General features: G+C 51.5%; 7 protein-coding genes across 21 annotated transcripts; 2 read left to right on the top strand and 5 right to left on the bottom strand.

The window, feature by feature from the left end:
• Window positions 1-3,885: 3,885 nt before the first annotated feature.
• Window positions 3,886-26,894, bottom strand: TGFB1 (transforming growth factor beta 1). 2 transcript variants are annotated; one of them, XM_010331054.3, is made up of 7 exons: window positions 25,650-26,894; window positions 20,801-20,961; window positions 19,164-19,281; window positions 16,606-16,683; window positions 16,322-16,472; window positions 5,346-5,499; window positions 3,886-4,187 (listed from the first exon to the last, which is right to left on the bottom strand). In XM_010331054.3, exons 1-7 carry the CDS (start codon window positions 26,005-26,007, stop codon window positions 4,029-4,031), a joined length of 1,179 nt encoding a protein of 392 aa, XP_010329356.1. In that variant the 5' UTR covers window positions 26,008-26,894; the 3' UTR covers window positions 3,886-4,028. The 2 variants fall into 2 exon arrangements, with proteins under 2 accessions (XP_010329356.1, XP_003943233.1); XM_003943184.4 differs by having other exon boundaries at window positions 16,322-16,469; window positions 25,650-26,893.
• Window positions 26,895-27,145: 251 nt separating this feature from the next.
• On the bottom strand, window positions 27,146-36,521 carry B9D2 (B9 domain containing 2). 3 transcript variants are annotated; one of them, XM_039465651.2, is made up of 5 exons: window positions 36,280-36,521; window positions 35,983-36,044; window positions 35,765-35,856; window positions 31,963-32,088; window positions 27,146-27,955 (listed from the first exon to the last, which is right to left on the bottom strand). In XM_039465651.2, the coding sequence occupies exons 3-5, from the start codon at window positions 35,850-35,852 to the stop codon at window positions 27,642-27,644; spliced, it is 528 nt and encodes a 175-aa protein (XP_039321585.2). In that variant the 5' UTR covers window positions 35,853-35,856; window positions 35,983-36,044; window positions 36,280-36,521; the 3' UTR covers window positions 27,146-27,641. The 3 variants fall into 3 exon arrangements, with proteins under 3 accessions (XP_039321585.2, XP_010329355.3, XP_003943234.3); XM_010331053.3 differs by having other exon boundaries at window positions 35,950-36,044; window positions 36,280-36,520; XM_003943185.4 differs by lacking the exon at window positions 35,983-36,044 and having other exon boundaries at window positions 36,280-36,520.
• Window positions 36,220-55,679, top strand: TMEM91 (transmembrane protein 91). Of its 8 annotated transcripts, none has more exons than XM_010331052.3 (4): window positions 36,220-36,322; window positions 51,617-51,861; window positions 54,395-54,544; window positions 55,471-55,679. In XM_010331052.3, exons 2-4 carry the CDS (start codon window positions 51,652-51,654, stop codon window positions 55,492-55,494), a joined length of 384 nt encoding a protein of 127 aa, XP_010329354.1. In that variant the 5' UTR covers window positions 36,220-36,322; window positions 51,617-51,651; the 3' UTR covers window positions 55,495-55,679. The 8 variants fall into 8 exon arrangements, with proteins under 8 accessions (XP_010329354.1, XP_003943236.1, XP_010329352.1 ...); XM_003943187.4 differs by having other exon boundaries at window positions 55,460-55,679; XM_010331050.3 differs by having other exon boundaries at window positions 55,312-55,679.
• A 563-nt stretch (window positions 55,680-56,242) lies between these two features.
• On the bottom strand, window positions 56,243-66,888 carry EXOSC5 (exosome component 5). Of its 2 annotated transcripts, XM_039465649.2 has the most exons (6): window positions 66,678-66,888; window positions 64,485-64,598; window positions 62,585-62,706; window positions 60,297-60,437; window positions 58,011-58,100; window positions 56,243-56,572 (listed from the first exon to the last, which is right to left on the bottom strand). In XM_039465649.2, the coding sequence occupies exons 1-6, from the start codon at window positions 66,826-66,828 to the stop codon at window positions 56,480-56,482; spliced, it is 711 nt and encodes a 236-aa protein (XP_039321583.2). In that variant the 5' UTR covers window positions 66,829-66,888; the 3' UTR covers window positions 56,243-56,479. The 2 variants fall into 2 exon arrangements, with proteins under 2 accessions (XP_039321583.2, XP_039321584.2); XM_039465650.2 differs by lacking the exon at window positions 64,485-64,598.
• A 20-nt stretch (window positions 66,889-66,908) lies between these two features.
• On the top strand, window positions 66,909-100,593 carry BCKDHA (branched chain keto acid dehydrogenase E1 subunit alpha). Its single transcript, XM_003943191.4, has 9 exons — window positions 66,909-67,429; window positions 81,242-81,424; window positions 81,531-81,617; window positions 87,131-87,239; window positions 94,610-94,771; window positions 97,949-98,155; window positions 98,416-98,557; window positions 98,772-98,943; window positions 100,041-100,593. Exons 1-9 carry the CDS (start codon window positions 67,322-67,324, stop codon window positions 100,209-100,211), a joined length of 1,341 nt encoding a protein of 446 aa, XP_003943240.1. The 5' UTR covers window positions 66,909-67,321; the 3' UTR covers window positions 100,212-100,593.
• A 330-nt stretch (window positions 100,594-100,923) lies between these two features.
• Window positions 100,924-106,720, bottom strand: B3GNT8 (UDP-GlcNAc:betaGal beta-1,3-N-acetylglucosaminyltransferase 8). 2 transcript variants are annotated; one of them, XM_010331060.3, is made up of 2 exons: window positions 106,631-106,720; window positions 100,924-102,357 (listed from the first exon to the last, which is right to left on the bottom strand). In XM_010331060.3, exon 2 carries the CDS (start codon window positions 102,323-102,325, stop codon window positions 101,132-101,134), a length of 1,194 nt encoding a protein of 397 aa, XP_010329362.1. In that variant the 5' UTR covers window positions 102,326-102,357; window positions 106,631-106,720; the 3' UTR covers window positions 100,924-101,131. The 2 variants fall into 2 exon arrangements, with proteins under 2 accessions (XP_010329362.1, XP_010329361.1); XM_010331059.3 differs by lacking the exon at window positions 106,631-106,720 and adding an exon at window positions 102,792-105,518.
• An 11-nt stretch (window positions 106,721-106,731) lies between these two features.
• On the bottom strand, window positions 106,732-121,850 carry DMAC2 (distal membrane arm assembly component 2). 3 transcript variants are annotated; one of them, XR_012513828.1, is made up of 7 exons: window positions 121,748-121,850; window positions 119,707-119,900; window positions 117,603-117,683; window positions 115,588-115,724; window positions 115,323-115,485; window positions 114,398-114,630; window positions 106,732-112,709 (listed from the first exon to the last, which is right to left on the bottom strand). XR_012513828.1 is itself a non-coding variant. In XM_003943193.4 (6 exons), the coding sequence occupies exons 1-6, from the start codon at window positions 121,763-121,765 to the stop codon at window positions 114,453-114,455; spliced, it is 771 nt and encodes a 256-aa protein (XP_003943242.1). In that variant the 5' UTR covers window positions 121,766-121,850; the 3' UTR covers window positions 114,352-114,452. The 3 variants fall into 3 exon arrangements, 2 of the variants coding, with proteins under 2 accessions (XP_074242400.1, XP_003943242.1); XM_003943193.4 differs by lacking the exon at window positions 106,732-112,709 and having other exon boundaries at window positions 114,352-114,630; XM_074386299.1 differs by lacking the exons at window positions 106,732-112,709; window positions 115,323-115,485 and having other exon boundaries at window positions 113,487-114,630.
• Window positions 121,851-125,061: the final 3,211 nt, after the last annotated feature.

Here is a 125,061-nt window from a genome sequence, read left to right as displayed (position 1 = left end):
TGCTCACAGCACCCACAGGCTGGGAACACCAGTCCCTGAGATGGACACACACAACCCGGAAGTACAGCCCTCCCTCACACACACATACACCAAGAACCACAGCAAGCATGCTGGACACACACCACGTAGACACACAAACATGCTCAGAATACCAGTGACACTGATCACAATGCAAGCCAGAAAACAACTCACAACTCACCAGCCTCATGTAAGAACACACACAGCTGGGTGTGGTAGCTCATGTCTGTAGCCCCAGTACTTTGGAAGGCTGAGGTGGGTAGCTCACAAGGTCAGGAGTTCGAGACAGGCTGGCCAACATGGTGAAACCCCATCTCTACTAAAAATACAAAAATTAGCCGGCCATGATGGGGGGTGTCTGTAATCCCAGCTGCTCAGGAAGCTGAGGCAGGAGAATCGTTTGAGCCCAGGAGGCGAAGGTTGCAGTGAGCCGAGATTGTGCCATTGCACTCCAGCCTGTGCAACAGAGCAAGACTCCATCACACACACACACCCCTGGAAAAAACATTCTCACAGATCGATTAACATGCAGAAAACACCCACATTTCAAGTCAAACTTACACTAAAAAATGTACAAATTTATACCCAGAATAAGTGTGAAGATGTTCAGAAAAGTATCAGACACACGATATGCCCCAGATACATGGCGAACTGGCAGAATCAAACACTGCCAGGGCACAAAACCCACAGAAAATACAACAGCTTGCCCAGCAGAAATACAAAACGCAAACGCACACCCCAGAAATGCAGCACAGCCACAAACACACAGAGCTAACACGTGCTGGAGACACACACACAAACGAGGCAGTCCGTACCACAGCATGCAGGCCCCAGAACACCCCATTTGAGACACAACTCAAACCACAAAGCTCGCAATCACACAGACACAATAAGGTCCTAACACAAATCCACACTGGAACCTCAAACACTCTGCATGTCCAGAGAAGGAGGGGGAAGGGGCTTTCTCTCGCCGACCTCCTCCCCACACCTCCCCGCTCCCCTTCGCTGACCCGGGTCCCAGACCTGTTGTGGGAGGGGGCAGGAAGGCCTGAGCTGGCCTCCCCCAGCGGCTTCCTGCCCCACGGGGGCCGGACAGGAAGCTGGGGCTCCAGCCGGAACCCAGGCTCCCCCCACGACTTCCCTCTGTGGCCCCCGCTGCCTGCAGAGGCGGGGGTGGGGCAGGAACAGGGCGCGGGGCATCCCGAACCCCCTGCCCTGCCCCTGTGGTTGGCCACAGGCGGAGGGCAGACTTGTTCCGACGGGGGCCGAGCCACCCAGCGGGCTTGGGTGCCAGGGTGGCAGGGCAGGGGCAGCCCGCACGCGGCCGGGGAAGGTGCTGAGCCCACACTTTCCCCTCCCCGCCCTGCGGGGCTGTGCCAGCTCAGCCGGCAGCCCCGGGCAGGTGGGCGGGGTGTGTCACGAGGGCGGGGCAGACAGGCCGACCACACCGCGAGTGCGCAGCCAGCACTTGTCCTCAGACTGAAGCACGAGCTGGGGCTGGGCGTGTGAGGGCTGAGTCTGCCACCCTGGGGGTGTGTCTGCTCCGTCTGGGACCCTGGGTGTGACAGTGTATCTGGGCGTGACGGGGTCGCCTGCAGTCTGTGGGGCCCTGTGGGACTCCCCGGGCTGGAGCTGTGCGTGTGTGGAGGAGGGTGTGGGATGTCAGACTAAGTGGGTAAGACCAACCTGCTGTCTGTGCGGTTGTGATGTGTCAAACCTCCGTGTGGGCTGTGTCTGGTGGGATTGTGACGGGTCCGACCGTGGACAGGCACCCTGGGGCTGTTTGTGACTGTGACCCCGTGGGAGAGGAGGCAGCTGCTGGGGGATCCATTTCCTGTTGGGGCTGTGATGCTGCGATGTGTGTGCGCGCGCATGACACTGTTTGAATCAGTGTCTGGTGTACGGTGGTTGTGACCATGACCCTATGGAATATATTTGTATTACTGTGTTGCGCCAGGTCCCCGTTGAAGTCTCCGCTCGTGTTGTGTCCCATTGAGGCTCCCAGGCTGGGCAGTGTTTATGCGATGGGCTGGCACTCTCTCTATTTGTATCTGTGTGTATGTGGGCTGCAGCTGCCGCCCAAATGACACAGCCCACGTGTTCTGGGCCCTGCAGGAGTCTCTGTGTTCACAGCGGCTGTGAGAGGTGAATGTTTGTGGGCACCATCCGCGTTTCCCCCCGTGTGAGTGTGTCTGTATGTGTACATGGGCCGCATCCTCCCAGGGCTGCATCGATGACAGCCGTGTGACTATGTCCTACGCTTGTGACTGCCTCTTGGGGCCAGGCCTCGGCATCTCTATACCTGTACACTTGTTGGCACGTCCTTGCATAGTGAACTCCTCCTGTTTCCCACTCCTCCCTCTGCCTCACCCCTCTGTGCTTCTGGACCTGGGGCTGGAGGAGTCACCACATTTCTACCCCTAGGCTGAGCTGGGAGGGCTCCAGGACCCTGGCATCGAGACCCAGTGCTGCCAACAGCTCTCATGCCCACAGGCAAAGGAATCACAGCAGTCACACTGTCCTCCCTCCCAGTAAGAGAATCACTGGGCTTGGGGAAGTGAAACCTGGGAGAAAGAGTGGAAACCCAGAGGCAGGAGAAAGAGGAAGCAGGAGAGAATTCAGGAGTGGGACCATAGCAGATGGGAAGAGATGGAGACAGCAGAGGGAGACCCACTGATGGCCACTGACCCTTGACCTCCCAGGATCAAGTGATCCTTGCACCTTAGCCTCCAGAGTAGCTGGGACCACAAGTGTACATTTAAAAAGGAAATGTTTTGTGGCCAGGCACGGTGGCTCACACCTGTAATCCCAGTACTTTGGGAGGCCGAGGAGGGCGGATCATCTGAGGTCAGGAGTTCAAGGCCAGCCTGACCAACATGGTGAAACCCTGTCTCTACTAAAAATACAAAAATTAGCTGGGCTTGGTGGCACACGCCTGTAATCCCAGTTACTCAGGAGGCTGAAGCAGAAGAATTGGTTGAACCCGGGAGGCGGAGGTTGCAGTGAGCCAAGATCATGACATTGCACTCCAGCCTGGGCAACAAGAACAAAACTTGATCTCAAAAAAAAAATTTAAAAAAAAAATGTTTTGTAGAGATAGAGTCTCACTTTGTTACCCAGGCTGGTCTCAAATCCCTGGATTCAAGTAATCGTCCCATTTCAGCTTCCCAAAGTGCTAGGGATTACAGCCTTGAGCCACCCCGCCTGGCCTGAACTACGTTTATTGTCTTCCTCAGCATCCCCCATTAAAGCAGGTTCCTGGTAGGCAGGAACTCCTCCCTTAACCTCTCTGGGCTTCAGTTTCCTCACCTTTTTTTGTTTCTGAGACAGGAGCGCAGTGTGGAGAGCTCAGCTCACTGCAACCTCCACCTCCCAGGTTCAAGCGATTCTCCTGCCTCAGCCTCCCGAGTAGCTGGGATTACAGGCATGCAGCACCACACATGGTTAATTTTTGTATTTTTAGTAGAGACAGGATTTCACCATGTTGGCCAGGCTGGTCTCGAACTCCTGACCTGATGATCTACCTACCTTAACCTCCCAAAGTGCTGGGTTTACAGGCGTGAGCCACCTGTGCCTGACCTCCTCACCTTTAAAATGGGTGTTATCAGAGTCCCTGCATCTCAGTGTTGCTATGGTGGTTGAATGAGTTCACTAATATAAAGCACTTAAAACAGTGCCCAAGGTGCTCAATAAATAGATCTAACTACCAGCAGGGATCAGTAGTGTTCCCCACTGGTCCCCTGTGCCTTGATGCCAGGCAGAATGGTGCAGACAGGCAGGAGGAGGTAGACAGGGAGGGAGATGGGGTGGAAGTAGGGAGACGTCAGGGAGGGAGACCCCAGTCAGGCGCCCAGTGACACAGAGATCTGAAGTCCTCTCTCCACCTTTAATGGAGCCCCAGGTGGGCTTGGGGCACGGGTGTCCTTAAATACAGCCCCCATAGGCAAGGCAGTGGGGGCGGGGTAGGGCGGGGCCGGGCCTGCCGGGGCGGGGCGGGGAGGGGCGGAGCCTCAGCTGCACTTGCAGGAGCGCACGATCATGTTGGACAGCTGCTCCACCTTGGGCTTGCGGCCCACGTAGTACACGATGGGCAGCGGCTCCAGCGCCTGCGGCACACAGCACGGCGCCGCCGAGGCGCCCGGGTTATGCTGGTTGTACAGGGCCAGGACCTGCGGGCGGTGGACGGGTCAGGGTCAGGGCTCAGGGCTAGCGGAGGAAGACGACCCTCCACTCCCCCCCCGTCCCCCTCCCCCAACTGCGCCAGCCTCTTCCGCTGTCTCTCCCCGCATGCCTGTCCGCATCTTCCCATCTCCAATTCGGTCTCTCTTATCTTCCTCCATCCTATCTTATTCTGTCTCTCCCACCTGTCTGATTTTCTTTTTTCTTTTTCTTTTTTTTTTTTGAGACGGAGTTTCTCACTGTTACCCGGGCTGGAGGGCAGTGGCGCGATGTCCGCCTCAGACTCCCGAGTAGCTGGGATTACAGGCATGCACCACCACGTCCAGCTAACTTTTTGTATTTTTAGTACAGACGAGGTTTCACTGTGTTGGCCATGATGGTCTCAGACTCCTGACCTTGTGATCCACCCGCCTCGGCCTCCCAAAGTGTTGGGATTACAGGCGTGAGCCACCGCGCCCGGCCCTCATTTTCTTTTTCGACAGGGTCTCTCTCTGCCACCCAGGCTGGGGTGCAGTGACGTGATCATAGCTCACTGCAGTCTTAACCTCCTGGGCTCAAGCCTTCCTCCCGCCCCAGCCTCTGGAGTAGCTTGGACCACATGCAAGCGCCATCACTCCTGGCTATTTTTTTGGGGTTGGGGGGGCGGGTAGAGATGGGCTCTCACTCTGTTGCCCAGGCCGGTCTCGAACTCCTGGGCTCAAGCGATCCTCCTGCTTCAACATCCCAAAGTGCTGGTATTACTGGCGTGAGCCATGGCACCCGCCCTGATTTTCTTTCTGTCTGTCCCTCCTCATGTTCGCCTCTTGCCTTGTTTTGTACCTGTCTTTCTCTCTCCTTGCCCTAACTCTGTGTCTGTGTCTGCCAGTGTCCGTCTGCCTCTCATTCTGTCTCTCCATTTCTCTCTGCGTTTTTCCTTCCATCTCCCTGTGTTCTCCACTTCACCCCCATCCCTCTGTTACTTCAGCTCTGTGAGTCTTCGTATCTCATGCCTCTCTCCCCATCTCTTTATGAATTCCCTCCCACCCCATCCCTCTCTCTTTCTCCCCATCCTGCCAACTCATCTCTCTGACTTGACTTCTCTTTCTCTCTCCTCTTCCTCCATCCTGGCTCCCCCCAGCGCATCTCCTACCCCCGTGGGCCAGACGTACCTTGCTGTACTGTGTGTCCAGGCTCCAAATGTAGGGGCAGGGCCCCAGGCAGAAGTTGGCATGGTAGCCCTTGGGCTCATGGATCCACTTCCAGCCGAGGTCCTTGCGGAAGTCAATGTACAGCTGCCGCACGCAGCAGTTCTTCTCCGTGGAGCTGCAGGCAGGAGAGACAGTTGTCAGGGGCATGGAAGGGCTGCCACCACAGAAGCTTCGTGCCCCTTGTCCCCAGGTGTGTGTGTCACCCTAGGTTGCCCCCCCTCAGTCCTGTCTCCATCTGGGTCTCCCTTGCACCCCCTGTGATAATAACAGTAATAGTCATGATAATCACTAACAGATGAGGCACCTCCTCCAGTCGAGTACTGTGCTAAGAGCATTGTAATAATTATCTCCTGCGGCAGGCGCAGTGGGTCACGCCTATAATCTCAGCACTTTGGGAGGCTTTCTCTGGGCACTTTCTTTCTCTGGGCCGAGCCGAGGGTGAGCTAGGGGCGAAGAGCAACCGTCCCGAACTCCTGGTTCAATCCTGTTGAGGCTGTGGCCTTGCTTAGACCCCTCAAGAGACAGCCACCTATGGGAGCACAGCCCAGCCTTTCAGACCCCAACCTCCTTGCAGGTGGATTGCCTGAGGTCAGGAGTCCGAGACCAGTCTGGCCAGCATGGTGAAACCCCATCTCTACTAAAAATACAAAAAAAATTTAGCCCGGTGTGGTGGCATGTGCCCGTAATCCCAGCTACTCGGGAGGCTGAGGCAGGGGAATTGCTTGAACCCGGGAGGTGGAGGTTGCAGTGACTCAAGATTGCGCCACCACACTCCAGCCTGAGAGCAAGACTCTGTCTCAAAATGCGTAAATAAATTAAATTTAAAAAATAAATAATAAATAAATAAATAAAACAATTATCTCATGCAATGCTTAAGACAAGCCTGTAAGAAGCCAGACAACCATCCACCGGGAACTAAATAAATGATGGTATGCCCACACCCTGGAACATAAAAAATAACACAGCTCTATGTATACTGATCTGCTCTATTTGTGCAACAAATGTTTATTGAATTACTACTGTATGCCAGGCTGGGATCTACTGGGGACTGGGGGCAAATGAAACAGATAGAAATAGGCTAGGCGTGGTAGCTTCTGCCTTCAATCCTAGTACTTTGGAAGGATGACGTGGGAGGATCGCTGGACCCAGGAGTTCGAGGTTGCAGTGAGCTATATGGTCACAGCACTGCATACCAGCCTGGACAACAAAGCAGATCCTGTCTCTAAAAGAATTTTTAAAAATTTTTAGATTTAGGCCGGGCGCGGTGGCTCAAGCCTGTAATCCCAGCACTTTGGGAGGCCGAGGCGGGTGGATCACGAGGTCAAGAGATCGAGACCGTCCTGGTCAGCATGGTGAAACCCCGTCTCTACTAAAAATACAAAAAATCAGCTGGGCGTGGTGGCGTGTGCCTGTAATCCCAGCTACTCAGGAGGCTGAGGCGGGAGAATTGCCTGAACCCAGGAGGCGAAGGTTGCGGTGAGCCGAGATCATGCCATTGGGTAACAAGAGCGAAACTCCGTCTCAAAAAAAAAAAAAAAAAAAAAAAAAAAAAAAAAATTTAGATTTAAAGAGACATTTGGGAGGAGTACCCAGAAAAAATAAAATAGACAGAAATCTCTGCCCTCCAGGTTCATGCTATAAATTGTTGTGTCACTCCTCTGCTCTGAACCTGGCTCCATCTCATGGCAAATGCCCAGCTCCTCACCATGTGCCACAAGGTGTTACCGAATCTGGCTGATCTCCACTCCCTCTCTCTCATGCCTACTCCACTGCAGTCACACAGATGTCTTGTCTGTTCCTCAGACAGTCTTACCTCAGGGCCCTGCATCTGCTGTTCCCTCTGCCTGGCTTGCTAGTCCCACAGATAACCACTCCAGCTTATTCCTTCACTTCACTTATTCTTTCTTTTCCTAATTTTTTTTTTTTTTTTTTTTTTTTTGGAGACGGAGTCTTGTTCTGTCACCTAGGCTGGAGTGCAGTGGCGCGATCTTGGCTCACTGCAACCTCTGCTTCCCGGATTCAAGCAACGCTCCTGCCTCAGCCTCCCGAGTAGCTGGGATTACAGGTGAGTGCCACCACACCTGGCTATTTTTTTTGTATTTTTAGTAGAGACGGGGTTTCACCATGTTGACCAGGTTGGTCTTGAACTCCTGACCTTGTGATCCACCCAACTCAGCCTCCCAAAGTACTGGGATTACAGACAAAAGCCACCATGCCTGGACAGGGGCACACTATGTTGCCCAGGCTGGTGTTGAACTCGGGCTCCAGGGATCCGCGCCTTAGCGCGGTGAGATTACTGGTGTGAGCCACCTTGCCTGGCCCCTTCGATTCATTTAAACCAGGCGTCCCCAAACTACGGCCCCCGCGGGCCGCATGCTGCCCCCTGAGGCCATTTATCCAGCCCCCCGCTGCCCTTCAGGAAGGGGCACCTCATTCATTGGTGGTCAGTGAGAGGAGCACAGTATGTGGCGGCCCTCCAACGGTCTGAGGGACAGTGAACTGGCCCCCTGTGTAAAAAGTTTGGGGACGCCTGATTTAAACCTTAGCTCAAATGTCCTTCACTCAGGGAGCCTTATCTCCTAAAGCAGTGCCTGGAATGCAGTAGGTACTCAGTAAATATCAGTTACACGACTGACGATCACCTCCTCAGAGATACCTTTCTGAGCCATTCTTTCCAAAATATCCAAGTGACTGTTAGTTCAATTCAGTGCAATACGGTATTGCAGTTATGCAAGAAAATATATAAATGTCAGCATTTGAAATGGGGCAAAATCATCAGTGAAGCTGAATGAGAGTTTACAGACGTTCATTATCTTATCTTCATTTCTTTTGTATACATTTGAAATTTTCCATAATAAAGCAATTTAAATCAGAATAGGAAAAAATAAAAAGTTGAGGGTGACTTTTTTTCTTTTTTTTGAGACAGAGCCTCACTCTGTCACCCAGGCTGGAGTGCAGTGGTGCCATCTCGACTCACTGCAGCCCCCGCTCATATAGATTGGTGGGGCCAGCGGGGCTCGGGGTTCACGCCTGTCATCCCAACACTTTGGGAGGCTGAGGCAAGCAAACTTGAGGACCCTGTCTATACTAAAAATTCAAAAATTAGCTGGGCGTGGTGGCACGTGCCTGTAGTCCCAGCTACTCGGGAGGATGAGGCAAGAGAATCCCTTGAACCCAGCCTCAAGTGGCACCGGATACCCTGGAAGCAAGACAAAGCCTTTCCAAGAGCCACAGAAACCTGAGAAGGGAGTCAGGAAATGGATCCCTGTGAGCTCAGCCTGGTCCCACCCAATTTGGTTGGACCTCAGTTTCCTCATCTGTTCAGAGGTAGGAGCTACCAGATCAAATAAGGCGTTAACCTGAGGGCCAAGGGAGCATCATGGACAGGCTTGGGGAGGGCTGCAAACACCTGAGATGATATGCACATGTGTGTATGTGCATATATTTCTGGGGAAAAGGTTTCTGGCTTTCACTTTATCACAGGAAGTCCTAAACACACAAAAGGGGAAGAACTAGTGTCCAGAATCATATCATCTTTTTGTTTTGTTTTTTTGAGATGGAGTTTCACTCTTGTTGCCCAGGCTGGAGTGTAATGGCATGATCTCAGCTCACCGCAACCTCCACCCTCCCGAGTTCAAGCAATTCTCCTGCCTCAGCCTCCCAAGTAGCTGGAATTACAGGCATGCGCCACCATACCTGGCTAATTTTGTATTTTTTTTAGTAGAGACGAGGTTTCTCCATGTTGGTCAGGGTGGTCTTGAACTCCCAACCTCAGGTGATCTGTCTGCCTTGACCTCCCAAAGTGCTGGGGTTACAGGCATAAGCCACCGTGCCCGGCCCAGAATCATCTTTAATTTCCAGTTCAATCCTAGCTGGGACTCTGAGGTCCTCGGATTTGAACATCTGTGATACTTTTTTTTTTTTTTTTTTTTTTTTTGAGACGGAGTTTCGCTCTCCTTACCCAGGCTGGAGTGCAACGGTGCGATCTCGGCTCACCGCAACCTCCGCCTCCTGGGTTCAGGCAATTCTCCTGCCTCAGCCTCCTGAGTAGCTGGGACTACAGGCATGTGCCACCATGCCCAGCTAATTTTTTGTATTTTTAGTAGAGACGGGGTTTCACCATGTTGACCAGGATGGTTTCGATCTCTCGACCTTGTGATCCACCCGCCTCGGCCTCCCAAAGTGCTGGGATTACAGGCTTGAGCCACCGCGCCCGGCCTGGTCTCCATCTCTTGACATCATGATCCATCCGCCTCGACCTCCCAGAATGCTGGGATTACAGGCGTGAGCCACCGTGCCTGGCCCCACTTTTTTTTTTTTTTTTTTTTTTTTGAGATGGTGTTTCACTCTTGTTGCCCAGGCTGAAGTACAATGGCACGATCTTGGCTCACCACAACCTCCTTCTCCTGGGTTCAAGTGATTCTCCTGCTTCAGCCTCTCGAGTAGCTGGGACTACAGGCGTGGACCACCATGCCTGGCTAACTTTTTGTATTTTTAGTAGAAATGTGGTTTCACCATGTTAGCCTGAATGGTCTAGATCTCCTGACATCGTGATCTGCCCACCTCAGCCTCCCAAAGTGCTGGGATTACAGGCCACCTGGCCCAGCTGTATACTGTTATCCAAGTCAGCAGCTCTCCATGTGAGCTCACAGGACCAGTGGCAGCATCACCTGGGGACTGTGGGAAATGCAGAGTCTCAGGCAGCACCCCAGGCCACTGAAAGCAGAAACTGTCTGCAGGGCTGGGAACAACCGTCCATGCTGAACAAGCCCTCTGGGTGATCCTCTTACTCATTTTTTCAGGATACATTCAGGGCCTACCACGCACTGGGCCCTGGGATACCCATGGCCCTTGCCTTTGCAAAGCCTTTTCCCTCCAGTCTCTCAAGACCTCGGCCGGGTGCAGTGGCTCACTCTTGTAATCACAGAACTTTGGGAGGCAAGACGGGGAAATAGCTTGAGCCCAAGAAGTTTGAGACCAACCTGGGGAGCATAAGACGACCCTGCCTCTACAAAAAATTGCCGGGCGTGGTGGCTCATGCCTGTAATTCCAGCACTTTGGGAGGCCAAGGCGGGTGGATAACGAGGTCAGGAGATCAAGACCATCCTGGCCAAAATGGTGAAACCCTGTCTCTACTAAAAATATAAAAACTACCTGGGCGTGGTGGTGCACGCCTGTAATCCCAGCTACTTGGGAGGCTGAGGCAGGAGACTCACTTGAGCCCTGGAGACGGAGGTTGCAGTGAGCGAAGATCTCACCATTGCACTCACTCCAGCCTGGGCAACAGAGCCAGACTCCATCTCAAAAAAAAAAAAAAAAAAAAAGAGCCAACAGAGACTGTTTGTGGAATCAAAGATCTACTTGGGCCCCAGGGAAGCCCGAGAGGCCTCATATCCACCTTGGATATTGGAGAAAGGGGTTAGGGAGGAGGTTGTGTGCAAGCTGCTTTAAGAACACATTTTCCTATGAAAGTTTTTGTTTTTTTTTTTTCCCAGTCTTTTTAAGGTTCGATCAGGTATATATATGTACTTTTTTTTTTTTTTTTTTTTTTGAGACGGAGTTTCGTTCTCGTTACCCAGGCTGGAGTGCAATGGCGCGATCTCGGCTCACCGCAACCTCCGCCTCCTGGGTTCAGGCAATTCTCCTGCCTCAGCCTCCTGAGTAGCTGGGATTACAGGCACACGCCACCATGCCCAGCTAATTTTTTGTATTTTTAGTAGAGACGGGGTTTCACCATGTTGACCGGGATGGTCTCGATCTCTCGACCTCGTGATCCACCCGCCTCGGCCTCCCAAAGTGCTGGGATTACAGGCTTGAGCCACCGCGCCCGGCCATATATGTACTTTTTTTTGAGACAGGGTCTTGCTCTGTCACCCAGGTGGAGTGCAGTGGTGCAACCTTGGCTCACAGCAACTACTACCTCCCAAGTTCAAGCAATTCTCCTGGCTCAGCATCCAGAATAACTAGGATTACAGGTGCGCACCACCACACCCACTAAATTTTTTTTTTTTTGAGACGGAGTTTCGCTCTTGTTACCCAGGCTGGAGTGCAATGGCGCGATCTCGGCTCACCGCAACCTCTGCCTCCTGGGCTCAGGCAATTCTCCTGTCTTGGCCTCCTGAGTAGCTGGGATTACAGGCACGCGCCACCATGCCCAGCTAATTTTTTGTATTTTTTTTTTTTTTGAGACGGAGTTTCGCTCTTGTTACCCAGGCTGGAGTGCAATGGCGCGATCTCGGCTCACCGCAACCTCCGCCTCCTGGGTTCAGGCAATTCTCCTGCCTCAGCCTCCGGAGTAGCTGGGATTACAGGCACGCGCCACCATGCTCAGCTAATTTTTTGCACCATTAGTAGAGACGGGGTTTCACCATGTTGACCAGGATGGTCTCGATCTCTCGACCTTGTGATCCACCCGCCTCGGCCTCCCAAAGTGCTGGGATTACAGGCTTGAGCCACCGCGCCCGGCCGATTTTTTGTATTTTTAGTAGAGACGGGGTTTCACTATGTTGACCAGGATGGTCTCGATCTCTTGACCTCGTGATCCACCCGCCTCGGCCTCCCAAAGTGCTGGGATTACAGGCTTGAGCCACCGCGCCCGGCCAATTTTTTTGTATTTTTAGTGGAGATGGGGTTTCACCATGTTGGCCAGGCTGGTCTCAAACTCCTGGACCTTAAGTGATCCACCCATCTCGGCCTTCCAAAGCGCTGGAATTACAGGCGTGAGCCACTCCACCCAGCTGGAAAGTTTCAAACATACACAGTAGCTACTTCAGCAATGATCAACTCACGGCCAATTTCCATTGCATCTCTACCCCATCCACTAACACTGTATTATCTCTCTTTTTTTTTTTTTTTGAGACAGGGTCTCATGCTATCATCCAGGCTGGAGTGCAGTGGTGCAGTCTTGGCTTACTCCTCACTGCAACCTCCCTGGTTCAAGCGATTCTCCTGCCTTAGCCTCCCAAACAGTGGGGACTACAGGCACGCACCACCATGCCCAGGTAGTTTTTGTATTTTTAGTAGAGGCAGGGTTTCACCGTGTTGTCCAGGCTCGTCCCAAACTCCTGACCTCAGGTGATCCACATACCTCAGCCTGCCAAAGTCCTGAATTACAGGCATGAGCCACTGTGCCCAGCCGCATTTTTGTATTTTTAGTACAGAGACGGTTTCACCATGTTGGCCAGCCTGGTCTCGAACTCCTGACCTCAAGTGATCCACCCTCCTCAGACTCCTAAAGTGCTGGGATTGTGGGTGTGGGCTACCATGCCTGGCCTCTCTTAGGAGTTTTTCAAAATCCACAGAATCACCCCTCTCTCTTTGTATATATATTCAGGGTTAACTATATGTAGACTAACCCTTGAACAATATGGGCATGAACTACGTGGTCCACTTACAAAATGTACCACTTCCAGGCGAGTTTTTCTTCTGCCTCTGCCACCCCTGAGACAGCAAGACCAACCCTTCCTTCTCCTCCTCCCCCTCCTCCTCAGCCTACTCAATGTGAAGACCTTTGTGATAGCCACTTCTGCTCAATGGGTGGAAAATATATTTCCTCTTCCTTATGATTAAGTACGTTTTCTTTTCTCTATCTTATTTTTTAAATACAGGATATAGGCCAGGAGTGGTGGCTCACGCCTGTAATTCCAGCACTTTGCGAGGCCGAGGCAATCAGATCACCTGATGTCAGGAGTTCAGGATCAGCCTGGCCAACATGGTGAAACCCCATCTCTACTAAAAATACAAAAATTAGCCAGGTGTGGTGGTGTATGCCTGTAATCCCAGCTACTTAGGAGGCTAAGGCAGAAGAATTGCTTGAACACGGGAGGCAGAGGCTGCAGTGAGCCGAGATTTTGCCATTGCACTCCAGGCTGGGTGACAAGAGTGAAACTCCTTCTCAAAAAAAAAAAAAAAAAAAAACCCCGCCGGGCGCGGTGGCTCAAGCCTGTAATCCCAGCACTTTGGGAGGCCGAGGCGGGCGGATCATGAGGTCAAGAGATCGAGACCATCCTGGTCAACATGGTGAAACCCCGTCTCTACTAAAAATACAAAAGTTAGCTGGGCATGGTGGCGCGTGCCTGTAATCCCAGCTACTCAGGAGGCTGAGGCAGGAGAATTGCCTGAACCCAGGGGGCGGAGGTTGCGGTGAGCCGAGATCGCGCCATTGCACTCCAGCCTGGGTAACGAGCGAAACTCCGTCTCAGAAAAAAAAAAAAAAAAAAAACCCACCAAAAATACAGACATAGGCCAGGAGCAGTGGCTCATGCCTGTAATCCTAGCATTTTGGGAGGCTGAGGCTGGTGAAACCCTGTTGCTTAACATTTTCTCTGTTCCTGTCTGTAGAAAACTGTTGGGATCTGCAGTTCTGATGGGGTTTGATTTTTTTTTTTTTTTTCATAGACAGGGTCTCACTCTGTCCTGAAGTGCAATGGCATGATCCCAGCTCACTGCAGCCACAACCTCCTTGGCCTCCCAAAGTGCTGGTATTACAGGTATGAGCCACCGCACGTGGCCTTCAGGTTTGATATTTTGGCAAGACTTCCTAGGTAACATTGGGTCCATCCCTACAGAGGCTCACATGACTGGCTGTCTCCTTTGTAATGTCAGCTGCTGTTGGCACTCAAGACCTCAGTTTGTTCCTTCACAGGGTTGCTGGGCTGATGGCACTAAAATCTGATGGTGAAGGAGTCTGGGAGCAGGGCTGATTTTCCGGCAGAGGAAAAGCAGGTGACAAAGCCCAAGACACCACCAAAGTCTTTTAAGCAGGAATGAGGTCAGATGATCACTTTAATTTTACAACATTCTAACTCTCCGTTTCAGCTTTCTAGGAATCCAACATTTCGGCTTTCTTAGATTGCAGGATTAGTATTCTAGCATCTTAGGATTCTAACATGCTGACAGCATTTTCAACTTTCCAGGATTCCTACTTTCTGACCTTCAAGAATCTTGGCATTCCTGAATTCCAGTATGCCAGTACTGTATCCCGACACTCCACAGTTCCAAGCCCATCTAGAGGTTCAAGCTAACATTTTTCTTTCTTTTTTTTTTTCTTTTTTTTTTTCTTTTTTTGAGACGGAGTTTCGCTCTTGTTACCCAGGCTGGAGTGCAATGGCGCGATCTCGGCTCACCGCAACCTCCGCCTCCTGGGTTCAGGCAATTCTCCTGCCTCAGCCTCCTGAGTAGCTGGGATTACAGGCACGCACCACCATGCCCAGCTAATGTTTTGTATTTTTAGTAGAGACGGGGTTTCACCATATTGACCAGGATGGTCTCGATCTCTCGACCTCGTGATCCACCCGCCTCGGCCTCCCAAAGTTCTGGGATTATAGGCTTGAGCCACCGCGCCCGGCCCTTCTTTCTTTTTTTGAGATGGTGCAATCTCAGCTCACTGTAACCTCTGCCTCCCAGGTTCAAGCGATTCTCCTACCTTAGTCTGAGTGCCTAGGTAGCTGTAATTCTAGCTGAGTAGCTAAGATTACAAGTGCCCATCACCATGCCCAGCTAATTTCTGTATTTTTCTTTTCTTTTCTTTTTTTTTTTTTTTTGAGACGGAGTTTTGCTCTTGTTACCAGGCTGGGGTGCAATGGCGCGATCTCAGCTCACCGCAACCTCCGCCTCCTGGGTTCAGGCAATTCTCCTGCCTCAGCCTCCCGAGTAGCTGGGATTACAGGCACGCGCCACCATGCCCAGCTAATTTTTTTGTATTTTTAGTAGAGACGGGGTTTCACCATGTTGACCAGGATGGTCTCGATCTCTTGACCTCGTGATCCACCCGCCTCAGCCTCCCAAAGTGCTGGGATTACAGGCTTGAGCCACCGCGCCCAGCCTAATTTCTGTATTTTTAATAGAGATGGGATTTCACCATGTTGGCCAGGCTGGTCTTGAACTCCTGACCTCAGGTGATCTGCCCACCTTGGCCTCCCAAAGTGCTGGGATTACAGGCATGAGCCACCACGCCTGGCCTGCTGCCACCTTCTATTGATAAATTCCCAGCATTCTAAGATTCTAACATTCCAGCACTGAGTCACAGCATGCTGGAATACCAATATTCCGGCTTTCTTCAGCTCCTACATTTGTGGGTGTGAATATTTCAAAACAGAATTCTACCATTGTGAGCCCAGGATTCGAATATTCCAGTCTGCCAACACTGGTATCCACATTAGGCCAATGGTGTAGGAATTCCACGTGGGCCATCTTCTCATTCTGCATTCCCAAATTCTAGGATCCCAGTGTTTCATCTTTCCTTCAGTCCACCCTTCTCCATTTCAGTAATTAACACCAAATTCTAGCATTCTAGACCCTCAACCTGCTAACAAGTTAGGGTTCCAAGATGGTGACCTTCCAACTGTATTCCAACCTTCTCAGGGTTCAGCTTCCTAACATTCTGTGATTCCAAGACTCCAGCAAGACAGCAACCTGATCCCAACATTACAAGACTCCCACTTACTTGTTTGTTTGTTTTTTTGTTTTTTGAGACAGTTGCACTCTGCCGCACAGGCTGGAGTTTGGTGGTGCAATCTTGGCTCACTGCAACCTCTGCCTCCCAGATTCAAGTGATTCTCCTGCCTCAGCCTCCCAAGTAACTGGGATTACAAGCACCCACCACCATGCCCGGCTAATTTCTGTATTTTTAGTAGAGACGGGGTTTCACCATGTTGTCCAAGCTGGTCTCAAACTCCCCACCTCAGGTGATCCACCTGTCTCGGCCTCCCAAAGTGCTGGGATTACAGCCTCCCAAAGCCCAGCACAAGACTCCCAGTTCTTACACCCTAGACCCCATCCCCTAAGCCCTTCAAGCTTCAGCTTCAGCCCTCCCTTTAGGAGACAGACGCTCAGCCCAAGCACAGCATCAGCCAGGTGTCCAACCTGGAGCACCTGGTCAGCAGATGGCAGTCATGCCCCCAGCCTAGAAGGCCTCTATCCAAGGCTGCAAGGTTTACCTGAAGCAGTAGTTGGTGTCCAGGGCTCTGCGGTGCCGGGAGCTTTGCAGATGCTGGGCTCTCTCCAGCGGGGTGGCCATGAGAAGCAGGAAAGGCCGGTTCATGCCATGAATGGTGGCCAGATCACCTCGGCGGCCAGTAGAGAACCCTACTTTGGTGTGGGAGTCAGAGGATAGGGGACATATACAGACACTCTCAGAGGGACAGACAAGTGGGGCACGGGGCCGATGAGGACACAGGCGCACACAAATCACAGCTGGGCATGACAGGGAAGCGGGTCTTACCGTTGATGTCCACTTGCAGTGTGTTATCTTGGCTGTCACAGGAGCAGTGGGCGCTAAGACGAAAGCCTTCCATTTCCCCTGTAGCAGTGGGGAGAGGGAAGCAAGTCTGTGGGTGTAGCTCACCCAGGCCATGAAGGAAGAGGAAGGAAGGAGCAAACCCCAGGGGGTTCCTTCCTGCCTCCCCTGCCCACCCCGCTCTGCCTTCTCTGCAGCTCTCTTGCTTCATTTATTTATTTATTTATTTATTTATTTATTTATTTAGAGACAAGGTCTCGCAGCCTCAACCTCCCAGGCCCAAGCAGTCCTCCCACCTCAGCCTCCCAAGTAGCCAGGCATGTGCCACCATGCAAGACTAATTTTTTTTTTTTTTTTGAGACAGAGTCTGGCTCTGTTGCCCAGGCTGGAGTGCAGTGGCACGATCTTGGCTGACTACGACCTCTGCCTCCCAGGTTCAAGCGATTCTCCTGTCTCAGTCTCCCAAGTAACTGGAATTACAGGCACGCGACACCATGCCTAGTTACTTTTTTGTATTTTTAGTAGAGATGACGTTTCACCATGTTAGCCAGACTAGTCTGCAACTCCTGACCTCAGGTGATCTGCTAGCCTCAGCCTCCCAAAGTGCTGGGATTACAGGCATTAGCCACTGCACCCAAACTACACGGCTAATTTTTCAATTTTCTGTAGAGACAGGGATCTCACAATGTTGCTCAGGCTGGGCTCAAACAATCCTTCCACCGTGGCCTCCCCAAGTGCCAGGATTACAGGTGTTAAGCCAGCACCCCTGGCCAGCATCATTCTCCTGAATGAATGAGTGGATGATGCTGTCTAAGCTCCTACGATGTGCCAGAGCCTATGCTGTGTGCTTGGGACTCAGCATGGACCAAGACAGATGAGCTCCTTCTAGGCCTCTGTGGAACAGCCCAGAACACTCCTCCTGGTGCCCTCCTACTCCCTAATCCCTATTTTTTATTTTATTTTTTTTCAGGCGGAGTTTCGCCCTTGTTGCCCAGGCTGGAGTGCAATGTTGCGATCTTAGCTCACTGCAACCTCTGGCTCCCAGGTTCGAGCAATTCTGCCTCGGCCTCCCAAGTAGCTGGGATTACAGGCATGTGCCACCACGCTGGCTATGTTTGTATGTTTAGTGGAGATGGGGTTTCACCATGTTGGTCAGGCTGGTCTCGAACTCCTGACTTCAGGTGATCGCCTGCCTCGGCCCCCGCAAAGTGCGGGGATTACGGGCATGACCCACTGAGCCCAGCCATCCCTACTTTTTCATGTGGCCAGGCTACTACTTATTGCCCTCACCCAGTAAGCCCTCCTAGACTCCCCAGGTGGGTCCAGGTGCCTTTTCTGGGCTCCCAACTTTTCTGGACACTTAGGGTGTCCCCTTCCTGGACGCCTCCCTGTCCCAGCCTTGGCCTCTCTACCCATGCCTCCCTGTCCCATCTTTGATCATTCTAGGTCATTACTGCCTGGTGGGGCCTTGACAAGATCTCTTAGATGTCCAGAAGTGACTATGGACCCCATGAGGGCAGAACTGAGGGCTGTCTTGGTTGCCACTTTGTTCCCCATGCCACCCAGCACAGGGCCAGGCACACTGCAGGAATCTGTAGGTAAGTATTGAATAAAAGCATGAATGAGAGGGAGGTGAGGGAGAGAGATACGGGCATCGTGGACCGTGCGAGGAACAGGACAGAGACAGTCATTTCCTGGACAGGTCACATGAGTTAGGCTCTCCCTGGCCTCCGGGCCTTTGCACTGGCTGTTCCCTTTGCCTGGAATTTTTTTTTTTTTTTTTTTTTTTTTTTTTTTTTTTTTTTTTTTTTGAGATGGGATCTCACTCTGCTATGTATGCTGGATTGCAGTAGTGTGATTACGGCTCACTGCAGCCTCGACCTCCCAGGCTGGAGTGATTCTCTACCTCAGTCTCCCAAGCAGCCGGGACTATAGGTGCGCACCAGCAGGCATGGCTAATTTTTGTATTTTTGTAGAGACCAGGTTTTGCTGCATTGCCCAGGCTGCTCTCAAACTTCTGATCTCCAGCGATCCATCCTCCTTGGCCTTCCAAAGTGCTGGGATTACAGGTGTGAACCACCATGCTCAGCCCCAGAATACTCTCACAACCCTCCTTTTCCTGACCGTTCTACTCATCCCTCCAACAGCAGCTCAGGAGCCCCTCCTCCAGGAAGTCCTCCCTGATTGCAGGCTGGGTCAGGCACCTCCTTTGGGCTCTCCATCCCAGCCCCACCCACTCTGGGTCATCACCGCCTTACAAGTATATTCCCCACCTACCCACCGAATGGACCATGAGCTCTGTGAGGGCAACGATGGGGCTGTTTTAGTCATTGCTGTGTCCTTGGCATCGCCCATCACAGGGCAGGGCAGAGAGATGCTCAGGAAATGGATTAGCCAGTCACTCAGGTTTCCATGCCACAGAGGGAACCAGGTCTCAACCCCTTCACACCAGTACTGACAGGCATCCTAGGCAAAGTGACCCCAGGACAAACAATGGCGTGGACCCCATTGAGGAACAGGTGGGACACATGAGCGAGCCTCACCTCCATGGGTCAGCCACTGTCGCACAACTCCAGTGACATCAAAAGACAACCACTCCGTCGAGTCGCTGGGAGCCAGTAGCCGGTTGCTGAGGTATCGCCAGGAATTGTTGCTGTATTTCTAGAGGATGATGAAGGTGGGAGAGAGACAGTGGTAGATGCTGCCACGCCTCCACATATACTAACTGAACCCTTCATCCCATCTGCTCCCCCAAACGGGCTCGCAGACAGTTCCCAGGCACCACCTGCCCTCTCAGACATCCACACTGTGCGACCCTGCAGCACCCATCCTCCCCCACAGCACCCGTGAGAGTTGAGATGGAGGGCCAGGCGCAGTGGCTCACACCTGTAATCCCAGCATTTTGGGAGGTCGAGGCGAGCTGATTACGAGGTCAGGAGTTCGAGACCAGCCTGGCCAACATGGTGAAAACCCGTCTCTACTAAAAATACAAAAATTAGTTGAGTATGGTGTAGTCCTCACTATTTGGGAAGCTGAGGCAGGAGAATTGCTTGAGCCTGGAAGACAGAGGTTGCAGTGAGCCAAGATCATACCACTGCATTTCAGCATGGGTAACAGAGTGAGAGACTTCCTCTCAAGATAATAATAATAAATAAAATAAAATTCTGCTGCTAACGTTCTGGGGTTTGCTGAGCATACAGCTCTACAGATTTGACACCCTGAATTCTTTTTTTTTTTTTTTTTTTTTTAAAGATGGGGTTTCACCATGATGGCCAGGCTGGTCTTAAACTCCTGACCTCAGGTGATCCACCCACCTCAGCCTCCCAAAGTGCTAGGATTACAGGCGTGAGCCACCACGCCCGGCGACACCCTGAATTCTAAGTCAGTAACTTAGAAGTCATTTTGTAATTCAAATGTTTGGTAATATCTCAAGATTTCCACATTGAATGAGCCTGAGAAGCTTTAGAAGACTAATATTCTATAAACCCAAGAGTCGGCCACGCATGATGGCTCATGCCTGTAATCCCAGCACTTGGGGAGGCCGAGACAGGTGGATCATGAGGTCAGGAGATTGAGACCAGCCTGGCCAACATGGTGAAACCCCATCTCTACTAAAATACAAAAAATTTAGCTGGGCGTGGTGCGCACGCCTCTAGTCCCAGCTGCTCGGGAAGCCGAGGCAGGGGGATCGCTTGAACACAGGAGGCAGAGGTTGCAGTGAGCCAAGATGGTGCCACTGCGCTCCAGTCTGTTGACAGAGCAAGACTTTATCACACACACACACACACACACACACACACACACACTCTCTCTCTCTCTCTCTCTCTCTCTCTCTCTGTCGCTACTAAAACTACAAAAATTAGCCCAGCGTGGTGGTATATTCCTGTAATCCCAGCTACTCAGGTGGCTGAGACAGGAGAATCACTTGAACCTGGGAGGCGGAGGTTGCAGTGAGCCAAGATCGTGTCACTGCACTCCAACTGGGGCAACAGACCAAGGCTCCGTCTCGAAAAAAGAGAAATGAAGAAATAAAAAGAGTCCTAGGATTGCACGGTTTGCATTTCCTCTATCCTTCAGGGACCAATTAGGCAGATCTCATAGCCAGCAGCCCCACAGCTGCCCTGCTGGTCACAACTCACGCTCTCCAGCAGGAGACCTTCCCTCGGGCTCACGTCCTCACCTGGTACAGCTCCACGTGCTGCTCCGCTTTTAACTTGAGCCTCAGCAGACGCAGCTCTGCCCGGGAGAGCAACACGGGTTCAGGTACTGCTTCTCGGAGCTCTGATGTGTTGAAGAACATATATATGCTGTGTGTGCTGTGCTTGAACTTGTCATAGATTTCTAGCAGGGAGAAATGCAGAGAGGCGATCAGGGGTTTGGCAGAGGTAAGGGGAGCTGGTGGTCCCAAGTCTAGGAGTTTTGGAACTGACAGCTCTGGGGTGGAGTTGGTCTCGGTCTTGTAGGGTTTGTCTCCTTTGAGAATCTAATGCCACCGCGGATCTAACCGGAGATGGAGCTCAGGCGGTCATGCTCACTTGCCCACTGCCCACCTCTTGCTGTGTGGCTCAGTTCCTAACAGGCCACAGGCTGGCACTGGTCCTCAGCCTGGGGATTGGGGACTGTCGTCTTAGAGGGCAAGGGCGGATACAGGGGACCAGTACAAGAGGCTACTGTAATGGTCTAGGCAAGAGATGAAGGGGGATGGGCAGAGGAAATGGTGAGAAGTGCTCAAATTCTGGATCTGTATACTTTGTCTTAAAAAAACTGAGCTTTTGTTGCTCAGGCTGGAGTGCAATGGCACGATCTTGGCTCACTGCAACCTCTGCCTCCCAGGTTCAAGAGATTCTCCTGCCTCAGCCTCCTAAGTAGCGGAAATTACAGGCACCTGCCACCATGCCCAGCTAATTTTCGTATTTGTAGTAGAGACGGGGCTTCACCATGTTGGCCAGGCTGGTCTTGAACTCCTGATCTCAAGTGATCTGCCTGCCTCAGTCTCCCAAAGTGCTGGGATTACAGGGGTGAGCCACGACGCCCAAATGACTCTGAAATTTTTTAGCTGTGTGACCTTGGGGGAAGCGATTTCTCCGCCAGGTTTGTTTCCTCCTCTGTAAAATGGGTCCTAACCACACTCCTCTCTCAAGTAGCATCATCTATCTTGACTAAGGCTGGTACCAAGGTGAACCACTCTGTCTGCTCAGGCCTTCCTGGGACTGAGAGCCCCAAATTGCAAGCACCCCTAAAATGCAGAGTAAGGATCAAGGGCACTGGCTTGGAGTCAGATAGCACCTCGGCTGCCTCTCAGCTGTGTGACCTTGGGCAGTTGACACCCTCTTTCTGAATGTCAGTTTCCTGTTATTCTTTGAAAAACAGCAATAACATTAAGCTCCCTGCATTCCCACCCAGACTCTCCTAATTGAAGCTCTGTGTAACATTGGGCAAGTGAATTAGTCTCTCTGAACCAGGTGCTCATCTATAAGACAGGAGAGAGTGACTTAGAACCCATTCCTGGATTATAGGGGGAAATGAGATGACCCAGGTGAAGCCATGTGGCACCAAGTCTGCATCCACTCAATCACTGGTCACTCAATGACGTGTTTGTTTAAGAGCACTGGCCAGGTGCAGGGGCTCGCGCCTGTAATCCCAGCACTTGGGGAGGCTGAGGCAGGTGGATTAGTTGAGGCTGGCCAAGCCGAGTTCGAGACCAGCCTGGCCAACATGGTGAAACCCTGTTGCTACTAAAAATACAAAAATTGGCCAGGCACGGTGTTGGTTGGGTGCCTGTAATCCCAGCTACTCGGGAGGCTGAGGCACGAGAATCACTTGAACCTGGGAGTCGGAGGTTACAGTGACCCGAGATTGTGCCACTGCATTCCAACCTCAGGGACAGAGTGAGACTCCATTTCAAACAATTTTAAAAAAAGAAAAATTAGTGAGGCGTGGTGCTGGGTACCTGTAATCCCAGCTACTCAGGAGGCTGAGGCAGGAGAATCGCTTGAACCCGAGAGGCAGAGGTTATAGTATGGCCAAGAGTAAGACTGTGTCTCAAAAAAAAAAAAAATTAGCTGGGGGGTGGTGGCTCATGCCTGTAATCCCAGCAGTTTGGGAGGCTGAAGCGGGTAGATTACCTGAGGTCAGGAGTTTGAGACCAGCCTGACCAACATGGAGAAACCTCGTCTTTAAAAAATACATAAATAAATAAAACAAAAAGCACTATTTGCCAGATACTATTTAAAGCACTTTACAAAGATGAAGACATTTAAACCTTACAATCTTATACTATTATTATACCCATTTGATAGATGGAGAAACTGAGGCACAGAGATTAAGTAATTTGCCCCAAGACCACATAGCTAGGAAGCTGCAGACTAGGATTCCAACTCAAGCTGTCTGGTTCCAGAGACTGTGCCTTTTTTCCCCCCCGCCCAGAGACAGGGTCTCAGTCTATCCCCCAGGCTGAAGTACAGTAGCACAACCATGGCTCACTGCAGGCTGGAATTCCTCCCGCCTCAGCCTCCCAATATGTTGAGAGGCTAGAGATTGGGCTCTTAACCCCTATGTGATTCTTCTACTTTTTATTATTAGTTTTCTACCCTTAACTCCCTTCCCCAGCTGGTTAGGGAAAGTGAAGTTCATTCTGGGTAGAAATGGCTGCAGTGGGGAGAAAAGGAATGTGGGTGTTTTCTTCTTCTTCTGACAGGGAGTCTCACTCTGTGGCCCAGGCTGGAGTGCAGTGGCGTGATCTCGGCTCACCGCAACCTCCACCTCCCGATTCAAGCTATTCTCCTGCCTCAGTCTCCCGAGTAGCTGGGATTACAGGCGCCTGCCACTCTGCCCAGCTCATTTTTGTAATTTTAGTAGAGATGGGTTTCGCCAAGTTGGCCAGGCTGGTCTCAAACTCCTGACCTCAGGTGATCCACTGGCCTTGGCCTCCCAAAGTGCTGGGATTACAGGCGTGAGCCGCTGCACCCAGCCAAGGTGTTTTCTAGTTTAGGAAAAGGTTGGGGTTGGGATTGAGGGAACAAGCCACGAACCCCTGGATCAACCGGGGCAACTGCTGCCAGCCTCCTCTAGTGGGGCGGTGAAAATAGTGAGAAAAGAGCCTGGTGAGAAAGGCAGAGGAAACCCCTTCCTAGGGCCCCCTTCCCTCTTCCTCCTCCTCCCCAGTCTCCCTCCCCACCGAGCCCCAATAAGCCCTATTCTTGGCCCAGAGGTTACTCAGCAAACCCTAAAGGAAAGGCAGAACCTTGGCTGGGGAAGACAGATAGGGAAGGAGAGAGAGAGGAGGGAGAGCAAGGGCTGGGGGGTGCTGCAGAGAGGGAGAGGTGGGGAGATGGCAGCGACAGAGGAGAGGGGAGGTCCGAGAAGAAAAACAGGGAGAGAAAAGTCAGAGGGACAAAACCAGGAGCCCCAGGTGTGGACAGAGAGACTAACGGAGACGAAATGGGGAGACACGTGGGGAGAAGAGACACAGAGGCATTTGTGGGGAGAACAGGATTGGAGGGGTCAGTGTTAAAGGAACCTCTACAACGAAGATGAAGCGAAGAGAAGGCGAGACTAAGACCTGGGTGCGGAGTGGGCGTCACTGGGCTGGAGCAGTAAATTGGCCGGGGACCCGCAAGCCCCCACTGCGCAAGAGTCAGTGAAACCTGAGGGACCTTCCCCCAGGCTCTGAACCACGCGGGACGCCCAGGTCCTCGCGTGGGTGCCGACCGGGCCGTCCCAGCGGGAGCCCCGCCCATAGCTGGGGTGAGGAGGGCAGGAGGCGCCACAGCCAGGAGGGCGGGGACCAGACCTGCCCCGTCTCGCCCCGGGCTCCGCGCGCGATCCCCGCCCCCACCGGGGGCATGGGAAGGAAAGGGAAGGGAGGAGGGTGAGGCGGCCGGACGCTGGGGTTTCCCCAGCCACCCGGAGAGGAACTGACTCTGGGCTCCAGACTGCCAGCGTTTAGCACAGTGGGGTCCTCTTGCCGTTTGGTGGAAGAGCAGGCTCCTCCCCCCGCGCGTGGCACCCACGTGGGGCTTTCTCACCCCTCCCAGCTTGATTTTCTCACCGTGGTCTTGTAGACTCACCCCCAACCCAGCACTTCCCCAGCGGCTGGGTTCTACTCAGCCCATTCCCCTCCATCCTGCGGCGAGGTGGGGACTCGCAGTGTAGATGGCGCTGGGTATTCTCTCCTCTGCCCCGCTCACACCACCTTTCCCACGCTTGTCTCCCCTCTCGGTAAAGCCCTTCCCCAGACCCAGAATTCTAGGTCTCCTGAGAGCTCGATTCCTCCGCTGGGCTCCCCGCTCTTCCCTCAAGTCCCAGCGGGAAACACCGAGGACACCTCCGCATCCTGGGCGCCCTCGCGGGTCTCCGCTCCTCTCCTGCTAGCCTCCTCCTTCCGATAACCTCGTCTTCCTTTCTCCCCACATTTATCACACCAACCGCTGTTTCTTTTTCCACGACTCTCCCCCAGCCTCGCACCCTGCGTGTTCTTCGCAGCCTCTGGAAGGGGGTCCGCTGTCCCTTTCCTGGCACCCCCTGGGGTGGCCTTCATCTAGTTTTTCTGTCTTTCTTGAAACTTTCCACCTCAGGACCCCCGCGCTCCGGGTCGACTTTCCCCCGTGCCTCTCTTTTCCTAAATCCTGGCGTTTTCGCTTCACCCACACCAGGCTCCCCCATCTCTGCAGCTCCCACCCCACGGACCCCCTCATCCAACACGTCCTGAAGAGGGAACCTTCTTCTACCCTCTCCCTATTACTTCTCTCCCTCTAGGGGACTGCCCCCGCGACCCCGCATGTTCCTGTCGCCCTGCAGAAGTGGTCCACTTGGCTATTTCCTCCTCTCCAAGACCAGGCACCTGGTGGGTAGAGGGCTCAGTGCCATCCTCTTTCGACACCCCCTCCGGCCATCCCCTGTTCCCTGAGCCCCGGGGGTCCTGTTCCTCCGGCCAGTTTTCCTCTGCCAGTCACTTCCTCCCCGTGGCCCCGGCACTCCGGCGCCCCCTGGGGGTCCCCCTCCAGACTCCCCTGCCCCTCCGAACTTACCGTGGTGGGTTTCCACCATGAGCACGCGGGTGACCTCCTTGGCGTAGTAGTCGGCCTCCGGCTCGGGCTCCGGCTCGGCGCTCTCCCCGGCCACCCGGTCGCGGGTGCTGTTGTACAGGGCGAGCACGGCCTCGGGCAGCGGGCCCGGCGGCACCTCCGCCTGGTTCGGGGGGCTGGCGAGCCGCAGCTTGGACAGGATCTGGCCACGGATGGCCTCGATGCGCTTCCGCTTCACCAGCTCCATGTCGATGGTCTTGCAGGTGGATAGTCCCGCGGCCGGCCGGCCGAGCGTCAGCACCAGTAGCCACAGAATCGGCGGCAGCAGCAGCGGCAGCAGCCGCAGCCCGGAGGGCGGCATGGGGGAGGCGGCGCCCCCCGGCACTGTCGAGAGCACGAACAGGGCTGGTGCGGCGGGGCCCCCGCAGGGGCTGGGGGTCTCCGGGGAAAAGGCAGGAGGGCCTCAAGGGAAAGTTGAGGTCCTCAGGGCGCAGTGGTGGAGGGGAGGCTCTGACCGGGGTGTCTCAGTATCCTACGGAAATAATCTAGATGGGCGAGATCTGGTACAGAAGGTGGGTGGTCTTGAATAGGGGACCTGTGGCAGGTCGGAGAGAGATCCGTCTCCTGGGGGAGAAAGGAGAGTCTAGGATGCGCGGGGACTCGGGAGACAGGCCGGAGATGAACGCTGCGTGCAGGGGGGTGCGCCCGAGGTCTGGGGAAAAGTATTTGCGGGAGGTCGGGTCGGCGACTCCCGAGGGCTGGTCCAGAATAGGGGCGCCTGCAGGACGCTGTGTAGGGGGCAGGGAGGAAGCAAGCGTCCCGACGGTGAGGGGAGGCGGTCTGGGGTCCCCAAGTCCTGCCTCCTCGCGGGGTAGCGTTGCGCCAAGAGGTCCCCGCGCCTCCGGCTCCCAGCGGCAACGGAAAAGTCTCAAAAGTTTTTTCCTCTTCTCCCGACCAGCTCGTCCCTCCTCCCGCTCCTCCTCCCCCTCCTCCCCGCAGTGGCGGGGGCGGCTGCGGCGGCTGCTGGTCTCAGACTCTGGGGCCTCGGGCTGCTCCTCGGCGACTCCTTCCTCCGCTCCGGGCCGAGGCCGGCCACACGGGTGGCTCAGAGCCGGGGGGTGCCCCGGACGGGGCGTCCCCCCTGCCCCCGGCCGGGGCCCTCGCTGTCTGGCTGATCCGCGGAGGGAGGTGGGAGGGAGATGGCCCAGGGCGCGAAGGGCGGCGGTGGCGGCGGCGGGGACCCACTAGGTCGGCGGGGGGGTTTTGAAGCCGCCCCGGCCCCACCCAGGAAGCTCACGGGGCGGGAGCGGGGGCGGCTCCCAGGGGGAGGGCATGGGGGGGCTGGGCCACCGTCCTCATCTCGCGTGGGCGGGCTCCGAGGGGGGTCCCTTCAGCCCTGGGGGGGAAAGGGGGCGGGCACCCCGGCTCCGCCCCACAAACAGGGTGCTGCCTCCTGGCGGCCAAGCGCCACCAAAGCGGGTGATACAGATGCTCTGTGGCTTTGCGGGGCGGCGTGGGTCACCAGAGAAAGAGGACCACGCGCAGAAGGCTTAATCCGGGGGATGAGACACAGGGGAACCGACCAGGGGAGGACGACCCAGAATGCGAAGAGTGTTAGGTTGGGGCACAGGCTGGGGAAGAGGGTCTGTCAAGGTGGGGGCCTGGGGAGGGTGTCAGTGGGAGGAGGAACAGAGAAATAGAGGAGTCAGGAGGCAGACACCTGTAGGAATTGTTCTCCTTTACTGAGCACCTCCCTTGTACCAAGCAGCCTCTTGACCCAACACCCTGCGACCCTACACATTTACTGTCCCCAATTTACAGATACAGAAACTGGGCCTAGAGTGAGCCAGAAGTCCTCGCAAGGACAGAAGCAGTGCCATGCCTTAGCTGGGGTCAGCTCTGACGGTCTCCAGAGTCCGTGCTCTTGACCCCTGTGCCATCCTGCCCCTCACGGGGCAGGGGTGCAGGTGGTGGTGGCGTTGGAGGCAGGGTTCCTCAGCACTCAACGCCGTAGCGGTCAAAGTGGCGCAGCAGCAGGCTGATCTCCAGGTGCACGGTGCCACCAGCAGCTGTGTGCAGGCGATAGCGGTCGGCACCACTGTAGATGGTGTCCCCATGCAGCAGCTGCGGCCCCCCACCCACAAAGGCCCGTGCCAGCTGCTCCCGCCAACTGCCTAGGGGCCGCCATGTGGGGCAGGCCAGCTGGTGGGTGCCTGGGCTGCTGGGCACATGGCAAAATCCATAGCCTGCAAGCTGGCAGCGGCCAAAGCTGTCCTGGGACCACACCTGGAAATGGAGCCGGGGCCAGCCTGTAGGAAAGGAGGGAGAGAAGGGATGGGTGGGGACTAGCCTCCTGCTCCTGATTCCCTCCTCCTCGATGACCACTGGGCACCCCAGGGCCAGTCCCTTCCTCTCTGGGTTTCTGTCCTAGGGTTTCCAACCCAGCCTCCTTTCTAGGCTCCTACCCTCTCATCTACCCTCACACAACGGCCAAACAGATTTTTCCAAATCGATGTTACTCCCCCTGCTCAAGATCCTTCCATAGCTCCCCAGTGCCCTCCTCAACATTCAAGGCGCTTCTCATCAGGCCTCTGTTGACTTTCCTCTCTGCGGTCACCTCCTCCATGACCCCATGTTAGGGCAGCCCATTGCTCCTCCAGTCCCCAGGTCACCATCGTGGGCCTTGTCAGGGACGCCTCCTGCCTTCTCTCCCTACGTCCCCGCCCTGTTCTCTTTGGGCCCAGGGCCTTGCCTTCTTTCTTGCCTTTCTCTCTCTCTTTCTCTGTTTTTTCAGTAGAGACAGGGTTTCTCCATGTTGGTCAGGTTGGTTTCAAACTCACGACCTCAGGTGATCTGCCCACCTTGGCCTCCCAAAGTGCTGGGATTACAGGCGTGAGCCACTGTGCCCGGCCTTTCTTGCCCTTCTCTAATCCACCTTCCACCTGGCATCTGAAAGCATCTTTCTTTTCTTCCTTTTTTTTTTTTTTTAATTTTTTATTTTTTGAGACGGAGACTCTCTCTGTCGCCAGAATGGAGTGCAATGGTGTGATCTTGGCGCACTGCAACCTCCACCTCCCAGGTTCAAGCGATTCTCCTGTCTCAGCCTCCCGAGTAGCTGGGACTACAGGTGTGCACCACCACACCCAACTGATTTTTGTATTTTTAGTAGAGATGGTTTCACCATGTTGGCCAGGATTGTCTCAATCTCTTGACCGCATGGTCCGCCCGCCTTGGCCTCCCAAAGTGCTGAGATTACAGGCATAAGCTACCACGCCTGGCATCTGGAAGCATCTTTCTCTCCTTCCATAGCTCTGCCCATGTCCTCAGAACACAGTTCAGCTCCTCAGTCTGGTAGTCAAAGCTCTTGGAGGTCCAGCCCCCATCTAATGTCATGCTGAGCCCCTTCCCCTCTGCTAGGCCCTGTTCTAGCTAGTGGGGGACATGGTGGACGTGAACATGGACAGCAGACAAAAATTCCTGCCCCTGTGAAGCTGGTATCCTAGACAACCAATGTAGTAAATAAGCAAATTATAGGGGTAGATCAGATGGTGGTAATTGCTGTAGGGAAAAACAGAGTTGGTTAGGGCGAGGGTGGGGATACTGCTTTAGCAAGGAGGGGATCAAGGAAGCTTCACTAAGAAGGTGACATTTGGGCAAATGCTAAAAGGAAGGAGGGGATACAGGCTGGAAGTGTGGCTCACGCTTGTAATCCCAGCACTTTGGGATACCAAGGCGGGTAGATCATGAGGTCAGGAGTTCAAGACCAGCCTGACCAACATGATGAAACCCCCTCTCTACTAAAAATACAAAAATCAGCCAGACGTGGTAGTGCGTGCCTGTAATCCCAGCTACTCAGGAGGCTGAGGCCGGGGAATCGCTTGAACCTGGGAGGCGGAGGTTGCAGTGAGCCGAGATCATGCCATTGCACTCCAGCCTGGGCAAGACTCCATCTCAAAAAACAAAAAAAAAAAAAAAGGAAGGAGGCCGGGCGCGGTGGCTCAAGCCTGTAATCCCAGCACTTTGGGGGGCCAAGGCAGGTGGATCACGAGGTCAAGAGATCGAGACCATCCTGGTCAACATAGTGAAACCCCGTCTCTACTAAAAATACTAAAAATTAGCTGGGCATGGTGGCGCGTGCCTGTAATCCCAGCTACTCAGGAGGCTGAGGCAGGAGAATTGCCTGAACCCAGGAGGCGGAGGTTGCGGTGAGCCGAGATCGCGCCATTGCACTCCAGCCTGGGTAGCAAGAGCGAAACTCCGTCTCAAAAAAAAAAAGGAAGGAAGAGAGTGGGCCATGCGGATATCTAGAGGAAGAGTGCTCCCAGCCAGAGGCAACAGCTAGAGCCAAGGCCCTGAAGGGGGAGTGTCTGATGGGGATGGTATGGCTGGGGCCCCGATAGAATGCACCTGGTGGGGACAGCATGGCCAGAGCAGAATGTGGTGGGGAGAAGGGAGGGAGGTGCCAGCCAGGTTGTGCAGAGCCTTGGGATGCATGGTAAGACTTTGGCTTTTTTTCCCTTCTTTTTAAATTTTATGTATGTATTTTTATTTAGTTTTTATAGAGACAGGGTTTCACCATGTTGCACAGGCTGGTCTCGAACTCCTGACCTCTGGTGATCCACCCGCCTCAGCCTCCCAAAATGCTGGAACTAAGGGCATGAGCCGCCACACCCGGCCGACTTTGGCTTTTACCCTGAGTGAAAGGGAGACTAGTGGAGGGTCTGAGCAGAGACGGGACCTGACTTAGGTGTTCACAGGGTCCCAGCTGCATGTGGGGTACAGACGAGGGGGTTGGGGAAGGAGGCCCCAGAGACAAGGTTGCTGTCATAGCCCAGGTGAGAGATGAATTTGGACAGATCAAGGTGCAGGGCAATAAAAGAGGTGAGAAGTGGGATGTAGGATGTATTTCAGAAGTAGAGGCAGTAAGACTTCCTGATGGAGGCTTGAGTAAAGAGAAAGCAAGGCTGGTGCCACCACTGGGGGGGGTGGGGTCCCCAAGAGCTGAAAGGTTAAAGCTTCCCACCAGAAGCTTTAACATCAGAAAACCCACACAGCACCCAGAAAGATTTTTTTTTCCCCCAGCTCCAGCTTAAAGGACAGAAAGATCATTTAAAAGTGAAATCTTGGGCTAGGTGCAGTGGCTCACACCTGTAATCCCAGCACTTTGGGAGGCCAAGGTGGTGGATCATGAGGTCAAGAGTTCGAGAGCAGCCTGGCCAACATAGTGAAACCCCAACTCTATAAATAAATAGATAAATAAATTTTTTTTTTTTTTTTAAAAAGGTGAAATCTCAGCCAGGCCCAGCGGCTCACGCCTATAATACCAGCACTTTGAAAGGCTGAGGCAGGTGGATCACCTGAGGTTGGGAGTTCGCAACCAGCCTGACCAACATAGAGAAACCCCGACTCTTCTAAAAATACAAAATTAGCTGGGAGTGGTGGCGCATGCCGGTGATCCCAGCTACTGGGGAGGCTAAAGCAGGAAGTTAACTTGAACCCGAGAGGTGGAGGTTGCAGTGAGCCGAGAGCATGCCACTGCACTCCAGCCTGGGCAACAAAAGCGAAACTCCATCTCAAAGACAAAAAGTGAAATCTTGGCCAGGCACAGTGGCTCACGCCTGTAATCCCAGCACTTTGGGAGGCCGAGGTGGGCGGATCACGAGGGCTGGAGTTCGAGACCAGCCTGACCAACATGGTGAAATGTCTCTACTAAAAATACAAAAATGAGCCAGGCACGGTAGTGCATACCTGTAATCCCAGCTACTCAGGAGGCTGAGGCAGGAGAATCACTTGAACCTGGGAGGTGGAGGCTGCAGTGAGCCAAGATCACACCACTGCACTCCAGCCTGGGAAATGAGTGAAACTCTGTCTCCAAAAAAAACCAGAAAGGTTTTCTGATGCAGCTCCTCCCCCACGACTCATTTCCCCTTTGAGCAGCGGTCTATTTTTAAGCTGAGGATTCCTTCCTAGAGAACCAGCCCTTGCCACTCTCAGACCCTGACTCCCGGCTTCCTCTGTATTGGAGACTCTTGGTTCGTCTCTTTACTTGAATGCCACCTCCCCTCCCACCCTGACCCCCACCTTCCCATCTCCCCCTCCAACCTGGCCTCAGCCCTAATTCTACAAACTTGGGATCTACTATTGAGCAGGCCTGGGAAAGCCTTAGCTCAGCCTCTCCAGGGCCAGACTTGGCTGCCAAAGGCACCCACGTGGTATGCGAAGCAGGGACAGGTCTTGGTGTTTCCAGCCCCAGGGGCTTCAGATGCTACTGGCCCCCTCCCCTCAGCCTGGCCCCGCGCCCAGCAGTAGTACCCACCTTGAAGACCTTTGGTGGCGAAGTGCAGGTCGATGGGGTGGGACCAGTAGGCCATTTCCCCTATCTGGGGGGTATCTACCTGTGTCTGGCCCTCCCGCACACCTGACAGGAGCTTCCACGCCGCCCCTGCAATGAGAGCCAGGACATAGAGGGGTGGGAGGCAGCCACTGGGAAGGGGATGCTGCTGTGGCTACAGGACTGTGTTTCTCTGTGGCATCTGCTCATAGCGGTTATGAAGCATGGACTCTGAAGCCAAATATCTGGGTTCAAATCCTGGCATTACTTCTTCCTGCCTATGCAACCTTAGGCAAGTTACCTTTCTCTGCCTTAGTCTTCCCATCTGTGAAATGGGTGAGTAATAACGCATTCCTCATTGTCTTCATTTCTTTTCTTTTCTTTTCTTTTTTTTCCTGAGGCAGAATCTCGCTCTGTCGCCAGGCTGGAGTGCAGTGGCACAAGCTCGGCTCACTGCAACCTCAGCCTCCCAGGTTCAGGTGATTCTCCTGCCTCAGCCTGCCGAGTAGCTGGGACTACAAGCACATACCACACACTCAGGTAATTTCTGCATTTTTAGTAGAGATGGCATTTCACCTTGTTGGCCAGAATGGTCTCGATCTCCTGACCTCGTGTTCTGCCCCCCAAAGTGCTGGGATTACAGGCGTGAGCCACCGCGCCCAGCCTGTTTTCTGTTACTCTTAACATAATATCCAAAACTGGGTAATTTATAAAGAAAAGGAATTTCTATCTCACAGTTATGGGAGACTAACCGAGGTGGAGGGGTCCCATCTGGTAAGAGCCTTCTTGCTGGGGGGACTCTCCAAAGATTCCCAAGGCTAGTGTGCCAACATGCCACTCTGGTTTCTCTTTCTCATTTTATACAAAGCCACCAGTCCTCTCCCATGATAATGCAGTCATCCATTAACCCATTAATCCATGAATAGATTAATCCACTCATGGGGGTTCTGAAGGGATTAATCACCTCCTAAAGGCCCTACCTCTTAATACTGCCACATTGGGGATTAAGTTTCAACATGAGTTTTGGAGGGAACACACATTCAAACCACAGCACTCATAGTTTGGTGAGACAATTGAGTGAGTTAATATAAAGCCCTTGGAACACTGCAGGGGGCACAGTGAGTGTGGCATAAGTCTTCAATATCATCTTACTATTCTCACCCCACATTTACAAGCCTAGTCCAAGGATGAAGATGGGGCCAAGGGTACCCTCCAGAAGCACATCCTAAAACACACGTAACAATTTAGATGCAACTAAGGGGTGGTGATAGTTAAAATGCACTGAGTGGCCAGGTGTGCTGGCTCATACCTGTAATCTCAGCGCTTTAGGAGCCTGAGGCAGGCGGACCATGAGGTCAGGAGTTTGAAACCAGCCTGACTAACATGGTGAAATCACATCTCTACCAAAGATAAAAAAATTAGCTAGGCGTGGTGGCACGTGCCTGTAATCACAGCTACTCAGGAGGCTGAAGCAGGAGAATCGCTTGTACCCAGGAGGCAGAGGTTGCAGTGAGCCGAGATCATGCCATTGCACTCCAGTCTGGGCAACAGAGTAAAACTCTTGTGTCCAAAAAAAAAAAAAAAAAAAAAAAAAAAGTAGGGAAAAAAAGAAAAATGCACTGAATACTTACAAAATCCCAGATACTATGCTAAGCAATTTAGCCAATGCATTCATTTAATCCACCCTATAGGATTCTTAATCCCCTCCTCACCCCGTTTATAGACTCTCCACCATGGCCTCCATGGCCTGGCTCTTGCTCCCCTCCCTGAGTTCATCTCCCATCACTTTCCCCCTCCGTCATCACCCTCTGGCCTCACTGGTCCCACTTCTGTCTCCCTACCTCAGGGCCTTTGCACTGGCTGTTCCCTCTGCCTGGAAAGCTCTGCTCCTGGGTGTCCCCATCCTTAGCTTGTTTTCATCCTTCAGGGCTCAGCTCACATGCACTTCCACAGAGGAGTACTCCCTGTCCCTCTTCTCCAAACACAGGTCCCTGTCACATCATGCTTTTCATCTTAGCATTTACCACTGTCTGTAATCACAGTGTTCTTTTTTTTGAGAGAGAGAGAGTCTCGCCCTGTCTCGAACTTCGAACTCCTGACCTCATGATCCACCCACCTTGGCCTCCCAAAGTGCTGGGATTATAGGCATGAGCCACTGCACCTGGCCTCTTTTTTTTTTTTTTTTTTTTTCATTTGGAGACAAAGTCTCCCTCTGTCACCCAGGCTGGAGTGCAGTGGCACAATCACAGCTCACTACAGCCTCAACCTCCCAGGCTCAAGCAATCCTCCCACCTCAACCTCCCGAGTAGTTTGGACCACAGGCACGTACCATCATGCCCTGCTACTTTTTTACTTCTTGTAGAGACAGGGGTCTCACTATGTTGCCCAGGTTGGTCTCAAACTCCTGAGCTCATCTGATCCATCTAATTCAGCCTCCCAAAGTGCTGGGATGGGGTGAGTCACCATGCCCAACTGCACTCATTTCCTTTATTTATTTATTTTTATTTATTTATTTATTTTTTTGAGACGGAGTTTCGCTCTTGTTACCCAGGCTGGAGTGCAATGGCGCAATCTCGGCTCACCGCAACCTCTGCCTCCTGGGTTCAGGCAATTCTTCTGCCTCAGCCTCCTGAGTAGCTGGGATTACAGGCACTCGCCACCATACCCAGCTAATTTTTTGTATTTTTAGTAGAGACGGGGTTTCACCATGTCGACCAGGATGGTCTTGATCTCTTGACCTCGTGATCCACCCGCCTCGGCCTCCCAAAGTGCTGGGATTACAGGCTTGAGCCACTGAGCCCAGCCTATTTATTTATTTTTGAGAGAGTCTCGCTCCATCACCCAGGCTGGAGTGCAGAGGCACGATCTCGGCTCACTGCAACCTCTGCTTTCCAGGTTCTCCTGCCTCAGCCTCCTGAGTAGCTAAGATTACAGGCACCCACCACCATGACCAGCTAATTCTTTTGTATTTTTAGTAGAGACGGGGTTTTACCATGTTGGCTGGACTGGTCTTGAACTCCTGACCTCAAGTGATCTGCCCACTTCAACTTCCCCTAGGCCAAGGTTGCATTAAGAAGCAATAACTGGTTTTGAACCCAGGCAGTCTATGCTCTTAACCTAGCCCTGTGCTGCTTCTTAGCTGCTGTCAGCTTCACTTTCAGACAAGGAAACTGAGGCTCAAACAGGTCAAGTCCAAAGGTTTCCAATTCATAGGTGGGGAGTCAGCATTTAAAACCAGTTATGGCAGCCCATGGCCCTAAACATTACACTATACCAGGACTCTACAGGGCCTCAGCTGGGGAAGCATGAAAAACACGACTTTCCTGGGGCATGATGACTCAGTAATCCCAGCACTTTGGGAGGCGGAGGTGGGTGGATTGCTTGGGCCCAGGAGTTCAAGACCAGTCTGGGCAACATAGCGAGATCCTATCTGTATAAAAAATAAAAATATTAGCCAGACTTAGTGGTGCATGCCTGTAGTCCCAGCTTCTCGGGAGGCTGAGGTGGGAGGATCACTAGAGCTCGAGAGTTGGAAGCTGCAGTGAGCTATGATCACACCACCTTACTCCAGCCTGGGCGACAAAGAGCCTGTCTGTCCTCCCTCCCCTCCAAAAAAAAAAAAAACCAGGAGCTTGAGACTCAGGTGGACAGGGTGTGGGCTGGGACTGGAGTACTCAGAGCTGATGGAAGATGAGGTTAAGAGGCTGCATTAAGGGGTCGAGGAAGGAGCATGCAGCCTCTAGGCTAGGGGTCTTGGTGTGGAAATGAACCAGGCCTGGGGGGATACCTGTGTGGATGCCCCACTTGCAGAAGAGGCTACTTTCCGAGAAACCGCTGGCCCCCATGATCTGCCCGATCACATGCACCTCAGCCATGGCCCTGGGAGGAAAAATATAATCACAACCCTGTGAGGTGAGTGTTTTATCTCCATCTGATGGTTGGGGGGCGAGGGAGCGGGGAACTGAGCCTCACCAGGTAAAGGGTAGTACTAGGATTCCAAGCTACCTTCGTCAAACCCCTGGGGCTGAGGTCTTGGCCACAGATCCTAATTGCCAACCCAGGAAAGCCTGGAAAAAATGAGGGAAACCTTGTCTGGGGAGCCAGCATTTAATTCTGCGAGGTCTAAAATAACTTCTTTGGGTTCAATTCCGCGGAGGGCCCCGCCCACGAGAGCAAAATCCCCGCCTCCCGCGTAACGTCCGCCCTCCGACCCCCCTCCCCCCAGCTCCATAAGGCGCATGCGTTCTGAGTTCAGGGCCGTCTTAGCCCCGCCTCTAGGCATCGCGCATGCGTTATTCCTACCTTGGCGCCCTTAACGGTTAGGAGACGCGAACGCGGTAACGAGGTTTGTAGTTCGTGGGTTTGACTTGTCTTTTTCTCCGCGGGCGCCGACCAGGCTTGCCTCGCGCCTCTCCCAGGACCTTCCTGTCTGCGAGAGATGGAAGCCGCAATACTTCTGAGGTCGCTGTCGCCTTGGGTTCCCTGGTTGTTGCTGGGGCAACAGCAGGCTCCTCCCCTGGCCTTGTACCCGCCAGGGCGCCACTGATTGGTGCTAGCAGTCCGCGGTGGGGGCGGGGGGGAGGGGCGTGTGTGTGTAAAGCTATGATGGACGTTTTCTTCTCGCTCAGTTTTGGGAAAATAGCATCTCTCCAGCCAAGGCAAAGGATTCCGCCATTTTGGGCGTGGCTAGGAAGCTGCCATCTTGAGTGTGGCTGAGGAAGTTTGAGTGTACGTTCTCCTAGCTATCGTCTTTACCAAAAAAGCAGATCCCTCACCGCTTTGTGCTCCGCCCACCCCTCCTTGCTCCAACCCACCTAAGAGCTCTCTGTGGTCTGGGATCACAAATCAGAGACCTGAGCCAGGACCAAGGGGGAATTCCTTCTAGGACCTCTTGTACATCCCCTGCCTTATAACTGGAAAACAAAGCAAAAAAATCAATTCTCATTCTGAGAGTGGAGAAGTTGGGAAGTGGGTTCCGCTTCCGTTTTAAGAGTTCCGCTAGGCTTCTCAAGGTCCGATAAGTCCAACCTCCTCGGATCTACTACCTAGTTCACTGTTACTGCTTGATTCTGAGCAAGGAGCGGTTGGGGTAGCGAAGAGAAATGAGGAACTTAGATCCCCTTATTTGCAGAAAATCCTCTTTCCTATTGATTGATTTTTCAATAAAGAAATGGAAGCCGGGCGCGGTGGCTCAAGCCTGTAATCCCAGCACTTTGGGAGGCTGAGGCGGGCGGATCACGAGGTCAAGAGATCGAGACCATCCTGGTCAACATGGTGAAACCCCGTCTCTACTAAAAATACAAAAAATTAGCTGGGCATGGTGGTGCGTGCCTGTAATCCCAGCTACTCAGGAGGCTGAGTCAGGAGAATTGCCTGAACCCAGGAGGCGGAGGTTGCGGTGAGCCGAGATCGCGCCATTGCACTCCAGCCTGGGTAACAAGAGCGAAACTCCGTCTCAAAAAAAAAAAAAAAAAAAAGAAATGGAGATGTTATGCCTGGATGTCATCCTAGATGCCATCATTTCCCGCATCCAGCCAGTCATCAGGTCCCATCAAAGGGTCTCTGTCACCCAAGCTGGAGTACGGTGGCTCGATCACAGCTCATGCAACCTCTTAACTTCTGAGTTCAAGGGGTCCTCCTGCCTCAGCCTCCCAGTAGCTGGGATCACAGACGTGCGCAATCACGGCTGGCTAATTCTTTTTATTTTATTTTATTTTATTTTATTTTATTTTATTTTATTTTTAGGAGATGGAGTCTTGCCAGGCGCGGTGGCTTGGGCCTGTAATTCCAGCTAGTCGGGAGGCTGAGGCAGGAGAAATTGCTTGAACCGGGATCCAGGAGGCGGAGGTTGCAGTGAGCCGAGATCGCGCCACTGCCCTCCAGCCTGGGGTACAGAGCGAGACTCCGTCTCAAAAAACAAACAAACAAACAAACAAAAAAAACAGATAGAGTCTTGCTATGTTGCCCAGTCTTGTCTTGACCTCCTAGACTCTAGCTGTCCTCCCAGTTCGCCCTCCCAAACTGTTGGGATTACAGACTGAACCACCCAGCCTGGCCAATAGATACAAGTATTTAAAAGCTACCATTGGCTAGGCGCAGTGGCTCATGCCTGTAATCTCAGCCCTTTTGAAGGCTGAGGCAGGAAGAGCTCTTAAGTCCAGAAGTTCAAATATAGCAAGACCCTGTCTCTACAAAAATTAACGCATATATCTGCTGGTGAAATAGTCCATTGAATTGTTAATGTTACCCGATTGAAATGTTGCCCCTTCTTTATAATTTTGTTTTTGTTGTTGTTGTTTGGGTATTTTTTTTTTTTTTTTTTTTTTTTTTTGAGGCAGACTCTCCCGCTGTCACCAGGCTGGAGTGCAATGGCGTGATCTTGGCTCACTGCAACCTCTACCTCCCAGGTTCAAACGATTCTTCTGTCTCAGCCTCCTGAGTAGCTGGAATTACAGGTGCCCACCACTGTGCCTGGCTAATGTTTGTATTTGCAGTAGAGATGGGGTTTCACCATGTTGACCAGGCTCCTCTTGAACTCCTGGCCTCATGTGATTTGTCTGCCTCAGCCTCCCAAAGTGCTGGGATTACGGGCATGAGACACCTTTCTCGGCCCCAGCAACTTTTTGTATTTTTTTTGAGACAATCTTGCTCTGTTGCCCAAGCTGGAGTGAGCCACTGCACCCAGCTGAGATTTCACTTTTTTTTTTTTTTTTTTTAGACGGAGTTTTGCTCTTATTACCCAGGCTGGAGTGCAATGGCACGATCTCGGCTCACCGCAACCTCCGCCTCCTGGGTTCAGGCAATTCTCCTGCCTCAGCCTCCTGAGTAGCTGGGATTACAGGCACGTGCCACCATGCCCAGCTAATTTTTTGTATTTTTAGTAGAGACGGGATTTCACCATGTTGACCAGGATGGTCTTGATCTCTCGACCTCGTGATCCACCCGCCTTGGCCTCCCAAAGTGCTGGGATTACAGGCATGAGCCACCGCGCCCGGCAGATTTCATTTTTAAATGATGTTTCTTTTCTTTAAGCTGGAGCTGGGGAAACAAACAAATAAAAAAAGATCTTGGCCAGACGTGGTGGCTCACGCCTGTAATCCCAACACTTTGGGAGGCCTAGGTGGGTGGATCTTGACGTCAGGAGTTCGAGACAAGCCTGGCCAAAATGATGAAACTTGTCACTACTGTAAATACAAAAATTAGCTGGGCGTGGTGGTGTGCACCTGTCATCCCAGCTACTAGGAGGCTGAGGCAGGATAATTGCTTGAACCCAGGAGGCGGAGTTTTCGCTGAACTGAGATTGAGCCTTTACACTCCAGCCTGGGCAACAAGAGCAAAACTCTGTCTCAAAAAAAGAGAGAGAGAAAGAGAAAGAAATACATCCTAAATCCCACTTCTCACCTCTGTCTCACCCAGTACCTCGATCTGTCCAAGTTCATCTCTCACCTGACAGGAACCTTGTCTCTGGGACCCCCTTCCCCAGCCCACCTAGTCTGTACCCTGCATGCAGCTGGGACCCCTTGAACACCTAAGTCAGGTCCCATCTGCTCAGACCCCTCCAGTGGTCCCCATTTCACTCAGGGCAGAAGCCAGAGTCTTACCAGGCATCCCAAGGCTCTGCACAACCTCGCTTGCACCTCCTACCTAATTTTTGTGTTTTAGTAGAGATGAGTTTCACCATGTTGGCCAGGCTGGTCTCAAACTGCTGACCTTAGGTAATCCGCTCACCTTGGCCTTCCAAAGTGCTGGGATTATAGGCATGAGCCACTGCACCTGGCTGGGTCTTCATTTTGAAGGCTCCCATGTATCCATGTTAAATAAAAGAAAAATGCCGGGCGCGGTGGCTCAAGCCTGTAATCCCAGCACTTTGGGAGGCCGAGGCGGGTGGATCACGAGGTCAAGAGATCGAGACCATCCTGGTCAACATGGTGAAACCCCGTCTCTACTAAAAATACAAAAAATTAGCTGGGCATGGTGGCACGTGCCTGTAATCCCAGCTACTCAGGAGGCTGAGGCAGGAGAATTGCCTGAACCCAGGAGGCGGAGGTTGCGGTGAGCCGAGATCGTGCCATTGCACTCCAGCCTGGGTAACAAGAGCGAAACTCCGTCTCAAAAAAAAAAAAAGAAAGAAAGAAAGAAAGAAAAACATTATTGCTCACCATAAATAATGAGATTCAGAAAATCTGATTAAGGCCAGGTTCACTGGTTCATACCTGTAATCCCAGCACTTTGGGAGGCTGAGGCAGGTGAATACCCTGAGGTCAGGAATTCCAGACCAGCCTGGTGGACATATAGTGAAAGCCTATCTCTACTGAAAAAAAAAACTAGTTGGGTGTGCTGGCACATGCCTGTAATCTCAGCTACTTTGGAAGCTGAGGCAGGAGAACCACTTGAACCTGGGAGGTGGCGGTTGCAGTGAGCAGAGATCGCCCCACTGCACTCCAGCCTCAGTGACAGAGCAAGACTCCCACTCTCAAAAAGGAAAAAAAAAAAAGAAAAGAAAATATGATTAACTATAGAATTTATTCCAGGCTACAAGGCCAGTATGTATGTTAACAGCAATTTCAGGGCCAGGTGCAGTGGCTCAAGCCTGTAATCCCAGCACTTTGGGAGGCCGAGGCGGGCGAATCACAAGGTCAAGAGATCGAGACCATCCTGGTCAACATGGTGAAACCCCGTCTCTACTAAAAATACAAAAATTAGCTGGGCATGGTGGCACATGCCTGTAATCCCAGCTACTCAGGAGGCTGAGGCAGGAGAATTGCCTGAACCCGGGAGGCGGAGGTTGCGGTGAGCCAAGATCGCGCCATTGCACTCCAGCCTGGGTAACAAGAGCGAAACTCCGTCTCAAAAAAAAAAAAAAAAAAAGCAATTTCATTAGAACAGCTTGCTATACTGCAAGGAAGATTGCGTTCACATTCTGTGAGGAGGAGGAATATTCGTTCTTTTTCTTTCTTTTTTCTTGAGATAAGATCTTGCTCTGTTACCCAGGTGGAACTGCAGTGGCAGAATTACAGCTCACTGCAGCTTCAAACTCCCAGGCTCAAGCCTCCCACCTCAGCCTCCCCAGTAGCTGGAACTACAGGCATGTGCACCATGCCCAGCTAATTTTTTAATATATTAATATATTTTTCTGTAGAAATGTGGTCTCACTATGTTGCCCAGGCTTGTCTCAAACTCCTGGGCTCAAGCGATCCTCCCACTTTGCCTCTCAAAGTGCTGGGATTATAAGCATGAGGCCACAGCGCCTGGGCTAGGAGCAATGTTCTGAGGTGATCTTATCTCTGGCACTGCTTGGTCATTCTTAATCATTTACAGGAAAAAGCAGAAGTTGTGACTGCATGCTACGTGACTCAGGCTACATAGCAGCATTCCTCTCAACGCTCAGAATAATTTAAAGTTCCAACAGCTTTAACGTTTGAATGATCTAACTTCACATTATCAAAAGTTGGCCAGGCCTGGTGGATCATGCCTGTATTCCCAGCACTTTGAGAGACCCAAAGGCCAAAAGTTCCAGACCATCCTAGGCAATATAGTGAGACCTCCATCTCTGCAAAAACATTTTAAAATTAAAAAAAAAAAATAGCAGGGCATATGATACATGCCTTTAGTCCCATTTACTTAGGAGGATGAGGCAGGAGGATTGCTTGAGCCCAGGAATTTGAGACTGCGGTGAGCTGTGATCATGCCGAGGTACTTTAGCTTGGGTGGCAGAGCGATAACCTGTCACCTTTTTTGTTGTTTTTTTTTGAGAAAGAGTCTCACTCTGTGGGCCAGGCCAGAGTGCAGTGGTGTGATCTTGGCTCTCTGCAACGTCTGCCTCCCGGGTTCAAGCAATTCTCCTGCCTTAGCTTCCCAAGTAGCTGGAATTACAGGCATGTGCTACCACACCTGGCTAGTTTTTGTATTTTTAGTAGAGACGGGTTTCACCATGTTGGCCAGGCCGGTCTTGAACTCCTGATCGCAGGTGATCCACCTGCCTCCACCTCCCAAAGTGCTGGGATTACAGGTGTGAGCCACAGTGCCCGGCCTGAAACTGTTTTAAAATATATCCACAGATTCTTGGGCAGCCCACTTTCAGTACATGGAGCCTAATTCTCCTCCCCTTCAGTGTGGTTAGTTCTAGTAATTTGCTTTTGACCAATAGAATATGGAGCTGGGCACAGTGGCCTCACACCTGTAATCCCAGCACTTTGTGAGACTGAGGTGGGCAGATTGCTTGAATCCAGGAGTTTGAGAGCAGCTTGGGCAACATGACGAAACCCCGTCAGTACAAAATATACAAAAAATACAAAAAACTAGCTGGGTGTGGTGGCAGGCCCCTGTGGTCCCGGCTACTCTGGTAGTTGAGGTGGGAGGATTGCTTAGGCTGAGAGTTCAAGGCTGCAGTGAGCTAACTGTGGCACAGCACTCCAGCCTGGGCAACTGAATGAGACCATTTCCATAAAACAAAATGCTTTTAAGCCAAGTATGGTGCACAGCCAGTAGTCCCGGCTAGTTTGTTGTTGTTTTTTTTTTATTTTTTTTTATTTTTTTTTTTTGAGATGGAGTTTCGCTCTTGTTACCCAGGCTGGAGTGCAATGGCGCGATCTCGGCTCACCGCAACCTCCGCCTCCTGGGCTCAGGCAATTCTCCTGCCTCAGCCTCCCGAGTAGCTGGGATTACAGGCACGTGCCACCATGCCCAGCTAATTTTTTGTATTTTTAGTAGAGACGGGGTTTCACCATGTTGACCAGGATGGTCTCGATCTCTTGACCTCGTGATCCACCCGCCTCGGCCTCCCAATGTTGTTGTTTTGAGACAAATTTTTACTATTGTTGCCCAGGCTGGAAAGTAATGGTGCAATCTCTGCTCTCTGCAACCTCTGCTTCCTGGGTGCAAGAGATTCTCCTGCCTTAGCCTTCCTTACCACTCCTAACTTTTAATTGTAGTAAAATATACATTTACCCAATTGTGGTAAAAACAAACAAACAAACAAACAAAACAGCTGGGCATGGTGGTGAGCGCCTATAGTGCCAGCTACTCAGGAGGCTGAGGCACAAGAATTGTTTGAACCCAGGAGGCAGAGGCTGTAGTGAACCGAGATTGTGCCACTGCACTCCAGCCTGGATGACAGAGTGAGACTGTGTCTCAAAACAAACAAACAAAAAAACCTCAACTTTTAATTGTGGTAAAATACACATTTACCATCTTAACTATTTAAAACTGTATTGTTTAATAGTGTTAAGTACATTTACATTGTTGTGCAACCAATCTCCACAACTATTTCCATCCTTTTTTGCAAACTAAACACATTTTTGAAACAAAACAACTTCCCTATCCCCCCCCTCTTCCCCAGCTCCTGGTAATCACCATCCTATTTTCTTTTTTTATTTATCTTTTTGAGATGAAGTCTCACTCGTAGCCCAGGCTGGAGTGTAGTGAAGTGATCCTGGCTCACTGCAACCTCCGCCTCCTGGCTCCAAGCAGTTCTCCTGCCTCAGCCTCCCAAGTAGCTGGAATTATAGATGCCCGCCACCACGCCCAGCTAATTTTTGTATTTTTAGTAGAGATGGGGTTTTACCATGTTGGCCAGGCTGTACTTGAACTCCTAACCACAGGTGATCTGCCCGCCTCACCCTCCCAGAGTGCTGGGATTACAGGCGTGAGCTGCCGTGCCTGGCCTGTTTTTAATTTTTATTTATTTATTTATTTTTTAAGACGGGGTTTCACCATGTTGGTCAGGCTGGTTTTGAACTCCTGACCTCAGGTGATCCGCCCGCCTTGGCCTCCAAAGTGCTTGGATTACAGGTCTGAACCACCACGCCCAGCCAGTTTTTTATTTTTTTTTTGAGACAGGGTCTTGCTCTGTCATCCAGGCTGGAGTGTTGTGGTAAGATCTCAGCTCACTACAACATCTCCCTCACGGGTTCAAGCAATTCTTGTGCCTCAGCTTCTTGAGTAGCTGATATTACAGGCACGTGCTACCATGCCTGGCTAAATTTTGTATTTTTAGTAAAGACTGAGTTTTGCCGTGTTGGCCAGACTGGTTTTGAACTCCTGACCTCAGGTGATGTGCCCACCTTGGCCTCCCACAATGCTGGGATTACAGGTGTGAACCACTGAGCCTCGCCCACTATCCTATTTTCTATCTCTGCGAATGTGAGTACTCTTAGTACCTCATGTAAGTGGAATCCTACGGTATTTGTCCTCTTTTTTTTTTTTTTTTTTTTTTGAGACGGAGTTTCGCTCTTGTTACCCAGGCTGGAGTGCAATGGCGCGATCTCGGCTCACCGCAACCTCCGCCTCCTGGGTTCAGGCAATTCTCCTGCCTCGGCCTCCTGAGTAGCTGGGATTACAGGCACGCGCCACCACGCCCAGCTAATTTTTTGTATTTTTAGTAGAGACGGGGTTTCGCCATGTTGACCAGGATGGTCTCGATCTCTTGACCTCGTGATCCACCCGCCTCGGCCTCCCAAAGTACTGGGATTACAGGCTTGAGCCACCGCGCCCGGCCTTATTTGTCCTCTTATGACTGGATTATTTCACTTAGCCTAGTGTCCTCAGGGTCATCCAGGTTGTAGCATGCAACAGGATTTCTTCCTCCCTGACCCTTGTCTTTTTGACTTAGAGCCTTGCTCTGCCACTCAGACTATAGTACAGTGGCCATCATAGCAACTCCTGGATTCAAGTGATCCTCCCACCTCAGCCTCCCAAGTAGCTGGGACTACAGGTGTGTGCCACCGTTCTCAACTTTTTTTTTTTTAAGTTTTGGAGAGACAGGGAAGGCTCAGTCGTTCATACCTGTAATCACAGCACTTTGGGAGGCTGAGGTGGCAGGGGGCCAGGGGAAATCACTTGAGGCTAGGAGTTCGAGACCAGCCTTGGTAACATGGTGAAAACCTGTCTATTAAAAATATATAAACAAGCCGGGCGCGGTGGCTCAAGCCTGTAATCCCAGCACTTTGGGAGGCTGAGGCGGGTGGATCACGAGGTCGAGAGATCGAGACCATCCTGGTCAACATGGTGAAACCCCGTCTCTACTAAAAATACTAAAAATTAGCTGGGCATGGTGGCGCGTGCCTGTAATCCCAGCTACTCAGGAGGCTGAGGCAGGAGAATTGCTTGAACCCAGGAAGCGGAGGTTGCGGTGAGCCGAGATCGCGCCATTGCACTCCAGCCTGGGTAACAAGAGCGAAACTCCGTCTCAAAAAAAAAAAAATATATATATATATATATATATATATATATATATATATATATATCAATTAGGCCTGGTTGCATGTGCCTGTAATCCGAGCTTCTCAGAGGCTGAGGCAGGAAAATCACTTGAACTTGGCAGGCAGAATTTGCAGTGAGGCAACATCACGCCACTGCACTCCAGTCTGGGCGACAAAGTGAGACTTCTTTAAAAAAAAAAAAACAAGTTGACTGGGCAAGTTGGCTCACACCTGTAATCCCAGCACTTTGGGAGGCCGAGGCGGGAGGATCACGAGGTCAGGAGATGGAGACCATGCCAGCCAATATGGTGAAACCCTGTCTCATTGCGAATTGCTTGAACCAGGGAGTCAGAAGTTGCAGTGAGCCCAGATCACGCCACTGCACTCCAGCATGGTGACAGAGCAGGATTTCATCTCAAAATAAGAAAAGACAATGTTTTGGAGAGATGGGAGTCTTCCTTTGTTGCCCAGGCTGGTCTGGTACTCTGGGCTCAGGCGATCCTCCTGCTTTGGCCTCTCAAAGTGCTGAGCCACTGTAGCCGGCCAGCACTTTGTTTTATTGTTATTATTATTATTTCTTTGTTTTTTTATAACATTGATGTTTTGAAGGTTACAGGCCACTTCCTTTAATTATTATTTTTTGAGACGGAATCTTGCTCTGTCACCTAGGCTGGAGTGCAGTGGCGTGATCTCGGCTCACAGCAACCTCTGCCTCCTGGGTTCAAGTGATTCTTCTGCCACAGCCTCCTGAGTAGCTGACACTACAGACATGTGCCACCATGCCCAGCTAATTTTTGTATTTTTAGTAGAGACGGGGTTTCACCATGTTGGCCAGGCTGTTCTCGAACTCCTGACCTCATGATCCGCCTGCCTTGGCCTCCCAAAATGCTGGAATTACAGTCATGAACCACTGCGCACAGCCCAGGCCACATCCTTTATAGAGTGTCCCTCATTTTGGCTTCATTTCATGTTTTGTTATTATTAGAATCAAGTTATACATTTTGGCAGCAAAACCAAAGAAATGATATGTGTCTCTCTCTTTGCCTGACATCAGAGGGACATAAGGTCAATTTGTCCTGTTAATGGTGATATTAACTTGTATCATCTGGTTTATGTGATGTCTGCCAGTATTCCCCATTAATACTATCTTTTTTTATTGCAGTAAGTAATCTGGGGGGGAAGATACTTTGAGAATAAATAAATAACCCGTTCTTTTTTTTTTTTTTTTTGAGACACAATCTCACTCTGTCACTGGAGTGCAATGGCGTGATCTCAGCTCACTGCAACCTCCGCCTCCCGGGTTCAAGCGATTCTGGAACCTAGCCTCCTGAGTAGCTGGGATTACAGGCATGCACTACCATGCCTGGCTAATTTTTTTTTTTTTTTTTTTTTTTTTTGAGACAGAGTCTCAATCTGTTGCCAGGCGACAGGCTGGAGTGTAGTGGCGCGATCTTGGCTCATTGCAACCTCCACCTCCCAGGTTCAAGCAATTCACCTGCCTCAGCCTCCCGAGTAGCTGGGACTACAGACACGTGCCACCACGCCCAACTAATTTTTGTATTTGAGTAGAGATGGGGTCTCACTATGTTGGCCAGGATGGTCCGGACCTCTTGACCTCGTGATCTGCCCACCTCGGCCTCCCAAAGTGCTGGGATTACAGGCATGAGCCACTACGCCCAGCCTGCTAATTTTGTATTTTTAGTAAAGGCAGGATTTCTCCATGTTGGTCAGGCTGGTCTTGAATTCCCGACCTCAGGTGGTCCGCCTATCTCGGCCTCCCAAAGTGCTGAGATTATAGGTGTGAGCCACCGCACCTGGCTTATGGTATGTTTCATAGTAATATAAAAATAATTAGAGCAAGGTTGAGAGAGAGAGTAACAGGGCATCCCTCCTGCTCGAAGCCTTTTTTTTTTTTTTTTTTAAATTGTTTTTGGTATGGTGGCTCACGCCTGTGATCCCAACACTTTGGGAGACCAAGGCAGGCAGATCACTTGAAGTTAGGAGTTCGAGACCAGCCTGGCAACATGGTGAAACCCCATCTCTACAAAAAGTACAAAATTAGCCAGTCGTGGTGGCAGGCGCCTCTAATCCCAACTACTTGGGAGGCTGAGGCGGGAGAATGGCTTGAACCTGGGAGGTAGAGGTTGCTGTGATCTGAGATTGTGTCACTGCACTCCAGCCTCAGTGACTGGGGTCTTGCTATGTCACTTAGGCTGGTTTTGAACTCCTAGGCTCAAGCAGTCCTCCCTCATTGGCCTCCCAAAGTGCTGGGATTATAGGCGTGAGCCACCGCACCTGGCCTATGGTATGTTTCATAGTAATATGAAAATAATTAGAGCAAGGTTGAGAGAGAGAGAAACAGGGCATCCCTTCTGGGTAAAACAATCCTGCCCCCTCACACTCTGGTCTACCATCCCATGGGTCTCCCTTCTGCTGTCGTCTGCCAGAAACTGAGCCAAGTGCACTTGCAGACACCATCTGTTCTCTCTGGGAGTGGGGCTGGTGCCAGCTCCAGCATCTGGACTCTTGGCACAGATCCCTGGAGCCCTGGAGCGAGGGAACTCCGGCCCCACAAAGACTGGGGAATCCTCCAATCTGGTGTGACAGAGGGCTTCTGGGAAGGGAGGCCAATGTGAGGCTCCCTGAAAGAGATAGAGGCTTGCAAGATGAGGAGGAGAGTCTTGTAATCAGTACAAAAGAGATGGATGTAAATAATAAGTACCATCAAATGAGTTCAGAGTGCTTTCTTTGCCAGCCTTTGGATGAATGTTGGATATTTGTTCTTTTTTTTTTTTTTTTTTTTTTTGAGACGGAGTTTCGCTCTTGTTGCCCAGGCTAGAGTGCAATGGCACGCTCTCGGCTCACCGCAACCTCCGCCTCCTGGGTTCAGGCAATTCTCCTGCCTCAGCCTCCTGAGTAGCTGGGATTACAGGCACGCACCACCATGCCCAGCTAATTTTTTGTATTTTTAGTAGAGACGGGGTTTCACCATGTTGACCAGGATGGTCTCGATCTCTTGACCTCGTGATCCACCCACCTCGGCCTCCCAAAGTGCTGGGATTACAGGCTTGAGCCACCGCGCCCGGCCTGTTCTTTTTAATTTTTAATTTTTCTATTTCCTAGGCAGCTCCTGAAACAAAATAGGTTCAGAGAGGCTCCCAATATTGGGTATTTGGTGTTGCAGCAACTCCAAGTATTCCACATATGTTATCACGTAGAGGTAAGGAGTATTATCCCCATTTTGCAGGTGAAGAATTTGGGGTTTAGAGAGGGGAAGGCATTGTCTAGAGGCCACACACTCGGTGCCTTAAAGAACCTGGAAAGGGGCCAGGCGCGGTGGCTCATGCCTGTAATCTCAGCACTTTGGGAGGCCGAAGTGGGTAGATCACCTGAGGTCAGGAGTTCGAGACCAGCCTGACCAACATGGAGAAACCCCGTCTCTACTAAAAATACAAAATTAGCTGGGCGTGGTGGTGCATGCCTGTAATCCTTGGTACTTTGGAGGCTGAGGAAGGAGAATCACTTGAACCCAGGAGGTGGAGGTTGCAGTGAGTCGAGATTGAGCCATTGCACTACAGCCTGGGCAAAGAGTGAAACTCCATCCCCGCCCGCCTTCTCCCAAAAAAAGAGCCTGGAAAGGAACCCAGGTCTGTGGTCTGTGTGGCTCCAAAGGCTGACTCATGAACACTACTGGTACCATATGACAATCAGAGCATCCACCCCTACTGGACCTCACTCCTGAGCCTTCTTCCCTAGAAGCTCCCACCCCACCTGCCTCAGCTTCCTCCTTGCCCACTGAATCAGCAAGGGCCACAGGGACACAGCCCTGGGTTACAGTCTGCTGGGCTTGGTACCAGCTGTTTACTGTGGCCAAGTGAGCATACATCTCTGAGCCCCAGTTTATTTATCTGCAAAACAGGGATTTAAAACAAGCCAACCCCTCAGCAACCCCCCCACAAAAAAACACCCCAAAACAAAATAGGCCAGGTGAAGTGGCTCACACCTGTATTCCCATTGCTTTGAGCCCAGGAGTCTGAGGCTGCAGTGAGGATCATGCCACTGCATTCCAGCCCAGGCAACAGAGCAAGACCCTCCCTGTCTTTAAAAAAAAAATAAAAAATTCTGGCCCGGCCTGGTGGCTCACTCCTATAATCCCACCACTTTGGGAGGCGAATCATGAGGTCAGGAGTGCGAGACCAACCTGGCCAACATGTCAAAATTTTGTCTCTACTAAAAATACAAAAATTAGCTGGTCATGGTGGCATGTGCCTGTAATTCCAGCTACTCGGGAGGCTGCGGCAGGAGAATTGCTTGAAGCGGGGAAGTGAAGGTTGGGGTGAGCCAAGATCACACCACTGCACTCCAGCCTGGGCGACAGAGCGAGACTCCCTCTCAAAAAACCAAAAAACAAAAACAAAGAAACAAAGTAAAATAGCAGTGACAACGACAACAAAACAAAACAAAAAACCCGGAGCTACTGAGAGCAGGAATGAATGCGATGATAACTTACGCTTGGGCATAGTCTGCCGTCAAAGAACTGGTGCTGTGCCCTTAGGCAATTTATCTAACCTCAGCCTCCCGCGAGAAACAGAGGACAATAAACGATTGTGCCTCTTAGGGTTGTGCTGAGGAACACACGTGTATGTATGTCTGTTTGCAAAGCACTTAGAAGGCACGGTCCTTGTTGCTGTTATTATTGGCTATTACTGCGCAAAGGGGAAGGGAGACGGGACCAAGCCAGGAAGGCCCTGGAGAATCCGGGGCGCCCCCTTCTCCGGCAGCGCTTGGGCCTGGGCTCGCGGGGAAGGGGCTGTCGTTCTCCAGGGATTTCTCGCCTGCTCCCGGCCCCCGGGGAGTCATGGGAACCGGCTCCCAGACGCTGACGTCGGCCTTCAGGGCCCCCTCGCCAGCCGCTGCGGAGGGGCGGAGCCTGGGAGGCTGTCGCCCTGCCCCGTCCCGTCCCCACCTCCGCCCACCGTGCGCAGCAGGCCCGGGGCGGTGAGACCCGCTAGGAGCAGTACGCTGGGTCCCCGCAACCCTAGGGCAGCCACACTCTAGGTGCGCTGTTTGCCCACCCCACCGGTGGCAGGGTCGGTGCGGCGGGTACAGGAGGCCCTGGCCTGTGATCGTGAGCGGTGAGTGATGGGCGGAGGTGAGGGGGTCACAGTCCCTCCCCTGGGTCTTGACGTTGCAGGAAGAGAGGGCAAAGCTTTGGCGAGGAAATCAAGGTTTGGAGTGAGCGGGCAGGAGGCGTGGGGGCCTCCCAGGGGGATCGTAGGACGAGAAGAATATTCTCTCTGGTTGTGTTGAGTCTGTACGTGTATGTGTGTGCTGAGTTGAGGGTGTTTATGGGGTGAGGTGTGCAAAGGAGGATTCTGGAGAGCTGGTGGGTGTGTGGGAGTTGTGTGGAGTCATGGGTGTGGGTGGAGCCGGGGAGGGGCGCCTGGGTCTGATGAGTGGGGTAGGCATGCGAGAGAAGTCATGGGAATAGGGGAGAGTGCTGGGGGCATGGGCGGGAAGCCTGTGCATGTGTGCGTATACGCATGTGTCTGTGGTTTATTAGAATTGTGCAAGGAGTCAATTGAGATAAATGTGGAAGAAGGTTGGGGGCCTGAAAGGTGTGTTTTTTGGGAGCTGATGTTTGGGGCAAATATACAAGGAGTCTTTTGGGAGATGAATGTGTGGAGGTGGAGGCTGGGCTTGCCTAGATGGGCTGTGTGGCAGGGGACTTGAGGGGCAGGTCTAGGAGACAGAGGAGGGGAATGTAGGCTGGAGTGAAGTTTCAGGCAGCACTGGGGGTAGGGGATGGCCCTGTGTGTACCTAGGAGGGGTGCATGGACTTGGATAGGTGGTCGCAGTGTATGAACCTGGGATGGGTATGGGAGTGTTCATGGAAGCATGTGAGTGTGTAAGGCATAGTGCAACAGGTGCAACTTACTGGGATAAGGGTGTGATGGGTATGTGGCTTTGCCTGAGAGAAATGCCCAGAAATTGGCTGGGTGCAGTGGCTCACACCTGTAATTCCAGCACTGGGAGGCCAAGGCAGGTGGATCCCCTGAAGTCAGGAGTTGGAGACCAGCCTGGCTAACGTAGTGAAACCCCGTCTCTACTAAAAATCCAAAAATATTAGCCGGCCATGGTGGCAGGCACCTGTAATCCCAGCTACTTGCGAGGCTGAGGCAGGAGAATCGCTTGAACTGAGGAGGTGGAGGCTACAGTGAGCCGAGGTCATGCCACTGCACTCCAGCCTGGGCGACAGATCAAGACTCTGTCTCAAAAAGAAAAAAAAAGAAATGCCCAGAATTGAATGTCCAGACCCCTGAGTTCTCTTTGTAACCTGAGGCCAATCTTTTTTTTTTCCTCTCTGGGTCTCTCTAAAGCAAGGGATCAGGGGTTGAGTGAAGTGAGACTTTTACAACTTGATTTTTTCTTCCCCGTAGCCCTAGGAAACCCCTCCTGAAGTTTCCCCAAAGCCATGGACAGCTCTAGTCTTCGTGAGCTTCAACAGCCTCTGCTGGAGGGCACAGGATGTGAGACTCCTGCCCAGAAGCCTGGCAGGCATGAGCTGGGGTCCCCCATACGAGAGATAGCCTTTGTCGAGTCCCTGAAGGGTTTGCAGTTCCTGTCACCGCCTCTTCCCTCTGTGAGCGCTGGCCTGGGGGAACCAGGATCTCCTGATGTTGAGGTAGGAAGAGCAGGCCTTGGTGGGAGGCACGGGAGGGGGCTGGGGTGAGCCTGGCTATGGCCAGCATCTGGCAGGCTAACAGCTGCGCAGACCTGCCTTCGGTCTGGAGTCCCACCTCCCAACTGTGTGTTGGGGCTTCTGAGATTTCCAGTTATGGTTCTCGTTCTGTGTCTCTGCCGGTTTCTTTAGCTTTTTCTCATCAGATTTGTCTCTCATCTTTGTTGCCGGGCTTTTGGCTCTGTTTTGTTTGTTTGTTTGTTTTCTTGTTTTTTGTTTTTTTTGAAACAGAGTCTCACTCTGTCACCAGGCGCCAGGCTTGAGTGCAGTGGCGCGATCTCGGCTCACTGCAACCTCTGCCTCCTGGGTTCAAGCAATTCTCCTGCCTCAGCCTCCCAAGTAGCTGGGACTACAGGCGCGTGCCACCACGCCCAGCTAATTTTTGTATTTTTAGTAGAGACAGGGTTTCACCATGTTGGCCAGGACAGTCTCGTGATTCGCCTGCCTCAGCCTCCCAAAGTGCTGGGATTACAGGCATGACCCACCATGCCCGGCTTGGCTCTGTTTTTCCTCTGATCTCTGACTCCACGGTTCTCTGTCTTCTCTGTCTTCAAAGTGGATGCATTGCTGGTTTCTGTCCACCCTGCTCGCTTGCTGGCCCACTTCTCTCTCTCTCTCTCTTTCTCTCTCTCTCTCTCTCTCTCTCTCACAACCTCTGCCTCCTGGGTTCAAGCAATTCTCCTGCCTTAACCTCCTGAGTAGCTGGGATTACAGGCATGCGCCACCGTGCCCGGCTAATTTTGTATTTTTAGTAGAGATGGGGTTTCTCCATGTTGGTCAGGCTGGTCTCGAACTCCCAACCTCAGTTGATCCGCCCACCTTGGCCTCCCAAATTGTTGGGACTACAGGTGTGAGCCACCGCGTCCAGGCTCCTATTTATGACTTTCTATTGCTCATTCTGATTTGCATCCTTTTGCTCTAATAAAACTTTTAAAAATAAGTAGGGGCCAGGCGCGGTGGCTCAAGCCTGTAATCCCAGCACTTTGGGAGGCCGAGGCGGGTGGATCACGAGGTCAAGAGATCGAGACCATCCTGGTCAACATGGTGAAACCCCGTCTCTACTAAAAATACAAAAAATTAGCTGGGCATGGTGGCGCGTGCCTGTAATCCCAGCTACTCAGGAGGCTGAGGCAGGAGAATTGCCTGAACCCAGGAAGCGGAGGTTGTGGTGAGCCGAGATCGTGCCATTGCACTCCAGCCTGGGTAACAAGAGTGCAACTCTGTCTCAAAAAAAAAAAAAGAAAAAAATAAGTCGGGTACTATCCTTAGTACTTAGGGCTTCTATATGTGGTCTCTACTTGTGAGCTGTTTTGGGATTCCTTACAGCATAACAGCTTCAGGGCAGTCAGGCTACTTATGTACCTCAGCCTGCAGCATGAGTGTTGCAGCAAAGCAGAAGCTGCCTCACCTTTTCTGATTTCACTTTAGAAGTCACGTAACATGACTTCCACCATGTTCTGTTAATTACAAGTGAGTCATAAGCCTGCTCAAATTCAAGGGGATGGGACACAGAACTCATCCCTTGATGGGAAGGATATCAAAGTCACATGGTAAGAAAAGCATGTGGGGCTGGGCGCGGTGGCTCATGCCTGTAATCCCAGCACTTTGGGAGGCCAAGGTGAGTGGATTGCTTGAGGTCAAGAGTTCAAGACCAGCCTGACCAATGTAGTGAAAGCCAGTCTCTACTAAAAACCCAAAAATTAGGCCAGGTATGGTGGCTCATGCCTGTAATCCCAGCACTTTGGGAGGCCAAGGCGGGTAGATCACCTGAGATCAGGCGTTTGAGACCAGGCTGGCCAACATGGTAAAACCCCATCTCTACTAAAAAAAAAAAAAAAAAAAAAAAAATCTGGAAGCAGTGGCTCACAGATGTAATCCCAGCATCCCAGCACTTTGGGAGGCTGAGGCGGGTGGATCAGGTCAAGAGATTGAGACCATCCTGGCCAACATGGTGAAACCCTGTGTCTACTAAAAATACAAAAATTAGCTGGATGTGGTGGCACATGCCTGTAGTCCCAGCTACTCCGGAGGCTGAGGCAGGTGAATTGCTTGAACTTGGGAGGTGGAGGTTGCAGTTAGCCGAGATTGCGCCACTGCACTCCAGCCTGGCGACAGAGCAAAATTCGATCTCTAAATAAATAAGTAAATAAATAAATTTAAATATAAAAATGAGCCAGGTGTGGTCGCAGGCACCTGTAATCCCAGCTACTTGGGAGGCTGAGGCAGGAGAAACACTTGAATCTGGCAGGCAGAGATTGCAGTGAGCTGAGATCAAGCCACTGTATTCCAGCCTGGGTGATAGAGCCAAACTCTGTCTCAAACAAACGAACAAAAGCCCATCTCTGAGTATTTTCTTCTCTTTGTATCTCTGGGGAGGCCCTGGGGGCAGGTATTGGCCTTTGGGGGCCATGGAGAGCAGAGCACTGAGAAGGAAAGGTAGATGGAGATGCCCACCTGGGCGCTTTCCTGCCCGTAGGATACGTCATCCAGTGACAGTGACTCCGACTCGGATGGGGGCGGCCGTCTCTCACCGTTCCTTCCCCACGACCACCTCGGCTTGGCTGTCTTCTCCATGCTGTGCTGTTTCTGGCCTGTGGGCATCGCTGCCTTCTGTCTAGCCCAGAAGGTCAGTGTGTGTGTGGGACTGGGAGGGGACTGTGCATAAAAGAGAAAAATGCACCACAAAAACAGCTGTATATGAGGCGGGAATTCCGTCGATAGGCAGCGCAGAGTGTTAGTTAAGAACCACCTGAACTCATATAAATCCTGAGTCTGCCACTCTCTGCAAGATTTTTTTTTTTTTTTTGAGATGGAGTCTCACTCTGTTGCCCAGGCTGGAATGCAGTGGTGCAATCTCAGCTCACTGCAACCTTCGCCTCCCAGATTCATGTGATTCTCCTGCCTCAGCCTCCTGAGTAGCTGGGATTATAGGTGCCTGCCACCACACCCGGCTAATTTTTGTAGTTCTAGTAGAGATAGGGTTTCACCATGTTGGCCAGTTTGGTCTCAAACTCCTGACTTCAAGTGATCCTCCTGCCTCGGCCTCCCAAAGTGCTGGGATTACAGGCCTGAACCACTGTGCTCAACCTCTCTGTAAGATTTTGGGCAAGTCACGTAACTTCCCTGTACCTCACTTTTCTCATCTGTGAAGTGGGAATAATTGCTACCTGTGGGTCAGTGTGAGAATCAAGTGAGTTAGAACAGTGGCATATACTATTTTAATGTTTTATTAGTCTCAGCATCCCCAGTGGCTGACCTATAGTAGGTGCTACATATCCGCTTTTAGAATACATGCATGCATGCATGAATGGGTATGTTGGGTGGGGGAGGGATGAGGGGAAGGGTCTGGGGCTGAGGGGATGCCTGGGTCACTGCTGCCCACTGCCTCTACAGACCAACAAGGCTTGGGCCAAGGGGGACATCCAGGGGGCAGGGGCCGCCTCCCGCCGTGCCTTCCTGCTGGGGGTCCTCGCCATCGGGCTGGGCGTGTGCACGTATGCGGCTGCCCTGGTGACCCTGGCCGCCTACCTTGCCTCCCGAGACCCGCCCTAGTTGCCCCTACAGCCCTCACTGTGAACCATGAAGCCGGCAGCCCAGCGAATCTGTGGGCAGAGAGTGGAGAATCTTGGTGGATGAGGCTCCGGCGGCGGAGGAGCGTCTAGAGACGGGAGAGAGCTGGACTGGAACCCCTCCCCTTCCTGGCCACCGCTCATCGGGCGGCAGCAACGTGAGATTAAACACCAGACACCCTTGCGGCCAAACCAGAGTCTATTCATGTGCGTGTGTCGGAGAGGATGGAAGGGCTTGGGGTGCTTGAGACCAAGAGGGGACCGACCGGTCAGGGTGACGAGCTGTGGTGGGCATCCCAGGGTGCTTGCTCCCCCGAGACCTGAGCTGGAGAAGGGGGAAGAGGGTTTTGTTGTTGTTGTTGTTGTTTTTGGGACGGAGTCTCACTTTGTCACACAGGCTGGAGTGCAGTGGCACGATCTTGGCTAACTGCAACCTCCACCTCCCGGGTTCAAACCATTCTCCTGCCTCAGCCTCCCAAGTAGCTGGGATTACAGGCATCTGCCACCACGCTCAGCTAATTTTTGTATTTTTAGTAGGCATGGTTTCATTGTGTTAGCCAGGCTGGTCTTGAACTCCTGACCTTATGATCTGCCTGCCTCATACTCCCAAAGTGCTGGGATTATAGGCATGAACCACCGCGCCCGGCCAGTTTTATTGTTTCATAGATCTAGTACCATCTGACAAATACCAGCTTACCTCCCTGCTCCTCTGGGATCTCACTAGCAGGGCCTGCAGACAATGGGTGCTCGACAGACATGTTAAAATGAATTAATTTATTGACTCATCCATTCCATAAATGTGAACTCCTTTGAATGTTATCCTTGTTGGGCAGGGATCTGTGGCCCCAGGCCTGGGGACTGTTGGGGGCCAAGGGCTCCCTGCAGGAGCCCCTGTGATGACATGGCTGCAGGCTCACATGAGCTGGTTTGCTTCAGTCTGTAGCAGGTGGGTGGGTGGAGGCAGTGGGAGCGGCCCCCTGCCCCAGCTTGTCTCAGCTCTTGGAGTAACGCCTCTGCAGCGATTCCCGGTAGAAGCAGAAGATGTGTTGCGAAGCTGCTTGGGCTGCAGCCAGGCACTGCTGGAGCTGTTGAGGAGAGACTGGTTGGTGCTGGGGGCTGAGCCCTGCATGCACACACGACACGACAGGGCTGATGCAAGAGGTTCTGCTGACCCCACCTGCCTCCCTTTGCCCCCAAACCCACCACCTCCCCCTTCACCTCCCACCACTCCCCCACCCCCAAGTGAGGCAGGTGGTGAGGGATTATATCCCACTTCATGAGCCGTTTCTTAGAGATGAGGAGAAATAAAGAGAGGGTGAGGGCTTCAGGGGTAAGATTCTGACAGCAACAGGACTCGGACCAATCAGGCAGCCTCATACCTTGGAAGAGGCCCCAGCTCTGCAGAGCTGGGGAACTGAAGAAAGCGCCTAATTGGAGTGGTCTTGGGATTTTACAGTCATGGGCCCCTTGACCCCGAATATTCATCTAAGAGCCATGGAATCAAGGGACTCCCAATCTTTCCTGCCATGTATTCCTAGATTTATGAGGTCCAGGCTGGATGTGCTTTTGCAGTTTCCAGGCTTCTGTCCCTTAGCCTGAGACCCAGAATTTTGGTGGCTTACCACTCTGAGCTAGGAGCTGGGGACCATCACATGCCCTCATCTTCTGACTTTATTTTTTTATTTTTTGGGGGATGGAGTCTCACTCTGTTGCTCAGGCTGGAGTGCAGTGGCGTGATCTTGGCTCACTGCAACCTATGCTTCCTGGGTTCAAGTGATTCTCCTGCCTCAGCCTCCCGAGTAGCTGGGATTATAGCTGCGTGCCACCACGCCCAGATAATTTTTTGTATTTTTAGTAGAGACAGCGTTTCACTGTTAACCAGGATGGTCTGGATCTCCCGACCTCGTGATCCACCCACCTCGGCCTCCCAAAGTGCTGGGATTACAGGTGTGAACCACTGTGCCCAGCCCTATTTATTTATTTATTATTATTATTTTTGAGATGGAGTCTTGCTCTGTTGCCAGGCTGGAGTGTAGTGGTGTAATCTCAGCTCACTGCAACCTCCACCTTCCGGGTTCAAGCGATTCTCCTGCCTCAGCCTCCCAAGTAACTCAGACTACAGGCGTGTGCCATCACGCCCGGCTAGTTTTTTTTTTGTTTTTTGTTTTTTGTTTTTAATTTTAGTAGAGACAGGGTTTCGCCATGGATCCTGACCTCGTGATCCACCTGCCTCAGCCTCCTAAAGTGCTTGGATCACAGGTGTGTACCACCAGGCTCATGCCTGGCCATCTTCTGACTTTTAAACTGAGCTCAACCTCTTTTTCCCTGTCCCATAAATTGGGCTTCCCTTAAACATTTCCACAAAGGTTTCTGGGATCACAAAGTCTGAAAACTCTCTTTTTTACAAGCAGAAATGCAAGAGGCTCTCCTGAAGACTCTCAGAATCCAGGGCAGAGTTGGGACAAGACTGCATGTCAGTGGGAGGGAAGGCTCTGGCTTTTGCCCTCATCCCCATGCTGGTACCTCAGCATCCGAGAAGAGCCCCTTGGTGCTGGACATGAGCAGCTTCCGTTCCACGTTGTCCAGGGCGAAGGTCAGGACTGCCCGGGCCTCCTAGGGACAAGGGGAAGAAGAAGGTAGTGGGGGACCTAGGACCCTCCCTTCAGATGAAATCTCAGCCAGTCCTGTGGCCAGGCACAGTGGCTCATGACCGTAATCCTGGCAGTTTGGGTGGCCGAGGCGGGCAGATCACAAGGTCAAGAAAGACAGTCACCCTTCTATGGGGTAGCAAGGGCAGAGCATCCCGTCTCCACTAAAAATACAAAAATTAGCTGGGCTTGGTGGTACATGCCTGTAGTCCCAGCTACTTGGGAGCCTGACGCAGGAGAATCGCCTGAACCAGGGAGGTGGAGGTTGCAGTGAGCTGAGATCTTGCCACTGCACTCCAGCATGGGCAACAGAGCGAGATTCCATCTCAACTGCCAAAAAATACAACTCCTGCTGGGCGCGGTGGCTCAAGCCTGTAATCCCAGCACTTTGGGAGGCCGAGGTGGGTGGATCATGAGGTCAAGAGATCGAGACCATCCTGGTCAACAAGGTGAAACCCCGTCTCTACTAAAAATACAAAAAATTAGCTGGGCATGGTGGTGCGTGCCTGTAATCCCAGCTACTCAGGAGGCTGAGGCAGGAGAATTGCCTGAACCCAGGAGGCGGAGGTTGCAGTGAGCCGAGATCGCGCCATTGCACTCCAGCCTGGGTAACAAGAGTGAAACTCCGTCTCAAAAAAAAAAAAAAAAAAAAAAAAAATACAACTCCCTCCATCTGAAACCCTCCAAGTGGTTTCTGCCTTCTTGATTGGAGGAAACCATTAGAGCACTGGGCAGACAACTCAGAATAACCTGAGCTCAGGACACTGAACCTGAGCTGCTGTTTGCTTTTGAGCCTCTTAAGATGGAAATTGGGAGTTTACGGGGTCAGTCTCAGCCTCAGGAAAGATGCTGGCCACAGAGAATGAAGCTGAGAAAGGCAGGGACGAGAAGTGAAGCGAGGACATCCTGATGGTGTCTGAAGTCCTGGTTTTATTTCATTATTTTTTTGAGATGGAGTTTCACTCTTAACCAGGCTGGAGTGAAGTGGCGCAATCTCAGCTCACTGCAACCTCTGCCCTCTGGGTTCAAGCAATTCTCCTGCCTCAGGCTCCAGAGTAGCTGGGATTACAGACACATGCCACCACGCCTGGCTAATTTTCATATTTTTAGTAGAGATAGTTTCACCATGTTGGCCAGGCTGGTCTCTAACTCCTGACCTCAAGCAATCCTGAATCCTACTGCCTCAGCCTCTCCACTAGCTGGGACTACAGGCATGCACCATCATGCCTGGCTAATTTATATATATATTTATATAAATTTATATTTAAATATATATATGTGATATATATATATGATATATATATATGTGATATATATATGATATATATATATATATATGTGATATATATATATATCACCTCGGCCTCCCAAAGTGCTAGGATTACAGGCGTGAGCCACCATGCCAAGCCTAATTTTTATATTTTTAGTAGAGTCAGGGTTTCACCATGTTGTCCAGGCTGGTCTTGAACTCTTGGCCTCAGGTGATCTGTACACCTCAGCCTCCCAAAGTGCTGAGATTACAGGTGTGAGCCACTGTTCTTGGCCATACCTTTTTTTTTGAGACTGAGTTTCACTCTTGTCACCCAGGCTGGAGTACAATGGTGTAATCTCAGCTCACTGCAACCTCTGCCTCCCGGGTTCAAGTGATTCTCCTGCCTCAGCCTCCTGACTAGGTGGGATTATAGGCATGCATCACCACGTCCAGCCAATTTTGTATTTTTAGTAGAGACAGGGTTTCTCCATGTTGTTCAGGCTGGTCTCAAACTCCTGACCTCAGGTGATCCACCTGCCTAGGCCTCCCAGAGTGTTGGGATTGGCTGGTCTGAGTGCAGTGGTGTTTACAACTAATTGATTACAGCCAGTTACAGATTTCTTTGTTCCTTCTCCATTCCCACTGCTTCACTTGACTAGCCTTTAAAAAAAAGTGTTGGGATTACAGGCGTGAGCCACCACACCCAGCCATACATTTCCTTTCCAATTAAGGAAGTTTGAGCTGGGTTTCTGTCACTTGCTGCTGAATGAACCATGATGATTGGAGCAGCCCTTGCTAAGTGGGACTGACGTGGCATGAGCCAACTGTCTGCAGAGAAGTGAGGCCTGGAGGAAGGGAGGGGGAGCTGTCTGGCCTCTGCCTTTCAGCCACCCTGGTCTTCACACTTACCTTTTCTTGCTTGGATGTAGGATCCAGCACAAGGGACCCATCAGAGTCCAGGGCACAGGTGACCCCACAGAAGAGAGCCCGCATGGGTACACCTGCATCCACCAGTGCTATGCAGGCGGCATTCAGACAACAGGCCAGGAGCTGAGCACCACGAGCAATGGTTAAGTTTCTTTTTTTGTTGGTTTTTTTTTTTTTTTTTTTTAGATAGAATGTCACTCATCGCCCAGGCTGGAGTGCAGTGGCGTGATCTTGGCTCACTGCGACCTCCGCTCCCCAGTTTCAAGCGATTCTCCTGCCTCGGCCTCCCGAGTAGCTGGGATTATAGACATCCACCACCATGCCTGACTAATTTTTTTTTTTTTTTTTTTTTGAGACGGAGTTTTTTGCTCTCGTTACCCAGGCTGGAGTGCAATGGCGCGATCTCGGCTCACCGCAACCTCCGCCTCCTGGGTTCAGGCAATTCTCCCGCCTCAACCTCCTGAGTAGCTGGGATGACAGGCACCCGCCACCATGCCCAGCTAATTTTTTGTATTTTTAGTAGAGACGGGGTTTCACCATGTTGACCAGGATGGTCTTGATCTCTCGACCTCGTGATCCACCCGCCTCGGCCTCCCAAAGTGCTGGGATTACAGGCTTGAGCCACCGCACCCGGCCCAACCTGACTAATTTTTTTATTTTTATTAGAGATGGGGTTTCACCATGTTGGTCCATGCCTCCCTCCACTGGGCCAATGCCTGTGGCAGACATCACTAATTGGTCACAGAAGGACAGTATGGCAGAGTGGTTAAAAGTGGTTCTGGGATTTTGTAACCCTGGGTTCCAGACCTGTCTTTGCTCTCTCAGCTTGTGACCTTGAGGAAGTGATTTAATCCTTAAGTCTCAAGCTCCTCATATGTTAGGTAGGAAATATCATAATATTCAACAGGTATGTACTGAAGTACATACCACAGGTTTTGGCAAATGGGGTCAGAGAGGAGAAGAAACCTTCCCAAGTCACATGGGGGAGGCACTGACTGGCAGAGCCAGGCCTGAAATGTGGGTGGCAGCCACTCTCCAGTGACAGAGCTGGCAGGGCAGTGGAGGAAGAGCCATTCTCACTGCTGCCTACAGGAAACTCACCATGGAAGGAGAGCACAGGTTGGGAGTCAGCTGGCTCTGCCTCAGTTTCCTCATGTGTTTCTTCTCCAGGCCTAGCAGGCCACACAAACGCCACAGCTTTAGAGTCAATTGGTTCCAGCTCTGCCGCTGATCCCCCACCACTTCCTCCAGGTTTCACTTTCCCCTTCTGTAAAATGGAGTTACAATACCTTCTCTCTCTGCCCATCCATAAAACGTCTGTCCAGTTTGGGGCCGTGTACCAGTAAAGCCTTCTACAATGCCTAATTCTGGTCCTCAACCATAACCTCCCTCACCTCAGACACAGTGATCTTTTGAGTCCCAGCTCCTGACTCAGCTGCTCTCTGCTCAGGGTGCCCCCAGCACTGACAGCCTGAAATCCACTGAGGTGCAGAGTAGAAGTGATTGCCGGCCGGGCATAGTAGCTCACGCCTGTAATCCCAGCACTTTGGGAGGCCAAGGCGGGCTGATCACTTGAGGTCAGGAGTTTGAGACCAGCCTGACTAACATGGTGAAACCCCTTCTCTACTAAAAATACAAAAATTAGCCTGGCATTAGGGTGGGTGCATGCAATTCCTGCTACTCAGGAGGTTAAAGCATGGGAATTGCTGGAGCCCGGGAGATGGAGGTTGCAGTAAGCCGAGATTGCACCACTGTGCTCCAGTCTGGGCGACAGACTGAAACCCTGGCTCAAAAACAAACAAACAAACAAAAAACAAAAGAAGTGATTGGCACAGGCTCTGGAGTCAGACCGGCCTGGGCTTGAGTCCTGCCTGTGCTGGCTTCCAGCTGTGTGACCTTGGGCAAGCCCCTTCCCCTGTCTGGGCCTCAGTTTTGTCACCTGAAACATGGGAAGATAAGAACATTCATCTGCCAGGGTCCTTGGGCTCTAGAACTAGGTGATCTGGGTCTAAGTCTTGGCTCTGCCACTTGCATGGGGATCAGAAGGGCACGTGTTTCACATGCTGTATTAAATGAGATGTGTATAAGGCACAGCGAACAGGGTCTGGCACATAAGTAGACACTCAGGCTATGCTTACTCTCCTTCTTCAGTGAGCTGGTGTCTGTCAAGTGTTTGAAGGCTTTCTGGCTAGCAGAGAGGGCATATGTGGCCACCAGAAAAGAAGCAAGCAGGAGACTTCCTGGAGACAGCAGCCTGTGGGAAAGGATACAGAGCCGGCATCGCTGACAACCTGCAGCACCACGGTGATGGAGGTGCGGGGGTGCAGTGTGCCCAGCACCGCCGCCTCGCACGTGTTCCTGATCAGCCGCTCCCGGCTCTTCTCTGCAACGCCTGAGGAAATTGAAGGGAGGTTGTCACAGTCTTCCCCTCCATCTGGCTCACCTTACTCTGTATGCTCCACCCAAACTCCCTGGAAAGGGCCCATAGTCTCAGGCTGGGATGGTGCAGGTACCTGCAGGGATGATGGAGGATTCCATTGGGAAGGAGGCAAGGCCTGCCTGCCATTCACCGACCCCTCCTACCTCCGGCATCCACCAAGGGAACTATCCAGGGGAGGAAGACCTGAGAGTACCATGTCTGTGATGCTACCCACGCCCACTCCCACCCCAGCAGGCCCAGCCAGTGGGGACTGAGGGATATGAGGGTAAAAGGGTGAAAAGTAGGTTAATGGGCCAGGCACAGTGGTTTACACCTGTAATCCCAACACTTTGGGAGGCTGAGACAGGCGGATCACTTGAGGTCAGGAGTTTGAGACCAGCCTGGCCAACATAGCGAAATCCTGTCTCTACTAAAAATACAAAAATTAGCTGGGCGTGGTGGTGTGTGCCTATAATCCCAGCTACTTGAGAGGCTGAGATAGGAGAATGGCTTGAACCTGGGAGGTAGAGGTTGCACTGGGCCAAGATCACACTATTACACTCTAGCCTGAGTGACAAGAGTGACTACGTCTTAAAAAAAAAAAAAAAGACCGGGCGTGGTGGCTCACGCCTGTAATCCCAGCACTTTGGGAGGCTGAGGCGGGTGGATCACGAGGTCAAGAGATCGAGACCATCCTAGTCAACATGGTGAAACCCCGTCTCTACTAAAAACACAAAAAATTAGCTGGGCATGGTGGCGCGTGCCTGTAATCCCAGCTACTCAGGAGGCTGAGGCAGGAGAATTGCCTGAACCCAGGAGACGGAGGTTGCGGTGAGCCGAGATCGCGCCATTGCACTCCAGCCTGGGTAACAAGAGCGAAACTCTGTCTCAAAAAAAAAAAAAAAAAAAAGCTGGGCTCCGTGGCTCATGCCTGTAATCCCAGCACTTTGGTAGGCCGAGGCGGGTGGATCAGCTGATGTCAGGAGTTCAAGACTAGCCTGGCCGACATGGTGAAATGCCGTCTCTACTAAAAATACAAAAATTAGCCGGGTGTGGTGGCTTATGCCTGTAATCCCAGCTACTCGGGAGGCTAAGACAGGAGAACAGCTTGAACCCGGGAGGTGGAGGTTGCAGTGAGCCAAGATCATGCCACTGCACTCCAGCCTGGGCAACAGAGCAAGACTCCATCTAAAAAAAATAAAAAATAAAGGCCAAGTGCAGTGGCTCACACCTGCAATCCCAGTACTTTGGGAGGCTGAGGCGAGCAGATCACCTGAGGTAAGGAGTTTGACCCCAGCCTAGCCAACATGGTGAAACTCTGCCTCTACTAAAAATACAAAAAAATTAGCTGGGTGTGGTGGCAGTTGCCTGTAATCCCAGCTACTCAGGAGGCTGAGGTAAGAGAATCGCTTGAACCTGGGAGGCAGAGGTTGCAGTGAGCTGAGATCGTGCCACTGCACTCCAGCCTGGGCAACAGAGCAGGACACCATCTGAAGAAAAAAAAAAGAAAAAGAAAAACGGGTTAATGGAATGAAAGGGAGATGAAGGCAGAGAGGGAAAAAGAGAGACAGAGGGAGAAATTAGAGGCAGACAGAGAAGCAACAGAAGATAAGACACAGGGACAGAGAGTTAAAGAAACAGCTGAGGGGAGACCGAAGTGGGGAGTGGAGACTGGGGGCGCTGGCAGGGAGGAGCCAGGGAGCGGTTCTGACAAATTGGGCACTCTTCGGAGGTTCAGCAGTGCCCATTACCAGGCAGCCCGATCTTCGGCCTCAGGATCACTTCGAGAGTGGCCTTGTTGAAGATCTCTTTGCTGACCTTCACCTCGGCTGGCCCGTACACACCCGCCAGGACAGAGGTGTCACCTGGGGAGACAGCACGGGAGGCCTCACTCACAGTGGCTTCTGGGGCCCCATTCGTGGTATTGAGCCTGATAGCCAGGGCTCCCCACGCCACCCCCGCCATTTGTTGGCAGTGATTCTTTGAGCACTCACTTCACTTCTCTGCCTGCGAATCCTCATTTGTAAAATGGGGACAACAGCAGTACCTCCCCTCTAGCATCCTGTGAGGGTCAAAGGACTCAATTCACAGAGAACACTTAAGACATTGTGGGGCTCATGCTGAGTGCGCAACTGACTTTAGCTGATATTAGTAATAGTCATCCATTAAGGCATTCAGGCAGGGTCTCACTCTCCTGGCCCAGGCTGGAGTGCAGTGGTGCCATCATGGTTGATTGCAGCCTCGACCTTCTGTGCTCAAGCGATCCTCCCCTCTCAGCCTCCCGAGTAGCTGGGTAGCTGGAACTACAGGCACATGCCACCATGCCCGTTTTTTTTTGTTTTTTTTTTTAATTGCATTTTAGGTTTTGGGGTACATGTGAAGAACATGTGCAAGATTGTTGCATAGGCATACACATGGCAGCGTGATTTGCTGCCTTCCTCCCCTTCACCTGTATCTGGCATTTCTCCCCATGCTATCTCTCCCCAACTCCCTACCCCCTTTTAAAAAAATTTTTTAATAGAGATGAGGTTTCACCATGTTGGCCAGGGCTAGTCTTGAACTCCTGACTTCAGGTGATCTGCCCACTTTGGCCTCCCAAAATGCTGGGATTATAGGTGTGAGCCACTGTGCCAGCCTAATTATAGTATTTTTAGTAGAGAGGGGATTGCCATATTGCTCAGGCTGGTCTTGAACTCCTGGGCACCTGTAATCCCAAAGCGCTGGGATTACAGGTGTGAGCCACCATACCTGGTCCTGATATTAGTAACTTTTATCAGGAAGTCCTTCCTGAAAGCTAACCATCCTCCCCCTTACTGCAGCTGCTCTCAGCCTCCTGAGTAGCTGGGATTACAGGCACCCACCACCACACCCAGCTAATTTTTGTATTTTTAGTGGAGATGGGGTTTTGCATGTAGGCCAGACTCGTCTTGAACTCCCTACTTCAGGTGATCCACCCGCCTCGGCCTCCCAAAGTGCTGAGATTACAGGCGTGAAGCCACTGCGCCCAGCCTCTCATGTCAAATTTTAAAGAAAAATGTAGGCCGGGCGCGGTGGCTCAGCCTGTAATCCCAGCACTTTGGGAGGCCGAGGCGGGTGGATCACGAGGTCGAGAGATCGAGACCATCCCGGTCAACATGGTGAAACCCCGTCTCTACTAAAAATAGAAAAAATTAGCTGGGCATGGTGGCGCGTGCCTGTAATCCCAGCTACTCAGGAGACTGAGGCAGGAGAATTGCCTGAACCCAGGAGGCGGAGGTTGCGGTGAGCCGAGATCACGCCATTGCACTCCAGCCTGGGGTGACAAGAGCGAAACTCCGTCTCAAAAAAAAAAAAAAAAAAAGAAAAGAAAAATGTTCTTGGAGTTAATCTAGTTTTTAGAGTTATTTAGCTAGGGGAAGGGGACATTTGCCCTATAGGTAAGACTTGCCCTAATCTTAGGGATGTTTACTCCTGTGGAGAGATGCAGTGAGATGGCCGTGGCGATATATTTTTCAACCTAGGGTAGTGATATTATCTTCCATTTGAGAAGTATTTATGTGGGTGAAAGATCCGTCACACTCCAGTGTATTTATGCAAATAGATAGGTTTGCGTCAGTCCGGGATGCATGGACCTAGAGAGTGTGTGTGAGAAGCGGAGGACGAATCTAGTTAAGCGGGATATTTGCCCTGGTGAGGTGATTTTCCCTATCCTGAAATATCCATTCTTGGGGGGACAGTCTACCCCTCTTCTCATTCTCAAAGATATTTGCCAGGATGGAGATATCTTCTCCTTTCTAGTCGTGAGGGAGAGATGTGTGTATCCCTGCGTATGTAGTAGTATTCAACCGGACAAGAAATCCTGCATCAGTGCAGGAGTGACATTTACCAGCTGGTAACGTGGGGAGGCGGGCACTCCGTTGCACTGTAGTCCCTCCCTAAAAGAAAGACCAGCGTGAAGTTCTTACCTTGTAGGAAAGAAGCAGAGCCATCTGGCCGCGACAGCAGGTTCTGTTCGCAGGCAAAGTGCCGGAGGCTGCAGCCGGGACCCCGAGGGCTGGACCCTGTTCCAGTTTCGGCGCGAATTTTGGCGTCAGCATGCCTCTCCTCCTCCATCATGCCAGACCCCACGTGCGGCTGCGATTGTCACTTCCGCCCGGCAGCGCGCGCTGCGTACAGGCTGCGTAACGAGTGCGTACGCGTTGGGCTGGGCAGTTAGCCTGGGCGTCCGCACGTGGCTTAGCGTTTACCAACAATTTGGCTCCGCCCCGACCCACCTCCTAAGTTTGGCAACGCCATTGGGCAGTTGAGAACAGGAGGCGGGCCTTGGCATGGTCCTGTTTTACTCAGCAGCCGCCTCCTAAATCCTTGGGGCCTTGGTCAGGTTGCCCTTTTTTTTTGCCTGTTACAGGAGTAACTACAATGAGGCAATTGGAGAAAACTTTGGACAGATAGATTTTCTTTTCCAAATCTCTGTGCATTCTGTCTACCACAGGAGGGGAAAAAGGTGGTTTCCTTGTCAGGTGGTGTGGAGTTTGCGTCAGGCATATAAAGGGGGAGCCCTGAGCCTAGCCTACAAGAGGGCCGGACTGCTGAGTGGTTGTTAGCCAAGATGGCGGCAGCAATCGCTGCGGCGAGGGTTTGGAGGCAAAGCCGAATCCTGCGCCAGGCTGCCGTCCTGCTGTTGCGGCAGCCTGGGGCTCGGGGACTAGCTATATCTGTGAGTACCTGGTCTCCAGGAGGTTTTCCCAAAGGGGAGTAGGGATGTAAAGGCTATCTTCAGAGTGTGGGGTCCCTGAAGGATATGAAGGAAGGGCTGTCGCAGAGGGGAAAAAGCGGGAGACCTCTTGGAGAAGACACCGAAGGGAAGCTTTGCCACTTCCTTAGGAGAGGAAAAGAACCTGATTGCAACTTCTTTGTGGGCCCTGAGGGAGAAAGACGACTTGAAGAGAGGGATGGGAGTTCTTTATCAGCTGTCTCCCCTATTCAGGGCTCCTTGGAGGGACAGGGGAAGACCGCGAGACCTTTTTTCTCAGGGTTTGGAGAATGCAGCTGACTTTGTAAGGGAGTGACTTTCTTCTGGGCAAAGATTCCTTCTTTCTCCTTCAAAAAGGAGAAAGAAGAGAGCAGGTCCCTGTCACAGGCTGCATAGGGCCCTGTAGTTCTTTGCTCCTTTGCCACAATTCTGATTTTAAAATGAAACGTGTAAAAAACTTGTTTGATTCCTGTGTCTTCTGATCGAATATCAAGACGGAATTCGTGTGTTCTGGACACCGTACAGAGGAGATGATTAATATTTGTTGAATTAATGAGGGGGGAAAAAGAGGCACGGACAGGACACTTTGCCCACATTTCTTAGAAACGCTTGAGAAGGCTTTGTTTCTTGCCAAAAGAGTCACAGTCCCTTCAGGTGGATGCTGCTAAGGGCAAGATTACCCTGCAAAAAAGCGTAGTTAGAAGCCCCTCTTTGGGGTGGGGAGGCAGTAGGTTGCAGAAGAGCTTTGAACTACGGTTGACAGATAGGAGAGTAGTGGTTAAGTGTATGGGTTCACGTACAGATAGGAGAGTAGTGGTTAAGTGTGTGGGTTCACGTCCTTGCTCTGCCACTTTCCACTTGAGTAGCTTTGGGCAACAGACTGCACCTCTCTGGGTCTACGGACCTAATTTTCCTCCCTGTAAAATAGTAACCGTGGCCACCTCATAGGGCTGTGAAAAATTAATGTGTAAAATGCTAAGGACCGGCCCTGGCACATCATAAGGGCAATAGGAATGTTGGTCATTGTTGATAGTGAGGGTGGAGGGAAGGGGCAGAAACTGACCTTGGAGATGGGGAGAAGAAAGGGGGTGACCTTGGGAGGGCCAGAATGGGTGAGGCCCTGGGAAAAAAAATCTCAAAAGATCTTGTGAGGTTGAGTCTGATCCTCTGATCCTCAGTCCATAAGGAGGGGAAGATAGAATCTGTAGGAAGGAGCTCTGGGTAGAGGGACAATGGATGAAGGGTGAAGAGGATGGGCCTGGAGTAGGGCGTAGTAGGTACCTAGGAAGGGAGTCACTTGAAATAGGTAAATGCAGAAGGGCTGCAGGAACAGGTGTGGGTAGGGCAGGCTTCTGCCCTTGGGCTATTCTCTTTTGAGAACAATCGTATCCTCCACAGCTGATCTCAGTCCCAGGTGTCCATTGGCGGGCCAAGTAGTGTGGGAGGTGGCAGTCTAGGGAAAGGTTGTTTATGGTTGATTACATCTTTCTCTCCTGGCTCAATCTCCTGATTACCTTTCCTCTTGCTTTCCCTCCTTCATTTTTGGTGGAGAGTGAGGAGGGAAAAAGTCCCTATTTTTTATTTACTCATGTATCTTTAAATTTGTATTAACTTAAAGTTATTGTTTTTTCCCCTTTATTTTGCCCACCTGTTCTCTCTCCTGTCTTCCCTCCTCTTCCCTCTCTTCCCCTTTCTCTTTTCTCTCTCTCTCTCTCTTACTTTCTGTACCTCTCTTTCTTTTTTCTTTTTTGAGGCAGAGTTTTGTTCTCTCGCCCAGGCTGGAGTACAGTGGCGCGAGCTTGGCTTACTGCAACCTCTGCCCCCTAGTCGTTCTCCTGCCTCAGCCTCCCTAGTAGCTGGGATTACAGGTGTGTACTATTAGGCTTAGCTAATTTTTGTGTTTTTGGTAGACAGGGTTTTGCCATGTTGTCCAGGCTGGTCTTGAACTTCTGGCCTTAAGTGATCCGCCTGCCTTGGCCTCCACAGGCGTGAGCCACTATGCCCAGCCTTTTCTTTCTTTCTTTGAGACAAGGTTTCACTCTGTCACCCAGACTGGAGTGAGTGTAGTGGTGTGATCACGGCTCACTGCAGCCTCAACCTCCTGGGCTCAAGCAATCCTCCCACCTCAGCCTCCTGAGTAGCTGGGACCATAGGCCCATGCTACCACACCTGGCTAATTTTTAATTTTTTTTTTTTTTTTTTTTTTGAGACAGAGTCTTGCTTTGTGGCCCAGGCTGGAGTACAGTGGCACAATCTCGGCTCACTGCAGCCTCCACTTCCCGGGTTCAAGTGATTCTCTTGCCTTGGCCTCCCAAGTAGCTGGGACTACAGGCATGTGCCACTATGCCCAGCTAATTTTTGTATTTTTAGTAGAAATGGGGTTTTACCGGCCGGGCGCGGTGGCTCAAGCCTGTAATCCCAGCACTTTGGGAGGCTGAGGTGGGTGGATCACGAGGAGGTCAAGAGATCGAGACCAGCCTGGCCAAGATGGTGAAACCCCGTTTCTACTAAAAAATACAAAAAATTAGCTGGGCATGGTGGCGTGTGCCTATAATCCCAGCTACTCAGGAGGCTGAGGCAGGAGAATTGCCTGAACCCAGGAGGTGGAGGTTGCGGTGAGCCGAGATCGAGCCATTGCACTCCAGCCTAGGTAACAAGAGTGAAACTCCATCTCAAAAAAAAAAAAAAGAAAGAAATGGGATTTTACCATGTTGACCCAGGCTGGCTTTGAACTCCTGACCTCAGGTGATCCGCCTGCCTTGGCTTCCCAAAGTGTTGGGATTACAGGTGTGAGACACTGTACCTGACTGCACCTGGCTAATTTTTAAATCTTTGTAGAGATGGGGTTTTGCCATGTTGTCTAGGCTGGTCTCGAACTCCTGGGCTCAAGCGATCTTCTTACCTTAGCCTTTCAAAGTGCTGGGATGATAAGTGTGAGCCATCTTGCTTGGCCATATTATTCAGTTTTCATAAGTTTAAGTTTAAATAGCCACAGGTGTGCTGGATAGGGTGGCTTATGACCGTAATCCCAGCTACTCAGGAGGCCGGCCAAGGCAAAAGAATCACTTGAACCTGGGAGGCGGAGGTTGCAGTGAACCGAGATTGCGCCACTATACTCCAGCCTGGGTGACACAGAGAGACTCTCTAAAAATAAAATAGCCAGAAGTGGTTGGTGGCTGCCATGTTAGATGGTGCAGTTTTATCCAGATAGAGATGAAGATATAATCAGGGAAAGGTTGAGAGGCTGTATAGTTGTGGACAGATAGGATTGTGGAGATATTACTGGGTTGACTGGGGAAGGTCAGGTTAGCAAGAGGGGTGGGGCTGCTTCACTTGTTCCTGACGACTTGCCCCTCCTGTCCTCACTCCCTTCATTGAATACCCTGCTGCCTTGCAGATGCATTTGCCTGATTGTCACCTCCCTTCCTGTCTCTGCTACCATAGCAGATGTTTTAGTGCTCAGGGAAAGGAGGAGGAAGGAAACTCAGATTGTCAAGGAATCATGAATCAAAGTTTCTCATCACCACCCCAGGCCTGGGCTTAGCTAAGTCATTTCACCTCTCTGACCCTACTTAGTGGAGTGAGTAGAGTCCCTAACTTGTTGGAAGTCAGGAAGCACCTGGAGCTTGGTCTGTGCTAATTATTAGTGACTTTATTTTTGTGACCCAGCTCTTCAGGGGCAGCCTGTCTGGGGGTTCCACTACCCTGTGCAGTATCTTCAAGTGGTAGGTACTCACTGTGTGTATTAGTCTGTTCTCAGGCTGCTAATAAAAACACACCTGAGACTGGGTAATTTATAAAGAAAAAGAGGTTTAATGGACTCACAGTTCCACATCCTGGGGAGGCCTCACAATCATGGCGGAAGGTGAGTGAGAAGCAAAGTCACATCTCACATGGCGGCAGGCAGGCAGAGTACTTGCAGGGGAACTCCCCTTTATAAAACCATCAGATCAGCCGGGCCCGGTGGCTCAAGCCTGTAATCCTAGCACTTTGGGAGGCCAAGGGGGGTGGATCACGAGGTCAAGAGATCGAGACCATCCTGGTCAACATGGTGAAACCCTGTCTCTACTAAAAATACAAAAAATTAGCTGGGCATGGTGGCGCGTGCCTGTAATCCCAGCTACTGAGGAGGCTGAGGCAGGAGAATTGCCTGAACTCAGGAGGCAGAGGGTGCGGTGAGCCGAGATCGTGCCATTGCACTCCAGCCTGGGTAACAAGAGTGAAACTCTGTCTCCAAAAAAAAAAAAAAACCCATCAGAACTCGTCTTACCATCATGAGAACGTGAAAGACTGTCTCTCCCCACCATGATTCAGTTACCTCCCATTGGGTCCCTCCCATGACACATGGGAATTATGGGAACTATGATTCAAGATGAGATTTGAGTTGGGGACACACAGACAAACCGTATCAGTGTGTATTGTGGGATGCATGGAGATGGTCATTATGGTCTTCTAAGTGCCCAGGCTGGAGTGCAGTGGCGCCATCTAGGCTCACTGCAGCCTTGGTCCCCCAGGTTCAAGTGATTCTCCTTCCTCAGCTTGCTGAGTAGCTGGGATTATAGGCTACCACACCTGGCTTATTTTTGTAGTTTTAGTAGAGATGGCTTTTCACCATGTTGGTCAGGCTGGTCCCGAACTCCTGACCTCATGATCTGCCTGCTTTGGCGTCCCAAAGTGCTGGGATTATAGGCATGAGCCACCGTGCCCGGCCCAGAGTTTTTATTTTATTTTTTATTTTTATTTTATTTTTTGAGTTGGAGTCTCCCTCTGTCGCCCAGGCTGAAGCGTAGTGGATCACAAAAGTCAAGAGATCGAGACCATCCTGGTGAACATGGTGAAACCCCGTCTCTACTAAAAATACAAAAAAATTAGCTGGGCATGGTGGTGTGTGCCTGTCATCCCAGCTACTCAGGAGGCTGAGGCAGAAGAATTGCCTGAACCTGGGAGGCGGAGGTTGCGGTGAGCCGAGATCGAGCCATTGCACTCCAGCCTGGGTAACAAGAGCAAAACTCCGTCTCAAAAAAAAAAATTTGTTTTCTCTTTATTCCTTGAGATCTCACTTTGTGAACCAGGCTGGAGTGCAGTGGCATGATCTTGGCTCACTGCAGCCTTGACCTCTTAGGCTCCAGTGATCCTCCCACCTCAGTCCTTTGAGTAGTGGGGACTACAGGTGTGCACCACTATGCCCAGCTAATTTTTTGTAGAGATGGGGGTCTTGCCATGTTACCCAAGCTCATCTTGAACTCTTGGGCTCAAGCTGTCTACCCTTCTTGACCTCCCAAAATGATGGTATTACAAGCGTGAACCACCATACCTAGTCTTAAATTATATTTATTTATTTAAATTTTTTATAGAGACAGGGTCTCACTATGTTTCCCAGCCTGGCTTCAAATTCCTGGACTCAAGTGATCCTCTCTCCTCAGCCTCCAGAGTAGCTAGAATTACAGGCATCTACCACTGTACTTGGCTCAGGGAGTTTCAGTCACACAATCAGGTGGCATTGGTTTGCTCAGTTAGAGTCCATGCCCTTAGCCATGGTGACTCAGTGACTTCAGATGACTCCACCAGGGCCAGCCCAGTACTACCTGGGCAGAGCAGACCATCCAGAGCGGGCAGCTGGCACTTTCCTGTGTGGTTGGAGAGGACATGGCGTGAAGCTTTGTGTAAATCTGTGTAGCCTCTGCCATTGTAAATCATTGGCCACGGGGACAGACTCCCCCACGCCTGACCAAAAGCTAGAAGAACAGAGGGGTGGAGTTGCATCCTTCCTTTGCAGGAGTTTGACCACCTACTCCCTTTATGGAGCATTTCCTCAGGACCAGGTGCCGTATGGAGCCCTTTGCGTAGCTCACCGAATTGGGGCAGCAACCCTGGGGGTGGGGACTACCATCATCTCCACCAGCCCAGGAAAGAAAGGAGGAGGGTACAGCTGAGGCCCAGCTCCAATACATGGAGCATACCAGGGTGCCCTGAAGGTAGCTTTGCAGCCTCCGGAGGCTGACAGTCTTGCCCTGACACCCTGGTTTGTTCTCAGACTCTGGCCTCCTTAGTGCCCCCTCTTAGTGCCCATCTGAAGACCAGCCTTTGGTCCTCTTCCATCGGCATGCCATCTCCCCTGTGCCTCAGTCTCTCCCTGGAGTATCTGTGGGGGCTGCAGTTTGGTTTTATTGTTCTTTGAGACAGGATATCACTTTGTCACCCAGGCTGGAGTCCAGTGGCGCAGTAATGGCTCATTGCAGCCTTGGCCTCCTGGGCTCAAGCGTCCTCTCACCTTAGGCTCCCCCAGCTCCAGTGTCTGGGACTACAGATACATGTCACCATTCCCAGCTAATTAATTTTTTTTTTTTTTTTTTTTGGAGATGGAGTCTCACTCTTGTCACCAGGCTGGAGTGCAGTAGCACAATCTCAGCTCACTGCAACCTCTGCCTCTTGGGTTCAAGCAATTCTCCTGTCTCAGCCTCCTGAGTAGCTGGGATTATAGGCGCCCACCACCACGCCTGGCTATTTTTTGTATTTTTAGTAGAGATAGGGTTTCACCATGTTGATCACCTGACCTCAGGTGATCTGCCCGCCTTTATTATTATTTTTTTTTTTAATTTTTTTTTTGTGGAGATGGGGTTTCGTACTGTTGCTCAGGGATTACAGGCATGAGCTGCTACGCCCATCCTTCCTGGCTAAGTTTAAAAATTTTCAGAGACAGGGTTTTCGCCATGTGGCCTAGGCTGGTCTCGAACTGCTGGTCTCAAATGATTCTCCCACGTTAGCCTCCCAAAGTACTGGGATTATAGGCATGAACCACTGCACGTTGCCACAGTTTGGTTTTAGAATCCACTTTAACATGCAGTTAGTCATTCCCCGCTCCTCTTTCCCCCATCCTCACAAGGTGTAGACACTTCCCTTTCTCCCACGTCTCACCTTCCTAGGTTTTGTTTTTCTGTCTCTTATCAAGTTTTGAGTACATAATATATCCCATGTCGGTGCTGAACCCCTTGTGTGAATGAACTTAGCAACTTTTCACATGGCATTCTGTAGCCTTCTTACGGATAAACTGAGAGAGATGAAGATGAAGTGTTTTTTTGTTTTTTGTTTTGAGACAGAGTCTCACTCTATTGCCCAGGCTGCAGTGCAGTGGCATGCTCTCGGCTAACTGCAGCCTCCACCTCCCGGGTTCAAGCGATTCTCCTGCCTCAGCCTCTCAAGTAGCTGAGATTACAGGTGCGCGCCACCACGGCCGGCTGATTTTTGTATTTTAGTAGAGACGGGGTTTCACCATGTTGGTCAGGCTGGTCTCGAACTCCTGACCTCAGGTGATCTGCCTGCCTCAACCTCCCAAAGTGCTGGGATTACAGGCATGAGCCACCGTGGCCGGCTGAGATGAAGTGTTTTTTTGCAGAGAGCCACATAAGCTGAGAAATTGGAACCCAGGGAAGTTGAACTCCAGAGCCAGGGAACTTAACTGCCCATTCATGTATTAGCTCATTTGAGTGCCTGCTGTGAAGGCAACCTGGATGCTGTCTCTGCCTTCCTGGTTGGATTGTGGTGTGTGTGGGAGGTAGACAACGAAACAAAGGAATCTTCTTGGTCAGTGTCTGGCTGTGCTGCTCAGAGCGGGAAGAGCTGTGCTGCAAGAGGCCGGCTGCTTCCTCCTCACAGGGGAAGGGGAAGCCTGTTGTGCATTGTCAGGCCTGAATCTGCCCTGCCGTTGGAAGTGTAATTTCCTCACCACCACAGATGCAAATACACACAAACAACTTAACATGCTACCCTGCTGGAACTGCGAACGGCTTATTCACTGCAGTTAAAGGAAGATGGATGCAATTGAGCATCCATGTGTGAGCTCCAGCTTGTGGCAAACTCTGCCCTTTAACTCCTGTGGGAAGTGAAGCCACAATTACCGTGGAAGAATTCGGGAAGTAGCGGGAAGAAAAGCCGCATATGGTTGAAAATCAGGCTGCAGGGGCAGTGGAGTGAGGAGCATGGAAGTCTAGGAGCCTGAGTCTCAGCCCTGCCCAGTTTCAAAGCCCAGTCCTGATGTAATTTTTTTTTTTTTTTTTTTTTTTTTAGACAGGATCTCACTTTGTCCCCGAGGCTGGAGCACAGTGGCACGATCTCAGCTCCCAATAGCCTCATCCTTCCAGGTTCAAGCAGTCCTCCTGCCTCAGCCTCCCAAGTAGCTGGGACCACAGGCGTGCATCACCACACCCAGCTAATGTTTGTAATTTTTTGTGGAGACAGGGTTTCGCACTGTTGCCCAGGCTGGTGTCAAACCCCCGAGCTCATGCAGTCCTGCCTTGGCCTTCCGAAGTTCAAGGATTACAGGCATAAGCCACTGCGCCTCACGCAATTTTTTTTTTTTTTTTTTTTTGAGACAGAGTTTCACTGTTGTTACCCAGGCTGGAGTGCAATGGCGCGATCTCGGCTCACCGCAACCTCCGCCTCCTGGGTTCAGGCAATTCTGCCTCAGCCTCCTGAGTAGCTGGGATTACAGGCGTGCGCCACCATGCCCAGCTAGTTTTTTTGTATTTTTAGTAGAGACGGGGTTTCACCATGTTGATCAGGATGGTCTCGATCTGTTGACCTTGTGATCCACCCGCCTCAGCCTCCCAAAGTGCTGGGATTACAGGCATGAGCCACCGCACCCGGCCAATTTTTTTTTTTTTTAATTCGTGGTCTGATGCAGGTTATTTTACCTCCTCAAGCCTTGGTTTCCTTGTCTACTCAAGGGCAATGGCAGAGAATACCCCTCATCCGTTCCCCAAGTCAGTAGGCTTGTGCATGCCAGACTCAGCTGGCTTACAGCAAATGCTTCATAAAGGGGAGCTATTGCAACAGCTTGTCCAGTTCTGGGCTGCCTAGTTCCAGAGCTCAGAGTTCCAGTGGGCTCACACCTTTTGAGCTTTAGGCTTCTCACAGGTCTCCTGGGTTTTCTCAGTCATTCCTTATCTGATCTGAGGAAGTGTGACATCCTTGCAGGACTCCTCCAGCCCCTCTGAGCTTTATTTTATTTTATTTTTTATTTTATTTTTTGAGACAGCGTCTTGCTCTGTTGCCCAGGCTGGAGTGCTGGAGTGCAGTGGTGTGATCATGGCTCACTGAAGCCTTTACCTCCTGGGCTCAAGAGATCCTCCCACTTCAACCTCCCAGGTATATGCCACCATGCCTGGCCAATTTTTAAAATTTTTTGTAGAGATAATGGTCTCAGGCTGGTCTTGAACTCCTGGGCTCAAGTGATCCTTGAGGCCAAAGTGTTGGGATTATAGATGCGAGCCACCTTGCCCAGCCCTGATCTCCTTCTGTCTTCTATGGAGGACCCGCTATTCCTTTCCTTTTGTCTTTGGGGGTGTGTGTGTTTTGTCTTTGGGGGCTATCTCAGCCTCTTGAGTGGCTGGGATTACAGGTGTGCGCAACCACACCCAGCTAATTTTTGTATTTTTGGTAGACATGGGGTTTCACCATGTTGGCCAGGCTGGTTTTGGCCTCAAGTGATCACCTGCCTCGGCCTCTTAAAGTGCTGGGGTTACAGGTGTGAGCCACTGCACCTGGCTGCTTTTTGTCTTTCGTGTTCCATTTCCCTTGCCTGGAATGTGCTTTCCCTGCCTCCTGGTTATCCCTCAGATCTCGGCTGTAACATCACTTTCGCAGGAGATTCTTACCCTCCTTCCCTTCTGCTATGGGATGATATGAACCACCGTCACCGTTACGTGTTCAGCATCTGCTCTCCCTGCTAGGCAGCAAAGGGCAGATATCTTGCCTGTCTTAGGTCCCCAGAGCCCAGCACTGGGCTGGGAACATGGCAGGTGCTGAAATATTTGTTGAATGAATCAGTCTCAGCTCGCAGAGGGAGCTGGGACTGGAGTAGAGTGGACACTGAAGCGTGTAGCAGTTTGCCAAGCGATAGGGAAAGAGACTGTCTAGTAAAGCAGGCAGAGCTGAGGGGGAAATGATGGTAGCTACGATTGTTTTGAGCATTTGTTATATGGCTTACAGATACTTTGCTGAATATTTTATTCGCATGATCTTGTTTAGGCCTCACGTTTCCATGAGGGGTTCTCCATTTTTATAGACAAGGAAGGGAGCACATGGAGAGGGGAAGTTACTTTGCCATATCATCCAGTAAGGGATTTTTTTTTTTTTTTGAAGAAAAAAGTTATTTTTATTTTAGTAAAAATAGCTGTAATAATAGCTGTAATAAACACCCCATTATCCATTCCACTCATACCCCATTGTAAAACAGACAATGAAGTTTCTATGGGATTCCGTCTAACATCCTATCTGGAGTGGACCATATTTGATGTGAGCAAACCAGACGATTTTATTCCCCTGGCCAATGTGATTAGTTCAGGTAGAGTCCTGAACTCAGGAGAACTAAGGGGGAGCCCTGTCTTTATAACAACCCATTCTCAGGGAACTAATCAGTTTTCAAGAAAACTACTTCAGGTTCACCAGAGCAAAAACTCATTCACTACCATGAGAACAGTACCAAGTTATTAATGAGGGATCCATCCCCATGACTCACACACTTCATATTAGGCCCTGCCTCCCAACACCACCATATTGGGGATCAGATTTTGGCATGAGTTTTAGCAGAGACAAACCATATTGAAGCCATAACTGAAATTATGTCTTCATCCCATCATTAGACTCTCTAGCGTCATAATTTCAGAGGTCTAGTCCCAGGTTGTTGCTTTTACTTCTTAGTTGGACAAGATAAGATTTATACAGATTTATCATTTCACAACAGGAAAATGTGTATTTTGGCTCTAAACCTACTCTAGATCTGCTTGTGTGGCTGCCTTGGTTAGGGGTCTCCACGGTAATTCTCTTTTGGGGACCTGGAGTCTCCCAAGCAAATCTTGTTTTGAAATAAAATTTTCTTGCTTTGCTTTCCAGATTATCCTCTACATTTTCTAAAGCCTGTGGTCCATAAATATAGAACTGGCGGATGTAACTTGATTTTATTACAGCAGTCTGGGTTTTGGTGCCAATGCTATGTTGAAATGTAAGAGTGTTATTGGATTTGTACTATCTATATTTAAAAGACTAGTGGGTTACTTGAGCCTGGAATGCCTAACAACTTCCGAGAAGGGTCAGAACCACACTCTGCTCACCAAAAAAGAGAGGGCCCAGCAGCTGGCTGGTTGTGAATGTCTAAAGCCACATGACATGCACCCTGTCCGGCTTCTACTGTGGAACCTACAGCAACCCAATTAAAACTATTGTTCCTCCCCTGACTAAACCTGAGGACAGCCAGATGCCTTGAGGGCCTCCAAGCTGTCATGAAGACACAACCCTCCAACTTCTCTCTCAATATTTCCAAACACACTGGGCCTGAGGTAGTGACAAGCCATGCAGTAATACTGTATTTTATTTGAGATCCTCCTCTGTGAGCAGTGGTGGATCAAAGCTAGCATGCCTCCTTCATACCTAGAGATTCACTCACTTAGGGAAATAATCCATTCTATTTCCTCTGTGGAAGTTGAAAGACAGTCTGCATAAAGTGACCTTTGACTCCTATTCTCATATTCATAGATGGCAGGCCTTTTCTTCATTCCTGACAGGCATTCATTACTGCGGCTCCTCTCTTCTGAGGTCTCAGTTGTCAGTTCTAAATCGTGGGTGAAAACTCTAATCTCTAGTCTGTCTTAAAACCTCTGTGAATTTTGTACATGCCTCTGGCCATGACGTGGGACGGGGGAGTTCCACGGCTTCAAGCAATGCACTGCCTTCTCTAGGTCTCCACTTCTTCTTCTGGGCTAGGGAGTTTTGGGAGTTGCTGTTTTTTCCTCAAAGGTAGCACCAGTAAGGCTGGTTGATGAATTCCAGGTGAGATGATCATGCTTGAAGTTGACGCCTGACGAGCAGGATGAATGGTGGTGCCATTTTAGTTCAGCATGGCTGAGAGGCCTCAGGAAACGTATGATCATGATGGAAGGTGAAGCAAACATGTTCTTCTTCACATGGCAGCAGCAAGGAGAATACATTGCCTCGAACTCCTGGACTAAGAGATCCTCTCGCCTCAGCCTCCCAAGTAGTCGAGACTACTGTCATGAGCCACCACATGTGGCTGACAATTCATTTTTGCTTCAGGTGCCTGCTACTCAGGAAGCTGAGGTGGGAGAACTGCTGAAGCTTGGGGAGCAGAGGTTGCAGTAAACCAAAATTGCACCACTGCACTTCAGTCTCGGCGACAGAGTAAGATCCTGTCTCAAAAACAAAACAACAACAACAACAACAAAAAACAAAAACAAAAAAGAGCATGGTAGCTCACATCTGTAATACCAGCACTTTGGAAGGCCAAGGTGGTCGGACTAGCCTCTAGCCTGGCCAACTACTGAAGGCACAAAAAAAATTAGCCAGGCGTGGTGTTGGGGACCTGTATATTAGCTCGTCCCATGCTCAGGAATGACCAAGGCAGTGTGGAGGTTAAACGCACGATGGAGTTGGTTAGAAAAAATTACCCCTCGTAATTTTCTCACTGTTAAAACTTATGCAAAAGCGGTTGCAGCGCCGCTGGTCCACACCTGCGCACTCCCCAAGGGGTCCCCAAACACCCGCGGGGTCCCCAAACACCCGCAGGGTCCCCAACCACCCCGCCCTCAGGCTGAAGGCCGTCCTGGCTGAGGGCTGTTTTTTTTTTTTTTTTTTTTTTTTTTTTTTGAGTTGGAGTCTCACTCTGTCACCCAGGCTGGAGTACTGTGGTGCAGTCTTGGCTCACTGCAACCTCTGCTTCCCAGGTTCAAGTGATTCTCCTGCCTCAGCCTCCTGAGTAGCTGGGACTACAGGCATGTGCCACCACACCCAGCTAATTTTTCTATTTTTAGTGGGTACAGGGTTTTGTCACGTTGATCTTGAACTCCTGACTTCAAGTGATTCACCTGCCTTGACCTCCCAAAGCCAGTAAGGGATTTGAATCAAGGCAGTCTGACTCTTTTTTTTTTTTTTTTTTTTTTTTTTTGAGACGGAGTTTCGCTCTTGTTACCCAGGCTGGAGTGCAATGGCGCGATCTCGGCTCACCGCAACCTCCGCCTCCTGGGTTCAGGCAATTCTCCTGCCTCAGCCTCCCGAGTAGCTGGGATTACAGGCACGTGCCACCATGCCCAGCTAATTTTTTGTATTTTTAGTAGAGACGGGGTTTCACTATGTTGACCGGGATGGTCTCGATCTCTCGACCTCATGATCCACCCGCCTCGGCCTCCCAAAGTGCTGGGATTACAGGCTTGAGCCACCACGCCCGGCCGACAGTCTGACTCTTAAGAGCCCAAAGACTTAAGCTCTGGCTTCAGTGGTGCATGGCAGAGGGATCAGAAGAGAGCCTGTCTGGATGCCTAGAGGCCATCCTGCAGTGGGCATGTGTGTCTGTGGTCACAAAGGGAGAGAGAGAGGAGGGGGCATCTGTGGCCAGACTGGGGAGGCCTTGAATGCCAGGATGAAGCATTTTGGGCCCACGATAATGAGCATAATAATAGCTACAAGTTCCTGACTTGCCAGCCACTTTACTGAGTCATTTCGTCTTACAGCAATCCTGTGGGATAGCTGTTGCTGTTTTCATCCCCGTTTTTCAGATGGGGAAACTGAGACACAGATGTTGTCATGAGTGGCCCAAGGTGTTGCTGTGAGAGAGTAGTGGAGTTGGGGCTCAGACCCTGCGAGTCAGGCCCCTGAGTTCACAGGGGTCATGTACTGAACCACCACGCCGCCTGCCTGCTGCTGTGGTCAAGCCAGCGGAAACCTGGGTGCTGCTCCTGATGTGGGCGTCTCCTCTGCTGTCTCCCCCAGCATCCCTACAGGCAACAGGAGCAGCAGTTCTCATCTCTGGATGACAAGCCCCAGTTCCCAGGGGCCTCGGCAGAGTTTATAGACAAGCTCGAATTCATCCAGCCCAATGTCATCTCTGGAATCCCCATCTACCGCGTCATGGACCGGCAAGGCCAGATCGTCAACCCCAGCGAGGACCCCCACGTGAGAGGCGGCCTCCCTCCCTTCCCGTGCCCCCTATGCCCAGGCCCCTTGCCTGTCTCCTATCTGGTCCCAACTACCCCATGTCTGTCTGTGCCTCCACCCGCAGCTGCCGAAGGAGAAGGTGCTGAAGTTCTACAAGAGCATGACACTGCTTAACACCATGGACCGCATCCTCTATGAGTCTCAGCGGCAGGTGCGTGGGCACAGGCCTGGGGCAGGGGCTGGAATTACCTGAGGTCCTCTACCTCTGCGTGGGCCAAAGGTTGGCTCCTGAGGAGAAGAGGTTCTTTTTTTTTTTTTTTTTTTTTTTTCAGCTGTCCATGGAGTTCTGTGGGTTTTCTTGGGGCTCTAGGGGAAAAGTATGAGAGCAGTGCTGCCCTAGGGCAGAGGATGGACCTAATCACTAAAATCACCTACCATGTGCCTTGCTTGGGACTTGCCCGTGTTGAGGGCATGGCGAAGGCCTGACAGCCCTTCCTCTTGGAAACGCACAGTCCTGAGAAAGAGGGTGGGTCGCCAGTGCTTCCTAGAGTGCTCCAGGGACCACCCTAGGCCCGTGTGAAATGTGCTGTGATCCCCGATACATCCAGTTGTCAGGGGACAAAGACCCAGTCAAGCTAGGGTCAACAAACAGGGAAGCCACTGACTCAAATGACCACATATCCCAAGGGTCCTGTTTTGGGGCACAGCTGGACCCAGGGGGCTCAAATGATGTCATCATACCTTCTCTCCCTCTGTGTCTTTTCTGTTCTCTTTTGCCTTGGCTTTTCTCCTCTGCAAGCAGCGGTGGGCTCTGGCAGCTCCTGGCTCACGGAGAGGAGGCAGAAAGAAAGGACGCAGGTAATGGCTCTGAAGTGTCTGTAAGACAAGTCCTAGTCCTGCCCCTTTCTAGCTCTGTGGTCCTGGGAAAGTTGTTGAAAATCTCAGTGCTTCTGTTTTCTATTTTACTTTATTTCATTTAAAAATTTTTATTTATTTTATATTTTATTTAATTTTATTTATTTGAGACAGAGTCTAGCTGTGTCACCCAGGCTGGAGTGCAGTGGCATGATCTTGGCTCACTGCAACCTCCGCCTCCTGGGTTGAGGCAGTGCTCCTGCCTCAGCCTATTGAGTAGCTGGGACTACAGGCACCTGCCACCACGCCTGAGTAATTTTTGTATTTTTAGTAGAGATGGGGTTTCACCATGGTGGCCAGGCTGGTCTCAAACTCCTGACCTCAGGTGGTCTGCCTGCCTCAGCCTTCCAAAGTACTGGGATTACAGGCATAAACCACCATGCCTGGCCTCTCTTTTCTTTCCTCTTCTTTATTATTATTATTATCTTTTTTTTTTTTTTTTTTTTTTTTTGAGACGGAGTTTCGCTCTTGTTACCCAGGCTGGAGTGCAATGGTGCGATCTCGGCTCACCGCAACCTCCGCCTCCTGGGTTCAGGCAATTCTCCTGCCTTAGCCTCCTGAGTAGCTGGGATTACAGGCACGCGCCACCATGCCCAGCTAATTTTTTGTATTTTTAGTAGAGACGGGGTTTCACCATGTTGACCAGGATGGTCTCGATCTCTCGACCTCATGATCCGCCCGCCTCAGCCTCCCAAAGTGCTGGGATTACAGGCTTGAGCCACCGCGCCCGGCGCTATTATTTTATTTTTTATACAGGGTCTCACTATGTCAACCAGGCTGTTGTATAGTGGCACAATTGTAGCTCACTGTAGCACTGACCTCTTGGGCTGAAGCCATCCTCATGCTTTGGCCTCCCTAACAGCTGGGCCACCATCCCTGGCTAATATTTTTTACTATTTGTAGAGATGGGGTCTTGTTGCCAGGCTGGTTTTGAACTCGGGCTCAAACAGTCCTCCCACCTTGGCCTCCCAGAGTGCCACTGTACCCAGCCAGAACTTCATTTTTCTTATCTGCAACTACCCCATGAGGTTGCCGTGAGGGTTGATGGTGACATATGTAATGGCCTTAGAGCAGCCAGACCGGCATTTAGCTACCACTTAATATTGTCTTATTATTTGTATGACCCTATCCATCTTGCAGTTATTGCCCTTTCCACTTAGTAGTGGAAAGAGAATCATCCTCGACAGTTTAGCACAAGACCCACAGCTGGCACTCATTAGCCAAGCTTTGCTTATAGACCCTATCATGAACCAATAACTGTGACTGATTGGCCAAGCCCGGGCTATGTGCCCACCCCCAGGAACTGAGGAAGTAGAGGAGTAGAGTCCATCTCAGGCCACAGAGATGGAGGGCAGGGCTGGGAGGTTCCTCTGAGAAGAGTAGGAAGCATGTTTGGCAAGGCAGGCCCTTGGATGTCCACCATTCTTGCGGGGTCAGGACTTCTCTCGGGCTTGGGAATTTGCATTTGTGTCAAGTACCCAGGTGACCCTGCTGGGACACTGCGTGGATTCAGGCAGGCAGCCCACTCCCAGATGTTCTCACTCACAGGAACCCTATGCATGGGTTTGCTGAGTTAGGGTAGTATCTTCACCCTGCCCAGAAAATGCCCTGGGCATCCAGCACCCACAGGAGCAAGTCCAGCCCTTCCCGGCCACCCTGCCTGCCTGTTCCCCCATGGTCTTGGTGCTCTTTGTTCCTTTCTCCACAACCTCAGTGCCAGACCACACCACCCCTGTGCACGGAGGCTTCCTCCTGCCCCGCCGTGGGCTGCACACACAGGGGCTTTGGAGTCCAGTGGACTTGGGTTCAGTCACAGCTGTGACTTTGGGCAGGTGATTTTTCTTGTCTTTCCCTCAGTTTCTTTGTTGTTTTAAAGAATGAGGCTAACGATAGAACCACCCTGTCGGGAAGGGGTAGGAATTCTCTGAGACCCAGCAAGTAGGGTTTGTGCCCATTGGCTGGCACAGAGGAAGCCCTCAGTAAGGGCACCTCACTGGCCACTGTGCAGCCTGCTTCTGTTTGGACTGTGTTAGCTGTGAGTTACAGACCTCCTGCCCGCTCCAAAAAAAAACCCACCAAAACCTTAGCAAATAAAAGCAAAAGCAGTAGCCTATACCTGTGAGTAGTTTCTTCCTTTGAATAAAAGAAATCTGGGCCAGGCCTGGTGGCTCATAGTAATCCCAGCACTTCGGGAGGCTGAGGTGGGTGGATCACCTGAGGTCAGGAGTTCAAGATCAGCCTGGCCAACATGGCAAAACCCCATCTTTATTAAAAATACATAAATTAGCCGGGTGTAGTGGTGCACACCTGTAGTCCCAGCTCCTCAGGAGGCTGAGGTGGGAGAATCATTTAAGCATGAGAGGCAGAGGTTGCAGTGAACCAAGATCATGCCGCTGCATTCCAGCCTGGGTGACAGTTTGAGACTTTGCCTAAAAAAAAAAAAAAAAAAAAGAATCTGGAAACAGGTGACCTGGGGCAGGTATGGTGTCACCATGATGTCATTGGACACCCAGTTTTCTTTGTTTAGATCCACCACTCATAGCATTGGCTTCTACCTTCTCTGAGGTCTCCTCATGAGTCAAAATGGTTGCTGAAGCTCCCTCCATTACATCTCATTCCAGGCAGAAAGTAGAGGAAAGGTAGAAGGCCAGACATGGCACATCCCAGCTATCCCACACCCCAACCTTTAAGGAGCTTTCTGGGTAGTCCCACCTAGTAACATCTGCATACATTTCATGGGCCACTCGTAGCTTTCGGAGAGACTGAGAAATGTGTTGTTAATCTTTTAGTCTGGGCAGTTGCTGCCTGCGGGAGAATGAGACCTCTGTTAACAGGAGAGGAATAAGATACTGGGAAGGCAACCAGGAGCCTCTGACAGTAGGCCTGAGTCCCGATCTTCAGGGGGCTGGTCGCAGGCTCCTTCCCACACTAACCCGGACAGCCCCGCCAAGCTCTGGGCACTCGGTGCTGCCCACTCACTTGGCGCTGGGTCATGCATTAACTTTTAATTGGCTCTCCACTTAGAAGAAAGCACATATTCATCAGTTTCCCCCACAGCAACAGGAAAGCCAGGCCTGGGAACACGTGGAGGAGGGCACTGCAGAGCCACGAGGAGCACTGGCCCCGGGGTGTCCTTCAGGGTGCTGTCCAGGCTGCCTTTATTCCACTTCACACATGGCCCTGGGTGATCTCATACCCATCTGTATGCCAGGGCTGCCCAGACCTCAGCCACACTGCTTGTCAGAGCCCTGCTTGGCTTCTTGCCCTGGATCCCCCACAGCAAACTCAGCCTGTCTGAACTTGACCTGGATATCTTGCTCCCAGGCCTGCTCCTTTGCCTTACTTAGTCCATTTCTCAGTGAAGGGCACCACCATCCATCCGCTCGCCCACACGGGAAACCTCATCTCACCCGTCTCTTCCTTCCCCTTGCTATCCCTTTCTCCTCTTTCATTCCCTCTGTCTGTACGTATTTCTTTCGTTTTCTGTTATTTTTATTTATTTATTTAGAGACGGAGTCTTGCTCTGTTATCCAGGCTGGAGTGCAGTGGCACATTCTTGGCTCACTGCAACCTCTACCTCCCAGGTTCAAGCAATTCTCCTGCCTTAGCCTCCAGAGTAGCTGGGATTACAGGGGTGCACCATCATACGTGGCTATTTTTGTATTTTTAGTAGAGACAGGGTTTTACCATGTTGGCCAGACTAGTCTCAAACTCCTGACCTCAAGAGATCTGCCTGCCTTGGGCTCCCAAAGTACTCGGATTACAGGCATGAGCCACCGCGCCCAGCCTGTCTGTAAATCCTCCTTTAGGAGCTGCTCAGCTGCTCAACAGCACACTCTGGAACCCAGTCATGTCCTCTCTCTGCTTCCATGTTGTTGGCGAGTTGGCCTTCTCTTGTGGCCTCGTGTTCACAGCATGGCTGCTGCAGGTCCAGGTTTCATGGCTGTCTGCAAGGCAGGAAGGAGGGCGGGGGTGGCCAGGGCTGGCACCAGCAGCAGTGGTCTCTTCTGTTCAGAAAGCAAAAGCAGACTTCTGCTGAAATCTCTGGCTGAAACTGTGTCCCACAGCCACCTCTGGCTGCAAAGGAGTCCAGGAACCTGAGTGTGTGTCTTGTAGGCTCAGGTCGGGGGATTTGGGAGAAGGGAGCTGGCCTGGGCACCCTTGTGGCCAGCTGACAGGGTCTGCTGCTCCCTAACACAGCCGACTCAACTTCTCAGACACAGCCACCTGCTCCTCTCCTTACCTCTGCTCCCAAGCTGGGCCTCGGCCCTCTCTCGCCTGGCCCGCTGCCATCAGCCCTGATGGCTCCATCCATTTCCCTCACAGTGGCCTGAGAGTGAGTCTAAAACACAGGTCTGACCACATCGCTCCCTTGAGAAAACCTGTCGGTGGGTTACCACTATTCTCAGAGTAAAATCAATGTATTGTTCCTTTGTTATCTGAGTGCCACTTTCCTCTCCCTCCTCATCTTTCCCCACCCCTCCCAGCCCTTCTGGCCTCACGGTCTATCATTCCCTCTGCCTGGAACCCTCCACCCCCCCACCTTTGCTCGTTGATCCTTGCCCTTCCGTGGTGGAACAGGTGCTTCCTTTGGGCTCCTATCACAGGGACTCCATCCCTTTCACAGTTCTAAGCAGTCTGGCGGTGTCTCCATAAAGGCAGGAACCCCAGCGTGGCCTGGCCCAGGACTGGCCTTCAAGAAGACTGTGGATTCATGGAGGCGTCAGAAGCTGGGCAGGGTTTGGATGGCTCTCTGTCATTGCCCAGCATAATCAAGTGTGGGTCCCCGGTCCCCCCCTCCACCCCCAGGGCCGGATCTCCTTCTACATGACCAACTATGGCGAGGAGGGCACGCACGTGGGGAGTGCCGCCGCCCTGGACAACACGGACCTGGTGTTTGGCCAGTACCGGGAGGCAGGTATGTCTGTCGGTGGTATGGCCTCATGGCCCCCATCGAGGTGTACAGTTTAGCTTTTCTGAGTGCTCTTACAGGAGCAGCACAGTGTCAGGAAGGCCTAAGGCACTGGAGGAAGAGCTTTCCAAGACAAGCCAGGGGTCAGGACTCTGGAGGGAGCGGTCTTCTCACTCCGAAGGCAGGAAGTGCAGGGGCTCAGCGTCTGCGCTCTTAACCCTTTGTGACTAGTTGTCAGGTTTTAGGCAAGTCACTTCCTTTCTCGGCCTCAGTTTTTTCATCTCCAAAAGAGGGTTCATGACGGTACCTGCATCCAGGGGTCGCTGGGAGGATGCAGTGAGGTCAAGGCTGGCTGTGGGTGTGGCCTGTGCTGGAGACCCTGTCTGCCCAGTGCAGGAATCCCCTGGCCCCTCCTCAAGTACTGTATCCTTCAGGGAGCAGGAGCAGATGGAAGAACCGTGACAGTCCCGAGAGTGCGGTGTGAGATCAGAGGGCCCCGCTGGCCTCGATGAGTGAAAGGAAGGAAGGGTCAAAGACCAGGAATGAGGAAAATCATTGAGCATGAATGAGCCCAGGGAGCAGTGAGTGGGGTGTTCCAAGACGCTTGTTGGTGCGAGCCCTGCAAGGGGGCTGCCCTCTGCATGTCAGCCAGCACAGATTGCCCGGGAAGGCAAATCTTAACCCTTCATCTTAGAGGCTGCACAGTCTGGGGCAAGTTGCTTAACTGCCCTGTGCCTTTCGTTTCCTCATTGGTAAGGGGGATGGTAGCCCTTCTGAAGACGGCTGTTGAAGGGAGTCTTGGCAATGCCCTCAGCACAGAGTGAGTGCTCAGGGGCAGAGGTTGATTTCATGATGGGGCCTCACCTTGGGACAGCTCTTCAGCTGGGCCAGACCACGTGGCTATATAGAGCCCCCGTGGACCAGCATGGATTGTGGTCTGCTCAGGACTCTCTGTTCCTTGAAGCTGGACCAGGCCCCCTGCCCTACATGCTCTGGGAGGGCAAACACCCTATAATATTTGTCTGAGGTTCAGTGTCATCTGTGCGGAAAATGAGATTTCCGGCCGGGCGCGGTGGCTCAAGCCTGTAATCCCAGCACTTTGGGAGGCCGAGGCGGGTGGATCACGAGGTCAGGAGATCGAGACCATCCTGGTCAACATGGTGAAACTCCGTCTCTACTAAAAATACAAAAAATTAGCTGGGCATGGTGGCTCGTGCCTGTAATCCGAGCTACTCAGGAGGCTGAGGCAGGAGAATTGCCTGAACCCAGGAGGCGGAGGTTGCGGTGAGCCGAGATCGCGCCATTGCACTCCAGCCTGGGTAACAAGAGTGAAACTCCGTCTCAAAAAAAAAAAAAAAAAAAAAAAAAAAAGATTTCCAGGCACCGGGCAGCAAGCCGGGCCTGCCCCAGCCATGCTGAGCACTGCACCTGTTTTTGCTGAAGGGGTCTCTTTTGTGAGGGCTCTAGGCAGGACTGAGCAAGGCTCATGGGAATCACGGGAGTCGGTGAACTCTCCACATGGCTGTGTGGGCCCTGGCCGCCTCTGCAGGAGTGACTGTCCATCACGGAGCGTTGGGAGAAGTGTCTGGGTGCTGCGGATGGGACTCGTGTTGGAGGCACCGAGTCAGACCCACGCCAGGCCTCACTTGGCAGGCTGCTCTCCTCGGCAGTGCTGTCCGTTATCTGTGACGTGAGAAGAGTGGTCTTCATCACAGTAGCCAGCGCTTTCCTGCGCTCTTGACACAAGTGATGTTCTCTCTTTTTCTTTCTCTTTGTTGTGTGTGTGTGTGTGTGTGTGTGTGTGTGTGTGTGAGTGAGGTGGAGTCTCACTCTGTCGCCGAGGCTAGAGTGCAGTGGCGCAATCTTGGCTCACTGCAACCTCTGCCTCCCGGGTTCAGGTGACTTTCCTGCCTCAGCCTCTTGAGTAACTGGAATTACAGGCATGCGCCCCCACACCTGGCTAATCTTTTTTTTTTTTTTTTTTTTTTTTTGAGGCGGAGTTTTGCTCTTGTTACCCAGGCTGGAGTGCAATGGTGCGATCTCGGCTCACTGCAACCTCTGCCTCCTGGGTTCAGGCAATTCTCTTGCCTCAGCCTCCTGAGTAGCTGGGATTACAGGCACGTGCCACCATGCCCAGCTAATTTTTTGTATTTTTAGTAGAGACGAGGTTTCACCATGTTAACCAGGATGGTCTCGATCTCTTGACTTTGTGATCCACCCGCCTCGGCCTCCCAAAGTGCTGGGATTACAGGCATGAGCCACCGCGCCCAGCCCCTGGCTAATCTTTGTATTTTTAGCAGAGATGGGGGTTCACCACATTGGCCAGGCAGATCTTGGACTCCTGACCTCAAGTGATCCGTTTGCCTTGGCCTCCCAAAGTGCTGGGGATTTCAGGCATGAGCCACCGCGCCTGGCCAGCCGAGGTACTCTTGTCAGTGCTCTTTAGCCTCGGAGCCGCTGTCATTTCCCCTCCCTACACTGCAGGGCGAGGGCTCGCTGGGTGAGGTTAGGGCAGGCCCGATGCTGTTGCCTCATTGAGGCACCTCCCCCATCCATGTGAGGCAGGAGAGGCAGGCATTACTGTCGACTTGAAAAGCCACATGAGACCCTGAGTCAAGAAAGGTGAAGTAGAGCCAAGTCCTTTCAGTCCGAGTCTGGCCCAGAGGCAGCTCTCACTGTTTGCCGCCCTTGGCTGTCCTCCCCGGGCTGTATGTGGAGTATCAGTGGTGGCATCAGCAGGGAGTGGTGCCCAGTGAAAAGGAGTGTTAAGAGGCAGCAGGTGTCAGGTGTGGTGGCTCACGCCTGTAATCTCAACACTTCGGAAGGCTGAGGCAGGAGGATTACTTGAGCCTAGGAGTTCAATACCAGTGTGGGCAACATGGCGAGATCCCCCCATCTCTAAAAAATGAAAAAATTAGCCAGGTGTGGTGGTGTGCACCTGTAGTCCCAGCTACTCGGGAGGCTGAGTGGGAGGACTGCTTGAACCTGGGAGGCGGAGGTTGCAGTGAGCCGAGATCACTCCATTGCACTCCAGCCTGGGTGACAGTGACACTCCATCACAAAACTAAAAAGAAAAGAGGTGGCAGGTGTCAAGCAAGATCAGCAGTTCCCACTGGACTTGGAGTGTCCTGGTGCAAATCAGCTGGTGAGTCTGCATTTTCTTTTTCTTTGAGACGGGATCTCACTGTCACCCAAGACGAAGTGCAGTGGCGTGATCTCGGCTCACTGCAGCTTCTGTCTCTTAGGATCAAGTGATTCTCTCACCTCAGCTTTCTGAGTAGCTGAGACCACAGGTGCCCGCCACCATGCCCGGCTAATTTTTGTGTATTTTTAGTAGAGATGGGGTTTCACCATTTTGCCCAGGCTGGTCTCAAACTCCTGAGATCAAGCGATCCACCTGCCTCAGCCTTCCAAAATGCCGAGATTATAGGCACGAGCCACTGTCCCTGGCAAGGTTGTACTTTTAGCACCCTCCCCTGCCCCTGCCCAGTCCTTCTCACATGGGTGGTCCCAGTACCACATTCCGAGAAAGCCTGATTCCAAGATCCTGTTTCAGTGCCTTGGACCTTCTTTGACCCTCTACAAGGCCTCCCTTTCCCTCTTCAACCAGAGCATCTCCTGTTTCTGTTACATATTCGGCACAGCCACTTTTTTTTTTTTTTTTTTGAGATGGAGTTTCGCTCTCGTTACCCAGGCTGGAGTGCAATGGCGTGATCTCGGCTCACTGCAACCTCCGCCTCCTGAGTTCAGGCAATTCTCCTGCCTCAGCCTCCCGAGTAGCTGGGACTACAGGCATGTACCACCATGCCCAGCTAATTTTTGTATTTTTAGTAGAGACGGGGTTTCACCATGTTGACCAGGATGGTCTGGATCTCTTGACCTTGTGATCCACCCGTCTCGGCCTCCCAAAGTGCTGGGATTACAGGCGTGAGCCACCGCGCCCAGCCAGCACAGCCACATTTTATATGGATTTGTATCATGTCCATTCAAAAGCATGTGTCAGAAAATACCAGAAAACCTGTATTAAAGGTGAGTGTTGAAGTGATGCTAAACACCTTCAACTCTAAAATGTCAACACATGGGCCGGGCACAGTGGCTCACGTCTATAATCGCAGCATTTTGGGAGGCTGCAGCGGGTGGATCAGTTGAGGTCAGAAGTTTGAGACAAGCCTGACCCACATGGCGAAACCCCGTCTCTACTAAAAATACAAAAATTAGCTGGGCGTGGTGGCACGCACCTGTACTCCCAGCTACTTGGGAGGCTGAGGCAGGAGAATTGCCTGAACCCAGGAGGTTGAGGTTGCAGTGAGCCAAAATTGTGCCACTGCACTCCAGCCTGTGCGACAGAGCAAAACTCCATTTTAAAAATAATAAGATGTCAACAAGTGCATGGCTCACATCTGTAATTCTAGCACTTTGGGAGGCCCAGGTGGGGGAATTGCTTGAAGTCAGGAGTTTGAGACTAGCCAGGGCAACATAGCAAGAGTCCCCCATCTCTCAAAAAAACAAAAACAAAAACAAAAAACCATCATTTCAGGGCTGATTGTCCAAACAGTACTGAACTGTTTATGTTGGTGTCTCATGGTGCACCGCCTTAGCTGAGAAACAGCTAAAGCACTCCCCACTTTCCTTCTCAGGCTGAATCTTGAATTCTGTGTAAATTTTGCATCATTTCAACTCCCTATTCTGCCACTTAATAGTTGTATGGTGTGGAACCAGTTATGGGAGCACAACTGGGGAGGATGAGTCGTCCTGCTTCATAGGGTTGTTGTGGGGATTGAGTTACTCTCTGCAGACACACAGTGTTATCTTCATATTGGTGACTGTTCTTCAGGGAAGATGTACATCCATTGCACAAAAGCTAACCACTGGCCTGGCACAGTGGCTCAAGCCTGTGATCCCAGTGCTTTGGGTGGCTGAGGTGTGTGGATCACTTGAGCCCAGGAGTTCAAGACCAGCCTGGCCAACGTGGTGAAACCCCACCTCTACTAAAAATACAAAAATTGGCCGGGCGCAGTGGCTCACGCCTGTAATCCCAGCACTTTGGGAGGCCGAGGCGGGTGGATCACGAGGTCGACAGATCGAGACCATCCTGGTCAAAATGTTGAAACCCCGTCTCTACTAAAAATATAAAACATTAGCTGGGCATGGTGGCTCGTGCCTGTAATCCCAGTTACTTAGGAGGCTGAGGCAGGAGAATTGCCTGAACCCAGGAGACGGAGGTTGCAGTGAGCCGAGATCGCGCCATTGCACTCCAGCCTGGGTAACAAGAGCGAAACTCCATCTCAAAAAAAAAAAAAACAAAAAAAACAAAACAAAAAAAAAACCCAAAAATTAGCTGGGTGTGATGGTGCTGTGGTCCCAGCCACTTGGGAGGCTGAGGCACGAGAACTGCTTGAACCTGGAAGGTGGAGGTTGCAGTGAGCTGAGATGGCACCACTGCACTCCAGCCTGGGTGGCAGAGCCAGACTCTGTCTCAGAAAAAAAAAAAAAAAAGGTAACTGCTATGCTATGTGATCCCCATAACATTTGCATCTAAAGACAGGGTTCTGTGGTAAAGAAAGGGTTTGGAAAGCACTGTGCTAGAAAGCTCCTCTGAATAACATTCCCTGTCTGAGTACTTGCAGCATTGATCCACAGCACTACCCCTAAGGTGTGAATGTGAGCATTGCCCTCCTACCCAGGCAGTCAAAGAGCTTGTCTGAGGGCAGTCACAAAGCCCCTCGTGTCTAACTCAGGAGGCAGAGTCACCGTCACCTGGAGCGGATCCCTTTGATGGAGAGGTAGGTGTTCACCAGAGGTTTTGTTTGAAGAAAGGGTTTTTTGTTTTGTTTTTGTTTTGTTTTTTTTCTGGTAGAGATGAGGTTTCACCATGTTGGCCAGGCTGCTCTCAAACTCCTGACCTCAGGTGATCCACTCACCTCGGCCTCCCAAAGTGCTGGGATTACAGGTGTGAGCCACTGCACCTGGCCTGAAGAAAAGGTTTTACTGCCCTGCGTGGATTAGAGTACTTCTTCTCTGGTCCAGAAGTTGTAAATTAGTGGTCTGTGCTGTTATTTGGTTCAAAATTATGCTTTTTTTTTTTTTTGAGACAGGGTCTTGCTCTGTAACCCAGATTGGAGTGCAGTGGCACCTCTCAGCTCCCTACAGTCTTGAACTTTGGGGCTGAAGCAGTCCTCTGCCTCAGCCTCCCAAGTAGCTGGAACCACAGGCACACATCACCATCCCTGGCTAATGTTTTGATTTTTTTTTTTTTTTTTTTTTTTTGTAGAGACAAGGTCTCACCATATTGCCCAGGCTGTTCTCCAACTCCTGGGCTCAAGCAATCCTCCTCCATCGGCTTCCCAAAATGCAAGGATTACAGGCATGAGCCACCATGTGCGGCCATAGTGATGATTTATGGTCAGAATATTTATTTTGGTTTATTTTTTGAGACAGAGTCTCACTCTGTCGCTCAGGCTGGAGTGCAGTGGCACAGTCTCAGCTTACTGCAACCTCTGCCTCCCAGGTTCAAACAATTCTCCTGCTTCAGCCTCCTGAGTAACTGAGACTACAGGCACATGCCACTACACCCAGCTAATTTTTTGTATTTTTAGTAGAGATGGGATTTCACCATGTTAGCCAGGCTGGTCTCGATCTCCTGACCTTGTGATCTGCGTGCCTTGGCCTCCCAAAGTGCTGGGATTACAGGTGTGAGCCATCTCATCTGGCAGAATATTTATTTCCTAGTTGTGAATTAGTAGCCTGTACTTTTTTTTTTTTTTTTTTTTTTTTTTTTTTTTGAGACAGAGTTTCGCTCTTGTTACCCAGGCTGGAGTGCAATGGCGCAATCTCGGCTCACCGCAACCTCCGCTTCCTGGGTTCAGGCAACTCTCCTGCCTCAGCCTCCTGAGTAGCTGGGATTACAGGCACATGCCACCATGCTCAGCTAACTTTTTAGATTTTTAGTAGAGATGGGGTTTCACCGTGTTGACCAGGATGGTCTCGATCTCTTGACCTTGTGATCCACCCGCCTCCGCCTCCCAAAGTGCTGGGAATTTGGGTGGCTTGAGCCACCGCGCTTGGCCAGTAGCCTGTACTTTTATTGGCTACATAATGATGATATATAAAAGGTAATTGAGTTAGCTGAAAACACTTAAAGACCAGATAGTGTCTCACTAAGAGAAAGAAAGAAAAAGGCTAGATTTTTGCTTTCTTTTGAAAAACCAGATTGTCTGGCCTTGCTGGGCAGAGTCACTCAGTCTGAACATCAGTCTCCCTCTTAAGACAAGCCTGAGCTTTCCTGTCTGCATGCTGGCATGCCACGGGTCACCCACAGGGCTGGTCTGACCCCCTGCACTGCCCACTTGGCTAACCATTGCCTTCTCCCCTCCTAGGTGTGCTGATGTATCGGGACTACCCCCTGGAACTATTCATGGCCCAGTGCTATGGCAACATCAATGACTTGGGCAAGGGGCGTCAGATGCCCGTCCACTACGGCTGCAAGGAGCGTCACTTCGTCACTATCTCCTCTACACTGGCCACGCAGATCCCGCAAGGTGAGGAAGCATGCCCTGGGCCTAGCACATATGCAGACCAGTGTCACACCGCTGTCCAGGCCTCAGCCCTCCTACCTCCCTTCTGAGTAGAATTCTGGGTTGGTACCACCACCAGAGCCCTGGTTTATGTTCCAGATTTTTTTTTTTTTTTTTTTGAGATGGAGTCTCTCTCTGATGCCCAGGCTGAAGCGCAATGGCATAACCTTGCCTCACTGCAACCTCCGCCTCCCGGGTTCAAGTGATTCTTCTGCCTCAGCCTCCTGAGTAGCTGGGATTATGGGCATGTACCACCATGCCCAGCTAATTTTTAGTAGAGACGGGGTTTCTCCATGTTGGCCAGGCTGGTCTCAAACTCACGACCTCAAATCATCTACCCACCTCGGCCTCCCAAAGTGTTGGAATTACAGCATGAGCCACTGCGCCCAGCATTTCTTTTGTTTTGTCTGTTTGTTTTTTTTTAATGAAGATGGGGTTTCACCATGATGGCCAGGCTGGTCTTGAACTCCTGACCTCAGGTGATCCACCCACCTTGGCCTCCCAAAGTGCTAGGATTACAGGTGTGAGCCACTGCGCCCAGCTTTTTTTTTTTTTTTTTAAAGACAGACTCTTGCTCTGTCGCTCAGGCTGGAGTGCAGTAGTATGATCTTGGCCACTGCAACCTCTGCCTCCCAGGTTCAAGCGATTCTCATGCCTTAATCTCCTGATTAGCTGAGACTACAGGTATGCACCACTATGCCCAGCTAATTTTTGTATGTTTCATTGAGGCAAGGTTTCACCATGTTGGCCAGGCTGGTGTGAAACTCTCAACTGCAGGTGATCCACCTGCCTCAGCCTCCCAAAGTGCTAGGATTACAGGCATGAGCCACTGCACCCAGCCCACTTTTTTTTTTTTTTGTCTGAGTCAGGCTTTCACTCTCTTCAGTCAGATTGGAGTAAAATGGTGCAATCTCTGCTCACTGTAACCACCTCCTGGGCTCAAGTGATTCTCCTGCCTTAGCCACCTAAGTAGCTGGGATTTTGGGCATATGCCACTACTCCTGGCTAATTTTTTGTATTTTTTGTAGAGACAGGCTTTTCCTACGTTGGCCAGGCTGGTCTTGAACTCCTGAGATCAAGTGATCTGTCGGCCTTGGCCTCTCAAAATGCTGGGATTCCAGGCATGAACCACTGCACCAGCCTGTGCTCCAGATTTTGAATGCACCTCTTGTCTGGGACCCTTTGGATGAGGGCTCTAGTGCTATCGCCACCACATTCAGGGGCCTGTGTGACCACACTGGGTTTCTCAAACACGTGCCCACTGCATTTATTTGCTCACAAACCTAGCCCACATGTTCCTGAGTGTTGCAAGGAGTGCCACTCCTAGCACAGTTGGCACCAAGTTCCACTGTGCCGATGCTTCACGTTCATTGTCTGATAGCACCCTCCTTGTGGCCTTGGGAGCAGAGGTTATTATTTGCTCTTTTTCGTGTTTTAAAGAGCAGGAGGTCCATGTCCTATGTGTGAGAGAGCGAGCAAGCGAGTGAGGAGAAAAAAAAAAAAAAGTGCGGGAAGCCTGACCAACATTGCAAAGCCCTGTCCCTTCTAAAAATAAAAAAATTAGCTGGGTGTGGTGGTGCACACCTGTAATCCTAGCTACTTGGAGGCTGAAGCAGGAGCATCACTTGAACTTGGGAGGCAGAGGCTGCAGTGAGCTGAGATCGTGCTGTTGCACTCTAGCCAGAGTGAGACCCTGTCTCAAAAAAAAAAAAAAAAAGAAAAAAAGGGAAATTGAAGTGAAAGAGGGAAGTCACTCGCTAACGGTTACATGGCACAGAGGGAGAGGGGCAGGGACTCAAGTCATGGGCTGTTTGCCTCCAGAGCCTGGGTTCTTGGCCCTGATGTTTGTCTGCCTCAGTCCTCAGAGTCAAGCAAGCTTCCTTAAAGCTTACCGTAGGTCCCCTGAAGCCTCTTTTCTCATAAGGGGTTTGTTTGGAAAGCAAACCCACTGGGTACCAGGTCTGCACCCTCATAGCATGGAGACTAAGGAATCAGAACCCCTTCCTGCCCTCTGGGGCCTGTAGCCTGACGGAGGGTCGGTCTGGACTCTGGCTTCTCTGCCCTAGGGTAGCCGAGATCACAAGTCTGTGTGTCTCCAGGCCTCAGCACTGTGCCTGGCACTGCAGAGGGCTCTGCACCCCTTAGCTTAATATTCTATTGGGGAACAAGAAGCAGTTCAAGCCTTTTAGGTGGGACGTGGGCAGGGAAGCTTTCTCAGAGGCGGGGGCAATTCAGCTAAAGGTAATAGGGTTTCCACAAGGCTGAGGCCTGGTCCTAACCTTCTGTCTGGGCCTCTGCTAAGTCCCTTCAAATGTATAAAGTTCTTGCCCTGCGCTGGTGCCACTCTTAAGTGCAGGGAACAAAAGTAATGCAAACCTGCTGCCATTGTTGGGGGGGAGACGGACAGTAACAAAGATGGAGAGGGAGCAGCCAAGCCAGCAGGGTGTGGTGGACTGTGGGGGTGGCTGGGGCCCATCACTAGAGTGACACTGAAGTGTGGAGCAGAGGGAGTGAGGGAGGGAGCCGTGTGGTGTCCTGAGGCAGGTGTGTGCCTGGCATGTTTGAGGGCAGGGAGGAGCCCACGGGGGCAGGTGTGGGGCGAGCAGATGTGGGGTGGTTGGAGGTAAAGTCCAGGAGGTGGTGGGAGGGGCGCAGACTCGGTGGGGCCTCAAGGCCTTTGCCTTTTGCAGGAACGTTTACTTGTACTTAGGGTGGGAAGGAGTCTGTTCCTCCTTGGCCTGGCTCACCTGTTCATGGAGTCAGCAATCTGCCCTGTGGGTAACGGACTGGGCAGCGTGTGGAGGGCCAGTAAGGTGGCTGCTCGGTAACTTGGGCCCAAGCAGGGTGCTGCTGCAGAGAAGGAGGTGAGAGGGGTCAGGTTCTGAAGGCGGAGGAGATGTGGGGAATGGGGGGAGGTTTGGCTTGGAGGTGATGCTGGAGTCTTTGGCTGGAGCTGTTGGAAGGGTGGAGCTGCTCTCAGCGAGTGGGAGGAGACCTGGGCAGATGCTGGGGGGCACCAGGAGCTCAGGTGTTTTCTTTCCCCTGGAAGCCTAGTGCCTGCTGGCTGAGCTGCAGAGTCCGGGGTCACGTGAGTGTGAACGAGTGAGTCTCTGCCCCGCTCACCACCCTCATCCTCTGCAGCGGTAGGGGCGGCCTATGCAGCCAAGCGGGCCAACGCCAACAGGGTCGTCATCTGTTACTTCGGCGAGGGGGCGGCCAGTGAGGGGGATGCCCACGCCGGCTTCAACTTCGCTGCCACACTCGAGTGCCCTATCATCTTCTTCTGCCGGAACAACGGCTACGCCATCTCCACACCGACCTCCGAGCAGTACCGTGGCGATGGCATTGGTATGGGCTCTACGGCCAATCCCCACCCGGCCGGGATCATCTCCTTCCCTCCCTTCATTTCCTCACCTTCCTGCTACCCCTGCCCTCCTTCCTGGTTCTGGTCCTGTGTCCTGTGGCGTCTGGCACCTTGTTGTCCCCGGAGTCGAGGTCCCGAGCCCTCTGCCTTGCTCTCTCCTGCCTTCTCCCTGCTCGTCCCCTTGGCCCCCTGCATGTTCCTCATCTGAACCCTGCCCTGACCTGCCTTCTCTGTGTCCCCACAGCAGCACGAGGCCCCGGGTATGGCATCCTGTCAATCCGCGTGGACGGCAATGATGTGTTTGCTGTGTACAACGCCACAAAGGAGGCCCGACGGCGGGCTGTGGCAGAGAACCAGCCATTCCTCATCGAGGCCATGACCTACAGGTGCCCACCCGCACCCTCCCCGCCCACCCTGTCACCACCCCTACAGCACTGGCAGCCACCATAGCATCTTCTGCATATCGATCACCGTCCCCAAAACATGGCCTCATCACCTCGTGTTGCATCTTCCCCTTGCCTTTATTCTGTTTCCACTCCTCCCTCCTGACCCCCACTCCAGGGAGCCCCACACTGACCTGGGGCCCCTGCCCTTGTGCAGGATCGGGCACCACAGCACCAGTGACGACAGTTCAGCGTACCGCTCGGTGGACGAGGTCAACTACTGGGACAAGCAGGACCACCCCATCTCCCGGCTGCGGCACTACCTGCTGAGCCGAGGCTGGTGGGATGAGGAGCAGGAGAAGGCCTGGAGGAAGCAGTCCCGCAAGAAGGTGAGGGCGCCCCTCCTGGGGATGTGTGCCGGGGGTGCTGCAGCCTGCAGAGCTCAGAAAGGATTTGCAGGGCACCGAACTGGAGGCTCAGGGATGACCCGGGTGATGTCTCAGATGCGGCCTGTGGAGCCAGGCTGCTGGGGCCACATGTGTGCTGGCTCTGTGTCTTTGGCACGTTGTCCTCCATTTCTTTGTCCTTGAAGGAGGATGCTGGTGGTGCCCATTTCAGAAACTGATTTGAGACTGGGCGTGGTGGCTCACTCCTGTAATCCCAGCACTTTGGGAGGCCAAGGCAGGCAGATCACTTGAGGTCGGGAGACCAGCCTGGCCAACATGGTGAAACCGCATCTCTACTAAAAATATTAAATTAGGGCTGGGTGTGGTGGCTCATGCCTGTAATCTTAGTATTTTGGGAGGCCAAGGCAGGTGGATCACCTGAGGTCAGGAGTTTGAGACCAGCCTGGCCAACATGGTGAAACCTTGTCTCTAATAAAAACAAAAATCAGCTGGGCGCGGTGTAGGGTGCCTGTAGTCCCTGCTGCTCCAGAGGCTGAAGCATGAAAATCCCTTGAATTTGGGAGGCAGAGCTTACAGTGATCCTAGATGGCACCACTGTACTCCAGCCTGGGCAACACAAGGATACTATCTTTTTTTTTTAAAAAAAAAAAAAGCTGTTTTGAGGAGTAGGTGGTGACCCATGTGCAGTCTGCGTGCCCTGCCCAGAGTCAAGTGTGCCGCCCTCCCTGGCCTGGTCATTAGGAGCCGGGGTTGTGCAGCCCACTGGTGAGGGCAGCACCGCACATCCTGGCTCTGTCCCTAACTGTATAATGGTGGGCAAGTCCCTGCCTTTCTTGTGCCTCAGTTTCCTCATTGCTCAGCTGTCTATCTCTTAGGGCTGCTGCAAGCCTTAAATGAATCCACACTGATCCCTGCTGGAATTTGGGAGTGTTTTACACCTCTGCTAGAATGATCATGGCCTCTGTCCAGGTGGGAACACAAAGGCTGGAAGCAGTTAACTCCTTGCCAACGCCCTGCAGGAGAAGGCAGGGCCCTGTGTGGGAGGCCGGCCACTTGCCCACCGCCCCATGTCTCCACAGGTGATGGAGGCCTTTGAGCAGGCTGAGCGGAAGCCCAAGCCCAACCCCAACCTGCTCTTCTCAGACGTGTATCAGGAGATGCCCAGCCGCCTCCGCAAGCAGCAGGAGTCCCTGGCCCGCCACCTGCAGACCTACGGGGAACACTACCCACTGGAGCACTTCGATAAGTGAGGCCTGTTCAACCCAAACCCACCCGCCTCCAGCTATGCCCAGAGCTCCCCACTCTAAGGGGAGCAGGGGGACCTGGCAGGACATCACCCCTTTCCCCAGCCAGCTCCCTCTGTAATACTCAGGGGCCTGGGCGGCTGCTGCTCCCCACCCCTGCGCCTCTAGGCTGTTACATTGTTGGGGGACAGTATCTGCAGCAGTTGCTGAGGCTCCGTCAACCCCCTCTTCACCCGTTGCAGTGCCTTCTCCCAGGGGCTGGGTGACGGCGTGTCCTGGACTAGAAGCCCCTCTGGGCATGGGGTGGACATGGCAGGCCAGCCTGTGGAACTTATGCAGGTGCGAGTAGCCAGCAGAGGTTATGAATAAAGCGTATCTCTGGGTCTGGCTCTCTACTACCTCTGGTCTCTGTTTTCTGGAGTTTGGGGGTGATTTGGGGCCACCCCCAGCTTCTCCACCTTAGATAAATAAGGTGAAGGCCCTTGAGATATCTACTTCCCCAGGAAGTTTGTGCAAGCTGGAAGGTTAGCTCCAGCAGACAGGATGGGGGCAGGGGGGTCCTCCAGAGATGGTCTCCTGCCCTCTCACAGGATGGGGCAAGCCTGCTGTCCAGCAGCGTGACAGGGAGCCCAGCCCTGCAAGGGTAAAGGTCAGGGTGTGGCCAAGCTCTGCTCCCCACCACTCCAGGGCCCCAGAGATGCAAAAACAACCCCAGGCCTCAGAGTGGGGAGTGCATATTTTTCAAAAACAAAAAGTAGGCACAAACGGTTTGCCGCCCCATCTTTCCTGCCCAGGCCCCTGGCAGGGGAGGCCCAGAAGTGGCTGAAATTGTCCAGATTCTAGGCCCTTCTCCCTCTCAGCAAGACTTGAAAGGAGGGGCAGAGCAAGCAGGTCGGTACCCTACCCTCCCCAGTGCTAACTCAGAGTTAGCACTGGAGCTGCGGGGCTTGCAGTTGTTTCCAGAGCCGAATGCTGGCCTGGGGGCCCAGGGGCCGGACCAGCAGCAGGCTGCGGAAAGCACAGTGGTCCGCCGTGCGGTCTGCTGGCCAGGCTGTGAGGAAGCCTGGGTGGGCCTGGGGCACCAGGCCCAGGGCACGGATGCAAAGGCCAGTGTAGACGTCCTCAAAGGGGAAGGGTGCCACACGGGCTGCTGCCCGCAGCAGCCAGGGTGCCAGGCGCCCGGCAATGACATAGCCACCTCCGCTTGCATAGGCTGGGTAGCCACCTTCAAAGAAGGACCCGGGCACGTAGAAGAGTCCTCCCGGCTTCCGGAGGGGCATGGCCTGGGTAAAGACCTCACCCAGATAGAGGCTTTGTGCCGAGGCGGGTGGCAGGGCCCGAAGGTGAGCCAGCAGGGCAGGGGTGTGCACGAAGACATCATCCTGAGCTTGCAGGACGAAACTCACCGCGGGGCAGTGGCGGCCCAGCCACGCCAGCAGCAGCAGATCTTTGAGTGTCTGGTTGAATGGGACGTCGAGGAAGTCCCAGATCAGCAGGTCACTGTAGCGACGGCTCTCCCAGGCCACCAGTGAGTCCAGGTCAGGCCCCGCCTCACCCACCGGAGACCCCAGCAGGAAGAGAAGCCGGATCCCAGGAGCTGGACTGCCCCACGTCTCCCTCACAGCCTGTCGTTCTGCAAAGCGCCCTGGCTCTGACTTCACGGCCAACAGCAGGTAGGGGACATTGGCATCCGAGCAGCTGGACACTTGGCCGCCACCACCTCCAGGCAGCCACTGTGGGAAGCTCCGGCAGGCTGCTGACAGCAGGAAGCGGCGGAGGTCCTTGGGGTAGGAGGCGAAGTCGGGGATCTCGGCGGCAGCGGCAGCCCCCCAAGCCTGGCAGCCCCCCGCCTCAGTGCCGTCCCCACTGGGCAGGGACCCCAGCCGCCACTGCTGCTGGTTCCAGTAAGCGGAGGGCAGTGGGCCAGTCTGGCCCAGGCGGGCGGAGAGATTGGCAGGCAGGGTGGGCTCAGGGTTAGCTGGCGTGGGGCCTGGTGGGGTGCCCCGAGGGCTGGGGTAGGCCTTGCTGAGCCGGGACTCAGATGTCCACTCGATGTACACTTTGAGGCCCAGGAGTGTGAGCAGTGCTGACAGGCAGAGAAGACACTTGGGGCAGCGCATGACCCGGCCCAGAGAAGGGGTGGCCGCGGGAGCTACAAAGGAGCAACAGGGGAGGCCTTTGGGGTATGGGGATGGGTCTCCAGAGAGGCCCCAGCCAGACAGAGTCAGTCTCCCACAGTCCTCAACAACCCCCAGAACAGCTTCTCTCAGTCCTAGACCCTCAACAGCTCCCTTGACCCAGGAACCCTGTTTTTTATTCCTAGACCTAGGAATCCCCATTCCAGTCCCATTCCAGCACGCTGTTCTTCCCACTCTGTCCAATCCTTCCATCTTCCTAAGAGCCCAGGGGTCTACCTCTTCCCTGTCTCCATCCCAGGGACCCAGCCATCTGTCTCCTCCCTCTCCCTCCACTTATCGCCCTCACCAGGAAATCAGGAGCATGCTCGACAGGCTTAGAAACCCAGCCTGCCTCCTGCACCATCCCCACCCTAGGGACTGGGAAACCAGTGATCCCGCGCCTCTTTACCTCTGGGTCCAGCTCCCACCAGCTCCGGGTGCCGGGCCTCAGGTCAGGCCTCCCTCTGTCTCTCAGATGGCCTGCCCCAGCCCCTGCGTAATCGGCTGCCTGGCCCAGCCCTGCCCCGCCAGTCCAGAGGAGCCGGGAGGGGAGCGGAGCAGCGCGGGAGCAGGGAGGGCCCCAGGGGCTGGGGCGGGGCCGAGGCGGGAGGGAGGGAGGAGGGCAGGAGGCCGACCAGAGATGGGGCTCTGGCGTGTTAGGGCTGGTTTCTGGTGAGACATCTGGGAAGGGTGTAGGGGACAGCCACAGAAACCAGACGGGGGGCCTAGTGAGGCCTGGGAAGGGAGAACCAGGCCTGGGGAGGGAGGGAGTGTCAGGGAGGGTGCGGCTGAGGGCTGGGCCTGGGCTGGGGAGTGTCAGAGTGACCCGGGCAAGGCAGGGTCCCTCTGAAGCAGAGAAGGGGAGGCTGAGAAGTTGGCGCCCAGCCACGCCCATGGCAAGGAGGCGGCAGTGAATGTGCTGAGTGGGAAGCGATTGGCAGGCCTGCCAGAGAGGGATGTTTGTTGTTGCTGCCCAGTCAGGGTGAGGTGGGGGGAAGGGGGCTGGTGAGGAGGAGGAAAGACATTGTGGAGAGGGAAGATGGCCAGGAACAGAGAGAGGGGAGCTGGGGTGAGACAGGTGATGGAGAGAGCTGAGGGGGAGAGACAAAGAAGGGAAAATGGGAAGGGGGCCAGGAGGGAGGGGAGGAGGGAAATGGAGGTGGTGAGAAAGATAAGGGGTGGCAGAAGCCCTGTGGGGTGCTAGCTGGGAAAGTGAAGTTGAGAGAGGCAGGTGGAGGGCAGAGGGGAGGGACTCCGAGGCTTCGCAGCCAGACCCAGGGGGAGGTGGAGAGGAAGCCAGGAGGAGGAAGAAGAGAGGAAAGGATTAGAGCGCCATGGACAATAGAGGGTGACGGGGTGGGGCACGCAGGGAACCCCCGGAGCTGACCCCCTACACTTCTTCCATCCCTCTCAGCACCTGTGCTGCTGCCCAACAGGGTGGGTATCTGTTCCTACCCTACCCCCAACCTGCAGCCCTGGAGCCAGCCTCGCCCCTCCCCCAGTGGCATGCACTCACATCCGGCCCCCTGGGGCAGGAGAGGGTGTCTGCCAGTGTTTGCATCCCTGCCCTCGCCCCTGCTGTTGGGGCTGCATCAGCTGTCTGGAGACCTCCCAGGACTTGGGGTAGGACTAAGGGCCTCCCACTAAGCCTGGGCCCCTTTACCCAACCCTGGTTTGGGGTGGGCCTGTCCCCATTATGGCAGGAACCCAGTCTACCAGCAGCAGCAGTTGATGATCTGTCCAGCCCTGATTTCCTCCCCACAAGTTTGAATAATGGAGCTCCTAGGAACAGCTAAAGGAAGGGAGTGGGGAGGAAGTGGTGAATACTAATGGAATAATAGCCGGAGTGGGAAATGACAGCTAGGGGCTGGGGGCAGGGGCCAGAGCACCTCCTGAGGGAGTCTGCAAGCCCAGCTCACCCTAGGGCTGAGAGAGAGGGATTCCAGGCCCCCTGAGCTCATCTGGCTTTGGGGGTGGGGGGTGCTGCTCCTCCTGGAAGCACTGGGAAGCTTCAGAGGGTGCTGTTCTTTTTGTCTTTGCCATGTGCCTCAGTTGGGGTCCAATCAGGAGATCGAAACCACACAGGAATGGGAATAGGACAAGTTCAACATACAGGATGATTAACTATCATGGGATTGGCCGGTAAGGGATGCCTTCTTGGGGAACGTGGTTGGAGGGTAGACATGCAAGTTGACCACAATTATTCCAATCCGGCACTTCCGTCTCCCTAAACCTTGTGACTCCCCTCATCCATCATATGCTAGGGCAGTTCCAGTCTCTCTGCCTCATTACCTTTAGGCCACTGTTGGATCCAAGCTCCAGTCAGGCAACCAAGCAAGCTATTAGAACCAAGTCCAGCTGCACAAGGTAACCCATGAAACCCAGAAGCTCTAGAAAGTGCACTCATACCAGGAAATTTGGCCTAAGCTAATATTACGTCTACCCTCATTGGTGTAACACCCTTGAAATCTGCTGCACGCATTCCCCAAGCTCCTGACTCTGTATCTGTGAAGCCGTCATTCTCAGTGTAAAAGCTGCACCCACTTGAGTCGTAGCCAGCACCTGGCCCTCAGGAGCAAGCTGATTTGACTCTAGGTATTTATGGGTCTAGAGGCAGCAGGGGGTGCTTGTGGCGAGTCTTAAGAAGAATGGGCTGCATCTGTTATTTCTGTGTAACTGCTGGCCCTGAGAGAAAAAAAACATAGGATGGGACACTGTGGCTCACTCCTGTAATCCCAGTACTCTGGGAGGCCAAGGGGGAGGATCACTTGAGGAGTTTGAGACCAGCCTCAGCAACATAGTCAGATCTTATCTCTAAAATAAAGCAAAAAGTCTGGGCATGGTAGCCCACACCTGTAATCCCAGCATTTTGGGATGCCAAGGCAGGCGGATCACCTGAGGTCAGGAGTTCGAGACCAGCCTGTCCAAAATGGTGAAACCTGTCTCTACTAAAAAATACAAAAATTAGCTGGGTGCGGTGGCAGGGGCCTGTAGTCCCACCTACTCGGGAGGCTAAGGCAGGAGAATCGCTTAAACCTCGGAGGTGGAGGTTGAAGTGAGCCAAGATTGCGCCATTGCACTCCAGCCTGGGAGACAGAGCAAGACTGTCTCAAAAATAAAAAAACCAAAAGGATGGACAACTTTCAAGGTGTCTGCCCCTGGTGAGGTCATCACAAGGTTTCCTTTTTTTTTTTTTTTTTTTTTTTGAGACAGTCTTGTACTGTTGCCTAGGCTGGTGAGCAGTGGCACTATCTCGACTTGCTGCAACCTCCACCTCCTGGGTTCAAGTGATTCTCCTGCCTCAGCCTCCCGAGTAGCTGGGATTACAGGTGCCCACCACCATGCCCGGCTCATTTTTTCTATTTTTAGTAGAGACAGGATTTTACTATGTTGGCCAGGCTGGTTTTAAACTCCTGACCTCATGATCCACCTGCCTTGGCCTCCCAAAGTGCAAAGTGCTGGGATTATAGGCATGTGCCACTGCGCCTGGCCACATCACAAGGTTTCTAAGCACAAGAAGGCCGGTAGGTTCCTCAGACACTGGTAAGTCACTTGCTTGGAGTGACTTGGGGGTTCAAAATCACCTGTTTACTCTGGGTGCAATTAGATGACTCCATTCTAAAGAAGTAAAAACTTTTGGGCCCAGCATGGCTCATGCCTGTAATCCCAGCACTTTTGGGAGGCTGAGGTGGGCAGATCACCTGAGGCCAGGAGTTTGAGACCAGCATGGCAAACATGGCGAAACCCTGTCTCTACTAAAAATACAAAAATTTGCCTGGCATGGCTGTGTGTGCCTGCAATCCCAGCTACTCAGGAGACTGAGGCAGGAGAATCACTTGAACCTGGGAGGTGGAGGTTGCAGTGAGCCAAGAGCTCACCACTGCACTCCAGCCTGGGTGACACAGCGAGTCTCTCTCTTAAAAAAAATAAAATTAGGGGGCTGTCATGGAAGCTGTCTAGTTCTGATTGTGACTTGAGTTGAGTTAGACCCAAGCTCATCATGTCTGTGGGCACTCTGGAGAATCCATCTAATACCCTGGTCTTTAGAAGTGTCACAACTACCACAACTGTTGAGCCCAGCAGCCACAGGGGTTCCCAAGGCCCTGCCTCAGCCCTTCATCTCCGTCAACCATAGGCGCTGTGATACCACTGCATGCCAGAGGCCTCTGGCATCCTGTTTCCCATCAGCAAGAGCTCAGCGCTATGCCCAAGCCCAAAGGCACAACCAAACCAATCCTGGAATCCTACCTTAAGAGTCTATCGCGAGAATCTTCCTCCAAGATGGCTGATTAGGAGCAGCTCTGGATTGTAGCTCCCAGTGAAAGCACGGAGGGTGAGTGGACACTGCATTTCCAGACAGATTTTTATTGCCCACAGACCAGGGACTCCAGGCAGAGGAGCCCCACAGTTCACCGGTGCGGCTGTTTTGGCCGGCACAACGGGTCTCCAGACAAAATACAGGGGACCAGGCGCTGTTTTAGCTGGCAATTGGAGCGCCTGGGAGACAGAGTCACCTGTTCAACTGATAAAAAGGGGACTGAAACAGGGAGCCAGGCCAGGAGATTCCCAGCCAAAAAAGTGCCACGAATCTCCAGCATGGCTTTTTGAGCCAGCACAATGGATCGCCACTTGGGAAATCACACAGATCTGGGTGCCTTTTCAACAGGCAAGTGGAATGCCTGGGAGACAGTCACCCATTCAGCTGAAAGAAAAAAGGGGTCTGAGGCAGGGAGCCAGGTGGTCAGGCTCAGACAGTCCCACCCCCATAAAAAACAGCAATCTGAAACACTCTGGACTGAGTTTCACAGCAAGCACAGCTGAACCCGGGATGGTCCAGCTCTGCAGGGGAGGGGCACCCATTACCGAGGCAGTCCACCACTATGGAGGTAGTCCACCATTGCCAAGGTGGCCCGCCATTACAGAGGTGGACCGCCATTGCTGAGGCAGTTCTAACTATACCCCTATAAACAGGACTGCAGGGAAGTTCACACGGCAGCTGGGCGGAGCCCACAGCAGCTCAGCAAAGCCTCTGTAGGCAGACCATGACCAGGCTGCCTCCTCGCTAGGCAGGGCAGCACAACAGCAGCTTATAAATAAAGCCCTACTTTCCCGGGACAGAGCACCTGGGGGAAAAAAAAAGGCGTTTATGAGTTCTGCTGCAGCAGACTAAAACATAGAAAGGAACAACCAGTACCGGCCACTCCAAAAACATACCAAATCGTAAAAAGCATCAACACAATGAAGAAACTGCATCAACTAACGGGCAAAACAGCCAGCTAGTATCAAAATGGCAGGATCAAATTCACACGTAACATTATTAACCCTAAATGTAAATGAGCTGAATGCCCCAATCAAAAGACATAGCCTGGCAAATTGGATAAAAAGCCAAAACCCATCTGTGTGCTGTATCTATCCCATCTCACATGCAAGGATACACAAAGGCTCAAAATAAAGGGATGGAGGAAGATTTACCAAGCAAATGGAGAGCAAAAAAATGCAGGAGTTGCAATTCTCATCTCTGATAAAATAGACTTTAACAAAGATCAAAAGAGACAGAGGGCTGGGCACGGTGGCTCAAGCCTGTAATCCCAGCACTTTGGGAGGCCGAGGCGGGTGGATCACGAGGTCGAGAGATCGAGACCATCCTGGTCAACATGGTGAAACCCCGTCTCTACTAAAAATACAAAAAATTAGCTGGGCATGGTGGCGCGTGCCTGTAATCCCAGCTACTCAGGAGGCTGAGGCAGGAGAATTGCCTGAACCCAGGAGGCGGAGGTTGCGGTGAGCCGAGCTCGCGCCATTGCACTCCAGCCTGGGTAACAAGAGTGAAACTCCGTCTCAAAAAAAAAATAATAAATAAAAATAAAAGAAACAAAAGAGACAGAGAAGGGCATTACATAATGGTAAAAGGATCAATGCAACAAGAAGAGCTAATGATCCTAAATATATATGCACCCAATACAGGAGCACCCAGATATATAAGGGAAGTTCTTAATGACTTACAAAGAGACTTGGACTCGCACACAATAATAGTGGGAGACTTTAACACTCCACTGACAATATTAGACAGATCAACGAGAGAAAATTAACCAGGACATCTAGGACTTGAACTCAGACCAGGACCAAGCAAACCTAATAGACATTTACAGACCTCTCCACCCCAAATCCACAGAACATACATTCTTCTCAGCACCACATCACACCTACTCTAAAATTGACCACATAATCAGAAGTAAATCAGCCGGGCGCGGTGGCTCAAGCCTGTAATCCCAGCACTTTGGGAGGCTGAGGCGGGTGGATCACGAGGTCGAGAGATCGAGACCATCCTGGTCAACATGGTGAAACCCCGTCTCTACTAAAGATACAAAAAATTAGCTGGGCATGGTGGCACGTGCCTGTAATCCCAGCTACTCAGGAGGCTGAGGCAGGAGAATTGCCTGAGCCCAGGAGGCGGAGGTTGCGGTGAGCCGAGATCGCGCCATTGCACTCCAGCCTGGGTAACAAGAGCGAAACTCCGTCTCAAAAAAAAAAAAAAAAAAAAAAAAAAAGAAGTAAATCACTCCTCAGCAAATGCAAAAGAACAGAAATCATAGCAAACAGTCTCTCAGACCACAGTGCAATCAAGTTAGAAGTCAGAATTCAGAAACTTACTCGGAACCGCACAGCTTCATGGAAACTGAACAACTGGCTCTTGAATGTTGACTGGATAAATGAAGAAATGAAGGCAGAAATAAAGATGTTCTTCGAAACCAACGAGAACGAAGACACAATGTACCAGAATCTCTGGGACACATTTAAAGCAATGTCTAGAGGAAAATCTACAGCAATAAATGCCCACATGAGAAGCAAGGAGAGATCTAAAATCGACACTCTGTCGTCCAAATTGAAAGAGCTAGAGGAGCAAGATTAAAAAAACCTTGAAACCTAGCAGAAGACAAGATCAGAGCAGAACTGAAGGAGACAGAGACATAAAAAACCCTTCACGCCGGGCGCAGTGGCTCAAGCCTGTAATCCCAGCACTTTGGGAGGCCGAGGCGGGTGGATCACGAGGTCAAGAGATCGAGACCGTCCTGGTCAACATGGTGAAACCCCGCCTCTACTCAAAATACAAAAAATTAGCTGGGCATGGTGGCGCGTGCCTGTAATCCCAGCTACTCAGGAGGCTGAGGCAGGAGAATTGCCTGAACCCAGGAGGCGGAGGTTGTGGTGAGCTGAGATCGTGCCATTGCACTCCAGCCTGGGTAACAAGAGTGAAACTCCGTCTCAAAAAAAAAAAAAAAAAAAAAAAAAAACCTTCAAAAAAAAAATGAAATCCAGGAGCTGGTTAGATGCAATAAATAGATACAATAAATAAATAATAAAAAATAATAAATAAAAATAATAAATAGATGCAATAAAAAACAATAAAGGGGATATCACCACAGAGTCCACAGAATTACAAACCATCATCAGAGATTATTACAAACAACTCTATGCACATAAACTGGTAAACCTGGAAAAAATAAATACATTCCTGGACACCTGCATCCTCCCAAGCCTAAACCAGGAAGAATTTGAAACCCTGAATAGACCAATAACAAGGGCTGAAGTTGATGCAGCAATTAATAGCCTACCAACCAAAAAAAGCCCAGGTCCAGATGGGTTCACAGCCGAATTCTACCAGACATACAAAGAGGAGCTGGTACCATTCCTTCTGAAACTATTCCAAACAATCCAAAAAGAGGGAATCCTTCCCAAATTATTTTATGAGACCAGCATCATCCTGATACCAAAACCCAGCAGAGACTCAGCAAGAAAGGAAAACTTCAGGCCAATATCCATGATGAACATAGATGCCAAAATCTTCAATACAATACTGGCAAACTGACTACAACAGCACATCAAAAAGCTTATCCACCATGATCAAGTAGGCTTCATCCTGGGGATGCAAGGCTGGTTCAACATACGCAAGTCTATATAAACGTAATTCACCATATAAACAGAACCAAAGACAAAAACCACACGATTATCTCAATAGATGCAGGGAAGGCCTTTGACAAAATTCAACAGTGCTTTATGCTAAAAACCCTCAATAAACTAGGTATTGATGGAACATATCTCAAAATAATAAAAGCTATTTATGACAAACCAACAGCCAATATCATACTGAATGGGCAAAAACTGGAAGCATTCCCTTTGAAATCTGGCACTAGACAAGGATGCCCTCTCTCACCACTCCTATTCAATATAGTATTCTAAGTTCTAGCCAGAGCAATCAGGGAAGAAAAAGAAATAAAGGGTATTCAATTAGGAAAGGAGGAAGTCAAATTGTCTCTATTTGCAGATGACATGATTGTATATTCAGAAGACCCCATCGTCTCAGCCCAAAATCTCCTGAAACTGATAAGCAACTTCAGCAAAGTCTCAGGATATAAAATCAATGTGCAAAAATCACAGGCATTCCTATACACCAATAACAGACTTAAAGAAAGCCAAATCAAGAGCAAACTGCCATTCACAACTGCTACAAAGAGAATAAAATACCTAGGAATACAACTAACAAGGAACATAAAGGACCTCTTCAAGGAGAACTACAAATCACTGCTCAATGAAATAAGAGAGGACACAAACATGGAGAAACATTCCATGCTCATGGTTAGGAAGAATCAGTATCATGAAAATGGTCATACTGCCCAAAGTAATTTACAGATTCAACGCTATCCCCATCAAGCTACCAATGACCTTCACAGAACTGGAAAAAAACACCTTAAAATTCATATGGAACAAAATGAGAGCCTGCACAGCCAAGTCAATTCTAAGCAAAAAGAGCAAAGCTAGAGGCATCACACTACCGGACTTCAAACTGTACTACAAGGCTACAGTAATCAAAACGGCATGTACTGGTACCAAAACAGAGATATAGACCAATGGAGCAGAACAGAGGCCTCGGAGGCAACGCCACACATCTACAACCATCTGATCTTTGACAAACCTGACAAAAACAAGCAATGGAGAAAGGATTCCCTGTTTAATAAATGGTGCTGGGAAAACTGGCTAGCCATGTGCAGAAAGCAGAAATTGGACCCCTTCCTGACACCTTACACTAAAATTAACTCCAGATGGATTAAAGACTTAAACATAAGACCTTGCCCATCGATGATAGACTAGACAGGGAAAATGTGGCACATATACACCATGGAATATTATGAAGCCATCAAAAACAATGAGTTTGTGTCCTTTGTAGGGACATGAATGAACCTGGAAACCATCATTCTCAGCAAACTGACACAGCAGAAAATCAAACACCACATGTTCTCACTCACAGGCGGGTGTTGAACAATGAGAACACATGGACACGGGGAGGGGAGCACTACACACTGGGGTCTGTTGGGGGGAAATGGGGGAGGGACAGCGGGGGTTGGGGAGTTGGGGAGAGATAGCATGGGGAGAAATGCCAGATATACGTGATGGGGAGGAAGGCAGCAAACCACCCTGCCACGTGTGTACCTATGCAACAATCTTACATGTCCTTCTCATGTACCCCAAAACCTAAAATGCAATTTAAAAATATCCACGAGCTGGTTTCTTGTAAAGATCAACAAAATAGAGTTGACGGGAGAGAGCATGGGGAGAAATGCCAGATATATGTAAAGGGGAGGAAGGCAGCAAATCACACTGCCATGTGTGTACCTATGCAACAATCTTGCATGTTCTTCACATGTACCCCCAAACCTAAAATGCAATTTAAAAAAAACCAAAAAAACAAAACAAAACAAAACATTAAGACCTAACACCATAAAAACCCTAGAAGAAAATCTAGGCAAAACCATCCATGACATAGGCATAGGCAAGGACTTCATGGCTAAAACACCAAAGCATTGGCAACAAAAGCCAAAATAGACAAATGGGACCTAAATAAACTCCACAGCTTCTGCACAGCAAAAGTAACAGTCATTAGAGTGAATCGGCAACCAACAGAATGGGAAAAAACTTTTGCAATTTACCCATCTGACAAAGGGCTGATATCCAGAATCTACAAAGAACTAAAACTGATTTACAGGAAAAAAACAAGCTCATTCAAAAGTGGGAGAAGGATAAGAACAGACTTTACAAAAGACATACGAGGCCAACAAACATATGAAGAAATGCTCATCATCACTGGTCATTAGAGAAATGCAAATCAAAATCACGAGATACCACCTCACGCCAGTTAGAATGGTGATCATCAAAACATCTGGAGACAACATGCTGGAGAGGATGTGGAGAAATAGGAACACTTGTACACCGCTGGTGGGAGTGTAAATTAGTTCAACCATTGTGGAAGACAGTGTGGCGATTCCTCAAGGACCTAGAAATAGAAATACCATTTGACCCAGCAATCCCATTACTGGGTATATATCCAAAGGATTATAAATTGTTCTGTTACAAGGACACATGCACACATACGTTCACTGCGGCACTGTTTACAATAGCAAAGGCTTGGAACCAACCCAAATGCCCATCGATGATAGACTGGACAAGGAAAATGTGGCACATATACACCATGGAATACTATGCAGCCATAAAAAACGATGAGTTCGTGTCCTTTGTAGGGACATGGATGAACCTGGAAACCATCATTCTCGGCAGACTGACGCAAGAACAGAAAATCACCACATGTTCTCACTCATAGGTGGGTGTTGAACAATAAGAACACATGGACACGGGGAGGGGAGCATCACACACTGGGGACTTTTTTTAAGACAGTGTTTCACCATGTTGGTCAGGCTGGTCTTGAACTCCCAACCTCAGGTGATCCGCCCGCCTTGGCCTCCAAAGTGCCTGGATTACAGGTGTGAGCCACCACGCCCGGCCCTCACTGGGGTCTTTAGGGGGGAAATGGGAGGAACAGCGAGGGGTAGGGAGTTGGGGAGGGATAACGGGGAGAAATGCCAGATATAGGTGATGGGGAGGAAGGCAGCAAACCACACTGCCATATGTGCACCTATGTAACAATCTTGCATGTTCTTCACATGTACCCCAAAACCTAAAATGCAATTTTAAAAAAAAGTGTCTCCTGGGACACTCCAGGTATCAACTCTCTATCCATCTGGATGCACTCAGGAGAGAAAAACCACACAGTAACTCAAACAGGGACCATTTAATATAGAGAATTACTGGCTTTAACAGTGAACTGGAATAATGAGGGCTTCAATGATAAAATGCTTCTGAATTGACTGGAAATCCATCTGGGGTGCTGGGGAAAGTTATTCCCAGAGAGGTGCCTCAATGGAGGCACTGTGTCTCCTATGCAACTACTGGGAGATGGAGGGTGCCGGGGGCAGCTGCTGACCTCCTGACACCTCAAGAGCTGGGTGCTGGGGAAGCCACGTGCACTGCGGAACCCAGAGGCAGGCGCACAACCAACAGGAACCAGGAGGGAAGTGGCTTTCCTCCTCCAATGCCTGTTAGGCGCCCTCTGCTGACAAAGCTTATGTCACTGGCAAAGGGAAAATCCTGCAAAGGCCCAGATCCCCCCTTTCAAAAAACAGCAGACCAAAAAAAGCTGAATGTGGAACTGAAGGTCAGTAAATCCACAACCAGCAATACCGTGGGGCCTGGGCTGTGCTGGCCTTTAGTGAGTGGGGCCAAGGATGCTGCACGCACGTCCTGCCGTGAGCAGAGCGCCCCCCTCCGCCCCCAACGAGAGAGAACCATCCCTGTAAAGTGTTAGCAGTAGCCTCTGTATCAGTCAGGGTCCCTCGAAGAAATGGCAGCGCACTCACATGAAGACAGTTTGAGAAGAGTCTCCCGACAAGGTGAATGTGGCTCCCTGCAGCTGCCGACAGCCTGAGCCTTGATGTCCCCAGGCCCGAAAAGGGGCATGAAAAGGGCTGCCTGACAGGGTGACGGGAGCACAGGAGCTATGACCGTTAGCCAAGGGCAGCCAGGAATAAATAGTGTGACCTCACTCTCTTTCCCTGTGATCAGCCAGCGCCACTCCCCAACCCCCATGTTGAGTGAAGACAAACAGAAGCCAGAAGTGTGGTGAGCTACCAGACATTCCATGCAGTCTGCTGAAAAGCCACTTGAATGGGGACAGGGCTGAAGGCTAGGCAGGGACGGGCCTGTCCGTGTCCCGAGGCTGCTCCTCTGGCCCCAATTCCAGGCCCTCAGCCAAGTTGACCCCCACGACATTGCAGTTGGGCAGCATCTCCTCCACCAAGATCTGAGTGAGGCCTGGGTCAGACACGGAAGGGAGGTCGGAGATGTCCAGCCAGCGGAGGTTCCTGAAAGGGGGCGAGAAGGACAGGAAGCCAGTGTAAGGACAGTGTACATGTATAGGGAGGTACTGGCCCCAATTTCAACTCTAGCTTCCTAAAATACTTTTTTTTTTTTTTGAAGACAGTCTCACTTTGTCACCTGGGATGGAGTATAGTGGCGTGATTTCTGCTCACTGCAACCTCCGCCTCCCAGGTTCAAGCAGTTCTCTGCCTCAGCCTCCCGAGTAACTGGGATTATAGGCACCTGCCACCATGCCCAGCTAATTTTTGTAGTTTTAGAAGAGGCAGGGTTTCACCATCTTGGCTAGACTGGTCTTGAACTCCTGACCTGGTGATCCACCTGCCTCGGCCTTCCAAAGTGCTGGGATTACAGGCGTGAGCCACTGCGCCCGGTCCTAAAATATTTATAGCTGTCCAAGCACCTGAAACCCACTGCAACTATACAACTCCAACTTCTGCTGTTCTGCCATAGCACTGATAGAGTTTTCATTAAAACAAAAAGAAGAAAACCAGGAGTCATTTAATTCTTCCAGAGACTCACTGCGACTGCCCATCTACCATGAACACTCTAGGTTTGTGGTGGAGGCAGGGGGATATGAGAACTGCCCAGCATTGCCCCTCCCCACTTCCTCTCCTGCATCTGTGTTTGGGTGGGAGAGATGCCCGGGTACAGGGCCCAGGCTGAGATGAGATCTCACTGGAGGTGATGGAGGCAGCCGAGGCCCCGTTCGGAGACGTGGGGGCAACCGGCCAGCGAGAGCTCCTGCAGCGAGTCGGCCAGTGGGTAGAGGCGGCTGAGACACCAGTCATCCACGTGCGGGCAGCGCTGCAGCAGCAAGGACTGGAGGTCCTTCAGGTGGTCTGCAGTGGGGAGAGGGCGGGATGGCACCAGGGGGCTTTCTGGAGCCCATCACCAAAGGGAAAATGTAGAGGCCTGTCCCATCTCCACCCCATCCCACTCACGGAGGTTTTCCAGGCCCTCGTAGTTGATGGCACAGCCACTGGCATCCACAGCTTCGACAGGCACCTCTGAGAAATTCCAGAATTCCTGAGAGAAATGGCCATACTTATCTGGCCTGATCCACTCCTTGTCTCGAAACCTGGAAAGGGAGAGAAAGGTAGTGTCAGCAGGGCACCCCCACCTGCCCCAGGCCTCCAGCCTCTTCAGAACCTTCCCAGCCCTATATAACATGTATAGATCACCCTTGACATAAATGACTCCATCTTAGAAAAACACTCCATCTGGCTGTGGTGGCTCATGCCTGTAATCCCAGCACTTTGGGAGGCTGAGGTGAGTGGATCGTTTGAGGTCAGGAGTTGGAGACCAGCTGGCCAACATAGTGAAACCCTGTCTCTACCAAAAATACAAAAAATTAGCCAGGTGTGGTGGTGTGCACCTATAATCCCAGGTATTTGGGAGGCTGAGGTAGGAGAATCGCTTGAACCCAGGAGGTAGAGGTTGCAGCAGGCTGAGATCATGCCATTACACTCCAGCTTGGGTGACAGAGTGATACTCTGTCTCAAAAAAAATTTTTTTTGAGCACATATGTGGCGCTAGGCCTCTTATATTACAAAATCACACTCAATCTCCCTCTCTGACAGGGTCTCTCTGGGTAGTTGGGACTATAGGCATGCACCACCATGCCTAGGTAATTTCATATTTTTGGTAGAGATGGGGTTTCACTATGTTGCCAGGCTGGTCTTGAACTACTGGGCTCAAGTGCTCCACCTGCCCTGGCCTTCCAAAGCCACCACACCCAGCTATTATTTTTTTCTTTTGAGACAGAGTCTTGCTCTGTCCACCAAGCTGGAGTGCAGTGGCACAATCTCAGCTCATTGCAACCTCTGCCTCCCAGGTTCTAACGGGTTCTCCTGCCTCAGCTTCCCAAGGAGCTGGTATTACAGGTGTGTGCCACCATGCTAAGCTAATTTTGTATTTTTAGTAGAGACGGGGTTTCACCACGTTGGCCAGGTGGTCTCGAACTCCTGACCCCAGGTGATCCACCAGCCTTGGCCTCCCAAAGCGCTGGGATTACAGGTGTGAACCACCATGCCCAGCCTATTATTATTTTTTGAGATGAGGTCTCACTCTATTGCCCAGGCTAGAGTTCAGTGGTGTGACTAAAGCTTAGTGTAGCCTCCTGGGATCAAGCAATCCTCCTGCCTTAGCCTCCTGAGTAGCTGGAACCACAGGCATGTGCCACCATTATCTGGCTAATTTTTTTTTTCTTCACTCCCAACATAAGTCATCATGCTAGTATACATACTTGGCTAATATAAAAAATTTTGCCAGGCTGGGTGCAGTGCCTCATGCCTGTAATCCCAAGATTTTGGGAGGTTGAGGTGGGTGGATCACCTGAGGTCAAGGGTTTGAGACCAGCCTGACAAACATGGAGAAACCCTGTCTCTACTAAAAATACAAAATTAGCCAGGCATGGTGGCGCATCCCTGTAATCCCAGTTACTCAGGAAGCTGTGGCAGTAAAATCGCTTGAACCTGGGAGGCAGAAGGTTGCAGTGAGCCGAGATTGCACCATTACACACCAGCATGGGCAACATGAGTGAAACTCCATCTAAAATATATATATTTATATATATATATATATAACATTTATTTATTTATTTATTTATTTATTTATTTATTTAGAGACAGGGTCTCACAAAGTTGCTGAGGCTGGTCTCAAACTCCTGGGCTCAAGTGACCTTCCTGTTTCAGCCTCCCAAAGTGCCAGGATTACAGACGTAAGCCAGTGTCCCAGCGCCATCCAGTCTTCATAGCAAACCTTGTAGGTTAGAAATGATCACCATCCCATTTTCCACATGACAAAACTGAATCTCAGGAACAAGTCCAAAGCCACATAGCCAGGAGGCAGCAGAGACCAGGGGACACAGTGAAGCCTCTGTGACTGCAAAGACTGGATGTTAGGCAGATACCCCACCACCGACCCCCAGCCCATTATAACACCTTAGCGGTCATACTTGACTGCTCCTCCCTGCTTCAGGATGAAAAAGGCACCTGCGTTGTTTGGACCGTATGTCTCCTCCAGGTGGGCGAAGGATCTGCAGAGAAAACGGTAGCTAAGGGTGAGGCATCGGGAGCACCACACCTTCATGATGTTCCAGTGCTGTTAAGAGGGGCAGGGTCCAGAGAACCAGGCACACAGACAGAGTCAGCCTGTGCAGATTTATTGCCCACCAAGTGCTGGGCACTGGGGGTACAAAGTGGTGACCAACACAGATAACATCCCTGCCCCGTCTGGAGATTACTGCAGTAATCCAACCTATTATACAGGGAGAAATAGACAACAACCCAGGAAATAACAAATTGCAGAGCATGTCAATTCCATGGCCAAATAAGGCAGAGGGGCTGACTGGGAGGGGTGGGGAGCGGAGGGGTGGGGACGGTGGAGGCTAATTGAGTTTGGGTATTAATGGCAGGCTGTGACATCTCAGCAGAGATTTGAGTGGTGACAAGGAACAGAGTATAAAGGCTCAGAGACTCAAATTAGGATGGTTGAATGAATAAGAAATAGGGATGTCAGCCAGGTGCAGTGGCTCACCCCTGTAATTCCAGCACTCTGGGAGGCCTAGGCAGGTGGATCACCTTAGGTCAGGAGTTCGAGACCGGCCTGGACAACATAGTGAAACCCTATCTCTAGTAAAAAATACAAAATTAGCCGGGCGCGGTGACACATGCCTGTAATCTCACCTAGTTGGGAGGCTGCGGCAGAGGTTGTGGTGAGCCGAGATCGTGCCATGGCACTCCAGCTCAGGCAACAAGAGCAAACCCTGCCCACCCACCCCCCACACACAGAGAAATAGGGATGTCATGCTGATAGGGGGCCAGTGGAGTCCTGGTTGGGGGTCTCAAAGTTCAGTAGGGGTTATGATTTAGGTCTTAAAGATTGGCTCTCATTTGAGGGTTTTAAGCCGAAGATAAGATTCCTTCAGCTGCTTTGTAGATTACGGGACAGGCCAGGCATGGTGGCTCATGCCTGTAATCCCAGCACTTTGGGGGGCCAGGCATGGTGGCTCATGCCTGTAATCCCAGCACTTTGGGAGGCCAAGGCGGACGGATCACCTTAAGCCAAGAGTTCAAGGCCAGCTTGGCCAACATGGTGAAACCCCATCTCTACTAAAAATACAAAAATTAGCCAGTCCTGTAATCCCAGTTACTCTGGAGGCTGAGGCATGAGTATTGCTTGAACATGGTAGGCAGAGGCTGGAGTGAGCTGAGGTCGTGCCACACTACACCCTGCCTCAGGGACAGAGTGAGTCTGTCTAAAATAAATAAATAAATAAAAGTATGGGAGGCTGGGCATGGTGGCTCATGCCTGTAGTCCCAGCACTCTGAAAGGCCAAGGTGGGTGGATCCCTTGAGGTACGGAGTTCAAGACAAGCCTGGCCAACATGGTGAAACCCTGTCTCTACTAAAAATAAAAAAATTGGCTGGGTGTGGTGGCAGGTGCCTGTAATCCCAGCTACTCAGGAGGCTGAGGCAGGAGAATCACTTGAACCTGGGAACTGGAGGTTGCAGTGAATTGAGATTGCACCATTGCACTCCAGCCAGGGCCACAGAGCAAGACTGTCTCGAAAGGAGGGCGGGGGGGAAGTATGGGAGCAAAAAACCAGTTAGATTACTGAGTGATTGGATCAGGCTATGAATGGTGAAGGCAGTGAAAACTGGTCAAATTGGAGATATTCTAGTATTTGATTGATGGTATGGATGTGGAGGGCAGGGAAGCAAAGAGGAATTAGCGGATGACTCCTTAGAATGCGGCATGAATCACTGGGTGGGCAGCACTAATGTTTACTGGGATGGGAAGGCTTGGGAGATGTTTTTAGGGGAGAAATCAGGGTCTGGTTTTAGCCGTGTTGGGTTTAAGAGGCCAGTTATACTCTGAGTTGAGCTGGTGGGTGGCAAGCTGCCTATGTGAGCTGGAGTACTTGAGAACGGTACAGGCTGGAGATGGAGCTGGAAGAGACACTGGACGCCACAGTTCTGCCTGGGAATGACAAGGACGGGACCTGGGTTCTGGTGGGCCAGAGTCTCCGCAGGGTCTTGCGGGCCAGGGATTCTTACCGATTTTTCTGATGCACCTTGTCCATCTCATTTTGGAAAAGATAACCCCTCAGAAACTCCACATCGTAGAAATAGTCAGACAGGTGCTGGAGCATTGTCCTTCTCTTCTGATTACTCTCTGGGTCCACTGCCCCACCCAGGTGATGGATGCCCCTGGTACTTCTATTCCATATGGGGGCCACTAGGCGCAGGGACTGTGAATAAGGAGAGGAAAGGAGCTGAGCCTGGAGCTTCCTGGGGGAGAGAGAGCCGGATCCCCCAGTTCTTGCTCCCTGAACTTCAATCCCTCTGCTTCCCAACTCACCCTAAATTCCTTCTTCAGAACTTCAAAACTGACTTTGAGATGCCAAAAATTTCGCCATATTTTCTCCAAGTTTCTCCTCCCCTTAGTCACCCTAAATTCTTGCCTTGATTAGCCATACATTGTTGATTTACCTAAATTATTCCTCTTTCTCCCAAACTCTTCTCTCTCAAAACTTGCATTATTTGACCTCTTAATTTGCCCCTTAATTACCCAATTAAGAGTCCTTGGCCAGGCGCGGTGGCTCATGCCTGTAATCCCAGGACTTTGGGAGACCGAGGCGGGTGGATCACGAGGTCGAGAGATCGAGACCATCCTGGTCAACATGGTGAAACCCCGTCTCTACTAAAAATACAAAAAAATTAGCTGGGCATGGTGGCACGTGCCTGTAATCCCAGCTACTCAGGAGTTTGAGGCAGGAGAATTGCCTGAACCCAGGAGGCGGAGGTTGCGGTGAGTCGAGATCGCGCCATTGCACTCCAGCCTGGGTAACAAGAGCGAAACTCCGTCTCAAAGAAAAAAAAAAAAAAAAAAAAAAAAGAGTCCTTGAGAATGATACAAGCTGGAGATGAGCTCGAAGAGACATCAAGGCTGGCACTGGACGCCACAGTGCTGCCTGGCAATGACAAGGACAGGACCTGGGTTCTGGTGAGCCAGGGTCTCCGCAGGGTCTTGCAGACCAGGGATTCTTACCGATTTTTCTGATGCACCTTGTTCCCAGGTGCACCTTATGCATCTTAATTACCCAATTAAGGGACAAATTGTGGGAAATCATCCTGGAGTCTTCCCAAATAACATTTCATTCTCCAAAATATAATCTTAAAAACTTCTCTCCAAACCTTATGGAGAGGGCACTCTGAGCAATCCTAAACCCAACCAAGCTTGTCCAACCTGCCGCCTTCATGCAGCCTAACACAAACCTGCAAACTTTCTTAAAACATTGCGAGAATTTGTGACTTTTTAAGCTCATCAATTATGGTTAATGCATTTTATGTGTGGCCCAAGACAATTATTCTTCTTCGAACAACGTGGTCCAGGGAAGCCAAAAAACCGGACACCACTGAACCGTGAAGGGTAAAAAATGCATGAGCTTTGAAGATGAGGGTAAGAAAGTGGAGGGGTGTGGCCTCTGGGAAGAAGCCCCCAAACTCTTCAATATCGCTTTCAAGGTGTTCTCTTAATCTACCCCAATTTCTCTTCAAAGGCTCTCTCGCTCTTTTTTTCTCCAAATTCTCTCGATAATTTTACCCAAACCCTTATTTTCATCGAAACTTTAAAGCTTCCAACCTCTTTATTTTTCCCTAAATTCATTCCTTGATTTTACCCAATTCTTTCTAAATCCTCTGAAAAGACTATCCCAAATCCTCGTCTTAATTTCACCCAGATCATTCCCTTGGAAGCCCCAAACTGACCTCTTGGTTCCCCCACTCATCATACTTTAGAATTTTCTGTAAAAATTCCTCAGTCCCCCACTAACTTTCCACTCCCTCATCCCCACTGGATTATCTCAGCCAAGTCCCTGCCTCCTCTGGCCCGCTAAAGCGTCTCCTCCGCCTGCGACCCCCCCGAGATCCTTCCCGGCCCTCAACAGTCACAGGTCTGCACTCTCGGCACGGGGCTCGGCAGGCTTAGCCTGCTGCCTCGGGGCTCTTTGCTCTCTTGGCAGCCAACACTGGCCTTGAAGACGGAGGCTGCAGAGCGGACTTCAAATCCGGGGCTGTAGGAACTCCGTTCACTTACCCGCCACGGCGCCGCCATCTTGCAAGCGTTACGTAACCGGAAGAGGCGGGTCGTACCACCTGCCTGGTTCAGCGCGAGCTCCTCACACCCCGCGTTTTCTAACCCTCTTCTTAAAGGTGCACGCACCTTTTACTCATACGGTTTAGTGATTGCTCACGGCGCCCCCTTTCCGAGCTCTAATACGGAACACCGGTCGGACACGGTGGCTCACGCACCTGTGAGCCCCGCACTTTATGGAGGCGGAGGTGGGAGCATCGCTTGAAGTCAGGAGTTCAAGACCAGCCTGGGCAACATAGGGGAGCACTTATCTCCACAAAAAATAGGGAAACCTTATCTCCACAAAAAATGAAATGTTAGCCGGGCATGGTGGTGCACGCCTGTGGTCCCAGCTACTCACGAGGTTGAGGCGGGAGGATTGCTTGAGCTGGGGAGGTCAAGGTTTGCAGTGAGCTGTGATTGCACCACTCCACTGCACTCCAGCCTGGGCGACAGAGCCAGACGCTGTCTCAAAAAAAAAAAAAAAAAAAAGACAACTCCGCAATCTTTCCCTAGAAAATGGGGTCCTTCCTGGCTGAGTACCTTTTTTTTTTTTTTCTGACTGCAAGTGCAGTCTCGCCAAGCTTTCTTGTTCTCCCAGCTTCACTCACTACCTGCTTAAAACAGGGAATGAAGACCGGACACTGTGGCTCACGCCTGTAATCCCAGCACTTTGGGAGGCGGAGACGGAGGCGGGTGGATCGCCTGAGATCTGTAGTTCGAGACCAGCCTGGCCAACACGGAGAAACCCCATCTCTACTAAAAATACAAAATTAGCTGGGCGTGATGGCCCATGCCTGTAATCCCAGCTACTTGGGAGGCTGAGGCAGGAGAAGCGCTTGAACCTGGGAGGCAGAGGTTGCCGGGGCCGAGATCACACCATTGCATACCAGCCTGGGCAACAAGTGGGAAACTCCATCTCAAGCAAACAAACAAAACAACAACAAAACAAAACAAAACAAAAAAAAACAGGGAACGAGAGGGCTGAAAAGCTGACCACACCATTTTTTAAAATTAGGGTCAGGTAAGAGAAAGGTAGAGTGGATGAAGGGGTTAGACTTCAAGATTAGAGACTGAGGTGAGATCTCAAGACCAGTACTGAAGTTTGACTTCAGTTTGGAGTTCAAAGCTATATCGTAGCATGAAGAGCCACGGCGAAGTCTTGCGGATAGAAATATTCATTCATTCATTCATTCCAAGAGTATTTACTGAGTACCTACAACGTGATGGCAGGCATGTTCTAGGTGCTGAGGTTATCATGGTGAGCAGAACAGACCAGCCCCTCTCTCAGGGAGTCAACTTTCCGGGCCGGGAGAGGATGGATATGAGAGAGGATGGATAAGAAACAAAGGAATCAGCAAGGTAAGTATAGGAAGCAGATTTTAAAAAGTGACTGGGGCTTAGGGCCAGCAGCAAAGGCCTCTCTGAAGAGGTGACATTGAAGGGGAAGGGAATGATAAGGAAAGAGCCATTCAGAGATCCAGGGGAAAAGTGTTGCAGGGAGAGGTAGGCTCTAGAGCAGAGAGGCAGCTTCTAGACCAGAGAGGCCTTGAGGTGGGAACCAGCTTGCAGACAGAGATAGGGGACTGGTTTGAGAGGTGGGCAGGGGTAGGATTTTTATTCTCTTCGCAGTAGGAAGAAGGGAATGTTAAAATCGGATTTACGTTTTGTAAAGATTGTTTCTGCCGGGCCCAGTGGCTGATGCCTGTAATCCTAGCACATTTTGGGAGGCCAAGAAGGGTGGATCAACTGAGGTTGGGAGTTCGAGACCAGCCTGACCAACATGAAACTCCATCTGTACTAAAATACAAAATTATCCAGGTGTGGTGATGCATGCCTGTAATCCCAGCTACTTGGGAGGCAGGAGAATTGCTTGAACCTGGGAGGCAGAGGTTGTGTTGAGCTGAGATCTTGCCATTATACTCCAGCCTGGGCAACAAGAGCAAAACTCCATCTCAATATATATATATATTTCTGCCAGGTGGAGAATGTACCTGAGAGCAGTGGTCCTCAAGATTTTTGTCACCAGGGACCAGTTTTGTGGAATACAATTATTCCATTGACCACGGGGTGGGGGTCAGGTAGGGATGGTTTCAGAATGAAACTGTTCCACCTGAGATCATCAGGCATTAGATTCTCATAAGGAGCAGGCCACCCAGATCCTCCCTACACACAGTTCACAATAGAGTTTGCCTCCTGTGAGAATCTAATGCCACCACGGATCTAACTGGAGGTGGAGCTCAGGCGGTCATGCTCACTTGCCCACTGCCCACCTCTTGCTGTGTGGCCCAGTTCCCAACAGGCCACAGGCTGGTTGGTCCTCGGCCCAGGGATTGGGGACGCTTACCTTAGAGGGCAAGGGTAGACGCAGGCAACCAGTACAAGAGGCTACTGTAATGGTCTAGGCAAGAGATGAACGGGGATGGGCAGAGGAAATGGTGAGACGTGCTCAAATTCTGGATTTTTTTTTTTTTTTAAGACAAAGTTTTGCTCTTGTTGCCCAGGCTGGAGTGCAATGGCACAATCTTGGCTCACTGCAACCTCTGCCTCCTGGGTTCAAGTGATTCCCCTGCCTCAGCCTCCCGAGTAGCTGGGATTACAAGTGAGCACCATCACACCTGGCTAATTTTTGTATTTTTAGTGGAGATGGGGTTTCACTACGTTAGCCGGGCTGGTCTTGAACTCCTGACCTCAGGTGATCCACCTGCCTCAGCCTTCCAAAGTGCTGGAATTACAGGTGTGAGCCACCAGGCCCAGCCAATTTCATGTATATATCATTGGCTTTGAAGTGTCTGGCCCCAGTCCGGATCTCCCACTTGAATTCCACACCCAAACTCTGCAGCTCTGACACAGGGTAGGTGAGTCCCCAAATTAAGGGCTTAGCCATTTTGGAGGGTTCTTGGCTCCACTCAGGAAAGAATTCAAGCTGGGTATGGTGGCTCATGCCTGTAGTCCCAGCACTTTGGGAGGCTGAGGCAGGCAGATCACCTGAGGTCAAGGAGTTCGAGATCAGCATGACCAACATGAATCACCATCTCTACTAAAAATACAAAAAAAAATTTGTATATTTTTTGTTCAGCCGAGATTATGCCACTGCACTCCAGCCTGGGCGACAGAGCAAGATATATATGTGTATGTAATTTATTTTATTTTTTTTTGAGATGGAATCTTGTTCTGTCACCAGGCTGGAGTGCAGTGGGCTCACTGCAACCTCCACCTCCCGGGTTCAAGTGATTCCCCTGCCTCAGCCTCCCGAGCAGCTGGGACTACAGGCGCAT

Source organism: Saimiri boliviensis, chromosome 14 (genome assembly GCF_048565385.1).
Source record: "Saimiri boliviensis isolate mSaiBol1 chromosome 14, mSaiBol1.pri, whole genome shotgun sequence".
Classification (NCBI taxonomy): Eukaryota; Metazoa; Chordata; class Mammalia; order Primates; family Cebidae; genus Saimiri; species Saimiri boliviensis.
This window is presented reverse-complemented; position numbering and strand designations above follow the sequence as displayed.

Coding starts and splice junctions, on each gene's coding strand:
- DMAC2 (XM_074386299.1), bottom strand. Junction 117,684..119,706: donor AAGGTGCATCAGAAAAATCG/GTAAGAATCCCT, acceptor TTTTCTCTGCAG/ATCCTTCGCCCACCTGGAGG. Junction 115,725..117,602: donor AAGCAGGGAGGAGCAGTCAA/GTATGACCGCTA, acceptor CTCCCTTTCCAG/GTTTCGAGACAAGGAGTGGA.
- TMEM91 (XM_010331050.3), top strand. CDS start 51,652: ATGGACAGCTCTAGTCTTCGTGAGCTTCAACAGCCTCTGCTGGAGGGC. Junction 51,862..54,394: donor CAGGATCTCCTGATGTTGAG/GTAGGAAGAGCA, acceptor TCCTGCCCGTAG/GATACGTCATCCAGTGACAG. Junction 54,545..55,311: donor CCTTCTGTCTAGCCCAGAAG/GTCAGTGTGTGT, acceptor CTGCCTCTACAG/ACCAACAAGGCTTGGGCCAA.
- EXOSC5 (XM_039465649.2), bottom strand. CDS start 66,828: ATGATGGAGGAGGAGAGGCATGCTGACGCCAAAATTCGCGCCGAAACT. Junction 62,707..64,484: donor GCCGAAGATCGGGCTGCCTG/GTAATGGGCACT, acceptor CAATTTCCTCAG/GCGTTGCAGAGAAGAGCCGG. Junction 60,438..62,584: donor TTGTCAGCGATGCCGGCTCT/GTATCCTTTCCC, acceptor CGTGGTGCTCAG/CTCCTGGCCTGTTGTCTGAA.
- BCKDHA (XM_003943191.4), top strand. CDS start 67,322: ATGGCGGCAGCAATCGCTGCGGCGAGGGTTTGGAGGCAAAGCCGAATC. Junction 94,772..97,948: donor GGCCACGCAGATCCCGCAAG/GTGAGGAAGCAT, acceptor CATCCTCTGCAG/CGGTAGGGGCGGCCTATGCA. Junction 98,558..98,771: donor ATCGAGGCCATGACCTACAG/GTGCCCACCCGC, acceptor GCCCTTGTGCAG/GATCGGGCACCACAGCACCA.
- B3GNT8 (XM_010331060.3), bottom strand. CDS start 102,325: ATGCGCTGCCCCAAGTGTCTTCTCTGCCTGTCAGCACTGCTCACACTC.
- TGFB1 (XM_010331054.3), bottom strand. CDS start 26,007: ATGCCGCCCTCCGGGCTGCGGCTGCTGCCGCTGCTGCTGCCGCCGATT. Junction 16,684..19,163: donor ACAGTGGCTGACCCATGGAG/GTGAGGCTCGCT, acceptor CCACTGCTACAG/GGGAAATGGAAGGCTTTCGT. Junction 4,188..5,345: donor TGGACACACAGTACAGCAAG/GTACGTCTGGCC, acceptor CACCGCCCGCAG/GTCCTGGCCCTGTACAACCA.
- B9D2 (XM_039465651.2), bottom strand. CDS start 35,852: ATGGCTGAGGTGCATGTGATCGGGCAGATCATGGGGGCCAGCGGTTTC. Junction 32,089..35,764: donor CAAGTGGGGCATCCACACAG/GTATCCCCCCAG, acceptor CTCTCATTGCAG/GGGCGGCGTGGAAGCTCCTG. Junction 27,956..31,962: donor CGCCACCAAAGGTCTTCAAG/GTGGGTACTACT, acceptor CCTTTCCTACAG/GCTGGCCCCGGCTCCATTTC.